General features: G+C 45.9%; 1 protein-coding gene and 1 long non-coding RNA gene across 4 annotated transcripts in view; one reads left to right on the top strand and one right to left on the bottom strand.

Annotated features, from left to right (window-relative positions):
- The window catches only part of CDKL5 (cyclin dependent kinase like 5), a 418,621-nt gene extending 368,340 nt beyond the window's left edge, over positions 1–50,281 (bottom strand). For all 3 annotated transcript variants that reach the window (XM_029603337.1, XM_029603339.1, XM_029603338.1), the window contains exon 1: positions 50,213–50,281. The gene's annotated coding sequence lies outside the window, so the exon portion shown is untranslated. The remainder of the gene's footprint in view (positions 1–50,212) is intronic.
- A 17,532-nt stretch (positions 50,282–67,813) lies between these two features.
- LOC115092488 lies at positions 67,814–117,399 on the top strand. Its single transcript, XR_003857007.1, has 5 exons — positions 67,814–67,973; positions 68,064–68,193; positions 91,598–91,704; positions 115,565–115,633; positions 117,339–117,399. It is a non-coding gene; the product is annotated as an uncharacterized LOC115092488 (long non-coding RNA).
- Positions 117,400–144,179: the final 26,780 nt, after the last annotated feature.

Genomic DNA, 144,179 nt, shown 5'->3' with positions numbered 1-144,179 from the left:
GTGCAACGGGAACTTCAGTCTTGCCTGGGAACTGAAGCTGAGTACGATGAAATGCCGGCATATCATTCACCAAGTTTTTAAAAATAATAATGTGCTTGTGCTGCGGCCTTTGCTTTTTCTTTTCTTTTAAACTTAATTATCCCATTGGGACAGGCAGTCAGGCAGCAAGTGGCATCGCAACTTGAGCACGGCAGAACAAACAAATGAGATACCAGTTATACCGTTGCATCAGCCCTGCAACATGCTCAGTGAAGACCTTCAGCAAGACAGGCACAAACCAGTGAGCCTGCCCGCCGCAGTGAAGAGGAATGCTGCCTGCCTCGCTTTGTTTTTAAAAAAATGTGTGGTGTGTGTGTGCGCTTCGAGTTCGTGTGAGGCACGGAGGCAGACGCTGCAAGGCAGTTTGACAGGGGGCATTTTTGCCGCCTGAAGAGACTGCCTCACCTTGCCTCATTATGGAGCCACCCCTGCTACTGAGCATGTGCAACTGTAGTCATCACCCTACCCCCTAGGCAGAGTCCCTCAGGCCATGATCTGAGTACAATTACAAGGAGAAACCAACAATCAGGGGAGGTAGGTGGGTTTCATGAGGACTAACATTCTGCTGTCCTCTGAGAACACATGTTACAGGTAAGCAACTCTGCATTTTCCGAGGACAAGCAGGATGGTAGTCCTCAAACATGGGCGATTCCCAAGCTATAGGCTGTCAAACAGGACAAAGCGCACCATGATCAAAGCACCATCTCTCTCCCTTTTGCCTGTGAGGCAGCTCATCCACAAAGGGGTCTAGGTGGGAAAAGAGGAAAGCCATAGAAACGACTGTGACACAAAACCCCCAAGCATAACAAGGGCTCCCAAGAGAAATGATGTGAGTGCCAGCAAGAAACATAGTCCGCATCACAGAAAATATTACAAACAGGGTTTCAGATCAGTAAACCCTGACATTGACAGTAGGTCTTGAACCTCCTGGAAACAGGAAAAAGTCTTGAGATGTAAACAAGAAAAAGCTCTTGGAGGAAGACTGCATAGTTTTCTTCGTTGTTACAAGACAACCGACAAACCAACTGGTGCCCGAGAGCTCCCCAGATAGAAACTGCAGTCCACTGGCATCCGAAGGACAGAATACATCTGCAGAAGTGTGCCCATGCTTGGCTAATGGGCAGAAAATCCCAAGCAACACTCGGAAGTATAATCAGCAACAATGGCAGGATCTGTGACAGACCCTATGAGCCAAAGAATACAAGGAGGCAGACCTCTGGACTGCAGGGGTAAGAACAAGTCGCTAGGTTGTATATTTTGACCCCAAGTGAATAATTCACTGCTGATTCCAGTGGGTATTTACCCACCGAAATAGAGCCCTCAGCCAGCTTGAAACAGCTGAAACAGAACTAATCTCCCAGGGAAGAAATCCAGACATACTCCACCAAGAGACAGGAAGCTAGGGTACTGTAAGTGCAGACCCCTGACAAACAGGATTTCTTCATTGGCCTGGAAACCCTAAGGGTACCAGGGCAGGGTCAGTGTGATCTCGGAACAGATTGCCACAAACCTGGCTTAGGTATTAATACCTCAGCCATCATTACATATACTTTCCCCAAGGAAGCACATGGTCCAATAAATGGAACAATCATTTCATGAACCAGGACTCCCCTGTTCGCAAACAGGGTTATCCCTATAATGGGGAAGTATAGCTTGTAAGTCCCTGCAACCAAAGAACAGCACCTCTGTTGCGGGGTCCCTCATCCCACAACTCCCTCAGCCATGGATATAGCAATAGGTAGAAAAGCATACGTACCTTAGATGGACTAGAATCTCCTCACTGAGGTAGGGTCCTGCAGGTAAGAATGACTGGCAGTAGTGGTCCTTATAAAATAAATAAATAAATAAAAATACCCATTGAACTCAGCAGGTATCAAAGGTGACTCCTGGATGGGATAAACCCTTAATCTTCCCTAGGGAGCTACTCTGGAATTGCTCCCTCATGAAATAAACTTGCTGTGCCTTAGAACAACCTAAGGAGAGTGCTACCGCTCGAACAGCTCTCGGAGTCCGTGAGGAACCTGACTGGCAGTCGCTCTCGAAGCAGTGATATCCCTTCTCCGGGAAACAGAGAACGAAGAACATCCCTTGTATGGGTGGACAACTGGGCGTCCAGAGAGGAACCCATAAGGGTTGCCCTGGAACCCAGGCGAATCTCCCCTTCCTGAAGGGACAGGAAAGCAACAGGAATTGGAGCCTCCAGATTCCGAAAAACCTTTCAGCTCTCCAGCTTAGTATTGAGTTACAATCACTCAAGCGACCACTGACAGCTACCCTCAGATGGAGTAAGCCAACACAGTAATCAACGGAGGGACCCCAGCAAAAACGGTCCAATGACCGAGACTGCTGTCCACTGGTCCTGGCCTACAAGGAGAGGCACAGATTCAAAGAATCGAGGCTCCAGTTCAGCGATAACCTGCAAGGGACGGAGCCCCAGGGGCTTCCCCACAAAAGGGATTTGTGACATGAGAGGGGTTGAAAGACAAATTCTTCTTCTGAGGAAGGAGAAGACTCCCGATACTACCCTCTTGGCATCTATTCACCTAAAGGTTTGACCAGGAATGCAGTCCTAGGTCAGTTCTGTGGCTGTGGTGCACAACCTGTTGTGTTTGCCATGATGGAAACACACATACTCACACATCCATACAGTAGAGGGCAATTGGAAGAATACAGCCCTCCACTGTAAAAGCACGCTGACTAGTACTCAAAGTGGTATCCCATCCTATGGATGGTGGCCCACCTATGAACCCACTCGCCATGCTTGTGGGTAGAATCCCACTGCACAGCAAGGACCAAGCACCACCTGTTAAGAGTCATTGGCTGCATGCTGCCAAAAAGCAATCACAGAGTGTGTGATGACACCGTCCTCGCCAGTGCTCTGCACTTTGTGGTAATGATGACAGAACTCTGGCATGGCTGAGTACTGCACAGACAGGGAGAATGCCGCCTAACATCACCCGTGGTACTTTGAGCAGATGCCTTGCCATAACCGACTATGCATGCTGCGCTCCACTGTTACACTAACTCCAGTGGAGTGAATAGGAACAGTGTGATGACAGCGTCCCCAGTACCATTGGAGCTCTGGTTATGTTATGTTATGGTATGGTATGGCAGGTGGCGTTCTGTGGCATCCCTCCAGTACCTGATAACAGATGGACAGAGCCCTTGAAATTGCTTTGGGAATGGCTCACCGCCATTACCCTCATGGAATGGCAGCAGCGAAGTCCACGGCAACCGACTGTGCCCATGGTGCTCTGCAGTCATGTCCTATGGCATCCAACCACGTCTTCTGGTGCTCACCGTGGGGACAGCGCCCGTAAGGCCAATAGCGCTCTTGCGCTCTCCAACAATGGATCACATCAAGGGGACCAAACGACGCTGCACCCAGAGCTTCAATGGCGCTTGACTATGTCTTGATCAGTTCGATAATATATAGCGCCAACCCCTGAACCACAGGTGTCTGCAAACATGGACAGCCCAGAGACACCAGAGACCCCGGTGCTGGAAGGCATTGATGGACCAGCGGCAACCAAGGATGCCAGGGGTGCCCACAGGCGGAGGCTCTGCAGCCCCAACATGGTCCCAACATGTCTCATCAATGCCAAAAGGAACAGATGACTGCCCGTGCCATCAACCGTTCTCCTCAACTCACCTATTCATCTGACAGCGTTGATGCTGCAAGTTCAATGGTGTCCCTCACAAGCGGCTATGGCTGACAATAGCCTCACTAGTGCACAATAGCACCGATGGTGCATGAATCCAGGCAGGGCTTCCAATAACCCCCGATCTCAGCGGCTCAGATCCCAAAGATCTTCGGTCTCCATGGTGCCCAATAGCCATAGACCAGTGATGGGACAGTAGGATGCCCCTCGGAGCCCCATCAGAACAATGCAAGGAGCTTGGAGGGCACAAGACCACTGTGCCTGGATGCCTCGGTGTCCCAGGGTGCCTTGAGTGGATCGCAACATCAGTGCTCGATCTGTCCAAAGCCGAAACCCTTGTCGCCCAAGGGCTTCATTGGCACTCAAGAGCTCTCAAGGTCCCAGTGGTCGATGGCCCTGCGGATGACCAGGGTACTCAACGGTAATCACAGTGCCTCGTTAATGGTGCTTGACATCATCGAGAACAGTGACGAATGGCATTGGTGGCCAACATGCCCAATGGCCTCCCTGGTGGCCCCGCACTTTGATGGCATCGAGGGTGTCGATGGTATTGAGGCAGCTTCACACAGTGATGGCAGAGGCCACACACCTCAACAGCATTGAGGGCAGCCACAGCATTGAGGCCACTCACCTCAATGGCATCTATAAGACATAAGAACATGCCATACTGGGTCAGACCAAGGGTCCATCAAGCCCAGCATTCTGTTTCCAACAGTGGCCAATCCAGGCCATAAGAACCTGGCAAGTACCCAAAAACTAAGTCTATTCCATGTAACCATTGCTAGTGGCAGTGGCTATTCTCTAAGTGAACTTAATAGCAGGAAATGGACTTCTCCTCCAAGAACTTATCCAATCCTTTTTTAAACACAGCTATACTAACTGCACTAACCACATCCTCTGGCAACAAATTCCAGAGGTTAATTGTGCTTTGAATGAAAAAGAACTTTCTCTGATTAGTTTTAAATGTGCCACATGCTAACTTCAAGGAGTGCCCCCTAGTCTTTCTATTATCCGAAAGAGTAAATAACTGATTCACATTAACCCGTTCTAGACCTCTCATGATTTTAAACACCTCTATCAAATCCCCCCCTTAGTTGTCTCTTCTCCAAGCTGAAAAGTCCTAACCTCTTTAGTCTTTCCTCATAGGGGAGCTGTTCCATTCCTTTTATCATTTTGGTTGCCCTTCTCTGTACCTTCTCCATCACAACTATATCTTTTTTGAGATGTGGCAACCAGAATTGTACACAGTATTCAAGGTGTGGTCTCACCATTCCCTTTCTAATAATTCCTAACATGGCTGCTACAGCATTGAGGCCACGTACCTCGACAGCATCAAGGGTGGCCGCACACACACTTCAATGGGATCGAGGGCGACAATGGCATCAATAGACTTGAGGGCCTCATGGTATTGAAGGCCCTGAGACATTAATAACACCAAGGGCATCGATGGTATCGAGGGCAGCTCTGATGGCATTGAGGGGAACCATGGCGCTCAACGGCAGTCCTTGTCCCTGACACTAGACGTTGGTGCTGCTACTCTGCCACATCAAGGCCCAAGGCTCTCGATGACTCCGGTCCATCGAGATGAAGCCTAAGGCATAGAAGACCCTTACAGTATTGAGAGTGCCCTGGTACCTCGATGGCATCCAAGGTGATCATGGTGCTTAATGACAGTCCTGGTCCCCCATGCAGTCCTGACATTGTTGAGTCAGATAAATGGTGTGTGCTGGTCACAGTCATGCATGGACAACTGTTATTGGGCATAGCACCGAAGGTGCAGCAGACAGCTGCATGTCAAGGCTCCTGCTCACCCTCTCTCTCAAAGACATTGCACTGCCATCATAGGCAAGCAGGAGGGGAGGCTACGTCATCCAGGGATCTTGCCTATGGAGACTAGTTCCTTTGAATATGGGGAGGATGAGCTCTCCTCCCAACAGGAATGCTGTGGTCCTCGATCTCTTCATTGTCTGTACCTCCGTCGATGCCGATCGATCAGTGAAACGACATGGAACTCCCATTTGGGTAGAACTCAGGCAAGTCCCCAGGCTCAACGGCCTACACGGATCACCCACAGACTGCATTAGTCAGTCCTACCAGCGCCTGACAAAGGTACAAAAAACAGACAGAGCAAGGAGAAGACACAGATACTAAACTGCAGGTGCAGTATTTATTTAATAAGGATAGTAATAGACTCTCCCAGACTGCACAGCAACTAAGGCCCACCATGCAGCTGGAAGACAGTGAAAAGAAGAGGAAAAAGGGAAAGGAAAGAAAAACAGCTGCAGTTCTAGAAAAAACTTACTTACAAAAACTGTAAGGAGAGCGCAAAGTCGAATACTGTGACCGCACAGCTCTGTGGGGGGAAAAAAAAGCATGGACCTTGTTTAAAAATACAATTCTAGAGGTGTGGTCCGTATGTATTCCACACTTTAAGAAAGGTGGAAGGAAGGCAAAACGATTACCATCATGGTTAAAAGGCGAGGTGAAAGAGGCTATTTTAGCCAAAAAAATAACCTTTAAAAATTGGAAGAAGGATCCATCTGAAGAAAATAGGATAAAACATAAGCATTGTCAAGTTAAGTGTAAAACATTGATAAGACAGGCGAAAAAAGAATTTGAAATGAAGTTGGCCATAGAGGCAAATACTCATAATAAAAACTTTTAAAAATATATCAGAAGCAAGAAACCTGTGAGGGAGTCGGATGGACTATTAGATGACAGAGGGGTTAAAGGGGCTCTTAGGGAAAATAAAGCCATTGCAGAAACACTAAATGAATTCTTTACTTCCGTGTTTACTAATGAGGATGTTGGGGAGATACCAGTTCCGGAGATGGTTTTCAGGGGTGATGAGTCAGAGGAACTGATCGAAATCACTATAAACCTGGAAGATGTAGTAGGCCAGATTGACAAACTAAAGAGTAGCAAATCACCTGGACTAGATGGTATGCATCCTAGGGTACTGAAGGAACTCAAAAATGAAATTTCTGATCTATTAGTTAAAATTTGTAACCTATCATTAAAATCATCCATTGTACCTGAAGTCTGGAGGGTAGCCAATATAACCCCATATTTAAAAAAGGCTCCAGGAGCGATCCGGGTAACTATAGACCAGTGAGCCTGACTTCAGTGCCAGGAAAAATAGTGGCAAGTGTTATAAACATCAAAATCACAGAACAAATAGAAAGACATGGTTTAATGGAACAAAGTCAGCATGGCTTTAACCAAGGGAAGTCTTGCCTCACAAATCTGCTTCACTTTTTTGAAGGAGTTAATAAACATGTGGATAAAGGTGAACCGGTAGATGTAGTATACTTGGATTTTCAGAAGGCATTTGACAAAGTTCCTCATGAGAGGCTTCTAGGAAAAGTAAAAAGTCATGGGATAGGTGGCGATGTCCTTTCGTTGACTGCAAACTGGCTAAAAGACAGGAAACAGAGAGTAGGATTAAATGGACAATTTTCTCAGTGGAAGGGAGTTGGCAGTGGAGTGCCTCAGGGATCTGTATTGGGACCCTTACTTTTCAATATATTTATAAATGATCTGGAAAGAAATACGAGTGAGATAATCAAATTTGCAGATGACACAAAATTGTTCAGAGTAGTTAAATCACAAGCAGATTGTGATAAATTGCAGGAAGACCTTGTGAGACTGGAAAATTGGGCATCCAAATGGCAGATGAAATTTAATGTGGATAAGTGCAAGGTGATGCATATAGGAAAAAATAACCCATGCTATAGTTACACAATGTTGGGTTCCATAATAGGTGCTACAACCCAAGAAAGAGATCTAGGCGTCAAAGTGGATAACACATTGAAATTGTCGGTTCAGTGTGCTGCGGCAGTCAAAAAAGCAAACAGAATGTTGGGAATTATTAGAAAGGGAATGGTGAATAAAACGGAAAATATCATAATGCCTCTGTATCGCTCCATGGTGAGACCGCACCTTGAATACTGTGTACAATTCTGGTCGTCGCATCTCAAAAAAGATATAATTGCGATGGAGAAGGTACAGAGAAGGGCTACCAAAATGATAAGGGGAATGGAACAGCTCCCCTATGAGGAAAGACTAAAGAGGTTAGGACTTTTCAGCTTGGAGAAGAGACGGCTGAGGGGGGATATGATAGAGGTGTTTAAAATTATGAGAGGTCTAGAACGGGTAGATGTGAATCGGTTATTTACTCTTTCGGATAATAGAAAGACTAGGGGGCACTCCATGAAGTTAGCATGTGGCACATTTAAAACCAATCGGAGGAAGTTCTTTTTTACTCAACGCACAATTAAACTCTGGAATTTGTTGCCAGAGGATGTGGTTAGTGCATTTAGTATAGCTGTGTTTAAAAAAGGATTGGATAAATTCTTGGAGAAGAAGTCCATTACCTGCTATTAAGTTCACTTAGAAAATAGCCACTGCCATTAGCAACGGTAACATGGAATAGACTTAGTTTTTGGGTACTTGCCAGGTTCTTATGGCCTGGATTGGCCACTGTTGGAGACAGGATGCTGGGCTTGATGGACCCTTGGTCTGACCCAGATTGGCATGTTCTTATGTTCTCTCTCTTCTACCATGGCGGCCTGCCAGACATGGGGTGCGCGGCAGCAGAAATCATAATTAAACAAATGTCATCTCCTGCTGCTGCAAGGCGAGTCTCACAATAAGAGCTGCAAGATTGGCCCTGCAGCAGTAGGATATGTCATTTGGTTAAATGCAACTCCTGCTGCCTGAGTGAGGGTGGGAGGTGGATATTGCTATGCCGTTGTGCTCCTGTGTAGCTTGAGACTGCCTGCTTGCATCAGTAGCAGTGGCAGCCAGAGACTCCACTCTGCTGCTATACAGTGCCGTGTTGCCGCTACTATGCCACTAAAAATGGCCTGCATACCTTGGATTGCCAATCCCTTGCCTTGGAACAAACAGTATTCCCACTGTTCCCTAAGGGGTATTCAGAAATTAAGGGAAAATGTCTGTTATTTACTCAAAATTAATCAGGTCATGGCCAGACAATAATTTAAGTTCTTTATTACGTGTTTGGAAAATGGATATAAAACATGGACATTAGTTTAGTATATTTTATTAGACATTTTATAACTGTCAAAGCTACAATAGAAACAGTGTATTTGTGAGAATAGCAATTTAAGTTTTTAAGACAATGGTATAAATACCAGAAAAGAGCATATATGGTAAAAAAAAAAACTGGTCAACACAGAAAAAATACATAAAATATAAATTTGGAGGTAGGTATTATTTATATAGCTTTTGGATATGTCCTATAACAGCCTTATTTTTTGCCCCACCATACCATAAACAAAAGTTTGCATACATACCATAGAATACAGCAAGATTGAGGAACATGGCAATTTTTACTCCATTCCAGTATCAGAAAAATATATCACCATAAATTAAGAGAGAACAAAACCATTCACATCAATAGTTCAAGAATACTTATTGGCAGTAACCCGCAGAATACAAAGTTATGTTCCTACACATTTAAAAATATATCAAAATTAGATAGATTAAATTTCTTTTTCCATTTCGATATTCCATTAATAGTAATTCATGCATTGTAAGTTTACAGTTTGTTATCTGAGGAGCATCCTCTAGCAATCAGAATTTCACGATCAAACAATCAAGAATGATTTCCATAAATATAATTTTAAAGCTAGTCATTGTGCTTCTAGACAAGATAACTCATTAAACAAATAAGAACCTCAGGCATTAGCCTAATGTTGGTAGTTTTGCTCAAACGTTGCACAATTGCATGCCAAAACTGATTATGAATGTTGCTTACTGTGACTTTTATATGGTATATAATAAACAAGTAAAGCAAGTTTGCTTACTGTAAATGCTGTTTTCCATAGATAGCAGGATGAATTAGCCATGCTCTATGGGTAACGACATAGATGGTACTGGACAAAGTAGTTGCTATAATCCTTTATGACCCAGTATCCGAGGACAACTTCTTAAAAAAGTTGGGACATAATGAGTTAAGCTTGACTGGGCATGTGTGGGAGTTCCTGCGTGGGTGTTGCTTCTAGAATCTCCTCAGTCTATTTCAAACCTTACAGAATAATCTGCTATCCAGGGAGTAGGGTGGGTACAACATGGCTAATTCATCCTGCTAACTACAGAAAACACCATTTACGGTAAGCAAACATACTTTTTTTCTTCGATAAGCAGAGCTGAATTAGCCATGCTCTGTGGGGCTCCCAAAATGCGAGATGCAGTGCAGTGTTAAGAATTAGAAATGTGAATCGGGTGTAGGAATCGGTTCCAGGTTCAGTATCGTGGACTCGCGGGAAATTCCGTTTCCCGCAGTCCGGATGTGTTTTTTTTTTTCGGCTGTCCTGAGCCGAAAAAACAAAATCCACCCCGACCCTTTAAATCTAATTATTTACAATCCCCCACCCCCACCAATGCCCCCAAAACTTTCCTAAAGTACCTGGTGGTCCAGCGGAGGTCCCAGGAGCGATCTCCCACTCTCGGGCCGTCGGCTGCCAGTAAACAAAATGGCACCGGTGGCCCTTTGCCCTTACCATGTAACAGGGGCTATCGGTGCCATTGGCCGTCCCCCGTCACATGGTAGGAGCAATGGAAGGCCGGCGCCATCTTAAAAATTGGCGCGGGCCTCCATTGCTCCTACCATGTGATAGGGGCTGGCCAATGGCACTGATAACCCCTGTCACATGGTAAGGGCAAAGGGCCATCGATGCCATTTTGATTAGTGGCAACCGACGGCCCAAAAGCAGGAGATCGCTCCCGGGACCCTTGCTGGACCACCAGGTTAGGAAAGTTTTGGGGGGGGGGGGGATTGTAAATAATTACATCTAAAGGGTCGGGTGGGTTTGGGGGAGGGGTTCTGTGTGCCCTTTCTCCCCCCCCCCCCCCCAAAACGATAAGAAAGGAAAACCCCATGAAATTTTCATGTGGTTTTCCTATCATTTTCGGGGACCCCCGATACATGACGTATTAGAAAATATCATACGATATTTTCATCCATCAAAAAAACGATGCACATCCCTATTAAGAATAAACAGCAACCCAGACTCCTCCATGGTCATCAGACTGGAAACTGCATAGTGCAAGAATTCTGTCCGTCCATCCAAGTTCTTTACGAATGTCTCCAGACACCTTCCTAATTACATGGGAAAGGACCGCATCCTCTGGCAACGAATTCCAGAGCTTAATTGTGCATTGAGTGAAAGAATGTTCTGTGATTTGTTTTATATGTGCTACTTGCTAACTTCATGGAGTGCCCCCTAGTCCTTGTATTATCTGGAACAGTAAAACAACCAATTCATATTTACCTGTTCTAGTCCTCTCATGATTTTGTAGGCCTCCATCATATTCTCCCTCAGCTCTCTTCTCCAAGCTAAACAGCCCTAATCTCTTTAGCCTTTCCTCATAGGTCACCCTTCCCTGTACCGTCTCCAGTGCATCTATATCTTTTCTGAGATGTGACGACCAGTGGAGAAGGTACAGAGAAGGGCGACCAAAATGATAAAGGGAATGGAACAGCTCCCCTATGAGGAAAGACTAAAGAGAGTTTTCAGCTTAGAGAAGAGACGGCTGAGGGGGGATATGATAGAGGTGTTTAAAATCATAAGAGGTCTAGAACAGGTAGATGTGAATCGGTTTTTTACTCTTTCGGATAATAGAATGACTAGGGGGCACTCAATGAAGTTAGCATGTGGCACATTTAAAACTAATCGGAGAAAGTTCTTTTTCACTCAACGCACAATTAAGTTCTGGAATTTGTTGCAAGAGGATGTGATTAGTGCAGCTGGTGTAGCTGTATTTAAAAAAGGATTGGTTAAGTTCTTGGAGGAGAAGTCCATTACCTGCTATTAATTAAGTTGACTTAGATAATAACCACTGCTGTTACTGGCAATGGTAACATGGAATAGACTTAGTTTTTGGGTACTTGCCAGGTTCTTATGGCCTGGATTGGCCACTGTTGGAAACAGGATGCTGGGCTTGATGGACCCTTTGTCTGACCCAGTATGGCATGTTCTTATGTTCTTATAAATTTGATAAATAAATTACTTCCAAAGCCAAAACACAAGAAACACAGATGTCAAGATACAATTGTTTCTAAACTATGAGGAAAGATTCATCTGACTACTAAATAAACCAGATTTTTATAAGCTTTTGGGAGGATGGGGAGGAGGTTTGAGGGACAGGAAATGGAATATTAACGAAATAAATTAGAAGTATATCTTTTACTTCTATACCCATGAAGTAAACTCATTGATATTGATCAACTGCTTTAATGATGTTCTAGTGATCTGCAGGAAACAAATGCTGGTGTCTGGGAGGGGATTTTGGTTATGTGATGGACATGTAATTCTGTTGTGACTTGTAAAATTACAATCAATAAATAGAATATCATCACCATCTTTAATTTATGGTACACCTTTTCATCAAAAGAGTTCAATGTTACACTAGTTAAATAATAATCAGCTACAGTACTACACAGAAGGGAGTAAGGAGAAAGATCACAGTGGATTTCATTTAATAATATCTAAAGAACTCTGGAAAGGGGATACAATGCATCCCAGTGTTAGAAAAAGATCAGGTTCAAGATGATAGAACAGAAGATAAGGAGAGTGACCATTAAATCATCATCAAAAGGTACATATCATGATCAGGTGACCATAGTCAATTAGGAATCGAGCACCACTTTAAGGGTCAGGCAATGAAATTGCCAATGATTAATGATTAGCACCAAATGCTGCTTCAAACAACCAGGTTTTTATTAATAGTTTTCAGAAGGATAGGAGATCAAGGGCCAACCTGATCTAAGGGAGCAGGGAGTTCCAAAGGCTGGAGCAGAGCCTGTGAAGGTTCTGTTCATAGTGCCAGTAAATAACAGTTTTCAAGGATGGGACTGCAAGGTAGGCTTGTGACAGTGATCATAGTTTTTGAGTGGGCTCACAGCGAATGTTAGAGTTGTGGACCCTTGTGCTGGAGCGATGTTGACAGCACCTGCTGGGAATGCCCAGTAGATCCTTACTGCCAGCTGGCGGAAAATGATCCAGACTTGGTTGGAGCGTCACCAATAATAGCTTTTGGGTTCTGGGGACCAGCAGGTCTTAGGTGAGTGTATCTGGTGAAGACTAAGAGAGGTTCCATAGCTAGACTGTGGTCGAGGTAGGCAGCAGACAAGGATGGTCAGGTCACAGGCTATGGTCAGTACCAGGAGACAGTCCAAGAGAGGCAAGGCAAGGCAGAAAACATGTAAGACTGGATGAGGCTGAAGATGAGGGCAAAGAAAGGCTGAAGACACGGAAGACTGGACGAGGTTAGAGAAACAGACCGAAGCAGCAATACAACTACACACCCTCTTCCCCTCCCCTCCCTTCGCCCTCCAATTAAGCAACCGCTCCCCCTTCTTCATAACGCCCCCCCAGATGCTTTATATAAATAATTCTCTTGTATATAATGCCCTCTCTGTATATATCCATCCATACTATATCGCTTGTTAATTTGTACAGTTTACCCTTGTTTTTCTTCCCCCCACCTTCCCTGATACCCAGTTCGCCTATCAGTTCATTGTAAAGCCCAGTTGGCTACCTTGTGTTGTATGGAAACCGATGTGATGTTCCCCGAACGAATGTCGGTATACAAAAATTGCAAATAAATAAATAAATAAAACCACCAAGAGATAGTTGACCCATTGCTGAGCGCCTTGGTGTTGCACAGCAGAGGTTTAAATACCCAGCCATGTGATGTCATCAGGAAGCGCCGGACAGCTGCTTTCCCACTGTGGGTCCTTTAAGTGACAGTGTGTGCCTAGGGAGCAACAGGGAGAGGATGGCTCTCTGTCAGGAGGCTGCAGGAGCGGTGGCATCTGGCTGCATGATGGCATCCTGCCGTCCTTTGGCATTGGGATGAGCAAACTGGCTCGCGGCTTGTCTCACAAACCAGCAAATATAACCGCGAATAGCAGCATTGCTGAGGTAGGATGGAGTCAGATCTTTGAGACTTGTAGGTCAGTGCCAGAATCTTGAATTTGGTATGATAATGCCTCGATAGGCATTGCAGGCTTTTCAAGACCTTTTCTCAGATAATGTGGTCAAACTTATGGTTGCAGAATTCTTTGTAAGCTACAGGCAGCAGTTTAAGTTATTGGGGATTCCATCATTTAGTGTGTTGTAGTAGTCCAGGTGAGAGATGACATGGTGAGAATAGCAGTTATCAAGGCAGTGTTATCCAGCAATAGTGAAATGTGGCAGAATTAGAAGAAAACTCTTTTAGTAATCGTATGTACCTGTGCTCTGGTGCTGAGTTGGGAATAAAGTATGAAGCCAGACTTGTGAACTGAGAGCAAAGGTTGTTCCACAAAGGATTACATTCGGGAGAGGCTGAACAGGATCTTTTTTCCAAATCGAAAGCATCTCTGTCTTTTGAGACTTGAGGCTTAGTTTATTTTGGTGTAGCAAACTGTTAATTTTCTCCAAGAATCTATTGAAATGAGTAATGGTTAGATCCTGATTTGGATCCATGGGAATTAGTAGTTGGCGGTCATCAGCATATGAATAATGGGTGATGTTGCAACATCTGTTGAGTTCACATAGAGAAATGAGGTATATGTTGAATGATAGGATGGAGCCCTGGGACCTCTAGGACCTCTTGGATGCGGTCCTAGAGGAAAGCTGTGAACAAGCAAGTACAGAACTAGCTAACTATCACAGTTTGTTGAGGAGACTGTGATCTACTATATCAAAGGCTGCCGAGAGGTCCAATAGGATGCTATTTTAACATTTGTACCCTGTTCTGAGTGACTGTCATATTCAGAAAGGTAAGTAATACATCCAAATAATAAACAAACAAATAAGGTTGAGTTTCCCTTATCAAGGTAGAGTCTGAGTTCATCCACTAGGCTTAGTAGTATAGTTTCAGTTAGTGAGGCATGAAGCCTGATTGGCAGGGGTTGTGAAATGCTTTGGGTTCTTTGGAATAAAGTGCATTATACTGTACATGAAAAATTAAATGAAATAAAAATGTGGTGTTTCTACTCATTTCTATTAAAGGTCTTTTAAAATGTCAACCTACTTCACTAGAAGAAAAAATTTTATTGGATCAGTAGATGTCAATAGATTTCATAATATAAACAATAGCAGATACCTAGTTGTATTGTCTCAGTAGATGTCAGTGAGAACATACAACATAAAATGTGCCGTGTTGAGTCAGACCAAAGGTAAACTGAGCCCAGAATCCTGTCTCTAACAATCTGGGTCATTAAGAAATATCTGGAAGATCACAAAGAGAAGGTCCATTCCTTGTTGCTCACTCCCGGGGATAAGCGGTGCCTTTCCCAAGACTACCTTGGGTGACTTATGAGATGGGGAAGTGGTTAATAAAAGATTTTAAATAAATGTTTAACTTTTCTGGTAGATTTCAAAACACAAATAAGAGATATCTAATTTTCCTAAGTAGAAACAGGCTGACAGGGCAGCAGGGATTAAACCTTTGGCCCTGGGTATTCAAAACCAGGTGCAATGGAGCCAGAGGGACTCTACTTCACCAAGAACCCTGCAGAAAATACTAAGCAAAGCAAAGTTAGTGAGACCCACCTCTGGAGGCTCTCTACTGGACCAGCATTAGGCTTGTCCCAAATAGAGGGTTGAATATAAGGCTCTCCAGCCTGACATACCTTTACTGGTCCAACAGCTCATACAGAGTTTGCTCTGCCATTTTCTGGTGCCTGGCCTTGTTCTGTGTTTCCTGGTTCTTGCTCCAGTCCTGGTCCTCGGCTACTCTCCTGGTTCTTAGTCCTGACCTGGTCCTCAGCTATTTTCCCAAACCCTACTCCAGTCCTAGTCCTCGGCTACTCTCCTGGTCCCTGCTCCGGTCCCATTCTCCTTCGGGGCAGAGAAACATTTGCTCCTGGATACCCAGCCTCTTCTAGGTACATTCCTGCTCAGACACTATACCTCTCTTCGTCCCCCTGGAGCGATATGTGTCATGTGCATGGGTAACTAATATAATGCCAATCAACAGCACCCCGTTGCTTTGCCAGGTAGATGAGGAAGTTAACAATCCATAATCAGGCTGCCACAGTATTTAAGTCGATGGCATTGTGGCACCAACTTTTGATAAATGTACAACACAAATCAAAAACATGCATGTATATGCTGCAAATTGCACACATACATAGTATGTGGCTTTTAATACATCACTGATTTTGCATAAGTATCACACTTAATACTTTTTGGACTGGCTTATTTTAAGGATTTCAGATTTGTTATCAGCACTTAAATTTCAACCCTATAATTTCATTGTAAGTGAAACATTGCTTCTTTCCTTTAGGCTAAATCCACAGGACAACTCACAGATTGTCAGAAGCTTAGAAAAGCACATACCATATCCTGGAACAACTCTGATTGTCATCATATGACTCAAAAATCAATTAAGGGAGACCATAAAAATTCCTTGACTTCTCCCCTTTTCTTTCTCCATCTATTCAATATGCGTTTTGTTCCAGCAAATAATTCTAACAAGATAACACTTGTTTTTCTTTCCTTGTTGTTCTTATTAACAAAAGATACAGCTATACAGACAGAACATAAATTATATAGTTTTGATGAAAAAAACCCCAAAGGGGCGGATTTTAAAAGCCCTGCTCACGTAAATCCGCCCGGATTTACGCGAGCAGGGCCTTGCGCGCCGGTGCGCCTATGTTCCATAGGCCTACCGGCGCGCGCAGAGCCCCGGGACTCGCGTAAGTCCCGGGGTTTTTCGAGGGGGGCGTGTCGGATCGGCGCGGCGTTTTGGGGGCAGGACGCGGCGTTTCGGGGGCGTGGTTTCGGCCCGGGGCGGTCCGGGGGCGTGGCCGCGCCCTCTGGAACCGCCCCCAGGTCGCGTCTCGGCGCGCTAGCGGCCCGCTGGCGCGCGGGGATTTACTTCTCCCTCCGGGAGGCGTAAATCCCCCGACAAAGGTAGGGGGGGTCTAGATAGGGCCGGGGGGGTGGGTTAGATAGAGGAAGGGAGGGGAAGGTGAGGGGAGGGAATGGCGGCAGGCTGCGCGGCTCGGCGCGCGCCGGCTACACGACATCGGCAGCCTTGCGCGCGCCGATCCTGGATTTTAGCTGATACACGCGGCTACGCGCGTATCTACTAAAATCACGCGTACTTTTGTTTGCGCCTGGTGCGCCAACAAAAGTAAGCGAAGGCGCACTTTCTTAAAATCTACCCCAAAATATTTAAGGATGATCCTTTTTATATAAGCAGTGTGTGTTAATGCTCTGGTTTTGTTCCAGAGTACAAGATAAAGATTTAATATCTGCAAAAGCAATCTACAGCTCATCATATGTATTTCTGATTTGCTGACTAATAATTGAAGTCACAGCATAAACAATGGAATCTAAGTTGTGATAAAAAAAGAACCCAAAAAAATATGAAACTAGAATAAAGCATTTATAATGATTTTCCAATATTTTTATATGTTATTTTCCAATCACACACAATTATATGAATTGTAAATATCTTGATGCACTATATGCCCCACTTGTTAAAATTTAGATTCTTTAATCTAAAATGTAATACCACTTAATTTTCCATTATATACAATTCATGGGGTTTATTTTAACTACTGAGTATCAATGAATATACTGTATCTCTAATATATCCTTCAATGCTTTTCCCGAGACCAAAGAAATAATAAAGACTTTAATTTATATAAAAGTGGTAGAAACGTAAAATATAAAAGCAAGCATCTATTTTAAGTCTATTTTTTCATTTGCTTTTGTGACATAAAAGCTGATACCCAGTTAACAATTCACAAACCTGAACAAGGTACTTTTAATCAAGAAATAATTTTTACAACACCAAAAATACCAAAATTGAAGACCTCAAGATAGACAACACAGTTACTGTGTAGACAAGACATGAAAGAGCTCCCTGGGATGGGTATGGTTTCCCAATATAGGTATAATATGAAAGAGCTGCAAAAGCTAAGTAATGTTTTTCATTGTACAGCAGGTATTTTTGGATATAATTTCTTCCTGAAGCAGGGTCAGGGGTTGAGGTTATACTTTTCTGAACTGACCAGGATGGTCATAAGAGAATAATAAATACAAGTACCGTATTTTCCAGTGTATAAATCGTGATGGGGGGTTCAGCAATTTCAGTGACTGCAACTTATACACCAGTGCAATTTATATACTGTCACAATCTCTCTCTCTCAGCCTGTGATGTTAATTTCGCTGTACAAACAGGTGCGACTTATACAAAGGTACGACTTATCTACCACCTTTTTTCCATCAAAATGGCAATTTATAGGGGGTGTGACTTATACACTGGAAAATACGGTACTTAATATTCATGCTACCCTTTGATGTCTTCTGGAACCGTGCACCTGTTCCTCTCTGATTTAAGTAGAATGTACTGTACAATCATGTCTCTTAAAAGAACTATTAGATAAGATATGGACCATTCAGTCTTTGATTTCTCATACACTGCAGCACTAAACTATATGGGGCGGATTTTAAAAGCCCTGCGCGCATAAATCCTTCCGGATTTACGTGCGCAGGGCCCTCGCGCACCTATTTTGCATAGGCCGACGGCGCGCGTAAGTCCCGGGGCTTTCGAAAAACGGCGGGAGGGGGCGTGGCGCTGGCCCGGGGGCGTGGTCAAGGCCTCCGGACCAGCTCCTGAGACCGGAACACGAGCGGGGCTGCCGGCCGGTGCGCGCAAAGGTAGGTGGGGGGGTTTAGAAAGGTAGGTGGGGGGGTTTAGAAAGGGCCGGGGGGGGGGGTGGGGTGGGCAAAGGAAAGTTCCCTCCGAGGCCGCTCCGAAATCGGAGCGGCCTTGGAGGGAACAGGCAGCACTTCTGGGCTCGGCGCAAGCAGGTTGCACAAATGTGCACCCCCTTGTGCGCGCCGACCCGGATTTTATAAGATACACGCGTATCTTATAAAATCCAGCATACTTTTTTAAAGATCTACCCCTATGAGTTCAGTTATCACAAATATGGGTCTGCATGAAAAACACAGTCTTTAAATCTAGCATATAAATCAATAATTTAAAAAACCCCAGTGTACACTCCCACATTTATTTCTATCATTCCCACCTTCCATCTAGACATTTGCTTTCTTTCCATATTCCCAAATTACAAGCACTGCAAATACAAATAATTGATAAAAAGTAACACGAAAGAGCTGGAGTTCTTTTACACCAAAACAAGCATTAATGATTATTAGCTGCCATTTTACGTGTTTGACGTAACAAGATTATTTAAGTACTATGCTCAACAGTATTTCAAAGAGTGCCCCCTCCCACTCACCTCTTTCTCTTGCTCCACCAAGATCTGGAAATGTATTGCTCATGTTGTTTGTCATCTTCATCCCACATGTGGAGTCAGAAACTGCAAAGATCTTCAGCACAAATACTTTCCCCCCTGTTTTAAACTAGCTGGCAAACTGCACTACTGCTCTTAGGGGCGGATTTTCAGAGCCCTGCTCGCCTAAATCCGCCCAAAACCGGGCGGATTTAGGCGAGCAGGGCCCTGTGCGCCGGTAGGCCTATTTTACATAGGCCTACCGGCGCGCGCAGAGCCCCGGGACTCGCGTAAGTCCCGGGGTTCTCCGAGGGGGGCGTGTCGGGGGGCGGGCCCGGTCGTCGCAGCGTTTCGGGGGCGTGTTGGCAGCGTTTTGGGGGCGGGTACGGGGGCGTGGCTACGGCCCGGGGCGGTCCGGGGGCGTGGCCGTGCCCTCCGTACCCGCCCCCAGGTCGCGGCCCGGCGCGCAGGAGGCCCGCTGGCGCGCGGGGATTTACTTCTCCCTCCGGGAGGCGTAAATCCCCGGAGAAAGGTAAGGGGGGGGTGTAGACAGGGCCGGGCGGGTGGGTTAGGTAGAGGAAGGGAGGGGAAGGTGAGGGGAGGGCGTTAGAGGATTCCCTCCAAGGCCGCTCCGATTTCGGAGCGGCCTCGGAGGGAACAGGGGTAGGCTGCGCGGCTCGGCGCGCGCCGGCTATACAGAATTCATAGCCTTGCGCGCGCCGATCCAGGATTTTAGTGGATACGCGCGGCTCCGCGCGTATCTACTAAAATCCAGCGTACTTTTGCTTGCGCCTGATGCGCCAGCAAAAGTACGCCTATTCGCGTTTTTTGAAAATCTACCCCTTAATTAGACTGAGTTATAATCTTCTATTTGCTGCATGAAAAAAAATGCTTCCATGACAGTGAAATCATTTGCCAAGAGTTCAGCACCTACATAGAAACTGCAAGTCACTTTTCATAACTTTAAGGGTTATGTAACAACTTCAGCTCACTTGCTGTCTAACCCAAGCAAAGCTGTACAAGATCTATATCTGCATAGTGTGAACAAGGCCACAGTATGGCCATAAAATATACAATGCACAAAATCCATGATGGAAACATTCCAATTTCTGTATTAGCAAGGAAAAAGCTGATGCACTTGTAATAACACTACCAAAGATATTGTGCAGGCGTCAAGTGGCCCGTTATGCTACCATGAAATGTAAAAAGAAATCTGATGCCAGTATCAATTCAATGAGAACAAAACAATAGAAAAAATATGTACTTTTTGCACCTGTCTTTTCTTATAGTCTATATTTGAATTATTTTGTGTGTGTTAACTATGTTTATGTTTTGTGTTTGTTTGGGGGGGGGAGGTTGTATATTTTGATCTTTTCCTTTTTTCACTCCGACTGCTGAGTCAGATTGCCTGACTTCGGGTAGTGAAATCATCTATGGGTCTTTCTGTGAGTTTTTTCCCTCAGGGTTCAGTGTATATAAGCTGTCATGTTGTGTATAAATGTTACCCTGATAATGACAGCCCTTTTGCTGGACCAAAATATTGGATTACTTGGGAATCTGAATAATAATTTTCTCTTTATGGAAGAGTAGTATGCTGGCTTATTTCTTTGCCATGGGATGATACAGGGAGAGTCCACCTAAATATCTTCAGAACTGTGTACACTGGAATAACAATAATCTTCTTTTATTTTATTTATTTAAAAGTTTTTTATATATCACAAAATAGTCAGGGGATGACCGTCTAAGCGGTTTAATAACTGGACAAGGAGGATAACCATCAACTCCCCTCCATGAACTCTGAACCTATGCTTCAACTACAGAGAAATTTCAAACTTTTCAAATTAAGTCTAAAAACTTGGCTTTTTAAACAGGCTTTTTATGAAGAGAACGGAGAAAGCAAATAAGCTCGTAACTCAGCACCAGCAGATAGTTTTTATTTTTTTTATTTTTTCTTCACCACCATAAAAGACACCTTAGAATATTAACCTTATATATGAACTGCTAAAGAGATTTTTCAACCTACATACAAACAAAATTCAACAAATAGTTTTATATTAAAAGGACCCTGTTACCGCTCACTGTTGGCACGTCTATAATGTGTTATCTATTTTTAAACAAGTACTATTACTTTATGTGCCTTTTTGTAAACCGTATAGAAAAGATTTTAAATAAATAAAATAATTAAGCAGGAGGTTCCTATTTATTTATTTGATTTATATTCTGCTTTTTGGCACTTCAAAGCAGATCATATTCATGTACTATTGGTATTTCCATATTCTCAGAGGGCTTAAAATTAAAGGCCTAGATTTATCATTCTGCTATATTTATATTTATAGCAGAACGTTGAGCCGCGTGGAAAAATTGTGCAGCCAGCTGCATTGTGGCGATGCGTTTTCGCCCGCAACAGTTGCAGCCGGGCCGCACAGTTTCACACCCATAGCGCCATGGGAAAAGGTGTAGTTATTTCCCATGGTGCTGCCAGGACACAACTCAGCCCAAACCCCGCCCACACTCCTCCCCTTCCCCTAATTTGCATTGTACCGCCACGATGCGGCCAGCATCGCGTGCAATAAGGCCCTAACAGATGCGATACCGGCACATTGCGGCTTGATGAATGACCTGGCAAGTTTGTACCCGAGGCAATGGAGGGTAAAGTGATTTGCCCAAGGTCACAAGTAAATTTGAACCCCGGCTTCCCTGGTTTGTAGCCCACTGCCATAACCACTAGGCTACTCCTCCACTCCTACTATCGTTTAAGAACCACATCTCAAATAAAACCAAAGAAGGATACCACAGACTCCTTACCCTAAGACATCTTAAACCATTTCTCAACACTGATTTCAGAACCGTCCTTCAGCTTCTTACCTTCTCCACCTTCGACTATTGTAACTCCCTACTAATGGGAATACCCTTCTCTTCCCTCAAACCACTACAAATACTTCAGAACTCCGCTGCTAGAGTCCTAACTGGAACAAAAAGAAACCACCATATTACGCTCATTTTATCCTCACTTCACTGGCTCCTTATTACTGCACGAATTGCATACAAATCCATGACCATCATCCACAAAATTCTTAACAACGATCATCAAGGCCTAAACACCCTTAACATAACTCTTCAAAACTCCTCAAGAAATCTACGATCCAATAACTCAAACTACTTATTAATCCCCACCAAAGATGCTCATCTAACATCAACAAGAGAGAGAACCTTCTCTATCGCCTCCCCCAATCTTTGGAACACTCTACCTGAAGACCTGAGAACTCAACACAACATAAAAACCTTCAAAAAAGACCTAAAAACTTTACTGTTTCGCAAATTCTTCACGGACCCCCAGTCATCTGCTCATACCAACTCTCAAATGAACTAATAACTATAATATACTATCTAACACATTTCCCTCCTCTTCCAACCTTACATTACTTCCTAGAATTGTTATACTATGTTTTACTGTAATGTTCACTATGTTATAATATTTTCAAAATTTCCTTCGATATATTTGTTCACTATGTAAACCGTTATGATGGCTTTACCGAATAACGGTATATAAAACTCTTCAAATAAATAAATAAATACTACCTACCCTTCTTTGATAAGGGAAGGAACCAAAGGACCAAAACCTACCCAAAGTTCTCATTTTTACAGCTTCCACTTTTTAAAGGAACACACACATTTTTCTACAAACACATAATCCATTAAATACAATGCTCACTATATAAAATGCCTCCAGTGGTCTTTTAGTATTTAGTATTTTTCCAAACAAAGCAACCATGAAATTCCCTGGGTCTCCTCCATCCAGAGCCTCTTGTATGGCCACCAAAAGGAAAAAGAGGGCACCATAATTTGGGGTCCTTTCTGAGGATCTCCTTACACAAAGCCAAGCCATAATACATTTCTGACCAGTACGGATGACAAAAAGTATGTGCTCCAATATGTATACCGCAGCACAAATATCACTTGAGAGTAGTAAGCAGCGTTAAACTGGCAGAATTTTGGATGGCGATACCATCTCTGGAAGTTTCAGCAGGCTTTTCTTTTCACTGAGTTCGGTGTATACAAACTCTTGAATATGTTATCCTGACAATGACAGCCCTATTGCTGGACTGAAAGCAAAAATACAGCTTCTTTCTTGGAGGACTGGATAGTTGGCTGGTTTGCTATTCCATTCCAGTCATTCCATTATACTTCCATGCCAGGTGGGAGCCCTAGGTTGTAACTTAATCCTTACAGAAAGAGAACAGCTGTTCCCAGTGACTATGGCCAATAATGGTGTGACTGCTATGTGACCTTAATCGCTATCAGTAACTAAGAGAGTACCTTCAAGCCATGGTCAACAGTTTGCCAGGGAATGCCTGGGAATTTTATCACTGGAGAAGTTGTGACATCTGAAAAAGTCTCCTACTAGTTTATTAATAGATCAGATTTAAAGGGAGTACAAATGCTGTCTTGGGTCTAACTTTTCAATATTGAAGAAAAATGCCATCATCTCAGATCCATATGTCTGGGAGAAGCATGAAGGGAAAGTAAATGTGAGTGGTCTTTGAATGAAAGGGTAACGTAAAACCAAAAAAAAACAACCTAATTTTTAGAGCAACCACTGGGTGTGGCAATAAAAGTTCACAATTTAATGGATTGGAACAGCAAGAGAGAGAGAGATGAAAGTCCCCCTCAAGAAAAAAAAATGCACTAATGAGAAGTCATAAGATATACAATATACCATTTATTATATGTATGTTCCTGAAAAAGAGCCAGGTGTACTAAAGAGTTTTTCCCATTGTGCGTCTATAGGGGAAAAACAGTAGTATATCTGGCCCAAACTGAGAAGTTGGATAATGTGAACAGTAACTGAAAAATCCATTGGATGATGCATAATTATCCAGCTAATTTTACAATTTGACCTAAAGAACTCCTTCTATTAAGAGTTAAACCTCTGATTTTAGAGGCCTTACAGTAAACTAGAAACATTTTCAAATACAAATCTTTAAACAAATATCTGAGAATAAAACAATTTCTTGTTCCATGTAATATAGGGATTCCCCCGATGCTGTTAATGTTCTATTGACCTGAACACAGTCTTAAAGAGAACATTTAAGTGTATAAAAAAAGTTTCAGCAAACTATAATCCCGCAGGATGATAAAAATTAGTCATAATGAACCCTATCAGAGAGAAGGACTTGAGCTTCAATTACGGTAGTTTTAAGGATGAACAACAGTCATGTTCTCCCTTCTCTGTTGTCTCTGAATAAACGGAATCACCAGCAAATAAAGTAGCTTGCTCAAGGACACCAAGGGTTAGTGGTAGAGGGTGTCAACTTGGGTGGTAGGAGCTCTTCTTAACTGCAGTCAAATTATCTTAATACCCAGAGCACACCTGGCCTAAATTTTAGTTTCATGAATTTCCAGAAATGTGACTTTTGTAGTGCATTTGACAAAGTAGAACAGCTAAAGGCAATATAATAAAATGAAATTCCATTTCTCATCATGTCTTTGGAAGCACTCAGGCAGCAGCCCAGGTGCCAGAAATGTGTAATTGGACTGGCTCCCTGGGCAATGTACTGTAAAGCACTTTGGAATCCCATTTGGATGAAAGGTACCGTACACCACTAACTCATTATTTCAAAAATGCTTTCAAAAGTGACTTCCAGTGATAAAAAAAAATTGTAAATCACAAGCAAGCAAAAGAAAACAGCTGGGGGGGGGAGTGGGGGATATCGGCCCCACAGGAGGAGAAGATAGCACTGGAAAAATCGTTTCAGTCCGAAGTGGTGTCTGAGATACTCATCCAAGAGTTAACAACTGCAGTAGCTTCTGCATTGAAAGACCAGCTTCAGAAGCTGCAATCCTCATTGATGAGCTGCATGATAAATTTGAAAATAGCTCACTATATCAACCTTTGACTCTAAGATCACTCACCATGAGGAGAGGCTAGATAATGTTGATGTGGAGGAGGCACAGCTTAAAAAAAAAGTAATTTGTGAATTGGAAAAGAAAACAGACATCTTAGAAAGCCGAAGTAGAAGAAATAATGGGGTAGATTTTAAAAGAATGCACACACACATGGACGAGCGATTTTATGTTATAAAATCGGGGGTCGGCGTGCGCAAGGGGGTGCACATTTGTGCAACCTGCGTGCGCCGATGCCCACGGCCTTCCGCAGTTCTCTCCCAGTCCGCTCCAATTTAGGAGTGGCCTGGGAGGGAACTTCCCTACCCCCTATATTAACCTTCCTATCCCTTCCCCTAACCTTCCCGCCCCCTAGCCCTATCCTAATCCCCCCCACAAATCCTTATATTACCTTTTGCGCCTGCTTTAAATGGCCACTCATAGGTGGCTGGCACCCTGTGAGTGGCCAGGCCTTTGAAAATTGGCCCAGCGCGCGGCCCGGGATTTACGCGCATAAAGTTTTGAAAATCTACCCCAATGTGTGTATTTTAGCCGGCCTGGAATCGATTCAGGGAGCAGCTTTGGTGCACTGGTGTGAAACGTGGTTGCCAGAAGCCCTCAGAGTGGCAGGTACAGAGCAACAGATTTTAGTTGAAAGAGCACACCTTATCAGGCCTAGTCCTAATACTATGAGTAAGCCGCATCAAAGTGTTAGCTAAGTACCTGAATTTTACTAACAAAATGAGCATTCTTGATGCATTTCACAAACAGAAGGAGTTGCTTTATGAAAACAATAAGTTGCTACTATTCCCCAACTTCTCAGCGGGAGAGAGATGATGCCTTATTGTTCACTTCCGTTTAACAAAGGGGTGAAATTCTTGCTTCAATATCCTGTACAATTTAAGGTCTTCCACAACTGAGAGACCCGAGTGTTTCATAATAAAGATGAGGCAAAGCAGTTTGTTGATCTCTTGCAATAGCGCTGTTGGAGCTACTTTTGAAAAGACTGTGCCCCCTATAGCAGCTGCTGGGTACAGTGTTTGGTTAGGGGGCTGTGTTTTTGCATACCTCCTTGACCGTTTTCAGAATGGAGCATCACTTGGATGTGCTTGCTGCTATCCTTTCAGACATGGCAAGTTGTCTTTACCCATCACTTCATTTTGTGGAAAAGATTAGGAGTGCAGCATAGTCAGCAATAGCTGGCAGAAGATTTTCCCCTGCTTGAAGCCATGCTACACGTGTTTCTTGCAAGTTGGCTTAATACAATTCGGGGGGTTTTTTTTTTTTTGCTGATTCCTGGAGCCCTGGGGGCCTAATCGAGGTTTTATTTTTCGGTGGCACATGGGAAGACGACAGCTCTTGGAGAAGTGTGCTGAGCCTTGCGCTGGTGAACCTGGGACTTGAGTTTCTAGTTTGAATAGTTTGTTTTGTGGGAATGGGAACAAATGTATGTGTGAACTGTATGACTGGGGGTATGGTTAAGGATGTCCGCATCACCAGGAATGATAGCGGTTCAGATTGTTGATGAGTCTTGGGGGGAGGGGAGGATCTGAGCTGGGGATTCCGTCTCACTAAAATTTATGCTTTAATCTATGTGAGATATCAATGTTAACTGATGTCTCATGACCACTATTACTTTATATACACTTTTGAATAATAAAAGGACTAGGGGGCATTCCATGAAGTTAGCAAGTAGCACATTTAAGACTAATCAGAGAAAATTCTTTTTCACTCAACGCACAATAAAGCTCTGGAATTTGTTGCCAGATGATGTGGTTAGTGTAGTTAGTGTAGCTGGGTTCAAAAAAGGTTTATATAAGTTCTTGGAGGAGAAGTCCATTAACTGCTATTAATCAAGTTTACTTAGGGAATAGCCACTGCTATTAATTGCATCAGTAGCATGGGTTCTTCTTAGTGTTTGGGTAATTGCCAGGTTCTTGTGGCCTGGATTGGCCTCTGTTGGAAACAGGATGCTGTGCTTGATGGACTCTTGGTCTGAACCAGCATGGCAATTTCTTATATTCTTATGTTCTTAAAAGGAAAAAAAAAAAAAAAGGAGTGGGAGTTGGGATATGCGGGGCATTGGGTGGGGGGATATTGGGGACATAGGGAAAGGTACGAAGAGGAATATTCAGTGGCGGGGGGGGGGGGGGGGGGGGGAATAAAAAGAAAAAGAAAGTTTTGTTTTTGTATATGTTGTTGCCTTTGGAGTGCATAAGAAACTATATTATAAAGGGATTTGTTCGTAACTTATTGCTTGCAAACAAAACGTTTCTGAACTAAAAATGGAAAAAAATGCTTACAGATTACATGCAAAATAGGGTTGTTGTTTTTTTTTTGTTTTTTTTTTTTTTTTTACAGGAAACGCATCTAAGAGACCAAGAACATCAGAAACTGCAAAGGGAATGGGTGTGACATTGTTATTCCTCTTTCAATTCTAGGCATGGGGGGTGCTATCTCGATTAGTAACAGGGTGCAGATTTGATACAGAATGAGTTTTAATGGATCTGAATGGGAGGTATGTTATAGGTTTTGGCACCTTATAAGGTGTTAAGGTGATGCTTGTTAATATTTATGTCCCCAATTCCTACTCATATGAGTTTTTTTTAATACTATTTAGGACAAAATATCTTCTTTGGAGAATTATTCAATTATTATGGGAGGTGATTTCAATATTTCAGATGATCCTCTGATAGAATGCAAGCCTGTAAAAATTCTAAAAATGCATCAGTCTGATATGGGCATTGTGTCTGGAGCTCAAACTTATTAATGCGTGACGTTCCCTTCACATTGTGGATCAAGAATTTACACATTTCTCTCACGTGCATCAGGTTTATACCCAAATTGATTATATCTTCATTGCAGAATATCTTTTTGACAAACTCTCCTCTTGTGTTATTAGTGATGTTCCTTTCTCACATCATACTGTGGCTGTTGCTATGTTGAACTGGGGGTGGCTGGAAGGGGAGTGTTTCATTGAAAAATGTCACCATGGTTATTTGAGGACAAAATTTTTGTAGCTTATTTGCACGACAAATGGAGAGAATACTCTGAACTTAACTCTACACCTGATGTGATCAAGTTACCTTCTGGAATGCTGCGGAAGTGGTGTTAAGGAGGTATATCATAGCATATCAAACAAGCAAGCAGAAAGAAAAGATAAGAAAGCATGGGAGCTGACTAAACAAATTCACATATGTATTATGTCTCAGGTCTCCAAAGACAGCTTAAAAAAAAAAAAAAAAAAAAGAGTTTTTGATGTGTTGACTATTAAAGTGCAACAATCTTTGTTATTTTATGAATTAAGATTATATCAATGGGGGAGCAAATCAGGAAAATTGCTAGCCTGATTGGTGAAATCCACTAAAATTAGAAAAGTGATTATGCAGTTGATTTAACATAAGAACATAAGATATGCCATACTGGGTCAGACCAAGGTCCATCAAAGCCCAGTATCTTGTATCCAACAGTGGCCAACTGTGGAGTACACAGAGCTCGTAGAGAAAAAGACATAGCGGTAGATTTTTAAACATACATGCGCACGTCCATGTGCGTGCGCATGTTATAAAATATGAGGGACGCACACATGTGCACGGCCCGTGACGCCCATGTGCGGGGGCAGGGTACATTTTTAATTTACATGCAGCGATACAATGGTCCCTTTTCCCAGATCCCTCCCAGTCCGCTCCAATTAAGGAGCAGACTGGGAGGGAACTTCCCTATCCCCCTACCCTAACTCTCTTCCCTCTTCCCCTCTCCTCTCCACCCCCTAAACCCTTTCTCCTACCTTTCCTATTTTTTGTTTCATTGCTTACTGCTCCGTTGGAGCAGAAGCAACTTGCGCGCGCCGGTCAACTGCCGATGCGCACTTCCCCAGCACAGCAGCAAATGGCCGCTGTACCGGCCGCCTCCAGCCTCGCCCTTCCCCCTGGGCCGCCCCTTTCTCTGGGCCCAGCACTTCGGTACGAAACAGGGGTTACACGTGTGGCTGAGCCCCTTTGAAAATGTGCGCGGCACAAGCAAGGCTCAGCCACACACGTAACCCATTTTTTTTTACACGAGTGGCCGATTTAAAATTCACCCAATTGTGCCTAAAGAGTTAAATTGCTTGATGCAGGGATGGGGCTGTATTTAAAACAAACTTGACCACAGAGGAACAAAAAGGGTTAATGCAAAGTCTGGAAAAGTGTGAGATCTTCCTGTGTAAGATCTGTGACATGCTTAATGCAAAGCAATGTATGTCTTAAGCAGCTGTGAGCTTGTTTACAATAATTAGAGCTGATCTCCTGCTGCTTTGAAATGCTCTGTGAACCGCATGGAGGGAAACAGCATGCAATGCAATGCAGGCATTGCATCGCTTTTTAAAATACTTTCTAATGCTGTAAACAAAGGGGACAGGAAAGTGAAAACATGTTTTCATACTTCTATGATCATATACATAGTTGGGAAAAAGAGTAAACTGTTAATAATTGTACCGGAGGGGTTAAAGATGGTGATGCCAGAGAATACCGGAAAAGAAGACCCCATTGCGTGTCACAACCAATAAGAGGGGATGACCAGAGACAGTGGTGCGAAGAGTTTGTAACACGAGAAAGGCAGAATGCTAGGACCAGAGTGACATGCCCAGCCTATATGAAGGTTGTAAACAAACGACAGGATATTAAGTGCAGACTGGCCATCGACACTGAAGACACGGCTGGTCGCATAAAGCACTTCCCAGCGCTGGTTTCCCCGATTCCTGTTCCTGTGCAGTTACTTCACTTACCTAGAGATCGTGTTTGTGACAAATGAATTTTATGTTAAAGCCCAACAACATATGTATTATATTCCAGCTAAGCTTGATTGCCAGTCAGTACAGGTTGTATATGTGATCATCTGTACATGTGAAATAGTATATATATTGTGCAGACGATACGGGGGATTAGAAATCGAATTTTAGAACATTTTTCTTGCATTTGTACTGAAAAAGAAGGGGCCCCTTTGGTTAAACATTGGCAGATGATGTCACACCACATTGAGGATTTAAGATTTTTTGTGATTGCACAGATTACCCTCATGAGAGGTGGTGATATTTCTAAATTATTAATACGCAAAGAGCAAAGATTTATATATGAATGGGATACTATGGAGCCGGTTGGCTTAAACATTGATAATGAATGGAGTAATTTCCTATAGATATATTTTAGTAAGAAGTTCTGCCTCATATATATATACAAATTGGTGGATATATCAATGGGAATATTTCACTCCTTTGTATTTTCCTTTTTTGAGGTGTTAATCTTTAAGAGGTACATAATGGTATTTACATAAGTAACAGTTATACCCAATCATAGCAAAATATATAATTGTGGGTTGTGTTAGTCGGTAAGTTTAAAAGGGTTAGAATAGTTGATGAAGTGCATGTGTGACATTTTTTGGATCACGGTTGCCATTTTTACAGTCCTGGAGACTGAGTTGCGATAATATGTAAGTATTTTTCATGTGTTTTTCTTGAGGAATCTTGTTGTTTAGGTAGATTTAATAATGAGCCCTATTTCTTTGGGTGTAGGCTAAGTTGAAATTATATAGAATATAAATGGAATAAAGGATGCGGATAGAATGAGATTCCCGTTTAAATGATACAGGTAAGTTTTTAATAGGGTTGGCGAGGTTGTCAGGTTATGATCTTTAAGTTTTGTTGATATGTTATAAGTTTTTGGTTATTTGTAGGTACTATTGGACTTGAAATTGCAATTGAATTTGCCAGGTTTATTTTAAATTGGCTTTAAAAATCGGGCTTGAAACGCTTGGAAGTATTAGGAGCAGCGCATTTTTTGACAGTAAATATAAATACGATTTTTAATAATATATTTTTATGTGCAATTATTTAGGAGTTTTGAAACCAATATTCTATTTTTGTCTTTCAGTTTATACTGTATGGACTTATATTACATTTTGCAAAATATTGTTTGTTATATGTATGATATATTAAATTATTGGGGTATATTGTTTTTATGGTAAGGTATCCCCTGAAGATGACGACCTAATGTCATTGAAATGAGGGTCCTAGTAAGGACAGGGATATATTGGGTGGATTGGTTTTATGGGATTGGGTGTATTGTATGATTTATACTTTGCAATATATTAAATGTTTATAAAATAAATTGTGTAGTTAATTGTACAAAAGATTTTGGTACCATCCATTCATAGTTTTATGACCATTTTGATGGTGCCTGTGTAATACCTTCATTTTGTATGATGCCCTAGAACGAGCCCTACAAATAACTAAAACATAAAAATGAGCACTACTTCCAAACACATGCTATTATAATGATACTGGTGTTTCACAGTGCTAGGAAATTAAACTCATGCTGTAAATATTACAAAATTCAAAATGTTGATGACTGCCTTGTCAGCTTTCTTAATGGTGGCAGATGTAAAAAAACAAAAACAAAAACAAACCCCCCCCCCCCCCCAAAAACAAAACCAAGGTGAGATGATCTTGAGTTTCAAAAAATATATGGTACATGAACTCAAGTGAGAGTTTCAAGCAGGATAATTTGATTGCAATTAAAAGAAATTATTTAACAAAGGGAAATAAAATATTGACAGGAGTAGTTATTTTAAGCAAGAAGTGTAGTATAATGAAGACAGAGCCACAGCATTTTAGAATGCAAAAGAAAAAACTGAATTTTTAGAGCTCTATCTGGAATTCAAATGTTTTTTTCTTTTTAAGGGTTTTAGTTCTGTTCATTTGTCTGAAACACAAAATGAAAATGAAACTGAGAAAAAGCAACCTTTAGCAGGAAGGCACAGGGAGAAATACAGAGAACAAGATAATTGATAAAGACCGTAAGGTCCATCTCATCTGCCCAATTTACTTCCTAGTTCATTGCCATAGACCTCAGTTCATCTCTAGCTTTCCCAAGCTTTCTTGAATTCTATTATTTCTGCCCCCACTAGAATAACATTCCATGCATCTACTACCACTTTCACAAAGACATTTTTTTAATGTTACTTATTATTCTACCCTCTGGGAATCATACATCATGACGTCTTGTTCTCATAACTCCTTTTCACTGAAAAGGTTTTCCTCTTGTGTGTTATTTATACCTCTGAGCAATAGGAAACATAAGAAATGTCATAGGTGGTCAGACCAAAGGTCTATCAAGCACAGCACCTGTCTCTGACAGTGGCCATGCGGGTCACAAGCACCCAGTAGGATCCCAAAGAACAGATCCAATCCTTCTTGCTTATGATAAGGATATGTAATTGCTTTCACAAGTCCATATGGCTAATAATGGTTTGTGGATTTTTCCTCTAGAAACTTGTCTAAACCCTTTTAAACCCAGTTGCGCTAACTGCTTTCACCACATCTTCTGGCAATAAGTTCCAAGTTTAATTATGTGATGAGTCTAAAAATACTCTCTGATTTGTTTTAAATGTGCTACTTGTTATGTTTTTGTATGGATGTGAACCCTGGGCCGAGGTGAGAGGTGTGCCCACCCACAGGAAGGAGTCCTGTGAGCCTCACCGACAGCAGGCGCGGTCTCAGCAGCACAGGACATAGCTGTTAGGCAGAGACTTTATTATGAAGGAAGGAAGGAAGAGCCCGCAGAGCAGGAGATGTAAATAATATAGTTCTGAGCAATGGGGTATACCCAGGGTGATGTCACTGAAGGTCCAGTAGTGGCCCGCAGCGCAGGGTTATCCAGGAAGTCCCTGTAGATGATTAGAGATTACCTAAAAAATGCAGATCTGGTAGTGGCCCGCGGAGCGGGGAACACAGAGGATGTCTGTACTGAAGATGGTGCTAGTGAGGTAGACAGAGGTGCAGGAACTGGAAGTGGATCTTGTAGCTGGAATGGCACTACCCTGCAACACAGGGTATACAGGAACAATTTCTACTGAAGAGGGGGACGGTAGTGGCCCGGAGCCCGGGCTACACCATAGAGAAGCTTCAGTAAGCTGGTATCATTGAAGTCTGTAGTATGTACTCACAAGAGGTAGTTCCAGGAGAGTGTCCTGAGAAACGGGACAGGTAGAAGTCCAAGGCAGGAAGGCCCTCCGAGGAGCGGATAGCCAGGAACACGGAAGGGCCCCTGAGGAGCGGGTACCCAGAGCGTCCACACGCCAAGAGAGAATCTGGAACTGAAGTTCAAGAATGGAGCAGATTCAGCAACGAGGGAACTCCTTGCTAACTCGTAGAAGCAACGGGCCGGTCAGCTTAAGTACAGCAGCGAGTTGACATCATCCGGAGGGGATGCCCCCGAGGTTCCCGCCATGACGTGTACAAAGGAGGCCCTTGCACGCGTATCTTAGGTGATTCCGGAAACAAGATGGCGGTCGGCAGCGCTCATGCCTTCCCGGGGACACCGGGGAGGTCGGCCTTGGCTGGCGGAGGCCGCCATTCTACCTAGGATTGACGGTGCAGGGGAAAAAAAAAAAAAAAGAGGTGAGCATGAGAGGTCGCAGCCATCTGCGACCGATGGGTGTAACACTATTACTTTCATGCAGTGTCCCCTAATCCTAGTGGAAAGCGTAAATAACTATTCCCTATTTATCTGCTTCATCTCACTCAAAATTTTATATAGACGTCTCATCTCCTCTCAGTCGTTTCCTCTCCAGGCTGAAGAGCCCTAACTTATTTAGCTTTTCCTCATAGGGGAGCCGTTCTCAGTACCTTTTTTAGTTCCACTATATCTTTTTCAAAATGGGGAATCCAGAACAACACACTATACTCAAACTGCAGTCACACCATGGATTGATTTAGACACATTTTAATATTCTCTGATTTATTTTTCATTCCTTTCCTAATAATATCTAACATTTTATTTGATTTTTTGGCTCCTGCTGCTCACTGAGCCAAGGATTTAAAAGTATTGTCCACAATGGATTCCAAGATTCTTTTTCTGGATGGTGATGCCTAATACTGAACCCATCATCATGTACCTATAATTTGGAATATTCTTTCCTTCATACACATGACTTTGCACTTGTCCATACTAAATTTCATCTGTCATTTTGATGCTCAATATCCCAGTTTCTCAAGGTTTCCTTGTAATTTCTGTATTTAAAGTTCACAGTTGTATTGGAAATATTTATTACGTTACGCTATACTTTACACACATTGTTATTTGTAAACTGGGTTGATGTGATGCCTATCATGAAACTCGGTATAACAAAAATAATAAATAAATAAATAAAATAAATAAATAGTTCTTTTTTTTTTTTTTGCAAAATCATTTTTATTGCGAAGACATGTATTTCCACAAGCACGAAGAAATATGCAGAAAACAACAATACCAACAGAATAATGATCGACACAGTGGCTATACATATCCTCTTTTAAAGAACATCACCTACCCCTGTAATCAGACTGAATTCCCCAACTGATCAACACTCCCAGCAAACAGACTTACCAGTCACATCTCACATATTCCACCCATACCACCACCTCAACCAACATACACAGCCGCTTCCCCCCCCACACCCCCTGTAGCCATGCCCAGCTGTGACCTTACATATGCCTTCCACTATTTTGAAGAAGATGTTCCTCGTGTGTTATCATATGAGAATATGGTTGAAAATTATCAGTTACCACGCAAGTTCTTTTTCGCTTACCTTCAAGCTTGCCACTATCTACAAGCTTTTCGCTGGCGACCGGAGGAGTTCTTACGAGAAACCACTTTTGCTAAAAAAACTCTGTTTGAATTTGCATACTCCCACAACTCCATGAAAGGCTGGAGCAGACTGATCAAAAGCGTGATGCCGACATCTCACCTGGATCTTCTGGTCAACTATTGGGCACAGTTTTGTGCAGGGGATGTCACTGTCCCTTTCCTCGCCTCTTGTTTCTCTTCTATCCATAAATGGTTGAAAGACAGTGGTTTGCGAGACTTATATTTTCGGATTTTCCATCATACCGTCTGTGACGATGTGTGACGTTTTCATATGGACCGCCTTTCCTCTTCACTCTGCATTAAATGCTCCAACGTAGAAGGCATCATGTTACACCGGCTAATTCTTTGCCCGACCCTAGCAACTTTCTGGACCCAGATACTGGCTTGTGTCACTAAATGCATCCAGCTCCCTCTCCAAATGTCCGTTGTACTTTGGCTGGCTGGACCGCAGGGGCTTTCTGAGAAATGTACCAGGACCCAGGATCACTTTGGTAGGCTTGCTTTATTATTAGCCTGTCATACTATACTTGCTGACTGGATTGATCCTCTAGCTGTGCCGTCCCTTACGGCTTGGCAGCATCATATGATGGACATGGCATTACTGAAGCGAATGGATTATCCCAAATCTCCTAAGCCCATGGACAAGAAATATGCCGACTGTTGGGCTCGCTATTGCTCTCTTCTCTCTCCAGCTCTTCAAGGACACTTGACTACTGCAGGTTACTGCGTCATTTGGTATCCCAATGCTTCTGTGCCAGCCCTAACCTGATGGGAACCATGCTGCTTTTTTTTTTTTTTTTTTGCTGTTTTTCTACTTTGTTACAGTCCATATTAACAAATAGTTCTTGATCTAACAACTTTCAATAATTTTGAGTCATCTACAAATTTGATTACCTCACTCTTCACTCCCTTTTTCAAATCATTTATAAAAAAGCACTGGTCCAAGGACAGATCCCTGGGGTACTCCACTATTTACCTCTTTTTCCATTGAAAGAAATGACCATTCAGTCCTACTCTCTGTTTCCTATCCTTTAGCCATTTACTAATACACAATAGGACACTGCCTCCTATCCCATGACTCTCCAATTTCCTGATGCATCTCTCATGAGGGACTTGGTCAAATGCCTTTTGAAAATCAAGATACAAATTTTAAATGAAAATGTATATAAGCTTTCTGGTTCAAAAAAACAATCAAAGCTTTGTATATCAGAATAAAAATACAATACAAAGAACACAATAATACAAAACTACATATTATCTGACTCATCCTTATCAATGTGCTAGTTAACCCCTTCAAAAAAAAAAAAAAATCTAAAAGATTTGAAAGGCAAGATTTCCATCTGCTAAATCCATGCTGGCTCTGCCCCATTAGTCTGTGTCTATCCAGCTGGCCAGTAAATGTTCTTCAGAATAGTTTCTACCATTTTGCCCAGCACAAACATCAGGCTCACTTGTCTGTTGTTTATGGATCACCTTTTGACTTTAATAGCCTCTTTTATCTCACCATTTAACAATGCTGGAAGTTATTTGGTCTTCTTTCTAGCTTTTTTAATGCATGGAATGCATTTGGTCTGTGCTTCTGAGATCATGTTTGTAAACAGCATCCACAACACATGCAAATTTTTAATCTTTGCAACTTCTCTTTTTAGTTTTTTTTTCTAATTTCCTCATTTTATCAGTCTCCCTTTTTTAAAGTCAAATGCTACTGCTGTAGCTTTTCTTAATGTCCTCCCTTATGTGTTTATATTAAAATTACTATAATCAAGCAGCCCCTCCAGTTACCTTTCGCACCAGATCTGCACTACAATGAAGATTAGATCTAGAGCATTCCCCGCTCCATAAAGCAGTTATTTATGCCATCTAGAAACATTACCTCCTTAACATGTCCTAATGACATATTTACCCAATCAATATTGGGGTGATGGAAATCTAGAAAAAACCGAAGCAAAAAAGCCTTGCACATACGCAAGTAACAGAGTACCCTGGTGCAAGAAAAATTGTATCACCACCAAAAATTCCACAAAGTCTTTTAATGCAATTCAAAGCAAAGTCAGGTGAAACAATGTTGCAGTGACGGCAACTCCATAAATTAAAGGACACATACTTTAGAGCGATCCCCCGACACGGACCGTGTTTCGCTAGGCTGCATCGGGAGGGACCAGCATGTACATTAAAGTCTAAAATATAAACACAATAATATACAGTCATTTCACGAGGTGGTGAAAAATGGCCAAACAGTTTTCTTAAAACAAACTTACATACCTTCTCAGATGTACAATGGAGCGCAAGCGCCCTCGAAACTAACAGCCATTTAAAGCTAGGAAAAGGCGCGAAAGCTGACATTCTCGCGTGAGCTGTCAGAGTTGATTGCTGACACTCTCGCGAGAACTTGTCAAGGAGGAATGCTGCAGCCAAATTTGCAGGTTCAGTGAAACAAATGCCACTCAATATCTTTGTTTAAACCTTTAGGGTAAACTGTATCCAAAGTGAAGATCCATTTCTGTTCCCTCCGACCCAGCACCTCGGGGTAGTTACCCCCCCGAAGGGGACGGGAAACCACTTCAAGGACCGAGAAGGAGAGGTCCGAAATGGCATGGCCGTGTTCCAGCCAATGTGTGACCAGGGGTTCGTCTAATCTACCCAAACGGATGTTCGAGCAATGCTCGATAATACGGGTCTTGAGCATCCGAGTGGTTTTCCCAACATACAGAAGAGAGCAGGGACATTTGATAACGTAGACTACACCTTTGGTGACACAGTCGGATGGGGTGCGAATCTTAAACAGCCGACCCGTGGAGGGGTGAATAAACCCAGTAGATAATTCAGTGTGGCAACACATACTACAATGTCCACACGGACTATGGGTAGCAAGCATAGAAGAGTCAGCCGTGGAGTGGGTAATGTGTTGAAGAGAGGCTGCGTGCACAAGCCTGTCACGAAGATTGGAGCCCCGGCGAAAAGTGAAACGCAGGGGACTTTGCAATAGCTCCGACAGTGCCAGTGAACCCCAGTGTCGGCGAATCATGGTGGCGATAGTGTTCCCCAGAATAGAGAAAGGAAGAATGCAATTATTCACAGCTTCATCCGACTCGGTAGGGGGAAGGAATAACCAGTCCCTATGTGTATAAAGAGCCCTCTTAAAAGCCTTTTTGACCACCCGAGGAGGGTAGCCCCGTTCCAGAAAGCGAGCCGTAAGACCCTGTGCCTGTGTCAAAAATTCCTGTCGAGAAGAACAAAGGCGGCGGAGCCGCAAAAACTGTCCCGTGGGGATATTATCTTTTAAGGGTCTGGGATGACAGCTCTGATACTGAAGAAGGGTATTGCGATAAGTATTTTTTCTAAATAACGTGGTATGGAAGCCGCCCCCAGCTACCGATATCAGGACATCCAAAAATGCAATTTCTAAGGCATGTAGACAAAAATTAAATTGAATGTGTGAATGGAGGGAATTGAGCCAGTCTAAAAACATATAGAATTGGAGATCAGTACCCTTCCAAATGAGGAACACGTCATCTATGTACCGACGCCATTCATAAATAAAGACAGCCCATTCCGAAGGATATAAGAAATCTCGCTCAAATTTGTCCATAAATAGACACGCCAGGCTAGGGGCCATTGTGGCACCCATAGCCGTGCCTTTAATTTGCTGATAGAACAACTCTTGATATTGGAAAAAATTGTTTGTCAATGCAATCTCACAGAGCTCAATCAAAAAGGATGTCGAGATACGGTGTGGCGAGGGGCGCGTGTCCAGTATTTGTAGAATAGCTGACAGTGCCTCATCTTGCGGGATATTGGAATACAGAGAGACTACATCTAAGGTCACTAGAAAGAATGGTTCCTGTGGAAATACCAATTGGTCAAGGATAGTAATTAAATGTGCGGAGTCACGGACATAGGATCCTCATTTCCTCATTTGGAAGGGTACTGATCTCCAATTCTATATGTTTTTAGACTGGCTCAATTCCCTCCATTCACACATTCAATTTAATTTTTGTCTACATGCCTTAGAAATTGCATTTTTGGATGTCCTGATATCGGTAGCTGGGGGCGGCTTCCATACCACGTTATTTAGAAAAAATACTTATCGCAATACCCTTCTTCAGTATCAGAGCTGTCATCCCAGACCCTTAAAAGATAATATCCCCACGGGACAGTTTTTGCGGCTCCGCCGCCTTTGTTCTTCTCGACAGGAATTTTTGACACAGGCACAGGGTCTTACGGCTCGCTTTCTGGAACGGGGCTACCCTCCTCGGGTGGTCAAAAAGGCTCTTTATACACATAGGGACTGGTTATTCCTTCCCCCTACCGAGTCGGATGAAGCTGTGAATAATTGCATTCTTCCTTTCTCTATTCTGGGGAACACTATCGCCACCATGATTCGCCGCCACTGGGGTTCACTGGCACTGTCGGAGCTATTGCAAAGTCCCCTGCGTTTCACTTTTCGCCGGGGCTCCAATCTTCGTGACAGGCTTGTGCACGCAGCCTCTCTTCAACACATTACCCACTCCACGGCTGACTCTATGCTTGCTACCCATAGTCCGTGTGGACATTGTAGTATGTGTTGCCACACTGAATTATCTACTGGGTTTATTCACCCCTCCACGGGTCGGCTGTTTAAGATTCGCACCCCATCCGACTGTGTCACCAAAGGTGTAGTCTACGTTATCAAATGTCCCTGCTCTCTTCTGTATGTTGGGAAAACCACTCGGATGCTCAAGACCCGTATTATCGAGCATTGCTCGAACATCCGTTTGGGTAGATTAGACGAACCCCTGGTCACACATTGGCTGGAACACGGCCACGCCATTTCGGACCTCTCCTTCTCGGTCCTTGAAGTGGTTTCCCGTCCCCTTCGGGGGGGTAACTACCCCGAGGTGCTGGGTCGGAGGGAACAGAAATGGATCTTCACTTTGGATACAGTTTACCCTAAAGGTTTAAACAAAGATATTGAGTGGCATTTGTTTCACTGAACCTGCAAATTTGGCTGCAGCATTCCTCCTTGACAAGTTCTCGCGAGAGTGTCAGCAATCAACTCTGACAGCTCACGCGAGAATGTCAGCTTTCGCGCCTTTTCCTAGCTTTAAATGGCTGTTAGTTTCGAGGGCGCTTGCGCTCCATTGTACATCTGAGAAGGTATGTAAGTTTGTTTTAAGAAAACTGTTTGGCCATTTTTCACCACCTCGTGAAATGACTGTATATTATTGTGTTTATATTTTAGACTTTAATGTACATGCTGGTCCCTCCCGATGCAGCCTAGCGAAACACGGTCCGTGTCGGGGGATCGCTCTAAAGTATGTGTCCTTTAATTTATGGAGTTGCCGTCACTGCAACATTGTTTCACCTGACTTTGCTTTGAATTGCATTAAAAGACTTTGTGGAATTTTTGGTGGTGATACAATTTTTCTTGCACCAGGGTACTCTGTTACTTGCGTATGTGCAAGGCTTTTTTGCTTCGGTTTTTTCTGGATACACATCAGCTTATTGAAGCGTTTGATGGCCACTTTAAATGAGAATACCTTTAGCTACACGGAAGCAGCTGTGAATGCTGTTCTCACTGCTACGCCATTTTTTGAAGACTCAGTGATTAACATTGCACCTGTAATCTCTTGGACTGACCTTATAAACACTCAGAAACGTCTTACGCGTGCAGAATTGCACTCTGCCACCCTTATCGAGTATTGCCGTGTTCACCGGATTCCCAGGGGTCTCCGCATACAAAAGGAGCCCAGGCTTCATACTGAGAACTCAGCATTTATTACTCGTTGGAACCAGATATTGAACAAGTGTTCACTGGACTTAATGGTCCTAATCATGAGTCCAACCGTGATCTTCTGGAACAACTAAAGGAAGAAGTGGATCAGAAAACTGCTATTCTGAAAAACGGTTTGTCCAGTGAACTCTTTGACGAACAACACACTGAGTTCCAAGAGAACCTTACCAAGTTCCGTTCGGATTTGAAAGCAGTTAAATTCAGCAAATTTATACGGGACGAGACTGACTACACGTCCGGCTACGTCTATAAATGGATGAACCAGAAACCGTCAAGGAAAGTTACCTTCGCCGAGGACTCATCCTCCTCAGGCGACTCTATGGCGGAGGACCAGCCTGCTCAGCGCAACCAGGGACCCCGGAGGCGCGGCAACCCCCCGCGAAATGCCACTTCAGCTTCTGCGACAGAGCCCAGCCGAGGTCAGGGACAGATACCACCTCAAGACACTATGGGTTCACACTCCTCTGTACCATCTCGTTATTCCTCAATTGCGGCCACTTTTTTAGACTCGGGCCACCCGCCTCCGCGGGACACCCGGACTCGATCTCGGGGCACGAACAAACGTCAGCAATACACACAGAGACCGGCTCGGGTGACCCGGTCACATACAGATCTATGGCAATAAATCTGCAGACAGTGTTTAATCTATCCTCACGCCCTCTATCCGCCTCAGAAACTCGTGTACTACATCAGGGACTCTCGTTTGTACCGACCATAAAGGGAGACATGTTTGACTTGTTTATACATTTACACCGGTTCTTTCGCCGGTTAAAACTCAGGCTCTTTTTTGCGGATTCACCACCTACAATGGACCTGTCTGTCGTTCACCCAAAATCAAGATGGTGTCCGCCGGGACCCGTTGATGTATCTTTAGGTGCTTTTGAGCGCCTGGTGTGTAGAGATGTCCGGTCTATTTGTGCTAAGAAATGTTATGCTAGATATAACCTGTCAAGGGAAGACTCTCAGGCTATAGAAACACTTGCCAGAGACCCCACTATTGTCATTAAACCAGCTGACAAAGGGGGTGCGATTGTGATACAGAATTGTGAGGACTACCATGCCGAGGTCCTCCGTCAGCTCAATGATGTCTCCTATTATAAGTTATTAGCCACTGATCCGACTGAGTCTATCCAAGGCATTATCAAAATGACTGTTCAGGCGGCCTTTGACCAACATATGATCACTAGTAAGGAATACAAGTTCTTACTGACACCACACCCGGTCATGCCACTCTTTTATACCCTTCCAAAGATTCACAAGTCTTTGGAACAACCTCCTGGCCGCCCGATTGTCTCGGGCATAGGGTCTCTTCTGGAACCACTGTCACAATTTGTTGACGTGTTTTTGAAACCCTTTGTTCCCCTGATAAGATCCTATGTCCGTGACTCCGCACATTTAATTACTATCCTTGACCAATTGGTATTTCCACAGGAACCATTCTTTCTAGTGACCTTAGATGTAGTCTCTCTGTATTCCAATATCCCGCAAGATGAGGCACTGTCAGCTATTCTACAAATACTGGACACGCGCCCCTCGCCACACCGTATCTCGACATCCTTTTTGATTGAGCTCTGTGAGATTGCATTGACAAACAATTTTTTCCAATATCAAGAGTTGTTCTATCAGCAAATTAAAGGCACGGCTATGGGTGCCACAATGGCCCCTAGCCTGGCGTGTCTATTTATGGACAAATTTGAGCGAGATTTCTTATATCCTTCGGAATGGGCTGTCTTTATTTATGAATGGCGTCGGTACATAGATGACGTGTTCCTCATTTGGAAGGGTACTGATCTCCAATTCTATATGTTTTTAGACTGGCTCAATTCCCTCCATTCACACATTCAATTTAATTTTTGTCTACATGCCTTAGAAATTGCATTTTTGGATGTCCTGATATCGGTAGCTGGGGGCGGCTTCCATACCACGTTATTTAGAAAAAATACTTATCGCAATACCCTTCTTCAGTATCAGAGCTGTCATCCCAGACCCTTAAAAGATAATATCCCCACGGGACAGTTTTTGCGGCTCCGCCGCCTTTGTTCTTCTCGACAGGAATTTTTGACACAGGCACAGGGTCTTACGGCTCGCTTTCTGGAACGGGGCTACCCTCCTCGGGTGGTCAAAAAGGCTTTTAAGAGGGCTCTTTATACACATAGGGACTGGTTATTCCTTCCCCCTACCGAGTCGGATGAAGCTGTGAATAATTGCATTCTTCCTTTCTCTATTCTGGGGAACACTATCGCCACCATGATTCGCCGCCACTGGGGTTCACTGGCAATGTCGGAGCTATTGCAAAGTCCCCTGCGTTTCACTTTTCGCCGGGGCTCCAATCTTCGTGACAGGCTTGTGCACGCAGCCTCTCTTCAACACATTACCCACTCCACGGCTGACTCTTCTATGCTTGCTACCCATAGTCCGTGTGGACATTGTAGTATGTGTTGCCACACTGAATTATCTACTGGGTTTATTCACCCCTCCACGGGTCGGCTGTTTAAGATTCGCACCCCATCCGACTGTGTCACCAAAGGTGTAGTCTACGTTATCAAATGTCCCTGCTCTCTTCTGTATGTTGGGAAAACCACTCGGATGCTCAAGACCCGTATTATCGAGCATTGCTCGAACATCCGTTTGGGTAGATTAGACGAACCCCTGGTCACACATTGGCTGGAACACGGCCACGCCATTTCGGACCTCTCCTTCTCGGTCCTTGAAGTGGTTTCCCGTCCCCTTCGGGGGGGTAACTACCCCGAGGTGCTGGGTCGGAGGGAACAGAAATGGATCTTCACTTTGGATACAGTTTACCCTAAAGGTTTAAACAAAGATATTGAGTGGCATTTGTTTCACTGAACCTGCAAATTTGGCTGCAGCATTCCTCCTTGACAAGTTCTCGCGAGAGTGTCAGCAATCAACTCTGACAGCTCACGCGAGAATGTCAGCTTTCGCGCCTTTTCCTAGCTTTAAATGGCTGTTAGTTTCGAGGGCGCTTGCGCTCCATTGTACATCTGAGAAGGTATGTAAGTTTGTTTTAAGAAAACTGTTTGGCCATTTTTCACCACCTCGTGAAATGACTGTATATTATTGTGTTTATATTTTAGACTTTAATGTACATGCTGGTCCCTCCCGATGCAGCCTAGCGAAACACGGTCCGTGTCGGGGGATCGCTCTAAAGTATGTGTCCTTTAATTTATGGAGTTGCCGTCACTGCAACATTGTTTCACCTGACTTTGCTTTGAATTGCATTAAAAGACTTTGTGGAATTTTTGGTGGTGATACAATTTTTCTTGCACCAGGGTACTCTGGTGATGGAAATCTCCCATTATTATTGTGTTGCCTAGATTGTTAGTTTTCCAATATCTGTTTGCATTTCACTGTCTGACTTTTCATCCTGACCAAGCAGATGGTACATACCCCATTGCTATACTCTTCCCATTCGCACATGGAATTTTTATTCATAGAGATTTCACATTGCATTTTGTCTCCTGCAAGACTTATATCCTGTTTGACTCTATGCCATCCTTAACGTATAGCATCACCCCTCCATCAATTTGACCTAGCCTACCATTTTGATTTATTTGTACCCTCATGTTAGTGCTCCATTGATTATCCTCCTTCCATCAGGTCTCCAAGATGCCTATCATATCTACATTTTCTTTCAGCACTATACATTCCAACTCTCCAATCTTACAGGGTCATTCATCAAAATGCGTTATGGTGTAAACACATGTGTTAACGCATGCAATAATAATGCTAGTGCACGGCGCAAATGAAAATTTTGGGAAGGGGCGGAATTAGGGAGAAGTTTGGGCGGGATTTATGAAAATGAGAGACAATATTGCACAGTTATAACACCGGAAATAACTACACCTTTTTTCCTAGCATTAAGCTGTGCGATATGACCGAAACAGCCGTAACGCAATTTGCGATAAATTTGTCAAACTGAATTTCGGCCATTTCTGGGTTTGGGAGGGCAGAGGGAAGAAGAGTGGAGTGAGAGAGAGAGCCTCTGAGGAGGCCCTCACAGTGTGCAACTATTTATATGCCTATAGGAGTGGCATCTGATAGCTCGAGGTGAGGTGTTAGTGGTGGATTAAGGGCCAGTTTTTCATGTTGAGTGAGACATACAAACAGCACAGTACACCTTGGTGAATATTTGACATCATTTGGAGTGAGGAAAGTCTCACAGAGATGACATTTTGTACTATGTTGTCCTCATTGTCAGCAGGCGGACCCAGGTGAAGCAGAGTCCCAGTCAGGAGCTGCACCTTTACCAGCCCATGTTCCCCCTGGGTTGAACCTTTGGGTGCTGGGGTGACAGGACTTAGACAAGGGTCTTTGCAGATGATTGGAGAGGTGGTCCAAGGCCAGGCTAGAGTTGTAGGCAGGGAGCGATCAGGCGTGTCACAAGTCCAGAGAAAGGTCGAGGCAGGCAGCAATCAGGCATCTCCAGAGTCCAGGCAAGGGTCAAAACCAAGTATCCGTCTGAGGAGAAGGAAGAGGGATGGATAGAGCAGAGGCAGATCAGGAGGACAAGGCCTAGAACAGACTGAGCAATGAAGACTGGAAGCAACACACACTAAAGGGTAGGTTTTAAAACCTACGTGCGGGCGTCCATTTGCGCGCACTACCCGGCGCTACCAGGAAGGAGTGCAGCTGGACCAGCCGTGAAGGTAAGAGAGGCAGTTCACGGGAGCAGCCTGCGGACCAAACGCAACATAAAGCTTATGTCATTCAGCTTTTGATGCAGACACTGCACCATTTTGGTAGCCCTTTTCTGACTTGCCTCTATCTACACCCATCCTTTTGGAAAAACAGCCTCCAAACCAGGTACAATACTCCAGGTGCTTTCATTTTCATATGTCTAAATAAATCTCAATTCAATCCATGCTTCTATGAGGACTCACCTGTACAGCATTTTTCCACCAATTATGTCTCTTCCTATGCACGCTATCATTCCTCTGGCTTTAGCCACTGCCTTGTTGCATTGTTTTTCTACCTTGAGATCATCAGATAGGATCATAAGGTATCTGGCCTGCTTAGTGAACAACAGTATCTCACCTTCCCATCATGTACTGCTCCCTTGGATTTTAGCACCTCAAGTGCAGATCTTGCATTTTTTGCATTGAAACTTAGCAATTAACTACTCAACCACTCCTCAAGCATTCTGAAACGTCTCATTCTGACCACTCCCTCAGGGGTGGTGACTGTTGCAAATCAGTGTCATCTGCAAAAAGACAAAATCTTTTCCTTCTAACCCTTCCACAGTATCACTCAAAATGTACATCTATAAAACATTAAATCAGTGTTTCTAACCAGTGTGCTTTAAGACCTGATCAGGTGTGTCATGGAAAAGTCACCACTGCCCAATACTCAGATCCGAGCCAGCATCTGGGTTCTGCTCTTAGCATCTCACAGCAACAAGACACACACTAGTGATGGCTGTTAAACGTGTAGGAGCTCCTTTCTGGGATACTGGGAATCATGTATACCTCGTCTTCCTAGCTACAGCATGAGCCCTGAAGTGTGGTAATTAATGCCTCCTCTGAGTCCTATACCCTGGCTGAGTTAAATGGGGAAAGAATGTATTAAGCACTGGATACGACTTAATCTGAATGTTGGGAACAGCAGCAGTGAAGCTATGGCATACACATGTGGCAGTCAAGCTAATTAACTGAGTCGGCTGCCCACATCACAACATCATCTCCCTTATCCTATGTGTTGCACATACAGGAAGCTGATTCATCAGGACAAATTCACGTATGTCTCCACCCCCTCTCTCTGTTTTAAAAATTGGAAGAGAAACTGGTGTAGCTTTCATTGCTTCTATAGTTCTTCTTTTGGTTAAACGAGTCCTCTTCATATCCACACTCCCTGCTAGATGGAAGTAAGTTGGTGTGCACACACATTTTTGTTAAAAGTACATGTGCCTTGGGTTTGAAAAGGTTAGGAAACACCAAATTAAATGGTCAATGTATTTTTTTTAATATTCTGTAAAATACTTTACAAGGATCACTCATAATAAGATTGTAAACTGCAATGTTTCAACAAATATTAAAAACAAATTAATCCAGCAGGCCCAGCACCACCAGGTGAGCAACCCATGCAACTGTATGGAGCAACACACCTGGGGGGAAAGGGTGAACAGCAGTGGAAGAAAGGGAGAAGCCCAGTGGGGCCAGCAGCAGAGCCCATCCTGCCAGCGGCCAAAGAAAAGAAGAGAGAGACACTGGCAGGGCTGCCAGCAGAGCTCAACTTCCAGCAACTGAAGAAAGGAAATACAGAGAGGCCTGGCATGGGTGATAGAGGGTGTATATGTGTGAGAGAGAAAAAGAGAGGCATGTGCATCTCCACTAGTCCACAACTATCTTGGAGTGAAAAAAATCAAAGGTTTCTAGGTATGGAGATCAGGGAATCGTTCTATCCTTATTAGTTCTAATTACTGGGCATTATTTGAGGCGTCTGTTTTGAAATATTTTTTTGTTCTTTGAGAAATTTTTTAAAATTTGTGTATGAGTTTCCAATTACTGCATGCTCTATTCTTCAGCTGTTTTGAAATATTTATTCTTTTTATTAGTAGGTTTTACTGTTATGATTGTTTTATATTTCTTGATTGTATTGTTTGAATTTTTATGAGGAATGGTGATGTTTCTGTTTTTTTCATTGTTGCACTGCATACAGAGTCTGGCCTGTTGCAATTTCCAGTTCAGTTTTTGTCTCTATATTTCTATTCATACTTTATGGATTCTTTATTCTCTATTTGGTAAGGATCTATCATCATTCTCTGTATGTGTGATTAGGATAAGGTATTCTGCTAGCATGTAGTTTCTGTGTAGGGATCTACAGCAGCCTGTGATCCAAACTTTAAAAATTGACACCACCACCCCCCAACCCATCTTTTCCCATCTGCAGGTCCAAAATGGGGCAGAAGTGATCCCTAGGCAGTCCTGCCCCTGTCAGTATGTGAAAATGGAACCTGCTGGACCTCTGGTTGGTGCTCTAGGGCCAGCTAATGCCTTTTTAACATATTTGTTACATTTGACGGTCTGCGGGCTGCCCCTGCAAACTGCCGCACTCACTTCCCTAGCCAGGCTGTCTTAACTGACTCTTGACGCAGGCTAACACTGCTGGCTCTCCATGTGGCAGGATGCTACGCTCCCATGTGGCGAGAAGCCACCACCTCTACATGCGGCAGGACGCTGCCGGCCTCATCCAGCCATGCTCCTCCTTAGGGGTGTGCCAGACCTCATTCCATTTAAAGGGCCTGCAGCGGGAAAAAGTGCGCAGCGCTTGCTGATGACATCACACGCCAAGCCCTATCAAGAGCTCTCTCTCTTCTTCCTTCACTGCCTCAGCAACAGCTCCAGCTACTCTTTAGTAATGCGTGTTGCTGTCAGCATTCCAGTCTTCATCCAGCCCGTCTTCAGTCTTTGTTCAGATTATCTTCTGCCTTCATCCCACTTGTTCTGGCCCTTGCCTGCCTGCCATACCTATCCGCCCCTCTTCTCCTCCTTTGGACGGATATCTAGTTTTGATCTTGGCCTGGAACCCAGATACGCCTGACTGCTGCCTGCGTCTGTCCACTGCCTGGACCCCAGATAAGCCCGACCAATGCCTGCCCACAAACCTAGCTAACTACGAACCATCTCTCCTGCCATCAGCAGACTCCACACCTAAGTCCTGCCGACCCCGGTACCGAAAGGCTCAACCCGAGGGAAACATGGGCCGAAACGGGCAAAGGTCTTGACCGGTCTCTGCTTCGCCTGGGTCCATCTGCCATTGGTGAGAACCTGCAGTGTGTGTCAACTTTGCTTCGGCCCAAGGTTCCACAGACACAACACTGGGAAACACTCCTGCCCTGTTTAGGCATTTTGGATCCACAGATGGGGCAAGATGGCTTCAGGGTGGGGGTATCAATTTTTAAAGTTTGGATCACCAGAATGAGATCGGCTTTTTTCAGCAAGGAAGAGGGGTTTGGGACACAGACTGACCAAGAATGTGTGAAACTGAGACAGATTGAGGGAGTGACAGAGTGGGAGAGAGAAAGGCAAAGACTGCTTCTATTGTATGTTGGCTATTAGAAAAACAATAAAATATATGTATTAAAAAAATATAGAGCAAGGAGGATGCAGCACAATAATTGTTTGTACGGCACAGCAAAAAAAGCTAGCTCCGGCCCACAGATTCAAATTTACAATTAATTTCCAAATTATGTTTTGGTATATAAAATCCAGCTTCAATATAAGAATACTACAACTACAACTAATATTTCATATTAATCACAATGTTCTCCATCATTTAATCATCTCTCAGTTAGCTTCCACACAGAGATACTATGTATGTTACTGTAGAAATGCACTGTTAAACTCAAGTCTTCAGGCATTTACTTTTCAAATAAACTAGTCCTTCATTCTGAGCAATTATTATTGCTACATTCCAAAAATGCTAATCAATTTGCAAATTTAAATCAATTTTTGTAAGTACTAATGTACAGTGGTCATATTATGTTGGAAAGAAGGTTGCAGAGCTAAAAGTCACTTTAAATTAATCTTAGTCAGAAATGATCAAAACAAATTTAAGTATATATCCCAACATAAAACAGAACATTAACATGTTTGTGACCCACTTCATAAATCAGAATAAATATCTTTATATGAAATCCCAAAACAGCACTCCTTGGAAGCTTCATCCAAGCACTCCCCACTGCATACCTGCTTGTGGATGGACTGCTGTAAACCTGAATATATGGCTTATTAATAAATGTTTGGAAGAATGATTAATGTAACACAAAAGACAAAGCAGAAATCAAATGACTTCCACAGACACTTGTGGCATAGGTTATTTTTCTTGGATAATATTACTAACCAATTATAGACAGAGATATAATACATACAGAGACAATATATAGAGAGAGAAAGAAAAAGACATTAATACATGCACATCTGTTTTTCTCTGTCTCTCTCTCTCTATATATATCTTTATGTGTTTACAACATAATCAGTCACCACGTATGGAAAAATCTGCAACAAAGTGACAGTAATCTACCATTACCAATTTTATACTAGTGTCAACAAGTAAAAAACTGCAATTACGGTATTAATCTGTTCTGGTATATTTATTTCTATCCACATTTTTAGTACTGTAACAAAATACTGCATTTTAGTGACCTGGCCCATAATCAGACCATAGTGAGTTCTGAATCATCTCCAAGTAAAATACTACTAATAATAATCTGCAATGCTCAGTTTACTGGAACTTTTAAGGAGCACTAAAAAAGCAAAGCACTCCTGGGGGCTAAGATCAAGTACCGTAGGCAAGAGGTTAACTCGCAGTGCAGCCTTGGCCATCTCGGTTCACATTCCTTTTTTGGCCACCCTCTGACGATGCAGGGATGTATTTGTATTTTCCTGTCAGGCAGCTGTTAAGGAGAAGCTGGGCACCGAGCTCGGGGCTGCCACAGGTTGGCCGGTTTGTGCCCGCCAGATGCGGGGGTGGAAGGGGAGGACCAGATACAGGCAGGCAGATAAGTGGCAGCCGGCCTCGGGGCCTAAGCCCCGGTGGTGCCAAGTCGTTGCAGCAGAGGCTGCTTGGGCGGCTCTCCTCACGCATTACCCGGCCGGGGGTGAGGAGTGGGAGGAGGAAGTGGCACGAGACAGCGCAGCCCCCGCTACTGTAAAAATAGGACAGCGCACGAGCGCAGAGTGCACGCAAAAAAAAAAAAAATGACAAGGAGAGGATGCTGCAGATCAGGCAAGGGAGGGGGAGGGGGAGGGGGGGGCAACAGACGGAGCACCCCCTCCTAGCTCCCGTATCAAAACACCCAACTGGGCTGAGCATCCTGTTCGCCACTGATAGAGAACGGAAGATAAAGAGCAGCAGTTCCAAGGGCCTGCCTCGACCTGACAGCAAGAGGGCACTCACTCACCTGTCGGCTCCTCCGCGAGCTCTCCGCCTCCTCCTCCTCCTCTGCCGCTCACCGCCGCTTGTTTTCTCCTAGGCTGCAGCAGCAGCAGCGATTCTGTAACCAAACCTCGTACCGCCTCCAGCTGACGCAGGCTCCTCCTCCTCCAGTCGCAGCCTACCCTGCTGGCCAGGCCTCCCACGGCAACCGGCCCGTGAAGGACAGCGCAAAGAACTAATCGGAGGCAGAGGGGAGGTCGGGAGTGGCCTGCTAATGGCTGAGATGGGCGGGAGGAGCTCGTGCGGGGCAGGTCGCTGACAGGGTTCCCGCCACCCGCGCGCCGAGGCTCGGTAGTCCGAGCAACAGAGGCAGCGTCGAAAGCAGAACAGCTGGAGAGGCGGGGGTAGAGGAGATGTTGTTAAGAGCTGGGTGCTGTCGCACGCCCCGGCTTCCTTCTCTCTCGCCTTCTTCAACACAGTAGTTGGAGTGCATATACATGCCATACTGTATATGTTATTTCCACTCCCACACACTACAGATATGGCCTCATGCATGATAAATGGCGGGTATATACATCCCATACTCCTGCACACATTCCCTATACTATATACGGTATACACTATACTTCCCCGACACAAATATGCCTTAACACTAACTGAAAAATAAGGGATAGTTTATTCATTGAAAATTATTTGAATTTAAAACAACGGGACATCTCCTAGAATACAAGACTGTTGGCAATACAAATCCCACATACACCCTACATGCTCTCACACGTTCATCTATCCAGTATTCCCCCCCCCAAAAAAAAAAAAAAATTAAATATACAACCCACCTTTCCATCCATTTACATGTAAACACAAATGCACATTTTCCCCAAGACATACATTTAACACATAACATTCTCCTCCACACACATGCACTAATGCAAACTAGGTTGTTAAATCCTTTCTCATGTAGTGGATTGAGAAGGTGAGACCAGGTGGAGGGGTACATGTGTGTAAGTTTATTTAGAGCAACCAAAAAGGCTCCAGGGTTTTTTGATGAGAGGTTAAAATAGCTCCTGCTTTCTTTCCCCATTAGAGTTATTCCAAAAGGACTTTTTCCATTTTGTGTCTATGGAAAAAAAATATTGACTATTTTCTTAGTGTCCAGGCAGATGAATCCAAAACAAGTGTGTTTATGCACTCCTAGCAGCAGATGGAGACAGAGCAAGCTGATGTCACAGTACATATACCCCTGCAGTGTCCTCAGCCCACCAGTAGTCTCCGTCTCCAGCAGATGGTGGACGTGCATCTTTTTACTGGGGATTGCTTCTGTTTTAAGTAGGAGAATTAAGGACAGAAAATTACCACCCCGCTCTCCTGCGGTGATACCAATTGGTTCCTCCCCCAGTTGAGAATTCCTGAGGTGATTTCCGTAGTTCCTTAGAGGTGTAACTTGTCACGGTAGCTGGTTTTACCAGCGTGAACTTAGCTGCTTTTGCAGCTGAAAGACAGCGGGTAATGGAAGCCGAATATGGCGGTGACGATACATGCCCTCTCCCCCGCAGCTGGAAACCATCTCTGTGCTCAGACAGGTAAGGCTGAACTCTAGTAAGTTTTCTATATATGTACAGAGACTTAGCGGGAGTTTTTTTACTGTGCAGGGCTTCCTCCTGTCCGGTCTCCGAGCTTGGCGCACCATTCCAACGTTCATCCCATTCCGTGGGAGGTCAAGGGACGTGGGCAACCTGGTGGGTTGAGCAGCCTCTGTTGACTAGGCCCTACTGGTAGGCTTTTCGCTGTGCACAGTGTGGTAGCCCGCAACAGATTTTCGCATGTTTTCTGAGGTTGCCCTCTACCTGCTTGTTGGTCTGGCGCCTAAGTTGGGAACCTATATATATATATATAAAGAACATAATATAGACGTGTATATATATATATATATATATATATATATATATATATATATATAAAGAACATAATATAGATGTACTCCTCAGGCCATCACTCACCACATTGTCAGAAATAGTGTTGCCTGTGCCTAAGAAGCCTAAGCTCCTTTCTCTTTGCTCTGTTTGTCATATTCGGGCTTCTCAGCCAGGAGTGCCGTTGAATTGTGACAGCGCTTGTCTTCCTCTGATTTCACTAGCCTGCTTTTTCCCAGCCGGATCAGGGTCTGGGTAAAGATCTCTCAGGTGGGGTACCTGATTTTGGTTCTCCCCTAACTGGTTCGTAGGCAGAGGACGGTAGCTCAGTCAGTACTCCTCAGGTACCTCCTGGTCTGGAGGCTTCTACTTTTTCCTGGGTAGAATTTCTCTAGGGGTTCGTATTTCCTCAAATAATTCTACTTGAACTTACCACGCGTATTTCCTCAAATAATGCTACTTGAACTTACCACGGGATTTAGGGATAATTGTTGTAACCTTCTTTAATTATAATTATTTCCTGCTTGCCTAATTTGGAATTTTTGGATCTCCTATTTCCTTATAAATTGGATGTATAATCAGGAAAATTTTTCTTTATGTAAAAGTTAGTTTAAGGATGTTAGTAACTTGCTTGATTATGATTATACGAATTTTGCATTGGCATGCATGTTGTTTGTTTGTTTTTTTGCTGTTTATGTAAGCTGAAAATGAATAAAGAATAAATGATAAAAAAAATAATTTCTCTAGGGGTTACAATCCTTTTTTCAGGCTTAGTCCTCGGCCCTGTCCAATGCTCTAGAGCAGAAACACAGGTAGAACCCTTGCCTGGACCTTCTGTTACATGCAGAGGTACCCACCGAGTGACAGCGGCTTCTCTGGCTGGGGATCCAGATGGCACAGATGACACCGCCGATCCTGCCTTTCTTAAAGATGGGGAAATTCCCCCCAGATTGGAACTGTATAGAACTATGCTGCAGTTCTTTCACAGGGATGAACTGCCAGCTCTGATTTCCCAGACATTGACCATGCTTGGAGTTCCTGGGGCAGATTCCGTTTCAGAGCCAAAGGGAAATCCTATTTTGGTCTCCTTGCGTAAAGCCTCTTGTCTTTCCCCTGTACTGGAGAGCATTCAGGAACTGATTGATCTTGAATGGGGTACCCCAGAGGCTAATTTCAAAGGAGGTCAGTTACTGGAAGGCCTATACCCTCTGGATCCTGTGGTGAGGGACCGTTTATGCTTTCTGAAGGTGGATGTGCTGGTGTGTGCAGTCTCCAAATGGACCACTGGCCTGGTTAGTACTTGGTTGGTTGACCACCTAGGAATACCAGGTGCTAAGCAAGCGTTCGAAGCTGTGGCAATGACTTTGCAGATCACATCTTGTTGTTCCTTGGAAGCTCACTCTTGTTTGCTTCTCTCCCAGGAGGTTGATGACACTGGGGTGAATCTCAGGTCACTTATGGAACTAGCTGCTGCCTTTTTGGCTGATGTGGACTGTGGTTTGGTCCGCACTTTGGCCAGAGGGGTGGCTCTGATTGTAGTGGCCAGGTACCAGTAATGGTTGAGAAATTGGTTGGCTGATGCAACCTCCAAGGCTAACCTCACCAAACTGCCCTTTAACGGTTCGCTTTTGTTGGCAACGAATTGGAGAAACTAGCTGGTAAGTGGGGCTAATCTCTGGTTCCTCATTTGTCGGACAATAAGAGACAAGCGCAGCACTCCCTTCTCATGAGAGGTCGTACTAGAGGATCCGGGGATTTTTGACCCTATGGAGGAGCGACCTTCCAGAGGACCCGACCCTTCAGTTGGTCTCAGTCCTTTCATCCTGTTGCGTTCGTGCATCTTCTCGCCCCTCGCTCCCCCTCTCTACCTTGGGAGCAACTCCCTTCAATTCTGACGGACAGATGCAGCCGCTGCTTCTCTCTGCCTCTTGGTCCCGGTGTCCACGGGCTGGCTTGATGCTACGGATCCGTCATGCTCCTGATGACGTAAGGGCGCGCACGCTCCAGACTTTATACCAGCAAGGGCGTGAATCTCGGGGGCGTCCCCCCGTAGTGACGTCATCCATTTCCACTTTAAAAGGTCTTTGTTTGCTAACCTCTAACAAGTTAGCAAGGAACTCCAATAGGACTTGCTTCGGCAGTCCACGATACTTGCAACAACGATCCGAGACAGCTAAGGGAATCCTTCTCCACTGCTCGGCCTTTTCAAACTTACCAGAAGTACCCGCTTCACGGGGGCTCCGCTCTCTCTTCTTGATTTCAGATTGCCAAGACGGAATTCGGTACTCTCTCCTCGACGGCCTGCGTCCCTGAATACTCAGAAGACTCCTCATTGCCTGGAAGCGATCGCAGACGTGAACACAGTGAGTTCTATTGTAGATAGAAATCGGTACTCACTCCACGAGGGCCTACATTCCTATAGCTCTGAAGACCCCCTTCCGTCCAAGACGTTATCGCAGGTAAAGAGATCGAGAGTTCTATTGGCAAGATTGCAGATAGGAACCGGTACTCACTCCACGAGGGCCCATGTTCCTAGAATCCTTTACAGACTCTCTTCTACTCTAGAAGCCATTTCTTATACAGCTATTGTGAGTTCTTATTACAGACTGTTTGTAGGAACCAGTGCTCACCTACGGCTCCTGTTCCTAAATATACTGAAGACTCTTTGTGGCATAGAGACCATTGCAGACATCTACTATTGTGAGTGTACCATCTTGTATCCAGTAAACCCTGTCTACTCACTACTTCTAGTCTCTCTCTACAGATCAGCGACCCAGAGATTATATTCCAGTATCAGAAGGACTTCAGCCCTGCCGAACACATCGAGTCACTACTGCCACCTCTGGTGGTCCAGCTTCCAGCCTAATAAAGAACTATTTGTGTTTATCTCATGTTCTCGCCTAGCCGGTGGTTCCTCTCAGGATCTCCTCCTGGAGGCGCTGTCATCTGCTATCGGCCCAGGGATTCACCATTTCCTCCAAGTGGTCATTCCTTACACTACTATCACTCTGTGGGAGCCAACCACTACCGACCGCTAACCCCGCTTACAGAAGTATTATATAGATAGCTACCTTCTCTTTCTTTGGGACTTGCCAGCAGCCTATATATAACAGATTGCTACTCCGTAGCGAAACCATGATAGATTGCTATCTCTGTAGCGAAGCACAATATACCTATTGTTAGCTCCTCTCCTCAGAAGAGTATCATTGAACAGATTGCCAACTCCTCTTCCCTGGGGAGTTGATCCATATCAGATTGCTATCTCCTTCCTTCAGGAGCATCTAACAGCAGTTCGCTACCAGATACTAACTTCGCCCTCTTGGGGTAAGCATTACAGATAGCTAACTCCTCCTCTCTGGAGGAGCAGATCATGAGAGATTGCTAACTCCTCCCCCTTTCAGGAGAAAAGCAGAATAGATTGCTAACTCCGCCCTCCTGGCAGGGTGAGCGATAACAGATTGCTAACTCCTCCCCTCTGGAGGAGGAGAGCGTAATACATCCCCGACAACCCAGATGTAGCAAATCACCCTGACCGGATGGTATGCATCCCAGGGTTCTGAAGGAACTCAAAAATGAAATTTCAGATCCATTAGTTAAAATTTGTAACTTATCATTAAAATCATTCATTGTACCTGAAGACAGGAGGGTGGCCAATGTAACCTCAATATTTAAAAAGGGCTCCAGGGGCAATCCAGGAAATTATAGACCAGTGAGCCTTACTTCAGTGCCAGGAAAAATAGTGGAAACTGTTCTAAAGATCAAAATCATAGAGTATATAGAAAGACATGGTTTAATGGAACACAGTCAATATGGATGTACCCAAGGCAAGTCTTGCATCACAAATCTGCTTCATTTTTTTAAGGGGTTAATAAACATGTGGATAAAGGTGAGCCAGTAGATGTAGTGTATTTGAATTTTCAAAAGGCGTTTGACAAAGTCCCTCATGAGAAGCTTCTAAGGAAACTAAAAAGTCATGGGATAGGAGGCGGTGTCCTTTCGTGGATTACAAACTGGTTGAAAGACAGGAAACAGAGAGTAGGATTAAATAGTCAATTTTCTCAGTGGAAAAAGGTGAACAGTGTAGTGCCTCAGGGACCTGTACTTGGACTAGTGCTTTTCAGTATATTTATAAATGATCTGGAAAGGAATATGACGAGTGAGGTAATCAAATTTGCAGATGATACAAAATTATTCAGAATAGTTAAATCACAAGCAGATTGTGATAAATTGTAGGAGGACCTTGCAAGACTGGAAGATTGGGCATTCAATTGACAGTTGAAATTTAATGTGGACAAGTGTAAGGTGTTGCATATAGGGAAAAATAATCCATGCTATAGTTACACGATGTTAGGTTCCATATTAGGAGCTACCACCCAGGAAAAAGATCTGGGCGTCATAGTGGATAATACATTGAAATCGTCAGTTCAGTTTGCTGCAGCAGTCAAAAAAGCAAACAGAATGTTAGAAATTATTAGGAAGGGAATGGTGAATAAAACGGAAAACATCATAATGCCTCTCTATCGTTCCATGGTGAGACCGCACCTTGAGTACTGTGTACAATTCTGGTTGCCACATATCAAAAAAGATATAGTTGCGATGGAGAAGATACAGAAAAGGGCGACCAAAATGATAAAGGGGATGGAACAGCTCCCCTATGAGGAAAGGCTAAAGAGGTTAGGGCTGTTCAGCTTAGAGAAGAGATGGCTGAGGGGGGAAATGACAGAGGTCTTTAAAATCATGAGAGGTCTAGAACGGATAAATGTGAATCGGTTATTTACTCTTTCAGATAATAGAAGGACTAGGGGGCACTCCATGAAGTTAGCAAGTAGCACATTTAAAACTAATCAGAGAAAATTCTTTTTCACTCAACGCACAATTAAGCTCTGGAATTTGTTGCCAGAGGATGTGGTTAGTGCAGTTAGTGTAGGTGGGCTTAAAAATGGTTTGGATACGTTCATGGTGGAGAAGTCCATTAACTGCTATTAATCAAGTTGTCTCAGGGAATAACCACTGCTATTACTGGCATCAGTAGCATGGGATCTACTTAGTGTTTGGGTACTTGCCAGGTACTTGTAGCCTGGATGGGCCACTGTTGGAAACAGGATGCTGGGTTTGATGGACTGGGTCTGGCCCAGTATGACAATTTCTTATGTTCTTATGAGGCGCAGGCTCGGGTGGCGGACCCTCCCATTCCTCCCAATAAAGGTTTGCCAACCCACACCCGGGAACAAGAGATAGATGGTCACTTCTCTCTCTTTTAACAGAGGTGGGTCAAGATCATATCCGATCAATGGGTCATTGAGGTAATAAGTGAATGATATGCAATGGAGTTTTGTAGTATTCCTCGGGACGTATTCATGGTGTCTCCCTGCCACTCCCCACAGAAGAAGCAGGCGGTGGAGGTTATATTGGCAAGGCTCCTCAATCTGAGGGCTGTGGTTCTGGTGCCCATGTCTCAAGAAAAACGGGGCGATATTCCATTTCCTGGCGTGTAGCCAGATGGACTCAGAACGAATGGGTATAGTATGCTAGTGCTAGCAGTTGGAGACGGATCTGACGTCAGCACGGGTATATATACCCCCACAGGAAGCATAGCAACTCAGTAATTTCCGTCTCCAAAGCAGTTTGGAGAGCCTGCACGCTCGCTGAGCGTGTTTCCAATCTACTTTCTATTTTCTACTTTCTTCTTACTAAACTTCTACAGCAACATCGAGCCCCGCACTCCTGCGGTGATACCCTTGGGGTCCCTCCCCCAGTTGAGTTTCCCGGGGTGATTTCCGTGATCCCCCGGAGGTTTAAGACCTCGGTCCAGTGGCCGACTCGCGGCAGGGACGTAGCCCCCGGGCGAGGCTCGGGCGTGGCGAGAGAGGCGCCTCGGTCCCGGCGTGGACAAGGCAGCGGGTGCATTTCCTCAAACGCGGCGGTGAAGGTACTTGCCCTCTCCCCCCGCAGCCGGAGACTGCCCGGGTTCCAGCCGGGAAGCGCCGAGGATCAGGTAAGGCGTACATCTCTTACTTTTGGTCTCCGAGGAACGAGGATTGGCGGCATGGCCTGTAGGCGGCACGCCGAGGAGGGTGCCATTTTGTTGGCCTTGTTCAGGTATTGTGCGCCCATGATAGGCACCTGTTTATGACTAAGCGCATATTATATGTCATTGTGCGTATATTGCTAACCGCATATTGCTGAGAGCATATTGGATATCAGTGAGCGTATATTACTGCCGCATATTATTGAGCGCCTGTTGTATTAAGTGTACATTGCTGCCGCGTATTATTAAGCGCCTGTTGTATTAAGCGTATATTGCTGCCGCATATTATTAAGTGCCTGTTGTATTAAGCGTACATTGCTGCCGCATATTAATAAGCGCCTGTTGTATTAAGCGTACATTGCTGCCGCATATTATTGTATTAAGCGCCCTTTTGCTGCCGCATATTATTGAGCGCCTGTTCTATTGAGCGCATATTGCTGCCGCATATTATTCAGCGCATATTGTATTGGGCGTATATTCCTCGATGGAACAGAACGCCTCAACGTCTTCAGTGGCGGCGCCTCCTGATTCCGGCATTAAAGCCCTCGGCCTCTGCTCAGCATGCCAGCTTAGAGCCACGCACAGTGAAGAGCCAGACTCCCTTTGTGCCCAATGTGAGGAGGCCGTGGGAGCCTCGGGCCAGGACTAGTCTCAGCCACGGTTTGCTGACAGTTCCCCAGGGGCTACCCCGGATTTAGCGGGCAGTCTCGACCAACCTGGGATCCCGGGGGACCTGGTACCCCGGCGATTAGAGACCGCTTCCATTTCCTGGGTGGATCTCTTTAAGGGAATTCATACTTTTGTCCAGATGCAAACAGCTTCCCGTCCAGGCCCTGCCATTCCTGCTGTTCCTGCTGCTGTTGCTGCTGCGGTTGCAGCTCCAGTGGATCCTGTCCCTGGACCTTCACGCCCTTATCGTGGGCAGGACCTCCCGCCTCCGGACAGTCCGGTTCAGACGGACCCTGATGTTTCACCGGACGAGTCCAAACTCCCGGACGAGGGGGGAACTTCCCCTGGATTGAGCCATACAGAACCATGAGGCGGTTCTTCCCTAAAGAGGATCTCTCTCCGACCTGGTATCTCAGTGCCTGGCGGAGTTGGATATTACAGTCCCAGCGCTACGGTACCCTCTGCGCAGAACCCCTTGCTGGAAGGTCTTCGTCCTACAGCCCGCCATTTTCCATTCTTGCAAGCGGCACAAAAACTGATAGATTTGGAATGGGCTGCACCAGCGGCCTCATTCAAAGGGGGTCGGGCCCTGATGGGCATGTACCCCCTGGCACTGGCTTATCAGGAGGAACTGCTGGCGGTGCCCTCAGGTGGACGCCTTGATAGCGCTGTGGTCAAGCGCACTACCATTCCAGGTTGATGGGGGGGGGCTGCCCTCAAGGAGCCTCATGACCGGCGACTGGACGCCATTCTGAAACAGACCTTTGAGGTGGCAGCTCTATCTTTGCAAATCGCAACCTGCTGCACAGTGGTGACGCGTTCCTGTTTGTCACAGGTCAGGAACAATGCTCCAGCAGCAGACATGGAGTCAGCTCTCTCATTCCTCACGGATGCTGCATCTGACCTAGTCTGTACAACAGCCAAGGGGATCTCATCCTCCGTAGCCACCAGGAGGCAGCTCTGGATCCAGAATTGGTCAGCCGATGCTCCTTCAAAGACACGCCTCACCAGAATGCCCTTTAAGGGCTCTTTTCTGTTTGGCAGTGACCTTGATAGACTGGCCAGCACATGGGGCGCCTCTCCAGTACCTCGACTACCGGAAGATCGGTTCAGAAGGAACCAGCGCGCCTTTCCAAGGCCCTCCAGGGGTAGAAGCTCCCAGCACTTCATTCCCTATAGGAGTTGCTACCAGGCACCTCGTCCTCAGGCCAGGAACCAGTCCTTTCGGACCAAGCAGCGCAAGAGGGGAGCCGGCTCGGGTTCAGGTCCCGGCCGTGCCTCACAATGAGAATCCGCCGATCCGTCTGGGGGACGGAGACATAGGGGGCAGGTTAACCCTCTTCTACCCCAGATGGGTCGAGATTACGTTGGACCAGTGGGTCCTCGCCATCATCCGGGAGGGGTATTATCTGGACTTTCATCATCTCCCTCCGGACAGGTTTGTGGAATCTTCATGTCCCATACACAAGAAGGCAGCATTGGAAGCTACCTTGGCGAGGCTCCTGTCCTTGAAAGCCATCATCCCAGTACCTGCCTGGGAAATGAATTCTGGACACTTATTCCATTTATTTCAGGTACCCAAGAAAGAGGGGCACTTTCCGGCCCGTGTTGGACCTCAAGTCAGTCAATCGCTACTTAAGGGTCCCGAGGTTTCGCATGGAAAACTCTGCGCTCAGTCAAGAACGCAGTACAGCCAGGAGAATTCCTCACGGCCTTAGACTTGTCAGAAGCCTACCTGCATATCCCGATCCATCTGGATCATCAGCGCTACCTATGCTTCAAGGTTCTGGGACGCCACTTCCAATTCCGGGCTCTGCCCTTCGGGTTAGCCACGTCGCCGCGGACCTTCACCAAGGTGGTGGTAGTGGTAGCAGCAGCGCTCAGACGGGAAGGAATCCTCGTCCATCCCTACCTGGACGATTGGCTGATCAGGGCGAAATCACGGGAGGAGAGCCATCGGGTAACAAACAGAGTGATCGCCCTTCTGGAAAGCCTGGGATGGGTAGTCAACCTCAACAAGCAGTGCCTACAGCCTTTCCCAATCACTGGAATACCTGGAGTACAGTTCGACACCCAGGCAGACAGAGTCAGTCTCACTACTAAGAGAAGGTTTTAAAACTTCGACGCGTCTCTGGTCCTTGATTGGAGCCAGCCGGCCCATAGCTTGGGACTTACCTGCAGGTTCTCGGCCTCATGGCCTCCACCTGGAAGTGTTGCCCTGGGCAAGGGCCCATATGAGACCTCTTCAACACTCCCTGCTCTCTCGCTGGCGCCCCCGTTTCCGGAATTATTCCCACGCCACCTGCCTCTGCCGGCCAGAGTGCGGACCCAGTTACGGTGGTGGTTGCAGTCCAACCACACGAGCAGGGGGTCGAAGATGTCCTCCCCCACGTGGACTCTGCTCACCACAGATGCCAGCCTGAGCGGCTGGGGAGCACACTGCGAAGAACTCACCGCGCAAGGGCGGTGGAACAGAGAAGAGTCAGGGTGGAACATCAACCGTCTAGAGGCACGAGCAGTCCGGCTAGCCTGCCTGCAATTGCTCACAGACTGAGGAACAGAGCAGTCAGAGTGATGTCCGACAACGCCACCACGGTGGCATACATCAACCGCCAGGGCGGAACCAGAAGCCGACAGGTATCTCTAGAGATAGCCCCGCTGATGTTGGCGGGCAGAGGCGAATCTTCAGGACATCTCCGCCGTCCACATTGCCGGGAAGGACAACACCACGGCAGACTTCCTCAGCAGAGAAAGCCTAAATCCGGGAGAGTGGCAGCTGTCACCCACAGCCTTCCAGATGATTGTGGATCACTGGGGGATTCCGGACATGGACTTACTGGCGGACAAGTCCAATGCTCAAGTACCCAGATACTTCAGCCGCAAACGTGATCCGTTCTCACACGGAATCGACTGCCCTGGTTCAGCCATGACCTCCAGGGACTCTGCTATACGCCTTTCCTCCGTGGCCTCTGCTGGGGCGCCATCATTTCACAAAATTCAGAAGCACCGGGGCTAGTTCTTCTAGTGGCACCAGACTGGCCAAGAAGACCCTGGTACGCGGACATGAGAAGACTGCTGGCAGGGGAGCCTCTTCCCCTGCCCTCCTCTCCGGGACCTTCTACGTCAAGGTCCCATCCTCCACGAGGATCCAGCTCAATCTCTCTTACGGTCTGGCCATTGAGAGGGCTAGACATGAAGAAACGAGGTTACTCGGAGTCCGTGATAAGATACACTCCTCCGAGCTCGCAAGTTTCCACATCCCTCACCTACGTAAGGATCTGGAGAGTATTGAAGCTTGGTGCCGACACTCATGGCACCAACCCACATGCGACCACAATTCCGATGGTTTTAGATTTCCTGCAGGATGGGCTTCAGAAGGGTCTCTCCCTCAGCTCTATCAAGGTTCAGGTGGCTGCGCTGTCTTGCTATGGTCCCAGGAGGGACGGCAAGACCATTGCCAAGCACCCAGATGTTTCTCGCTTCCTGAAAGGAGTCAAGCATATTCGTCCGCCACTGAAGTGGCCTGCGCCCTTATGGAACCTCAACCTTGTTTTGGATTTCCTCGCGGGATCCACCTTCAGACCCCTTCGGGGCCTGTCTCTCCGTTCTCTAACCTTGAAGATGGTGTTCTTATTGGCGGTGTGTTCAGCACGCCGCATCTCAGAGCTACAAGCACTATCCTGCCGTGATCCCTTTCTCAGAATCACTCCGGAGGCTATCCATCTTCGCACGGTTCCCTCCTTTCTACCTAAAGTGGTCTCACAATTTCACCTTAACCAAACCATATCCTTGCCTACCACGGCGGGTTTGAAGAAATCTGAAGAAGGGCGTTTATTACGCCATCTCGATATCGGCAGATTGCTGCCCAGATATCTGGAATTGACACAAGAAGTACGAAAGACAGACCATCTGTTCATCCTGCACAGCGGAAAGAAACAAGGCGAAGCGGCCTCTTGGCCCACCATCGCCCGCTGGATTACAGAAGTTATCCGAGCAGCTTACGTAGAGGTCGGGAAGTCTCCGCCTCTACAGGTCAAGGCTCATTCTACCAGAGCACAAGCGGCATCTTGGGCAGAATCCAGGATGCTGTCGCCTGCAGAAATATGTAAAGCAGCGACATGGTCCTCCCTCCATACCTTTTCCAGGTTCTACCGTCTGGATGTCCGGGCCAGGGAGGACACAGCATTTGTAAGGGCAGTCCTACATGGTCCTCAGGCAGCCTCCCACCCAGGCTGGGAGTAAAGCTTTTGTACATCCCATTCGTTCTGAGTCCATCTGGCTACACGCCAGGAAATGTTGAGATTACTTACCTGATAATCTCCTTTTCCTTAGTGTAGACAGATGGACTCAGCATCCCGCCCAGCTGCCAGTGTACATGGGTTTCACCGATTCAAGGTAAGGCATGTCATTTGTTTACATAAGAGCGTCCCCTTTTGCCAGGTGTCGACGCCTTCCGGTTGGGAATGCTGGTGGTCTCCAGCTACTATCAATCGGTCAGGGGAATCCTGTTTCACTATTTCACTGAGCGTCAGTACACACATCCATAACAGCTTTTGCAAGGAAGATTACCGAGTTGCTACGCTTCCTGTGGGGGTATATATACCCGTGCTGACGTCAGATCCGTCTCCAACTACTAGCACGAGCATACCATACCCATTCGTTCTGAGTCCATCTGTCTACACTAAGGAAAAGGAGATTATCAGGTAAGTAATCTCAACATTTATTTCATTGTGCCGAAGAAGGAGGGCTCCTTTTGCCCCATACTGGACCTCAAAGGTGTAAACCTTCATCTGCGAGTGAAGCATTTTTGCATGGAAACATTACATTCACTGATAATGGCTATGCAGTGGGGGTAATTTCTGACCTCGCTGGATCTGTCTGAGGCATATGTCCAAATTCCCATCTGACTAGAGCATCAACACTTGCTACGGTTTGCAGTTCTGGGGTGCTACTTCCAGTTTCAGGTGCTGCCCTTTGGTCTGGCCACCGCTCCCTGAACCTTTTCCAAGTTCATGGTGGTAGTTGCGGCAGCGTTAAGGATGGAATCCTAGTACACCCGTATTTAGATGACTGGCTGAATCACGCCAAGCCGCTGGAGGAGAGCCACCTGATAACTCTCAAGGTGATTTCCCTGTTGCAGAAGCACTGTTAGGTGGTGAACTTAGCCAAGAGCAGTGTTAAACCTACCCAGTCGCTGGAATACCTGGGTGTTTGGTTCGACACAAAGCTGGGCAAGGTGTTCCTGCTGGAAGCTTGAATTCAGAAGTTGGTATCTCAACTCCATCTGTTGTTGATCACTCTGCGTCCGACCGTATGGTCTTATCTGCAGATTCTTGGCTTAATGGCAGTGATCCTGGAGGTGGTATCGTGGGCAAGGGCGCAAATGCATCCTCTTCAGCGCTCCCTGCTATCTCGCTGGAATCTGCACTCTCAGGACTATTCGATTTGGCTTCACCTGCCGATGGAGGTCTCCTCCCAATTGCAGTCGTGGCTGCAAGCAGATCATCTTTGAAAGGGAGTTTCCGTGTCTCCACTGGACTGGCTGGTGCTGACAACAGATGCAAGTCTCCTTAATTGGGGAGCTCACTGTCAGGAGCTGATAGCACAAGGGCGCTGGAGTGCAGAAGAGTCTCTCTGGAACATCAATCGGCTGGAAGCCAGGACCATCCAATTAGCATGTTTGCAGTTCAGCGACAGGCTGCGAGTTCGATCAGTTAACATAATGTTAGACAATGCAACAACCATGGCTTACTTCAATCGGCAGGGCAGTACCAAAAGCCAGCAGGTGTCGCTGGAAATAGATTCAACTCATGGAATAGGCAGAGGTGCATCTCCAGATGATACCACACATTGATCCCCTTTTTCGAATTCTTGATGGAAACACCTGAAGGCAGCCATGACATCATCACGTTTCTTGTGAGCAACCTATAAAACTAGTTCTTGAACACACACGCACTCTGCCTATTGACTAAGAATCTCCTGATTGAACGCCTGAACAGACAAAAAACCGTAAGTGACTTAAATTCTCAAACGGATGTTGAAGTAGCAAGTATAACACAAGTTTACTTTGAACTTAGAATGCTTCAATCATAAATTAATAAAAAATTAATCAGAAAATCTTTAAATGTCTTTTATTTAAGATGTAATCCTTTAAGACGCGATACTGCCCTGACGCAGCATTTCCCGCAAAACGTACGTCAGCATTTCAAGCGTCTTCCGATACAACCTGGATTAACCATCAAGATAAGCTAAGTGATCTGTACCACAAGCAGCTTTTACAGAGCCATACTGGCAAAAAGTCGTGAAATGCCAGCATTACAGTATCACTTCATTATATTGTTATAAGAACTGCAAAGTGATATAGAGTGTTCTTCGGCACAATTGTCAAGTTAAGCCAAGTGATTTGTATCACAAACAGCTTCTATAGAGCCATAAATCTTGGCAACAAGCTAAGATTTGCCAGCATTATAGTATCATAGAATTACATTGCCATAAGAACTGTAAGGTGACACAGAGTGAAGAAGACCTAATTTAGCTTAACAATTTTTTAAGTGCTGCTACAAGTGTTTTGAATCGTTTCACTAGCAGCACCATAAACTATATCATTTTGATCTAGAACAGTGGTTCTCAACCTTTTTTCTTTCGGGACACACCTGACAGATGGTTCTCACATGCGTGACACATTGACCCATGATCATCACGGGGCTAGATGTAAAAGTACAGTTTGCATCCACGGGAACCCCCCTGACCCACAATAATGGATGTAAAGCAGAATTATGACATTCCCCATACAACTCACCCTACAAAAAAGATATTCTGGTTCTGGTGTCATCTCAGTAACAGCAACTCAAACTCCTTCTACTTCCAGGCTCAATAGCCCTACTTATGAAAAGACAGCAGTTTACCACCAATGCATGTCCTCTTGAGAAAACACAACAAATAAGACTGATACAAACGCTTACATGCTAATAAAATATCTCGGTAACAGACACAAAACCGACCTAACATACTCCCAGGATCTGTAGTAATGCACATAAACTAATCCGCACACAGTTACACCTGTATTATGGAATACACTCAAACAGGAGCAACCCTATCTATGAAAAAGCAACACTACAAATATTAAATCAGGCCCTAAAAACCAATACACCTCTTATTAGGAAAACAGAATAAGCCAAGCAGCTACAGATCCCCACACAGAAATAATTGTAAAACTATACTAATAAGCAGAATAAATGTTTCAAAACAGCTATGAACAGAATAACATTCAACAATTAAAAACTCATAAAAACTATTACAAACTCTCCAAACACCAATAAAATATTTCAAAAAAGCAGACACATCACATAATATTAAATAATCAAAATGGCTGTCAATCAAGAAAAATAAACTTAAAAAGCTACCTTTACTTACCCCTCCAGCAGCTCTCCTACTCCTCTTCCACGCAGGCCGTAGCACACAGCAGAAGCAGCAGTAGAGGCTAAGCTCTATACTCATGGTCCTCTTCCTTAGGGCCCATGTCTCTCACACACACACCATACCAGTCATGCCCCCATGACCAGTTTCTGTCTCTCACACACCAATCATCTAAACAGTCTTTGACACACTCACCAGTCACCTTCCTGAACAGTTTCTCTCATGCCATACACACACAGGCTTCCCACTCCCATGTTCTACTTACATATATATGGGCTTTTCAGTCTCATAATCACTTTCTCTGTCTCACACACACTCACCAGTCTCTCACTCCCATGCTTGTTCTCTCCACATGCACAGGCTTCTCATTCCCATAATCACTTTCTTTCTCTCTCACACACACACTCAAAAACACATACCAGTCACCTGATCTCTCTCATGCATACACACACACACACACAAAGGCTTCCCACTCCCATGTTCTCTTTCAGATATACAGGCTTCTCACTCCCATGCTGTGTCTCACACACACCCAGGTTTCTCACTCCCATGCTCACTCTTCACATGCACAGGTATCTCATTCCCATAATCACTTTCTCTCTCTCTCACACACACACACACACACACATGTACACATATACACACAAACCACACCAGTCACCTGATCTTTCTCATGCATACACACACAGGCTTCCCACTTCCATGTTCTGTCTTACATATACAGGTTTCTCCCTCCCATGCTGTGTCTCACACACACCCAGATTTCTCACTCCCATGCTCACTCTCTTCACATGCACAGGCTTCTCATTCCCATAATCACTTTCTCTCTGTTACACACACACACACACACCAGTCTCTCATTTCCATGCTCGCTCTCCAGGTTCACAGGCTTCTCATTCCATGAATCACACTCTTTCTCTCACATTCACACACACCAGTCTCTTTCTCTCACACACACTGTCACCTTACCAACCAGTCTCTCTCTCATGCATGCGCGCGCACACACACACACAGGCTTCTCACTCCCATGCTTTCTTTCACACACAGACACACACCCCACAACACCAGGCTTCTTATGCCCATGCTTTCTCACATACCCAAATTTCTCACTTTCATGCTTTTTCTCTCCCTCACACACACACACATCAGTCACCTCCCTGACTAATGTCTCGCACTCTCACATACACATCAGTCATCTCCCTGAGCAATCACTTTCACTGTCTCTCACATATACCCACACATCAGCTCTCTGACCAGTTTCTCTCAATCACACACATGCTCTCAATCAAATAAATTCTCTCACTTACACACAGGCTGGCTGCTTCTCTCTCTCTCTCACTCACTTCCTCTCCCGCCCCTCCCCGAGCACAAATGGTAACTGCAGCAGCCTCCTCCTCCAGCCCCCGCAGGCCAAGAAAGAAGAATCTTATCGGCGGCGGGAGGCTCATGCTGCTCTCTCCTTTCCGGCTGCTTCAATTGCTCGGGGGCCGATGCTGCTGCTGCTGCCGCCGCCGCTGCTACTTTTCCACGCGGCACGGGCCGGCTCTTTCTCCTTCCCGCGCACCGCTATCACTTCCTGTTCCGGGTCACGGAGGGGGGCGGGGGCGCGGGAAGAAGAAAAGACCAGTCACGGGTGCCAGAGCTTCTTCCAGCGCCGCTGCCGTTCCCGCTGTGCTTGAGGCGGCAACGGCAGCAGGGAAAGAAGAGCAGCGGGAGAGACCGGGAGCACGCGACACACCGGTTGAGAAGCGCTGGTTTAGAAGGTAACTTTAATCGACTAAAATGTAAATAGTTATCCGTTTAAATACTAAGGGGAGGTGAGAGCAGCAGCAAATGCGTTTGTTTTTTTTCAGCGACCCTTGCACAGGAAGGCAGTTTAATGTCAAATGGTCCTGGATGGAGACTTGGAATGCATGAACTGGAAGGGCAGATGTCCTCCTGGACCCAACTCATTCCTGCCTATCTCTGAAGCATCTCATCCAGGTTTGGTTATATGGTTAAGTAGAGATTGAACAGTAAGACTTGCCTAGCCATTTAACCCAGGGATGTCAAACTGAAATCCTGAAGGGATCAGTTCTGTTGTCAGAGTATTCCTAATGAATATGCATAAGATATATTGGCATAAAATGGAGTCAGTGTATGTAAATCTCTTGCATATTCATTAAGGATATCCTGAAAACCAGACTGATTTGCAATTCTTAGGGAGTGCAGTTTGACAACTCTAGGTCAGCCATTATAATATTTAATGTTCCTAGCTCTGAGGTGCTCTGATGTCGCATGGTCAACATGTAGGTCTGGAAAAACCCTCGTCACCTAGTATTTGCATCCAGGTCTAGGAGGGAAAACTGTCATGGGTTGTTGGATAGGAGAGGAGCTACCCCTGACAAGGCTGTGCTCTTACCACTGGCTACCAAAGAAGAGGCTGGAGAGAATGGGAAGGGTAAAGTGAGTTAAAAACAAAAAAGCAAAACAGAACTTTTTCCACTCCTGAGCAGATGGATGCATTTTCTGGGTTCTTGGAGGGGAAAGAGCAGTCATGGCAAACAGAAGGTAAAAGACCCCGGAGGAGAGAAAATATAGGTCGGTCGGGAGAGCTCTTTCCAGAACTTGGTAAGGGAGCTCTCAGCTTTTTCAGTAGCAAGTTCCATATTGTTACATGCGTTACCTCAGGAATTAAGGGCAGTTTCAGATTTTACTGATTTTAGGAAGAAGTTAATGTACATATTTAAACAAGCTTACACAATTCCAACAGGCGGATGCAATACCATGCACTTGCCGCAGTTCACGGCTCAATGCAATAGACGTGCGTTTTTGGATGCGTATCCATAACCCCAGTTCAACTGAGCGCATAGTGGTCATAACTTGTAAATTCATGTTGATGAGGCTATTGGCTGTTTCCCCCGATGCGCAAAAAAAAAAAATGTGCCTGACCACATTTTTACCCTCAAATTAGTGCCTGCCCCAGAGCAGGTGTTAATTCTTGAGGAGCCCAAAAGGTTTACAGAAAAGCAGAAAATACTGCTTTTCTGTAGTTCTTCTGGATTTAATTTTGTGGCAGTATTAAGTTGGAGGAACCGAAAAAGGTGAACCCTAAATTTAAAAATAAAAAGAGAAGTCAGGTTAGGAAGAGGGGGGACGCTCAATTAACAGCCACTTCTCCTAGTCACCCGATGCCAAGGAGGTGCTAGGGATGCAAAATTTCCCCTAGCACCTCCTTTTTACCGTGGCAGACTATGTAAATATTAAATTGGGTGCCCGGGAGAGTGGATTGGCACATGTTAAGAGAATGGGCACTCGATCATGAGTGCCAGTTTAACATGAGCTAATATTGCATCGGCCTGTATGAGAGTACAAATGGGAGCTTATTTTATTTCAAAATTAAGCATGATTTTATTTTTATGTCTTTTGTTAAGTGTTTTGTAAAGTTCTCACAGGACAAGCAGGATGGTAGTCCTCACATATGGGTGACATCATTAGGATGGAGCCCAATCATGGAAAACTTCTGTCAAAGTTTCCAGAACTTTGACTGGGCCCCTACTGGGCATGCCCAGCATGGCACTAACCCTGCAGCCAGCAGGGGTCCCCCTTCAGTCTTCTTTTTTCCGCGCAGCAGTAGCCTCGCGGTAAAGGAGCCTTGAAGAGATTCCTGACAGGAATTTTCCCTCATGGAATTACTAAAAGTTAATTTGCCCCACAGGGGTCCCTCCTCTAACTTTTTTCAGACCGCGGTACTCCGGTAAGTTTTTACCCGTTTTCCGTCAATTACCGTCGAGTTTGGCCCTTGCGGCCTACTAGCCGTCGAGCGTACCGCGGCTCGATTATTTCCATGGCCATGGTGGCAGAACTAAAGGACCATCATGAGACCCTAAGACAGCTCTCTCTGATGCCGTCCGACTATTCTTCTAAACAGCCCTTCAGGAAGGACTCTAAAAAGTCCTTCTTCCTCCCGAAGGAGTCCTATCTGCCAACCAGATCCCGTGCCACGAGACCTTTTAAAAAAAAGCACAGTCTCGTCAAACACGTAAACAAAAACCACAAGCAGCTCCTCAACCAGGGCCTGCTTCAGGTTTTTGACTTCCACCTAGAGAGCAGCAGCCAGATTCCACTGCCACACATACATACCAGTGGGCGGTCGATTGTGCCACTTCCACAGCATATGGCACTCAATCACCTCAGACCAATGGGTATTGGTAATAATTGCTCAGGGTTACAATCTGAATTTTCTCTCCGTGCCTCTGGACTCCCCACCTCTGCCGATATGGAGAACATCCGATCACTCCATTCTTCTGGATCAAGAGATCTCCCTCTTTCTCCAGTCCAACGCAATAGAACCCATACCATACTCTCAGCACGGCCTAGGGTTCTATTCCCGTTACTTTCTAATCCCCAAAAAATCGGGAGGCGTTCGTCCTATTCTGGACCTATGGGCCCTCAACAAGTACCTCCTGCGAGAGAAGTTCAAGATGATCATCTTGGGCTCGCTTCTTCCTCTTCTACAAAGAGGAGACTGGCTCTGCTCTCTGGACCTCCAGGACGCATACACTCATATTGCGATAACTCCATCTCATCGCAAATACCTGAGGTTTCCAGTAGGCCCCAAGCATTATCAATACCGAGTGCTTCCATTTGGCCTAGTGTCTGCGCCATGAGTCTTCACAAAATGCCTCGTAGTCGTTGCAGCCTTCCTCAGGACTCAAGGTGTTCACGTCTACCCCTATCTAGACGACTGGTTAGTCAGGGCTCCCACTCAAACTGCTCTGTCGTCCCTCAATCTAACCTTACACACCTTAATCTCATTAGGATTTCTCGTCAACTATGACAAATCCTATTTAGTCCCATCTCAAACCTTGTCGTTCATTGGGGCAGACTTGGACACCTTGCAGGCAAAGGCTTTCCTGCCTCGGCAGCATGCACAAACTCTCGTGTCTCTTGCTCACCAGCTGCAGTCTCAGCACACTGTGACCGCACGCCAATTTCTCATCCTCCTGGGACACATGACGTCCTCAGTCCACGGCACACCAATGGCCCGCTAGGACATGAGACAGGTCGATACAGTAGCTTGCTATTGGACGCGCGTTTTCCCTTACCCCTTACCCCTTATTCAGTAAGGGGAGGAAAACACGCGTCCAACCCGCGGCACCTAATAGCGCCCTCCGCATTCAAATGCATGTCGATGGCCCTATTAGCTATGCGCACGGGATACAGAAAGTAAAATGTGCAGCCAAGCCGCACATTCTACTTTCAGAAAGCACCGGGAAAGTACTTTCTGAAAGCACTTTCCTGGTGCCGGAATTTCTTCCGGCACCGGGAAAGTGCACAGAAAAGCAGTAAAAACTGCTTTTCTGTGCACCCTCCGACTTAATATCATAGCGATATTAAGTCGGAGATTCCGAAGAGTAAAAAAACTTAAAAAAAAAAAAAATTGAATTCGGCCCGCGGCTGTCGGGCCGAAAACCGGACGCTCAATTTTGCCGGCGTCCGGTTTCCGAGCCCGTGGCTGTCAGCGGGCTCGAGAACCGACGCCAGCAAAATTGAGCGTCGGCTGTCAAACCCGTTGACAGCTGACGCTCCTGTCAAAAAGGGACACGCCTCCTTTTGCCTGGATCTACCGCCGGACCTAATTTAAATACTGCATCGTGCTCACCGGCGAGTGGCAGACTTTACTGTATCGGCCCGTCTGTCATACAATGGACTCAAAGCACTCAGCCCCTGTCGACCTTTGTCCACGTCACCGACTCACTCCATCTGTCTCTCGCCTGGTGGAACAATCTCCTCCAGGGTTTGCCCTTCCAGACTCTAGACCTTCAAGTCACGCTCACAACTGACGCTTCCAACCTCGGCTGGGGAGCCCATGTGGCCAATCTGCAAACACAAGGATCTTGGTCTCCAGAGGAAGCCAAACACCAAATACATTTCCTGGAACTTCGAGCAATCAGATATGCTCTCAGGGCTTTTCAGGATCGCTTCTCAAATCAAGTCATCCTGACTCAGATGGACAACCAGGTGGCCATGTGGTACATCAACAAACAGGGAGGCACAGGCTCCTTCCTTCTGTGTCAGGAAGCCGCACAGATTTGGGCGGAAGCTCTCTCCCATTCAATGTACCTCAGGGCCACCGACTTGCCGGGAGTGGACAATGTGTTGGCAGACAAGCTGAGTCGCATCTTTCAACCGCACGAATGGTCTCTCAACCCCTCGGTGGCGAACTCCCATCTTCCAACAATGGGGAGCTCCTCGAATAGATCTTTGTGTCTCCTCAAAACCACAAACTAGAGATCTACTGCTCTCTCATTCGCAGCAAACACTCTCAACCCAGAGACTCGTTCTCCCTCTCATGGGCAACCGGTCTGCTCTACGCATTCCCTCCACTTCCTCTTCTCTCGAAGACTCTCGTGAAGTTACGTCAGGACAAGGGAACCATGATCCTGATAGCACCTCACTGGCCACGCCAAGTGTGGTTTCCAATACTTCAGGATCTCTCCATCCGCAGGCACATTCCCTTGGGAAAGGACCCACTTCCGATCACTCAAAACGGCGGGTGCCTACGCCATCCCAATCTTCAAGCCTTGTCCCTGATGGCATGGATGTTGAAAGGTTAATCCTTCATCCACTTAACCTCTCTGAACCAGTTTCCCGTGTCTTGATTGCTTCACGGAAGCCTTCCACGAGAACAGCTTACTCTTACAAATGGAAAAGGTTCACGTCATGGTGCTCTTCTCAGTCCCTTGACCCCTTTTCCTGTCCAATCCTAAAGTTTCTGGACTATCTCTGGCATCTCCGAGTCAGGTCTTAAGACTTCTTCCATCAGAATGCATGTCAGTGCGATAGCCGCCTTCCATAAAGGTGTCGGGGATGTTCCCATATCAGTACAACCCCCGGTAACATTTTTTGAAAGGCTTGCTCCACATCAAGCTTCCACTACATCCTCCGGCCCCTTCTTGGGACCTTAATCTGGTTTTGGGTCGGCTCATGAAACCACCATTCGTGCCTCTTCACTCTTGTGACCTTCGATATCTCACATGGAAGGTGATTTTCCTTTTGGCTGTCACTTCAGCTCGCAGAGTTAGTGAATTGCAGGCCGTAGTTACCTATCTGCTTTACACTAAACTTCTGCAGGACCGGGCGGTACTTTGCACTCACCCTAAATTCTTACCTAAGGTAGTTTCGGATTTTCATCTCAATCAATCCATCATACTACCTACCTTTTTTCCCAGGCCCCATGCCAATCTAGGAGAACAGGCTCTGCATACCCTTGACTGTAAATGGGCTCTAGCATTCTACCTAGACCGTACAGCTGCCCACAGGGAAAGCACTCAGTTGTTCGTCTCTTTCCACCCTAACAAATTGGGGAAGCCTGTGGGTAAGCAGACTCTCTCCTCCTGGTTGGCGGACTGCATATCCTTCTGCTATCAGCAAGCGGGCATTCCATTTCAAGACCGTGTTAAAGCACACTCTGTGAGGGCCATGGTGACTTCAGTGGCACACCTACGATCGATGCAGCTTCCTGACATTTGTAGGGCTGCCACCTGGAGTTCTCTCCACACCTTTGCAGCCCACTATTGCTTGGACAAAGCCGGAAGACAAGATTCCATCTTTGGCCAGTCTGTCCTACATAACCTATTTACAACGTGACGTACCAACACCCTTCCACCTGCCCGGTGGGGTTCAGGATGTCCTCTACCAAATTCCACCCCAGTGGTTGTGCCTGTTGCACACCTTTGGGTACATTTTGGTGCATGTCCGGACATCCTCAGCTCGGTACTCACCCATATGTGAGGACTACCATCCTGCTTGTCCTGTGAGAAAGCAAATGTTGCTTACCTGTAACAGGTGTTCTCACAGGACAGCAGGATGTTAGTCCTCATGAAACCTGCCCACCACCCCGCGGTGTTGGGTTCGTAATGTTTTATTTTATTTTTCGGCACTGCCTGTAGCTTTTAAATAAGACTGAGGGGGGAATCCCTGCTGGCTGCAGGGTTAGTGCCATGCTGGACATGCCCAGTAGGAGCCAGTCAAAGTTCTGGAAACTTTGACAGAAGTTTTCCGTGATTGGGCTCCATCCTGTGATGTCACCTATATGTGAGGACTAACATCCTGCTGTCCTGTGAGAATACCTGTTACAGGTAAAAGCAACATTTGCTATGTAATATGAATATGGATGCTTGTAATTTGCACAGAACAGCAAGAGTTGACTGTTGCAGATTATACATTTTTTAGAATAAATAAAATCCTTCTAGCCACAGGAGGAGAGAGCAGTCTGCACTGGGCAACATTTAAAAAAAAAAAAAAAAAAAAAAAAAAAAAAAATCACTTACTACCCCTTTTCCTCACTGTGGGGCCGATTCTGTTAAAACGCGGGAGAGTGGATGAATGCCTGCTCTCCCGGCGCGCGCACCGGCCACTCGCTGGTGTGCGCGATTCAGTATGTAAATTAGGTGGTGTGGTAGAAATGGGCAAAAGGATGTGCTAGGGACACTAGCGCCTCCTTTTGACCCGGAGCAGTGGCTGTCAGCGGGTTTGACAACCGAAGCTTAATTTTGCCAGGGTCGATTTTCGAGCCCAATGACAAGGGCTCGGAAACCGGACGCTGGCAAAATTGAGCGTCCGGTTTTCGGCCCGACAGCCGCTGGCCCAATTTAAATTTTTTTTCTTTCTTTTTTTTTTCTTTTTACACCCTTCGGGACATCCGACTTAATATTGCTATGATATTAAGTCAGACGGTGCACAGAAAAGCAGTTTTTACTGCTTTTCTGTGCACTTTCCCGGTGCCAGCAGAAACTAGCGCCTACCTTTGGGTAGGTGCTAATTTCTTAGAGTAAAATGTGCAGCTTGGCTGCACATTTTACTTACTGTATCCCGCGCGCATACCTAATAGGGCCGTCAACATGCATTTGCATGTTGAGGGCGCTATTAGGTGCCACGGGTTGGACACGTGTTTTCCGCCCCTTACTGAATAAGGGGTAAGGGAAAACGCGCGTCCAAGAGCAGGCTAACAGTGTGCTCCATTGGAGCGCACTGTACTGTATCGGCCTGTTTATTTGTAGTGCATGAATAATCAGAGTTGGTGTAAGAAAGATGTCTATAACAAATGGTGTGCAACATATTTCAGAAATGTGCAAGGAAATAAAATGATATAAAAAGGGCACATAGAACCGAAAAGACAAGTTTATATTTACTAGATAGCTGAGTATTTTTGTGCTTTTAGAGGGTAATTTTAAAAATACATTTCATCAGGTAAAACAGTGCTTTATATGTGGAAATAGGCCTTTTAAATTATTGCCCTCCTATCTGTAGGTAAACTTAGGTGTGTATGGCCTCTGTATATGCCAGTTTATCCATATTGCGGAGAAGTGTGCTGGGGGCAGCTTTGAAGAGGGTTGGCATTTATTTAGGTGCATACTTTTTTGATTTTTTTTAAAGGCATATGCATATTTTCTTGATGAAAAAATCCTTGCACCAATTATCGGGTGTAAACATGTGAGCAGTTTGCAGTATAATTTTCAAAGGGAAAGTATACACACATCCTCCTAGGACAGGGGTGGGCACTTCCGGTCCTCGAGGGCCACAAACCAGTCTGGTTTTCAGGATATCCCTAATGAATATGCATGAGAGAGATTTGCATGCACTCTGCCTCAGTTGTATGCAAATCTGTCATGCATATTCATTAGGATATCCTAAAACCTCGACAGGTTTGTGGCCCTCGAGGACTGGAATTGCCCACCCCTGTCCTAGGACAAGCGGAAAGGGAGTCCTCACACATGGGTGACATCATCTGATGGAGCCCGGAAAACTTATGTCAAAGTTTCTAGAACTTTGACTGGGTACACGGAGCATGCCCAGCATGCCCTATACCACGCGTCCATGCGGGGTTCATTTTCAGTCTTTTTTTTTTTTTTTTTTTCCTCCCTGCCGAGTTTTCGCTTCGCGGTTACTGAGCTTGAGTTACTTAGTTTTTTCTTAAAAAAAAAAAAAAAAAAAATCTGGAAAACTTACCACCAATTTGTCTTCAGATTTTTCCCAAGTGTGGGTGCCTTTTGGTTCCCCTATATTCTAGTCATGTTCTTTGGTTAGGAAAGCTTTCTTTTGCTTCCATTTGCCCCCCCACTGCTGATGTTGCTCGCCCACTGCCACCATTGTTTTTCGCCTCTTCTTTGAATCGTCATGGCCTTGTCAGGTTTTCGTCGGTGCTCTCTGTGCCAGAGGACTATGTCCATCACGGACCCACACGATGTGTGTATCCTCTGCCTGGGGGCATCGCACGACATCTGGGGGTGCTGCTTGTGCGACCAAATGACCCTGCAGGGATGTTGCGCTCGCCTTGAGAAAATAGAGAAGCACTTCTGGGCGAGAGTCTGAGACATCGGCATTGGTGGCATCGACACTGAAGGACCGTGGAGCCGCACCGATGGACACTGAGACATTGGCGGGGCCGTTTGCTCTGTTGATGCCGCCGGCAGATAGGGCGCCGGGGACCCAGGTCAAGTCTGTCTCTTCCAGGTTAAGGACATCAGGTTCCTTGTCTTGGACCTCTGCACCGGGGAAAGGCCAGTCTGAACACCAGGAAAGCAGAGGAAGCATCAGCACCAGTCGCCTTTGATGCATGGTGCAGGGCTTGGCTTGGCGCTGGGGCTTGCCATGATGCCCCTGAAGTGACCCCCATGGCGAGGAATGCTTATCCTCCCATCGATGCTGGGGGGGTCTGTGACAGTCTCCACCAGACCTGGTATCAGTCGCCAATCAACCTTGGGGCTCCGAGGAGGATGTGGCCACCCCTCCTGCCTCCCAGTCTGTTTTGGCATCGGCAACTTTTGAGGAGGAGTTGGAGCACAGAGTCCAGCTGGCAATTGATAGGGTGCTGTGGGGCATCGAGCCAGTGGCTCAGACGGCACCAGTGCCCGTGCTCTCCCTGTTGGAACCGCTGCTGGAGTGTCTCAATGTGCTCCTCAGGGTGTTACTGACCCAGCTGGTACCAGTTCCTGGGGGGCCATTGATGCCTGGCGGGGTACCAATGTCCCCCCCCCCCCCCCCGCCCAATGAGGTGATCGTTGCTGGTTCCTCCAAGCAGGAAGCTCCATTGAAGTTGGCGTTGACACTGCAGCCTGAAGCCTCCTGTCCAGTTTTTTTTTATTCTTTATAAATTTATTCTTAATTATATCAATATTTGACATTAATAAATCATGTCAATGACAAGGATATTACTAGCATCCAAGAAAACCAATTTCCATATATAAGAAAATATTCATAATACCATATTGTACTAATACAGTATTTAATACCTAATATTAATATCCTTTATACTATGAAATCGGGGGAACCATGATTCGAAAGAGCTATATTACAAAGCATAATTAAAAAGAAAAATGAGGATATCCCAGTTTCTGTTAATACAATAACTTAGTTTGTGGTGTTCCCAATTAAAACTTTTGCCGCAAGAAAATACTTAAGATCCGATGGCTCATAATATATGTATTTAACATTATTAAATCTCATAATACATTTACAAGGATATCTTACAGTAATCTGAGCACCAGTTTGTCTAACTTGTGGACAGAAGACTAGAAACTTCTTCCGCCTTTTCTGTGTAGCTTTAACTATAACTGAAAGATCCATAACTTCTGTCCATAATATAAGACCTGTCTATTACGCAGAAACAGTTTAAGCACTAAATCTCTATCTGATGGAAAAATAAACTTAACTAATAGAGTTCCACGTTCCACATCTTGATATTTGTTCTTCTCTGGATGATTCCAGCAAGGTTGATAGATTAGATATTGGAGGTTCTGGTACTAGACTCTGTTCTCACGGCACTGATTCTTCTTTATCATAAGATATAAAGTAAATTTTTGCAAGGGGTGGCACAGCTTCAGGAGATATTTTTAAAACCTCCTGGAGGTATTTTTGTAATTGCTCACGTGGAGTAGTAAACTAAATCTGAGGAAAATTTTATATCCTTAAATTTAGAAACCTTATTTCGTTCTCAATTTTCTCTAATTTCCTTAACTGTGCCATCTCTCCCTGTATAAGATCAGTTTGAATCTTCTGTACTTGATACATTTTCTGCTCCACTTCTTCAAGTTTTACAGTATGTAAAGAAACTTTTTCCGATGTTTGTAAATGTTTGTTTATATCAGCTACCACGGAAATCAAAGACTAATTTGACTGCTCCAAAGTCATAATAGCTGTCCAAACAGAATCCAAAGTTATAACAGGAGTTTTTTCAATTTTCTTTTCAGGAACAGCACATACCAAACTTATGCCGCCAGGGATTGCCACAGTACTGTGCCCACAGGCAGTTCCTCCTTCTCCCCGAGGAGTCTTTGCCATCAACAACTCTTGGCATCTTGCCTCTCTCCCCTGAATGAGTTGTTTCACACTGTGGAAGATGTTATCAGTTTTTCTACTTACTTCGGGGTTTGCAGACTCGACCGATGGATTCACCTCCTCAGCTTCCGAGAAAGTTTGTCCTGTTGCAAGGCCTTCCTTGGGTCGGTTCATTCCGAAGGTCGTTTCATTAAAGGGAGGGGGTTATCAGCGCTCCTGGTGCCTCCTGTCCAATTTTGCCGGGGCTGGCACCAGGGCCTAGGCCTCTGGACGAAGGCTGAGCACACAGGGTCCCATCCCCTGTGGATTTCAGTGAGGATGAGGCCCTGTATGACCCCCCTGGGGGGAGGACACTGCAAAATCCTCCTCAGAGGACTTTGGAGGGTCTCCCCTCAGAACTGTCTAATTCTGAAGAGTGAAGGAGGTTCCCCCCCCCCCCCAGGACCTGACCTTCACTGTGTTTGTATAGGCGATGGCTGAGGCCATCTCGTTTCAGTTGATGACAGGAGGATGCCAGACACGATGCTGGAAATCCTGCAGTTTGTGGAGGCTCCTAAAAAGATTGTGGTGGTCCCAGTGCATAAGAATTTTAAGGAATTGCTGTTTGAGGATTTGGGAGCACCCCCTCACAGTACCTTCTGTAAACAGGAAGGCAGACAGTGTTCCTCATCCAACAGGCTACTAGATTCGAAAAGTGTCAGCTGGCATACCAATTGATAGTGATCGAATCCACTCTCAAGAAGGCTAGACACCATGCCTCTGTGCCCCCGGGGAAGGATAACAGAGCGCTGGATGTGCTTGGGAGGAAAGTCTTTCAGGGGCAATGCTTATAGCCCGCATTGCTTCCTACCAGCTCTATATGAACCAGTACTCACAACCTTTGGAAGCAGGTACAGGTGGCGGCTGAGCGGCTGCCTCAACAGCAGCAAGACACCTTTCTGTCACTGGTGCGTCAGGGCCTGGAGTGCGGAAAACACAAGGTGCATTCCATCTATGATGATTTCGAAACGGCAGTAGTAATTGGTGCCCATAGGATGGCATGGCTGCAGCCTCTGAGGTAGAGGAAAGACTCACTGACCTGCCATGTATTGGAGAGAATTTCTTAAGAGACAAGGTGAGGGATGCGGTGGCCCAGTTGCGGGATCATCATGAGACCCTCCAGGATCTCTCTGGTAGTACTTCTGACCTGGCGCCCTCAGCTAGGAGGTTTGTGAGACAGGGTCAAAGGAGGTCTTTCTATCACCAGAAGGCACTATCCTCAGGCCCCTTGCGCCCGTTCAGAAAGGGTGAGCTCACCTGGCCGTCCCAGGCAGCAGCGAGCTCCCAAGCCCCAACTAAATCCCAGGATGGGGTTTTGATTGGAATCTAGGGAGCATAAGCCAGCCACCTGTACCCCAGACACTTGAACTCCCGGTCGGGGGCAGGCTGCGGCTCTTCACGAATTGGTGGTCCAGTATAACCTTGGACCAGTGGGTTCTGTCTATCGTCCGTCAAGGGTAATGATTTAAATTTATTGGGTGTCCTGCCAAATTCGCCTCCGTATCCATTTTGGAGACCACTAGTGCATGAGGAGATGCTATTAAGAGAGCTCTCTGCCCTTTTAACAGCCAGAGTGGTTGAAGCTGCCCCACCAAGGCAAAGGGGGCAGGGATTCTACTCCCGGTACTTCCTGATCCGAAGAGAACAAGGGGGCTCCATCCCATCCTAGACCTGAGGGCCTTGAACAGGTTTCTAAAAAGAGAAAAGTTCAAGATGATTTCCCTGGGCGCCCTGATTCCCCTGTTGCAAAAAGGGGACTGGCTATGCTGCCTTGATTTAAAGGACATGTACACTCACATTCCCAAGTCACTGGAAGTATCTCAGATTTGTGGTGGGGAAAACAGCACTTCCAGTACAGAATGTTGCCGTTTGGGCTAGCATCTGCCCCACGTCTTTACAAAGTGCCTGGCCATGGTGGGGCATACCTCTGCAGATTGGGAGTGCATGTTATAACCCAAAACCAAACCTCTAAGCTCTCGATATCCAATGGCCCTGCTTTCAATGCTCTATCCTCCCAGCTATACGTTAGAGACCTTGGTGTCCTCCTTGACCAGCAGCTTAACCTAAAAAAATATATTAACTCCCTTCTCAAAGAGGGCTTCTACAAGCTTAATGTTCTAAAAAAAACGTAGACCTCTCCTCCACTATCATGACTTCCGGACCGTCATCCAGACCACACTCTCCTCCAAATTTGACTACTGCAATGCACTTCTACTTGGCCTACCCTACACCACCATAAAACCCTTACAAATGCTCCAGAACTTAGTAGCTAGGATCATCACAAATACTCGAATATCGGCTCACATCAGCCCCATACTCAAAGACCTTCATTGGCTCCCCATCCCAGCACGCATTATTTTTAAAACACTGTCCATAATTCACAAATCCATATACTGCCATAAACAACTGGCTTGACGAACCTCTCCTCCTTACACACTCGAACCGACCAACCAGGGACATCAATAAAGGCACCCTCCATCAAAAAGGCCCATCTTACCACTACAAGAGAACGTGCTTTCTCTATTGCTGGTCCTAAGCACTGGAACTCCCTCCCCACAGTGCTCCGAATGGAACCTTGCCCCTCAAAATTTAGAAAGAAACTAAAAACTTGGCTTTTTAGACAAGCCTTCCCAGACTAATCCCCATGTACTGTCCACCTTGCAACCTTAATCCCTTCGGCTCTCCTTCCATTAAGACCCTCTTACCTCCTCCATTCCCACACCTTTAGATTATTTCCCCTAGTGCTTATATTAACTCCTATACCTTTACCTATATACTCATTGTGTAAATATATTACCTCCAATGCCGTTTTTGATATTTTTGCAAAGTTGACCTATTTTTCTCCTCTGCCTTGTTTTCTGTCGTTTTGCATTATATCCACCCCTGTTTCCCCCCCCCCCCCCCCCCCCCCCCCGTTCTTTGTATTTTTTCCATCTTTTAGTTGATAATGTAAACCGGTATGATGTTTGTATACTAATGTTAGTATATAAAATTTCAAATAAATAAATAAATACATGTTTTCCCCTATTTGGACAATTGGCTGATCAAGAGCACCTCTCAGGTGGGTGCAGATGGGTCCTTGCACTTGACCATCTGGGAGTTGGAGGCACTAGCATTAGTCATCAATTACCCAAACTCTTATCTCAGACCATCATCTCAATTGGAATTCATAGGAGCCCTGCTAGACACGGCACAGGCAAAAGCCTTCCTGCTGCGCAACAGGTTGATCACATTGGCATTCGTAGCGGAGGTGATTCAACAGAGCCAGCAGGTATCAGCTCAGCACGTGTTGAGACTGTTGGGCCACATGGCCGCAACTGTCCATGTAACTCCCTTGGCATGTTTACACATGCGCAGAGTCCAGTGGACTTTGAGGTCACAGTGGCGCCAGGCCACCTAGGACTTCCTGGTTCGCATCCGCATCACTCCATCTCTGGAACACTGCCCTGGTGGCGGGTTCTCTCGAATTTGGAGCAAGGAGTATCTTTCAAAACTTCCCTTCCCCAAATTGTCCTTACCACAGATGCATCCACACTGGGGTGGAGTGCCTATGTAAATAGGCTTCACACCCAGGGTCTGTGGTCTGCCCAGGAACCATAATATCAAATCAACTGCTTGGAGCCCCAGGCGATCAGGTACCCTCTATGGGCTTTCAGAGATCGGCTGTCCAACAAAGTTGTCCTGATCCAGACAGACAACCAAGGGCCTATTTTCTGGGATTAGGCTGTCTTCTCCTTTATTACCAACACCATTGGTGGTGGTGTCCTGTTGACACCTGGATAGATGTTTGTTGGTCCAATTTTGTATTAGGGAGCAGCCTGTAGCTAGGTATTCACACACGTGTGAGGACTACCATCCTGCTTGTCCTCTGAGAAAGTTGCTTATCTGTAATAGGTGTTCTCCAAGGACAGCAGGATGTTGATCTTCATGAAACCCACTCGCCACATTGCGGAGTTGGGATCTCGGCCTCCCACATCATGGGAAAAGACAGCGTCAGAGCAGACTTTCTCAGCAGGGAGAGTCTGGATCCAGGAGAATGGGCATTGTCGACCAGAGCCTTCCAACTCCAGGTAGATCGCTGGGGCCTCCCATCCATCGACCTACTGGCCACATCTCACAATGCGAAGGTCCCCCAATTCTTCAGTCTCAGAAGAGATCAGCGCTCCCAAGGGATCGACGTACTTGTCCAGACCTGGCCAGAGGAGGACTTACTGTGTGCTTTTCCTCCATGGCCTCTGTAGGGCAAGGTCATTTGTAAGATTGAACGCCATAGAGGATTAGTCCTTCTGGTGGTCCCGGATTGATCCAGATGCCTGTGGTATGCAGAAATGCAGAGTCTTCTGAAGGAGAGCCTCCTATGCCCCCCTCCGCACAGGGACCTTCTCCAACAAGGTCTGGTCCTTCACGAGAACCCAACTCTGTTTTGTCTTACAGTCTGGACCTTGAGAGGCCTTGCCTGACGAAGCGTGGATATTTGGCGGCAATAATTTCCACCTTGCTCTGCCCATGGAAGTTCTTGACGGCCTTGGCATATGTGCAGATCGGGAGAATATTTGAGGCCTGGTGTGAGGCATGCTGGGTGCCCACTCGGATGACCAAGATCCCCATGATTCTGGAATTTTTACAGGAAGACTTGAACAAAGGGTTGTCCCTCAACTCCTTGTAGGTCCAGGTGGCGGCTCTCTCCTATTCCAGAGGTGAGGTGAACGGAGCCCGCCTGTTGACACATCCAGACTTGGCCCGTTTTCTAAAAGGGGTTAAACACCTCTGACCACTCTTAAAGTGGCCGGTCCCCCTATGGAACCTTAATCTAGTATTGGACTTTTTAGCAGGGCCTTCCTTTTGGCTGCTGCGCAGTCTGTCTCTATGCCTGTTAACGCCGAAGACTGTATTCTTGGTGGCAATATGCTTGGCTTGTCGCATCTCTGAACTACAGGCGCTGTCATGTCAGGAGTTGTTCCTCCAGTTGAATCCAGGAACGTTAAAGCTTCACACTATTCGTTCCTTCTTGCCAAAGGTAGTCTCTGAGTTTCACCTGAGCCAGTCCGTTTCCTTACCATCCTTACCATTCCTTACTATGCAAGAACACGGAAGACTATCGCCTCCTACGACACTTAAACATCGGTAGGCTTTTAGTATGGTATCTCGAGGTTCAGAACCAGTGCGCAAGTCGGACCAATTGTTTGTTCTTCACAGTGGAAGGAAACAAGGTGAAGCAGCTTTGCGAGCTAGCATTGCTTGCTGGATCAAGGAAGTGATCACTGGAGCTTATGTAGAGGCAAGGAAACCTTTACCCCTTCAGGTTAAAGCTCATTCCACTAGGACCCAGGCAGTATCCTGGGAGGAAACTAAGCTACTGTCTCCCATCGACATCTGCCAAGCAGCGACATGGTCCTCCTTGCACACCACCTCCAGGTTCTATTGCCTGGATGTCCAGGCCCGAGAAGATTCAGCCTTTGCGAGGGTGGTGCTACCGAACTGCGGGCAGACTCCTGCCCTGTGCGGGCGTAGCTTTTGCACATCCCATTGGTCCTGAGTCCATTTAGCTACACGCTAGGAAATGGAGAAATTACTTCCCCCGATAATTTTGTTTTCCTTAGTGTAGACAGATGGACTCAGCATCCCGCCCAAAGCTGCCCATGAACAGTGCCAAGGAATCGCCCATGAGGTGAATCTTGATTTTAAGAGGTTACGGGTAAGCTATCGCCCTATCCCTAGGTCAGGGGTTCTATAATATTGCTGGGATTCAGTGCTTATGTTTGGTTGAGTACAGTTATGGTCACCTGTTTTTACGTTCAAACAATTTTATTAAATTTCAATAAAACCAACTTACAAACGTCTGGGTTCAGGTTGAATCTGCCACCGAACCCAGCAATAAACAGCAGTAGTCATACACCTCAAGGAAAAAAAACCCCCCCCCCCCCCCCCCCCAATCACAGTATAGAGTCCAATCCAACTGAAGCACTGCTGTCCAACATAACCCATAGCTGTATGGTCGTAGGAATGAAAGGCAGGATAAAGAGTCACTCAAACACTGGCATTCAGAACGCGGCTGCAGGCTCGATGTGGAAGCGTCTGCAGATACGATTCCCAAACATCCAAGAACTTCTGGAGTTGCCGAGGGGACTGCCTGGAAGAAAAGGATTCCATATGCATCATATTATAGAGGAGGCTTCTCCACACCCAAAAGGACGGTGGGTCCACCTCTCTCCATTGGCGTAACACAACCTGTTTACCCACCACGCTAGCCTTTTGAAGAAATAAACGGGTGCCCAAATCTCGAATCCGTATGGGTGGAATAACACCAAACAGTAACCAGAGAGGGGCAACCGGAATGGAGAGCCGCAGGACCCCCGCTAGATACTTAGCAATAAGCTTCCAAAAGTGGAGGATGGCGGGGCAGGACCAAAATACATGAGTCAGGGTACCCACTGGACCCGAGCATCTGGGACAACACTCAGAGGTCACAAGCCGTTGCTGATAAGCCCTCTGTGGGGAAATGTAGGCCCTACTCAAAAATTTATATTGCAGCTCACGGTAGGTGCTATGATTCGAGATCTTGGACACCGCTCCAAAACAAGAACGCAAGGTCTGGGCAGTCAAAGTAAATTCTCCATCAGCGGTCCAACGAGCCGCAAGTACGTCGAAGAAATCCAGACAACTACCTTTAGTTAATATACGATAATACTGGGAAATAGAGGGCGCACGAGACTGGGTGAGGAGCATGGCAGCTTCCAGGGTCTGAAATGTTCTACATTGGAGAAAGGCGGGAGGCAGAGAGCGCATATAATGGTCAATCTGCAAGTAAAAAAATACTTCCTTTGGACTAACAGCGTATCGCTCTCGGAACTCAGCCCACTTAAGCCTGTGGCCATCTTCATGAAAAAAATGACCCATATAAGTGACGCCCTTGGCTTTCCATGCATGAAAGACCTGAGACTGGGAGCCCGGGGTGAACTCAGGATTCCCCTGGACCGGCAGTAAAAAGGCACATATACGAGGCAAGCGTAGATGCTTGGTGAGGGCTATCCAGGCCCTCCGAATTGGAGATATGTTGACAGAGTGGGCATATATAGAAGACAGATGTCGGCTTTCAGCTTGCATAGTATAAGTTAAAGCGATCGGAGACATTATGGCCAAATCGGCATCCAGACAGGTATAAGTAGCAAGTCCCATAATCCAATCTCGAATAACCCGAAGATTACAAGCTAAATTATATAATTGGAGATCCGGGACTCCCAGGCCCCCCTCGCCCCACTTCCTCTGCAACCATGTAAGAGGTAAGCGCGCCTGCCCTCCTCTCCAGAGAAACCGGCGGAGAACTCGGTCTAGGGATTGCTTATCAGCCCGCCTGAAGGAAATAGGCAAATTCTGCATAAGATAAAGCCACTTAGGCAACACCACCATTTTATACAAATTCACCCGACCACTCAGGGAGAGAGGGAGGGATTCCCATCTGCGCAAGAGCTCCTGCGTTTGGCGAAGGAGCGGGGCCACATTGACCGAATAGACCCGAGCCGGGTTGTCTGGAATATGGATCCCCAAATAACGAAAATCTCCCAATGCCCACTGTAAAGGGAAGGTCCCCACCCAACTATCTCGTAAAGTGGGAGGATAAGGCAGCGCCACTGACTTCCCCCAATTAATCTGATAACCCGAGAATTCCCCAAAGGCACCCATTATCCCCAAAAGGAGAGGGAGTGAGGTCTGCGGCGAGGTAAGATAGACCAAAAGATCATCAGCGAACGCTGCACATTTGAATATCCGATCATTCAAGCGAATACCCCGTACTCCTGACGCATCCTGGATGGTCAAAAGCAAAGGTTCCAATTGTAAAATAAATAGCAAGGGGGAAAGGGGACAGCCCTGCCGGGTACCACGATGAATAAGAAAGGGTGACGAACGCTCCCCATTAACTAAGATGGAGGCCTGTGGAGCCGCATATAACAAAGATACCGCCTGTAGAAAAAACCCCTCAAAGCCCATAGCCCGTAAAATAGTAAATAAATACGGCCACTCCACCCGGTCAAATGCCTTTTCGGCATCAAAGCTCACAACCAAGTAAGGGACTTGTGCGTAATGACCAAGTTCCATTGCCGTAAGTAGGCGCCTAATATTAGTAAGGACATAGCGTTTCCGAACAAAGCCCACCTGATGATCCCCCACAAGGTCAGGTAAAATCCTGGCAAGCCTATCAGCAAGAATTTTCGCCAAGATCTTCTGATCACAATTCAATAAAGAAATTGGGCGGTACGATTCTACCTTCTGTGCATCTTTCCCAGGCTTCACGATCAGCGTAATATGAGCAGCGTTCTCCCGTATTGGAAAATGACCTTTAGTGATCAAATCCATAAAAAAGGCCTTCATGGGGGCACAAACTGGATCTATAATACACCGATAGAATTCTGCAGTAAAGCCATCCGGACCGGGGGCCTTTAGCAGCTTAGTCTGCAGGATCCCCCCGCGAATTTCAAGGGCCGTGAGAGGGCTATTAAGCGCCAGCCGCTGTTCAGGCGTGAGGAGTGGCAAAGACAAGGAGTCACAAAACTGAGTACACTTCTCCTCAGACCAAGTACCTGCACTATATAATTGAGTATAATAATCACGAAAAAGACGTAAAATAGTATTGGTATTAGTCTCAACATGACCGGAGGGATTCTTTAATCCAGTCACATACCGGGTACCTCTCGACGTACGTATCAAATGGGACATCAATTTCCCAGCCTTATTACCATAGCGGTATAATTGATACTGATAGTACAAGACACTTTTCTTAGCACGGGCGTGCAAAACGGTATTCAAAGCACACTGGAGAGAGTAGTATTGGTCACGCAGAGGCCCCGTATTGGATCTTAACAGCTGGCGTTTAACACTGCGCATCTGATTCGTCAACTGAATAATTTGGCTATTCATAGTTTTCCGCCTATGGGCCAGGTAGGAAATAATATCACCGCGTAACACAGCTTTAGCCGCATACCAATACAATGAGGGATCATCCTTGTGCTCTCGATTAAGGGCGGCATAATCAGCCCATTTATCAAGCAAATATTTTTGAAAAGCGGGATCCGTAGCCAAAAAATATGGGAAGCGCCAGTGCCTAGTCCCTCCCCCCGGAGGGGCAAGCTGCAAATCCACCCACACCAGAGCATGATCCGAAATCACAACTCCCTCGATTCCAGCTTCACTGACCATAGGAAAAGCGTGGCTACTAAGCAGAATATAATCTATGCGGGCATAAGACGCATGAGCCCGCGACAAGTGAGTGAAGTCCTTAACTCCAGGGTTAAGAAGCCGCCAAACATCCACAACCTGTAGCGCTGTTTCCAACATCGCTGGGCCCTTACCCATCCCCGCTTCTCGCCTAGTTACCCGTGAGGCATCCACCTGGGGGTCCCGGATCGTGTTAAAATCCCCCCCAAGGACTAGAATATCATTCGAATGAGGTAAAAGATGATTATAAATAGTCTGGAAGAACCGAGCATTATAGTGATTAGGGGCATAAATATTGCAAAAAACCATGCGCCTATGATATAATTCAGCGACCACAATAATAAAGCGGCCGTCTGGGTCTTTAATCTCTTGGATAACCCGAAAGGGCAACTGTTTATGAAAAAGAATTGCGACTCCAGCAGAATTAGTGGAAGCCGATGCAAACAGCACCTGTCCCACCCAATGTTTACAAAGTTTGCGATGCTCATCATCAGTAAGATGTGTTTCCTGCAAAAAACCAACAGCAGTCCCCTTCTTATTCAAATGGGACAGTATTTTAGTACGTTTGGGGGAATGTATCCCACTCACATTCCAAGACACCATACGAGTTACATTACTAGAGGTGTAATAAACAATTAACCACTTGCAGGTGAAGTAAAAACAAGTTACAGGTCAGAGCCCTCCCAGCCGGAGCCCCGACCTGAAATAACCCTACAAAGACAGCAAGAACACAATAAGCAGAAACCATATCGGAATTGGACCATAATAAACTCCGAGCACAAAAAATCCCAACCCCCTCCCCTTCCCCAGTTACCCCATCCCCCCCCATAGCCCTTATCCCCTTCTGTAACCCCACCCGTGAAGACACAACACCCTTAAGATACCACTATCTTGGGTCTTGTGTAAGGAGATACCACGTGTCTTTTACCCCTTGCTAGTGAGGCCCTATCCCCGTCATCCCTCTCCCCTCCCTCCCCCACCCCCCAGCAAAATGAATACAGTAAGTTTGACACCATTAAAAATACAATGACTTCAGAGGAATAACTTATACACTTCAGGGTGTCTCATTCCCCGAGAACGTCCCCCCGAGCCGGGAATCGAGTCGGGGCCCAACCCACAGCCCTCTCCCCAGCCCAGCATAGTAAAGAGCTCCGAAGGAAAAAGGGGAACGAACACCCGGTGTTGGGAGCAAGCCAAGAATCCACCGAAAAAACAAAAAATACAAAACGGAAGAACCAGTGGATCCGCCCCCGCAAGAGAGAACACTGAGCACCCTCCACCACAACAGGTCAGCAAACCTCCCACAGGAATAGTATCCCAAACAGTCAGGCGCCAGGGGAAAGACCCCGTGCAGGCAAAATGAGCCCCCAACAGTAGCAGAAGCGAGAGAGAAAAAAGAAAAAAAATAAACCAAACAAGAGAAAAGAGATAAAAAAAAACCAAAAAAAACAGAAAGGGGGAAAGAGAATACATAATAATAGAAGAAAAAATAAAAAATGAAAAAGAAAAGAGAGAAAAAGAGAGGGAAAAAAAAAAAAAAAAGATAACGAAAAAACGAAACACAGGACCTTGTAAACAGAAGTGTCCAACCCTCCAACGAGCACAAGTACCAAGGTCCACATTACTGTCCAAAGTCGGGGTAAACCATGTACAAGGTCCATTATCAGTCTCGAAGGAAAGTCCAGGCACTCCATGCAGACGTCCACAGCAAATACTCCACAGATGCACGATGTAGCATGTTGCACAAGGAGTCAGGGCACTGCTAGCCGCCATTTATAATTAGGACCGCCATCCCACATGGTCACCAGGCCATAAAAAAAACATGGCGGCACCATGAACGAGCAGCAGGGCGAGGTATTACAATACTAACAAAAGGAAGGAATAATAAATGTAAAAAAATTCCAGAAAAAGAGAAAAGAAAAGAAAAAAAACAAAAAAAAACGAAACAGAACAACATAAAAAGAAACTAAAGTAGGAGTTGAAAAAAAAAATAAAAAAAAAGAGAGGAAAACGAAAGATAATGAATCCGCTGAGAGCAAAGGCAAACGAGGGCCATCCGGATGGAACGAAAAAGAGAGAAAAAGAAAAGAGAGAAAGAAAGACAAAAGAATAAAAAAAAAACCCAAAAGACAGCCAAGATAGCAGGTGGAGGCAGCCGGAGTCACTTAGGGCGCAGCAACAGCCAAACTTCGCTGCTCCGCTCAAGGGGCCAACCAAAAAGAGCTGAGACTCAAATCCTCCGGGTCCAGACAGGCTACAAACAGCACGAGAGCAGCAGCACAATGAGGCCCGCTCTCATCAACCCTCTAACCACCGCAGAGCCTGTCCCTCTCAACGCGATCCGTGAGCCGCCTGGTTGGTCGTTTGCTGACCCTCCACGTAGGCCTTAGCTTGTTCCGGCGATTCAAACCATTTCGCTCCATCCGTTGTCGCCACGCGTAGCCTCGCAGGATAGATGAGGGTCGCCCGATGACCCATATTAATGAGTTGTGAGCAATAAGGAGCCATGGCACGGCGACGCTGGGAGACCTCCGCCGAAAAATCTTGGAATAGTAGGACCTTATGGCCCTCAATCTTAAGACTGCGGCCCCCGCGCAAGGCTCGAAGAATCTCCATTTTATGGGCATAATTTAACAGTTTTGCAATCACAGGCCTCGGGCGAACGGTGTCTACCGACCTCGGCCCCAAACGGTGCGCTCTTTCCACACAGAGCGGGCCATTGATAACAGTAAGTTGTAATTGCTCCAGGAGCCATTTTTCAAGGTAAGCTGATAACTCGGAATCTTTAATAGACTCCGGCATACCAATTAAGCGGATATTCGATCTTCGAGATCTATTTTCTAGCTCTTCGAGCTTCTGGGCCTGCTTAGTAGTAGTAGCTTGTAACTCCGCGATGTCACGCTTCGCTGTCACCAGGTCATCCTGGGCTTCCGAGACTCGCGTCTCCAACTCCATCAGCCGCGGTTCGTAGCCATTTATCGCCTGCTTCAGCTCCGCCAGCTGTTCTGCGATGGTTTTAAGTTCCGGGCCCAGCACTGCCGACATCGCCGTCTTAAGCTGCTCGAGGTCAGTGCCCGAGCCCTGCGATCCCGGCGGTGGGCGGTCAGGCGAAGATGGCGGATCAGGCCCACGAGATTTCTCCCGTTCTTTATCCTTTCGGATCGTCCGCGTAGCCATTCCGGAGGAAGAAACAGGCACACCACTTAGACACGGATAGTGAGGAAAAAAAAGAATGGTGTCGAATAAAAGAGAGCTAGGGGATGGTGATAGATCGGGAATCGGGGCCCGGAGCTAAGGCTCCCACATCCGCTTTCCCCACTAGCTCACGTGGTCTCCGGTCACCTGTTTTTAATAGATTTTAATTTTGTATTCAAATTTTATTCAAGTTTTTCAATAGTATATCCACAATGGCTTTTGAAGAGATTACTGAATAGCTGAGGTCACTGCAGGAGTATATCTAAGGTGATGTCAGCTTTGAAACCTGACTCTGTCTCCATCTGCTAATAGGGGAGCACCTAACCCCATTGGTCCTGAGTCCATCTGTTTACACTAAGGAAAACAAAATTATCAGATAAGTAATTTCTCTCTTTCTGTGCTTGGCTACATCTGATGGTCTCCCTACTTGGGAGTCCTGACATCTGTCCTTGGACAACACTTGTTACATGTAAGCAACTCTGTTTTTATGTTTCCTTAATAGAAAAGAGCAAACTCTATAGTATCAGGTTGGTGTAAATGAACTTATAGAACCTTAATTTTCAATTAGGAAGCATTCCCCTTTAGTTGAGGCTGCAACTAACCTACATTTGTTGTTCAACAGGAAACAGCTGTAGTAATAGGAGAAGTTATCTAGTCTTTCAACGTGAGTTTTTATTGTGGAAACAAAGACCACTGAGAAGGTTACCATGGGAAGGACTTCAGTGAAAGGTAAGGATTAAGTTTTTGTGAAGACTAATACTAATAAAATAGCAGATTGGCTTTTAATGGTATATGAAATCATGTGTAGCAAAGTAGGTGGAAAGCCAAATCACCAATATAATAGAAATAACAATAATGATTTGGCAAAGAATGTGGGTCTACAGTTCTTATATGCTGTTCAAAATATATATTTTAGTGGCTTCATTAATGAGACAATTCAAGTAATAGCAACTGGTGTTCATGATGATCATGAAATACTTGGTCTGCATTTTGGGATGTTTGTAGAGTGATTATTAGAATGACTTGCCTGTTCCCAAAAGACCAGCAAGATCAGCTACACAAGTGAGGTGACATCATCCATGGCACTGATGAGAAGCATTTCCTAGAGAACTTTAGAAATCTTTTTCTTGGCATGCGCCTCTCAAATTCAGCGATTATCGTCTCAAAAGGACTTATCAATGTCATCGATTTGTTTCCCCTTGGCTAAGCTGGAGGATGTCCAGATGCGTCCACTTTTGGCCTGTTCAATTTTTTAAAAACTTTATTTGAACCAGGCACAAAAACATACAATCAGTACACTTATCATCATTGGTACTTTGAGAAGTTGGACAGGAAGATATGCAAAGACCTCTCTTAGCACTTCAAGAACGTGGAAGTATCAGCAGCAAAGCATGTTGATACATTGTACTGTTGATAAAGCTGACACTAGATTTCATGTTTGCACTAACTTCCATGGCTTATTTGGCATACATGCTGTCCATGCCAAGCAGTAACTGTACAGCATTGGTGTGGGGAAACTTCCTCCAACTGCACTGTATCAATTGTTCCCTGTATGTACCCGGATCAGTCCAGACACCTGGGTTTATCTCCCCCTATCAATAGATGGAGACAGAAAAAAAAAAAACCTCACTGACACTGTATCTAAGCAACCGTGCCACCTGCAGCTCGTCAGTATTTCTCTGTCTCCAGCAGATGGCAGAGGCTGTTAATCCTGCAGTTCTGCAATTGGCTAATTATTTTCAGCTAATTTCTTTTCTTTTGAGCCTTCCTCCCCGTCCGGTTGAGGCAGCCGAGCCGGGGGTTGGTACCCTTGTATATGCTTGGTCTGGTTGTCCACATCCGTCCCTTCACGAGGCCGCTGATCTTTACAATAATTTTTTACAAGAATTCTTGGCTATTTTTGCCTATTTTTCAGGGCAGGTTGTTCATTTTTAACTAAAGCTAATTTAAAAAAACAAAAAAAAAACTGCACCGGAGCACTGCTCTACAGGCGAGCGACTTCCTCCCCTTAGGTAGGTGCTTTTTGTGGAGCTCTGCCTGTTTGTTTGGGAGACCTTTTCTTCTGTTCTGGTGAGTACCTTCAGAGAGAGGATTTTAATTTTTTTTTGTAATTAAAGGTTTTTTATTGAAACGAAATAACAGGTCATATAAACCATAAAATGTACAATGAGAACAATGTGTCAGAACTAAGTAATAGAACTTTGTACAAATGTGATCTGCCAATGAAGTAAGCAGCATTAGAAAACATAATAACATACTGCGTAAGAATGGTTTATAACCTAGCGATTATACCATTGCTTTGGTGTTGAAATACACAATCCCCCCCCAAGCCTCAAAGTACACTACATGTAAGGAGGTAGTCAGAGAGTGCCAATCTAAAGAACTGAGAGTCACACAATAGCAAAAGGGATGGTTTAAGTAATGGATCACAATAATTCCTGGGTACCAGGGTCCATGGAAGAAAGCCACAGTTGATATGGGCGCCAAATCAAGTCGAAGCGAGAGACTCTCTTATGCTTGTAAGCTGTAATTTTTGATAATAAAAAAATTTTGTGCACCTTTCGTTGAACGTCTACTATTGTAGGGACATTGGGGGATTTCCACATACGGCAATTTCGCAGCGACTGGCGGTTAAAAGAAAATGTGCCAGCCTGTTATAATCCTCCGAGAGCCCTGGTAGCTTTATGCCCGGTAAAGCCTGCACAGGAGTGGGTGAGGGCAACCCAGGGAACAACATGCTCAGCCAATGGAAAATGTCACCCCAGAGCGCCTGCAACTTGGGACAATCCCACCACATATGGTAATAACTTCCTACTTGCGAACAGGACCGCCAACAGTTATCTGGGTAGTGAGGTGCAAATTTGTGTAATTGAGAGGGGGGTCGTATACCACCGATAAAGAACCTTGTAAGAATTCTCAATAAGCGAGGCTGCTATGAGACCTCTACCCATGGTTTGAAAGATACATTTCCAGACCTGGGGAGCCCAGTCTACCTGAAGATCATGTTCCCATAGTAGCTGAAAATTATAATTAGGTGCTGTCTGGGGCAATAGCAATTGATATAGCTGCGACAGAACCTTTTGAGCAACCATTAGCCTTCTCACACAGCTTTTCAAAGTCGGATTTCCCTAAGTTAAAGTGTAACGCTAGCAGACTGGTCTGCGCAAAATGATTTAATTGTAAGTATGGGTATAAAGCTGAGTCAGGCAGGGAGTAGGCCCGCTGAAGATCCGTAAAAGGTCGCATTGCAGTTGAACCCCAAACATGCCCCCAATGTCGGATACCCCTTCTCCTCCAGGTTAGGAAAGCAGAACTCTCAAAGCCAGGACGAAAGGCCTTATTGGCAAATAAGCTAGTGCAGGAGTGGTATTCCCTACTACCCACCAAGGCTGATCCATGTCGTTGCCATAATTGTAATAACATTTGTGTGGAGGGGGGGAGTACCCAGTGCTGGGTCTACTATCCACGTATTCCTGGGTTGCCAAATAAGGCTGTGAATAGGCACATTACCCAAGAGCTCCTGAGCAAGGAGCACCCACGATTTAGGTCGTCTGGTCATGTGCAAGTCCACTAGCTTTTTAAACTGGGCAGCTCTAAAATAACGAGGGAGATCCGGTACGCCGAGTCCCCCTCTTAATTTGGGTTGGGTAAGCACTTTTTTGGCAACCCTGGGTCTTTTTCCTGCCCAAATAAGACATACAGCTCCTTTGCCACTGCTGTAGGAGTGAGGGAGGGACCGAAATTGGAAGTGCTTGGAACAAATATCAAAGTTTTGGCAAGATATTCATTTTAAAGACTGCCATTCTGCCCAACCAAGATATGTGGTAACGGCTCCATTCTTTCATATCCTTAGCAATCTTTTTCCATAAAGGTGTATAATTTATAGCAAGGAGATCCTGAGTGGCACTAAGCTGAATCCCTAAATATTTAATCTGGGATGTGGCCCATTTAAACGGAAACAGCCCCTGTAGGCGACAGACCAACCAGGGCGGGAGATTGATATTTAGTATCTCGGATTTGTCTCAATTAACCCTGAAACCAGAGACTCCGCTAAAGGTTGCCATTTCATCCATCAGCCCTTCCAAAGAGCCTTCCGGGCCTGTAAGAGTAAGTAAGATATCGTCAGCGTACAGGGAGATTTTTATGGAAGTGTCACCGATCTCTAGGCCATTTATATGGGCGTTACGGTGGACATTAATGGCAAAGGGTTCAAGAAAAAGTGCAAATAGCAGCGGGGACAGTGGGCAGCCCTGCCTAGTCCCTCTACCCACCTCAAAAGTGGAGGAATAGCCACCATTAATCTTCAGGCAGGCTCTAGGGGAACTATACAGCTGACGTAACCAGTCCAAAAAAGGGGCACCAAAACCCATTCCTCCCATAGTCTGAAAAAGAAACGGCCAATGCACCATGTCGAACGCCTTTTCCGTATCAATAGACAAGGCTAAGGACGGGGTATTATGTTTTTGTGCAAGCCAAATAGTGTCCAGGATTCTGTGGACATTGTCAGCTGTAGTTCGCCCAGGGATAAACCCCGCCTGATTAGTATGCACCAACTGAGCAATAAAACAAATCAATTGATTGGCCAGAATTTTTGCCAGCAGCTTAACATCAAGATTCAAAAGGGAGATGGGTTGATACGAGCCGCATACGGATGGGTCTCGCCCAGGCTTTATCAAAAGCGTAGTCCCAGCTGTATTAGCATGAGCAGCTAAAGTGGTCCCCATGCGTAAAGAATTGAAAAACTTTAATAGGATAGGTGTAAGGGCTGTGGCAAATTTCTTGTAAAACCTCGGGGTATATCCATCAAGTCCCGGAGATTTACCAGGTTTGAGAGATTTGATAGCTTCCTGCAGTTCTAGGGCCGTTATGTCCTTATCCAGAAATTGCCGCTGAGCTGCTGTCAAGATAGGAAGAGGGGTGTGGGACAGGTATGCTGTAATGTTACCCTCTTGTATGGCGGAATTACTACTATACAACTGAGTGTAAAACTGATGAAACCTCTGTCGAATTGATGTATTATCGGTAAGTATCTTCCCAATATGATCTTTGATTTTTGGAATAAGGGCTTGGGCTTGTTTCCGTTTAAGAGTTTGGGCTAAATAACGGCCCGCTTTATTTCCTCCCTCAAAAAATTTCTGTTGAGCCAGTTCCAACTGATGGGCGATATTAGCTGAATCCAGTGCTATGATTTTATCTTTAATCTCCTGGATAGAAGCCCAAAGGGTGGAACGAGCAGTATCCCGCATATGTGCCTGTTCTAAGGTCTGTAACATGGTTAGCAGTTGTTGGCATTCCCCTTCCCTTCGCTTCTTAACATAAGTCGCCCGGGCTATAAGTGATCCCCTTAGTACACATTTCAGACATTCCCAGAGCGTCCCCGGACTAACCTCTCCCGTATCGTTAACTCGAAGGTAGTCCTGAATTTCCTTAACCATTTGCTTCTGAAAATCACTGTCTTCTAAAAGAGAGTCATTGAGATGCCAATATCGCTGACCGGAGTCATATTGACAGAGGCATAACTGAAATCAAATGGGGGCATGGTCAGACCAGACTATAGGTTCAATGTCTGCCGCCCGCACAGCGGTAAGTCTGGTTTTATCAAGCAAAAACATGTCTATACGAGAGTAGTTGTTATGAGGTGAGGAATAATAAGAATAACATCGGGAAGCGAGAGCGCCAAACGTCTACCCCTGCTATAAGCGTAAGAATGTGTTTGAGAGCCTTTCTAGAGCGGGCAGAGTCCGAACTATTCCCAGTAGAATTATCCAGGTGCAGGTTAAAATCACCCCCCCCCCCCCCCCCCCAAGAATTACACTTCCCTCCGCTTTATCCTCCAAAACAGTATATAACTGTTCATAAACAGTTGCCTTGTGAGAGTTAGGCCCATAAACCGTGCAGAGGGTGAAAGATTCCATGCCCAGAGTCACATTGAGAAGAAGGTAACGGCCCTGAGGGTCAGGGAAGGAGCTCCGAAGTTCAAAGGGTACATCTTTACGTATAAGTATTCCCACCCCTGCATATTTAGAATTATTTGTCGCCGCAGCCCAGTATTGGTGAGGGAAATTGGCTGAGCGCATCAGACCTTCATATCGCTTTCTGAGATGAGTTTCTTGCAGGAAAATCACATCAGCAGATAGGCGCCCCATCTCCTGATAAAGAAGCCATCTCTTACGACCCGAATTTAGACCCTTTACATTAAGTGCTATAAATGTAACAGTAGACGTGTACAGACCAGCCCCCCACCCTAGCTCAGTCGCCTCCCCAACCACAGCAGGGCCAAGAGGCCATGGAAACTGCCACCTAGTGACAAGAGTTTGAACCAGCAGGCGTCGAGAGCAAGCCTAACGTATCCACAATGTTGTGTGACCCCCTCGGTGAGATACACCTCCACTACCCTTCCCTATAACGAAGAGAAAACATATGAGGCAATACACCCCTCCCCCCCCCCCCCCACCCCCCTTATCCCCAACAATACACAGGAAGGAAATCCTTGTTCCCGGAAAGAATGGGAGGAAGTACCCATACCGGGGAACAGGTACCCTCCTCCCCGGAGCTATAAAGAGAACAGTAATAAACGTTAGCTAATGTAGCTAAATTTGAGATTACCCACAGAGCAAAACAACCAGTCAGTCCAAGGAGGATTATGACTCCTGGATGTCCCTGCTATGAGCAAGATGATGAATCACCGTCAAACCAGGACGACAGGGCAGTTCAGGTGGGAGTGTCCGCCTTCAGGTTGCCACTGGCATTTCTGCGTAGTCTTCGGCCTCCTTTAGTAACGCGTTGCCAGCGGGGGGCCGCTGCTTTGGAGCTTGTGGAAGCGGCTGCCTTCTGTCCAGGTAGTTCCACCGTCAGGCCCACCTCTTTCAGTGCTTGTGCAGCTGCATCCAGGGTACGGACCTGGAATGACTTGCCTCCAAATTGAAACCATAAGCTAAAAGGGAACAGCCATTTGTAGCGGATAGATGCTGCTGACAGGGCTAAAGTGATGGTTCGAAATGTGAACCTTTTTCTTAAAGTGCTGGAAGCCAGATCCGCATAAATAGAAATCTCATGTTCTTCCCAGGTCCAGATGCGTGCTGCTGGGCAGCAGTGGCGACCCTTTCTTTAAAGGCAAATGAGTGAAAACAGACCACTATATCCCATGGCCGATTGCCCATCCGGGGCCCCAAAGACCGGTGCGCTCGTTCAATCTGTGGCTCAGTAGAAGCGGGCCCTCCTTCAGTCTCTGCTTTTCCAAGAATCAATGTACAGATTCGCTGAATGACGAGGGAGCAATCAGAATATTCCTCTTTTTTAGGCATGCCTTTAAAGCGCAAATTGCACCTCCGAGACCTATTCTCTAGGTCCTCTAGCTTGTCTTCCAGCTCCGACTGAGTTGCTTGAAGGGCTGTAACTTCCGTGTGTTGCTGGGTCCAGCGCTCCTCGTGCTCATCCAGCCTGCGACATAGGTCAGCATGGTCTTCTCTCATCTCTTGCAGCATGACTGCGATTTCTTTTTTAAAGGATTTGATGTCTTGCCTTATTTCCATGAACCAGGAGCGTAGTTCAGATCTGGAGGGCAGCGCTGAGGCCTGGGTTCCCGGGTCCTCCTCCTCACACCCTGAGCCCTCTGAGTCATCGGCGGCCGCCATTTTGATTTCCAGCGGGGTCGGATCTTCACCCACTTTGGTATAAGAAAACTTTTTAAAGTTGACTACTTTTTTTCCGCGCCGCCATGTGCTCGCCATCTTCCGCCACTAGAATCAAGGCGAAACGCTCCGAATCGCGTGGGTAATCGCGAAGTTATAGCTTAAAAAGCTCTGGGGGGTCGGGAGCTCCGCTAAGAGGCAGCCGGCATGGGAAGTGACGTCACTTCCTCCGAGAGGATTTTAATTTTATCTCTACCGTTATGGCTCGCGGCAGGGCATGTCGTTCATGCGGCTCTGATTCTTCCCAGCTTAATAGGTCGGGGTTATGCGCTAACTGTGCTGACTGTGGGAAGGGTTCGTCTGTGGCTCCTTCTCCCACTAAACAGCGTCTATTATCGTCTTTTGGACTGGCTGCAACTTCTTTTTTTACCTCATCTGGCCGGCGCAGGAACGGTGCCATTTTAGATTTTTGCCACGGCAGTTCCCACATTGCCGGTGGGGGAGGGTCATCCATCTCTGCCTCCGGCCCGTTCCGGGTTGGGGAACGGGCAGTGAGGGCTAGAAGGGGAGGAAAGCTCTGGTTTGCCTGTTTTTCAACCAGACCATGCTGGTTTTGGTGCAGGGAGTCTTTTCTCCACAGACTTTGTTTTGTTAGTTCATGATGCCTTTTTGGTCAGACAGAAAGCGGCTTGGGGGAATTACACAGCCTCAGATTCCACCAGTCTAGCCCACTGAGGGTCCTTCGGGGGGGGGGTCCCAGGAGGTCTCCTATGCCAGGTAATAGGGTTCCCTCAGCACAGGGCTTGATTTTTCACCCGCAGGGTGATGCAGCTGGGGTGGTTGATCCGGAGGACGCTATCATAGCTCCTGGTGGTACTGGTTCGGGGTCTGGCCAAGCTCCCCTGGTGGCTCTGGTTATTCCAGCTACAGAGGATGTGGGTCAAGGGGATGACCAGGTCTCTTTAATTCATGAGGCAGAGGATCCTAACGTGGTCCACCTTTTTAAAAGGGAAGAGCTGGAGGTTTTGCTTCCCTTAGCTTACCATGTTCTTGGGGATAAAATACTTCAGGAGAACCAGGATTTGGATGGCGAGGATCTGGTACTAGGTGCCATCCGAAATCCTCCAACTTCTTTCCCTTACCACCAGTCTGTTAGAAAGTTAGTAGAAGAGGAATGGTTTAAACCAGAACCTGATTCTGGTTTAAAGGTTGGCAGAGCCATGGGGAAACTTTACCCACTACCAGAACAGGGTTTTGAATTTTTTTTTTTCTCCCGAAAGTAGATGTGGTGGTGTCTGCTGTGACTAAGCGCACCACGATTCCGTTTATTGGTTCGGCTGCTTTAAAAGATGTACTAGATTGTAAGATGGAGTTATACCTTAAAAGGATTTTTGAGGTGGCATCCCTGGGTTTGCGTGCAGCGCTTTGTTCAAGTTTCTTGCAGCGTGGGTACAGCAGTTTCAAGGTAATTTTGTCTCAATCAGGTGTGGACGCAGATACGGCTGAGCGTGTGGAAGCAGCTGTGGCTTATGGTGTGGATGCAGTCTATGATTTGGTGTGTACTTCCTCCAGGGTAATGGCATCAGCTGTGGCCTCCCGAAGGTTGCTTTGGCTTCGCAATTGGGTGCTGAATGTTTCCTCTAAGGCACAATTTCCTAGCGTGTAGCCAGATGGACTCAGGACCAATGGGTGTTGTGTTCTCCTGATAGCAAATGGGAGACTGAGTCAGATTTCAAAGCTGACGTCACCTTACATATACCCGTGCAGCAAGCTTAGCTCTTCAGTATTTCTCAGTCTCCATAGCAGATGCGGATACTATCCAAAAGAGAATAGTGTAATTTTTACAACGAAGCAGAGAGAAAAAATTAACATGTTAAGAAGAGAGCCCTGCTTCTCCTGCGGTGAAACCTAACGGTCCCTCCCACAGTCAAGACTTTCCTGAGGTGAATTCAATATCCCTCAGAGGTGAGCCTTGGTCCGGCAGCCGACTCCCGACGTGGACTTAGCGCCCCAGGGTGGCTGAAAGGCAGCAGGTGCAGATTTGAGTACGGCGGTGAAGGTATTCCCCTCTCCCCCTGCAGCTGGAGAATGCCCGGCACACGACCGGTAAGCACCGAGACCAGGTAAGGTAGAAACCTTTACTTTTAAGTCTCCGGTCTCCAAGGCTCGAATAGCCGTACCAATCTTCCTCCCGATGAGGTTTATAATCTAGTTGAGCAGCCCTCATCGGGCTAGGCCCCGATTCGGTGTGAGGGTCCACACACGTGGAGACCCTCCAGGGGGGGTCACCATCTTACCTTCGGGGTCGTTGGTGCCATTTCCCCCCCCCCCTCCCCCTTGACCGGTACGTGTGGGGCAGGCCGGAGATCCGAGGTGCCTGACTTGAGCGCACCAGTAAAGACCATAGCCCTCTGGATCAAAGAAGTAATCAAGGCCGCTTACATAGAGGCAGGAAAGCCATTACCTCTACAGGTCAAGGCTCATTCCACAAGGGCCCAGGCAGTCTCCTGGGCTGAAACCAAGCTGCTGTCACCAGCCAAGATCTGTCGGGCGGCGACATGGTCCTCCCTACACCTTCTCCAATTCTACCGACTGGATGTTCAGGCCAGGGAGGATACAGCTTTCGCAAGTGGGCCACGGGCAGCCTCCCATCCTGTAGGGGGGAGTAGCTTTTGTACATCCCATTGGTCCTGAGTCCATCTGGCTACACGCTAGGAAATGGAGAAATTACTTACCTGATAATTTTGTTTTCCTTAGTATAGACAGATGGACTCAGCATCCCACCCTCGGCTGCTCTAGAAACCGAGAACCTCTGATATCAAATCTCGAGTCTGAGCAAGTACGGGTAAGCCACGGCCTGCCCCTAGTTCAAGACATCTGCAGTTGCCCGGTGTCGGTGTTTATTGTTTGATTGCACTGGCGGTCTCCAGTTTCAAAGTTTTATATATATATATATCAGTTGAACCCATTTCAAGGTTAATCAAGTATTAAGCAACATATATCAACACTGGCTTTTCGAAGAGAATACTGAAGAGCTAAGCTTGCTGCATGGGTATATGTAAGGTGACAGCTTTGAAATCTGACTCAGTCTCCCATCTGCTATCAGGAGAGCACAATACTCATTAGTCCTGAGTCCATCTGTCTACATTAAGGAAAACGAAATTATCAGGTAAGTAATTTCTACATTGGCATCCTTGCCTTTCAAACGTAAGTCCTTGTTTGACGAGGATCTAGACCACTGATCCAGTCTCTTGGCATCAATAAAGTCCTCAGGTTACCCGAGGATAAACCTAAGGGTAAGAGATTTTTTCAATCAAGGTCTCGATTTTAGTCCGACAGAAGATCGAGGCCTACCCGTGGTGTGCCGGGACCTCGGACAATATTTTTCGTGGGGGCAAGCATGAGGGACAATCCCTTCATGTAGCCAGAAAGTCCTTTAGGGGATCCTCTGGTGGCTCCTCGGCAGGAGGTAAGTCTACCCAATGATGCCAGGCTGATTCACTCCATCGTTCTATTTTAGGAGGTCGCTTACGGCACCTTTACGACGAGTGGGCCAAAATCACTCAGGACCAGTGGGTTCTCAATGTGATGATAAACGGTTACGTTTTAGAATTTGCTCGTCCCGTACGGGAACTTTTTTCTAATTTCCCCATGCGGTTATCCGGTCAAGCGGGCGGCGGTACAACTGACTCTAAATCGGTTATGTTGGTTAAGTGCAGTAGTACCAGTTCCCAGAGTGGAGCTCCGTCAGGGGAGATACTCCATTTATTTTCTGGTCCCCAAAAAGGAGGGCTCGTTTCGACCGATACTCGATTTAAAGAAGGTCAGTGCAAAACTCAAGGTGCCATCCTTCAGGATGGAAACCCTCAGGTCGGTCATAGTGGCTGTACGCAAAGGAGAATTCCTGGTTTCTTGGATCTCATGGAGGCTTATCTATATATTCCCATCCATCAGGACTCTGTGTTTTCTCCACTTCATGATTCTGGATCAACATTTTCAGTTTCAGGCTCTTCCGTTTGGTCTCGCCACGGCTCCGCAGACTTTTCCTTCGAAAGGAGGGGTATTCTAGTTCACCCATATTTGGATGATTGGTTGATCAAAGCCAAGTCAGTCTCAATGCCGCAAGTCTGTTCATAGAGTTCTTGAAGTCCTAGGTTGGGTAGTGAATCACAACAAAAGTCAGCTATCACCAACACAAACTTTGGAGTATTTAGGAGCTTGGTTCGATACTCTTATAGGCAGAGTCTTTCTCTCTGAAGATCGAATCTTGAAATTTCAGGCCCAGATCCGCTGGTTTTTGCGGTTGCAGGTATCCAAGGTCTGGGACTACTTACAGGTACTTGGCTCGATGGCCTCCACGCTGGACTTGGCTCCATGGGCGTTTTCCCTTATGAGACCACTACAGATGGCATCGTTGTCCTGCTGGAAGCCAGTATTGGAAGAATACATTAAGAAAGGTGGAAAGAAAGCAAAACTATTACCGGCATGGTTAAAAGGGGAGGTGAAAGAAGCTATTTTAGCCAAAAGATCTTCATTCAAAAATTGGAAGAAGGATCCAACAGAAGAAAATAGGATAATGCATAAATGTTGGCAAGTTTAAATGTAAGACATTGATAAGACAGGCTAAGAGAGAATTTGAAAAGAAGTTGGCCGTAGAGGCAAAAACTCACAGTAAAAACTTTTGAAAATATATCCAAAGCAGAAAGCCTGTGAGGGAGTCAGTTGGACCGTTAGATGATCGAGGGGTTAAAGGGGCACTTGGAGAAGATAAGGCCATCGCGGAAAGATTAAATGATTTCTTTGCTTCGGTGTTTACTGAAGAGGATGTTGGGGGAGGTACCCGTACTGGAGAAGGTTTTCATGGGTAATGATTCAGATGGACTGAATCAAATCACGGTGAACCTAGAAGATGTGGTAGACCTGATTGACAAACTGAAGAGTAGTAAATCACCTGGACCCGATGGTATACACCCCAGAGTTCTGAAGGAACTAAAAAATGAAATTTCCGACCTATTAGTAAAAATTTGTAATCTATCATTAAAATCAGCCATTGTACCTGAAGACTGGAGGACAGCTAATGTAACCCCAATATTTAAAAAGGGCTCCAAGGGCGATCCGGGAAACTACAGACCGGTTAGCCTGACTTCAGTGCCAGGATGTTACCTGCAGGAACTCTCCCAATGGCGTCGGAGTTTCCCCCTATTGCTGGCTTCTCTCACGGTGCGGCTCCGCGCAAATCGGGGCTTGGCCACACCCCTTATGACGTCAGATGCCGGTGGAAGTCTGGGGCAGCGCGGAAAAATTGCCCTATATATAGAGAGCCTCTTCTCTTTCGCCTTGCTTCGGCCACAAGTGTGTTGGAGTTTATTTGTTGTGTTTCCTGCTGCTTGCTTGACCTGGACTGCGTTTTGGATTACTGTGCTTGCTGCCTGCCTCTGGATAAGTTGCCTTGGTTCCTGTTGCTCGCTGCCTGCCCTGACCTGGACTGTTACTGGATTACGTTACCTACTGCCTGCCTCTGGACTACTCTTCCTGGTTCCTGCCATCACTACTGGCTCTACCTGGACCACCAGGGGTTTCCTACCCGACGCCACCCTCCGAGTTTCCGGTTCCAAGGGTCTCAACTACTCAAGGTAAGCAGTCACCGGCCTTGGTTCCACGTACCCGTGTAACAGTTGGCCGAAGCCATGGAACCAGTCGACCTGACCGCTCTGCAAGCCATCCCAGGTTTGGACTCCCGGCTTCAGCAGCAACAAGGGGTCCTCGATCAAGTAACGGGGGTACTCGATCGCTTAGTTGCCCGTATGGATGCACTGGCCCACGCTCCTGCAGCCCAAGTAACGAATACCACAGCTTCTTCTAACCCTATCCGTTTATCTCCTCCACCACGATTTAACGGAACTTCAGCATTGTGCCGGAGCTTTATTAACCAATGTAGAATGCACTTTTCACTGCAGCCATCTTTGTTCCCATCAGATAAAACTAAGACGACCTTTATATTATCATTACTGGAGGGTCCAGCCCTAGCGTGGGCTTCACCCTTGTGGGAGAGAGACAACCCTATTCTTGACAATTTGGATTGGTTCCTGAAAGAATTCTGACTCATCTTTGACGAACCAGGGCATTCTACCTCGGCTGCTAATGATTTACTGCAAATCAAACAAGGTTCTCGTTCAGTGGGGTAGTATGCCATTCAATTCCGAACCTTGGCAGCAGAACTTGCGTGGGGTGAGGATAGTCTCACCGCTATATTTCGACAAGGGCTGGCTGAAAATATAAAGGATGAATTGGCTGGCAGGGATCCCCCGGAATCTTTAGAGGAACGTATCCGGCTAGCCATTCGACTGGACTTACGATTTCAAGAAAGGGAGCGGGAACGGACTGCCACTCGAAGGACTTTTCGTCTGGCTCCCACCTTTCAGCAACCCGTTGTCGTTCCGCGACCGACTGAAGCACCCGTGAACATTGAGGAACCCATGCAAATTGACAGATTTCGATTAACTCCTGAGGAACGTCAACGGCGAAGACTGAGAAATCTCTGCATGTATTGCGCTGGTTCAGGCCAATTCGTCAACAAATGTCCCAACAAATCGGGAAACTCTCAGACCTAGGTCGGGTAGGAGAGGCCTCCCTGGGTCCCACCATTCCCTCTCCTCAACTACTAATTCCAGTAACCATTATTCTTAAGGACAAACCGATTCAACTTCAGGCTTTCATTGATTCAGGGGTGGCCGGTAATTTCATTGAAGAAAGCCTGGTGATAAGCCATCCTATTCCTGTGGAACCATTACCCATTTCCCTTTCAGTTACCTCGGTATCTGGGCAGCCCGTGGGAATTCGAATATCTCACATTACCAAACCCATCTTATTGAATTCTGGAGTTCTTCATCAAAGCATTCAGCTGTATGTTCTTCCATCCTCGGTCAACCAGATAATCTTGGGTCTACCCTGGTTAAGGACACATCAACCTCGACTGGGTTGGGCCTCTTTACAACTTGGCAGTTGGAGTCCATTCTGCTTTCAGACTTGTCGAATCCAAACTACGCAGCTCTCTTCTGGCATTCCCGCCCCTTATGAAGACTTCACAGACGTTTTTAGTCAACAACAAGCTGAATCTTTACCACCCCATCGACTGTACGATTGTGCAATCGACCTTCTCCCCGGGAAGATTTCTCCCAGGGGTAGGATTTACACCCTATCAGAACCCGAATCAACAGCCCTGAAACAATATATCGAGGAGAATCTAGCACGAGGATTCATCAGACCTTCCACGTCACCAGCTGGAGCGGGTTTTTTTTTTTTGTTAAAAAGAAGGATGGGTCCTTAAGACCCTGTATTGACTACCGAGGGCTGCATAACATCACTAAGAAAAATAGATATCCTATTCCCCTTATTTCGGAACTATTTGATCGGATTAAAGGAGCTCAAATCTTCACTAAATTGGATTTAATAGGGTCCTACAACTTGATTCGAATACGAGAGGGAGATGAGTGGAAAACGGCTTTCAACACCCACGATGGACAAACGGCATTACCATTACGAATGGTAATGCCGTTTGGTCTTTGTAATGCCCCTGCCATATTTCAAGCCATGATCAATGATATCTTTCGCGACATCCTCTATTCTCATGTCATTGTATATTTGGATGATATACTAATTTTTTCCAACAACGTGAAACAGCATCAGGAGCATGTGCGACAGGTTCTGCAACGTCTCAGGGAAAATAAACTGTTTGCCAAATTAGAAAAATGTGTGTTTCATAAAGACCAGTTACCATTCCTGGGATATATCATCTCCAACAAAGGATTATCCATGGACCCGGGCAAACTCAAAGCCATTTTGAACTGGCACCAACCCATAGGCTTGAAAGCCTTTCAAAGATTTCTGGGCTTTTCCAACTATTATAGACAATTCATCCCGAACTTCTCGTCTTTAGTGGCTCCTCTTACTGCTCTCACTAGGAGAGGAGCGCCTATTCAGAAATGGCCAGAGGAGGCCGTCAATGCCTTTCTTCAATTAAAGGAATTCACCAAGGACACGTCTCAAGCGCCCCGACTCCACCAAACCCTTTATCCTAGAAGTTGATGCCTCTGCAGTAGGAGTGGGTGCGGTCTTGCTACAAACAGCAGACTATGGAAACCTGGTGATCTGCGCCTTTTTTTCGAGAGAGTTCTCATCAGCAGAGAGAAATTATACCATCGGAGATCGGGAACTTTTAGCGATAAAGTTGGCCTTTGAGGAATGGCGTCATCTCTTAGAAGGCTCTCGATATACTGTGACTGTTTACACGGATCATAAAAACCTAGAATATCTGGTGAAAGCTCAACGATTAAATCCTCGACAAGCCCGCTGGGCACTTTTTTTTAGCAGGTTTAATTTTGTTCTACATTTCCGACCTGCTCAGAAGAATCTGCGGGCGGATGCCCTCTCGAGAAGCTTTGATCGTGAAGATATACCTGACCCCCCTCGATACATAATAGATCCTGCACAGATTCAGCTGGCTGCCACCTTCACGGTTCCCATTGGGAAAACGGTGGTTCCCAAACGATTGAGAGTAAAAGTTCTTCGTTGGGCGCAGGGCATGCAGGAATTTTTTATGTTCTTACCAAGGATCTGGTATCCAGACATTATTGGTGGCCCCGGTAGGAGAAAGATATTAAGGCTTATGTGGATTCCTGCTCGGTATGCGCAGCTCAAAAGACTCCTCGACGGAAACCCTTTGGTCTTTTACAACCATTACCTGTCCCCACTAAACCGTGGACTCACATTGCCACCGATTTTTATCACTGATCTTCTGAAAATAACTCTGTCATTTGGGTGGTGGTGGACTGTTTTTCCAGAATGGCTCATTTTATTCCGCTGCCAGGATTACCTTCTGCATCAGAGTTAGCTCACCTATTTCTTCAACATATTTTTCGTCTTCATGGCTTACCTCTCAGTATTGTTTCAGATAGAGGGGTGCAATTCACAGCTCGATTTTGGAAAGAACTGTGCAAATTTCTACAAATTTATTTATTTAAAAACCTTTCTATACCGTCATTTAGTGATGCACCATCACAACGGTTTACATTTAGGCACAAAATAGGTTTGGTTTGCTTTCTAAGTTATTCATGGGGTGCCAATATTTTACGGTTACGTAGTTCAAAAATATACTCTAAATGAGAAGTGTGTTGGAGATACTGTTTATATGATTCTGTGGTAATCATATGTGATAACTGTTTTAATTTAAAATTTAATTATGATTAAAACAATAAAGTAACATTCTGCTTTTTATAGGTGACTTTCAGCTGTATGTCTTGTTGTTATTCAGCGACCTCACTGTGAAATGCTTTTGTGAATAGCCAAGTTTTTAAGCTCTTTTTGAAGAGTTTTAGTTTTTTCATAAGTCTAAGCTCAAGCGGTAATGTGTTCCATAATAACGGTCCTGCCAAGGATAGCGCTCTCTCTCTAACTTGGGTCAATTTTGCTGTTTTGACTGATGGAATGGTTAGTAGTGCTTTATTGGCTGATCTGAGATTTCTTTGAGGGACATGTAATCGTAGGGCAGTGTTTAGCCAGTCGGCATTTTCATCGTTTATTAGTTTATGAACTGTGCAAAGTGTTTTGAATTGGACTCTTTGTTCTATTGGGAACCAGTGCAAATCAGCACGTGTTTGGGTGATGTGATCTCTTCTTCCTCTTCCATTAGTATTCTTCCAGCTGAGTTCTTAGTATTTGTAGTGGCCTGATTGTGGTGTATGGTAAACCTAGGAAAAGTGTATTACAGTAGTCCGTGCTAGCAAATATTAGTGCCTGTAGTACTGTGCGAAAGTGATCTTGAGTTAATAAGGGTTTTAGTCTTCCAAGGATCATTAGTTTGGCATAGCCTTCTCTTACTTTTATTGATATGTGTTGCTTAAGGCTGAGTTCGGTGTCAATAATTACTCCTAGGTTTCTAGCCTTATTAGTTAGCTCGATTGCCTTGTCATTTTTAATTTTGATGGGATTTTGGATTCTTACAATGTTTTTTCGTTCAAGGTGTATAAATTCAGTTTTTTCTATGTTTATTACTAGTTCCATTTGGTTTAAAAGCTGTTTTATTATGTCTATGTACATCATTGCAAAATTCAGTGTTTTCTCAATTGATTCCTCTACTGGTAGAATCAGTTGAATGTCGTCGGCATATATGAAGTGTATGATACCTAGCCCCGCCAGAAGGTGACATAGGGGGAGCATGTAGATGTTAAACAGGGTTGCTGAGAGTGCTGATCCCTGGGGAACTCCTGTTTTTAGGTCGATCTTGTCTGATGTTGTGTTTTTTATATGTACCTGATAGGATCTATTTGTCAGGTAGGATGTGAACCAATCAAGTGTTGTTTTTTGTAATCCAATTTTTTTCCAGTCTTTTTAATAGTATGTTATGGTTTACGGTGTCGAATGCTGCAGACAGGTCTAGTAATATCAAGATGTAGTGTTTTCCGCTATCAAATCCGCGTAATACATTATCTGTAAGAGAGATTAGTAATGTTTCGGTGCTATAGTGTTTTCTGAAACCATGTTGTGACAGGTAGAGTATGTTATTGTTGTCTAGATGATCTGCTAGTTGCTTTTGTACTGCTTTTTCTATTAATTTTGCGAGCATAGGCAAGTTTGAAACAGGTCTATAGTTACTTAAAATGTTTGGGTCATTGTTTTTCTTTTTCAGAATTGGTTTAATTATTGCATTTTTCAGAGAGTCTGGCATTACTCCGTCGCTGAGTGATAAATTAATTATTTTGGTTAGTGTGTAGGAGGTAATATCAGCTATTTTTTTTTTATATTTGTGGTGGGAATGGCATCAATTATATGTGGTGCAGGGTTCAACTTTTTTATCATGGATTCTACTTCGGTTTGTGATATTTCATCAAATGCAGAGAATTGTCACATCTCTTTTATGCATTTTGATTTCCTGTTTGGTTAGTATTGGAATCTTGGCTCTAAGGTTTGAGATTTTGTCTGAGAAGTAGTGTGCTAATTCGTTGCTTTTGCTTTCATGTGGGGTTTGGGGCATCTCTGCAGTGTCGTTGGTCAAATTTTTAACTATGTTGAATAGTGTTCTTGGGTTATTTGAAAATTTTTCAATTTTTGAACTAAAGAATTGTTTTTTGGCATCGAGAATTACTTTTTTATAATAGGCTAGTTGTTTCCTAAATTTGGTTAAGTTATCTGCTGAATTGTCTTTTTTCCATCTTTTTTCTTTTTTCCTCAGGTTTTGTTTGATTTCCTTTATTTTTTCATTAAACCACGGGTTTTTTTGTTTGGGCTCATGTATTTGTATAGTTTTTATGGGGTTAATGTCGTCTGCCAGTTTACTTGTATTTGTTAGCCACTCTGATGTTGCGTCTGTACAGTTATTGTGATTAAGGTTTATTAGATTTTCTTCTAGTTTGTTTTTTAGTATGTCATGGTTAAAGGGGGGATGATATTTAAATTCTAAGGGCTCCTTTTTCTGTATTTCTTTTGGTTTTATGAATTTAATGTTGGATCGGATTAGGAAGTGATCTGACCATGGAATTTGACTATAGCTAGTATTTATGTGTTCAAGGAATCAAACTTGAGTTTTCTTCAGCCTACCATCCTCAATCCAATGGACTCACGGAACGGACGAATCAATCTCTGAAGGCTTTCCTTCGATCTTATGTCCATCAACGACAAGGTAATTGGGCTTCCTTGTTGGTCTGGGCAGAAATATGTCATAATAATCACTTGAACCAAGCTACGGGGAGGTCTCCCTTTTTTGTAGTCTTTGGGAGACACCCACGACTCCCGTTGATTATTGCTTCCTCTTCTATTTGTCCAGCCGTCAACACAACCATCGCCTCTATGACCAAGTTGTGGGGGGAGACACGAGCCTTACTATTAAAGAATGCCGCTAGAATGAAGACCCAAGCGGATAAGAACAGATGTCCTGCTTCTCGACTCCAGGCTGGAGATCTCGTGTGGTTGAGCACTCGCAATCTTCGATTACGCATGCCATCATTAAAATTTGCTCCTCGCTTTATTGGTCCTTTCCCTATTGAGAAACAGATTAATGCAGTCACTTACTTATAGACTGTGTTTACCGTCCTCCTTGCGGATTCACAACGTCTTCCACGTGTCTTTACTCAAACCTGCCATTATGTCTTGGCCCTCCAGAAGGAGAAGGCCTAATACGCACATAATACAGAATGATAACCAATTCGAAGTGGAGGACATTCTGGATTCCAGAAGGTGTAGGGGACAACTCCAATATTTAATTTCTTGGAAAAACTTTGGACCTGAAGAGAACACTTGGGAACCTGCTCATAATATACAGGCACCTCGTTTGCTTAAAAAGTTCCATCAACGCTTTCCTCTCAAGCCCAGACCAAGAGAAAAGAGAGGAGGGGCTTGCAGGGGGGGTACTGTTACCTGCAGGAACTCTCCCGATGGCGTCGGCGTTTTTCCCTAACGCTGGCTTCTCTCGCGGCACGGCTCCATGTGAATCGGGGCTTGGCCACTCCCCTTATGACGTCAGATGCCAGCGGAAGTCTGGGGCAGTGCGGGAAAATTCCCTATATATAGAGAGCCTCTTCTCTTTCGCCTTGCTTCGGCCACAAGTGTGTTGGGGAGTTTATTTGTTGTGTTTCCTGCTGCTTGCTGCCTGCTTGACCCGGACTGCGTTTTGGATTACTCTGCTTGCTGCCTGCCTCTAGATAAGTTGCCTTGGTTCCTGTTACTCGCTGCCTGCCCTGACCTGGACTGTTACTGGATTACTCTGCTTGCTGCCTGCTTTTGGATAAGTTGCCTTGGTTCCTGTTGCTCGCTGCCTGCCCTGACCCAGACTGTTACTGGATTACGTTACCTACTGCCTGCCTCTGGACTACTCTTCCTAGTTCCTGCCATCGCTACTGGCTCTACCTGGACCACCAGGGGTTTCCTACCAGACGCCACCCTCCAAGTTACCGGTTCCAAGGGTCTCAATTACTCAAGGTAAGCGGTCACCGGCCTTGGTTCCATGTACCCGTGTAACACAGGAAAAATAGTGGAAAGTGTTCTAAACATCAAAATCACAGAACATATAGAAAGACATGGTTTAATGGAACAAAGTCAGCATGGCTTTACCCAAGGCAAGTCTTACCTCACAAATCTGCGTCACATTTTTTAAGGAGTTAATAAACATGTGGATAAAGGTGAACTGGTAGATGTAGTATACTTGGATTTTCAGAAGGCGTTTGACAAAGTTCCTCATGAGAGGCTTCTAGGAAAAGTAAAAAGTCATGTGATAGGTGGCGATGTCCTTTCGTGGATTGCAAACTGGCTAAAAGACAGGAAACAGAGTAGGATTAAATGGACAATTTTCTCAGTGGAAGGGAGTGGGCAGTAGAGTGCCTCAGGGATCTGTATTGGGACCCTTACTTTTCAATATATTTATAAATGATCTGGAAAGAAATACGACGAGTGAGATAATCAAATTTGCAAATGATAGAAAATTATTCAGAGTAGTTAAATCACAAGCAGATTGTGATAAATTGCAGGAAGACTTTGTGAGACTGGAAAATTGGGCATCAAAATGGCAGATGAAAATTTAATGTGGATAAGTGCAAGGTGATACATATAGAGAAAAATAACCCATGCTATAGTTACACAATGTTAGGTTCCATATTAGGTGCTACAACCCAAGAAAGAGATCTAGGCGTCATAGTGGATAACACATTGAAATCGTCGGTTCAGTGTGCTGCGGCAGTCAAAAAAGCAAACAAAGTGGTGGGAATTATTAGAAAGGGAATGGTGAATAAAGCGGGAAATGTCATAATGCCTCTGTATCGCTCCATGGTGAGACCACACCTTGAATACTTTGTACAATTTTGGTCGCCGCATCTCAAAAAAGATATAATTGCAATGGAGAAAGGTACAGAGAAGGGCTACCAAAATGATAAGGGGAATGGAACAGCTCCCCTATGAGGAAAGACTAAAGAGGTTGGGACTTTTCAGCTTGGAGAAGAGACAGCTGAGGGGAGGATATGATAAAAGGTGTTTAAAATCATGAGAGGTCTAGAACGGGTAGATGTGACTCGGTTATTTACTCTTTCGGATAATAGACTAGGGGGCACTCCATGAAGTTAGCATGTGGCACATTTAAAACTAATCGGAGAAAGTTCTTTTTCACTCAATGCACAATTAAACTCTGGAATTTGTTGCCAGAGGATGTGGTTAGTGCAGTTAGTATAGCTGTGTTTAAAAAAGGATTGGATAAGTTCTTGGAGGAGAAGTCCACTACCTGCTATTAATTAAGTTGACTTAGAAAATAGCCACTGCTATTACTAGCAATGGTAACATGGAATAGACTTAGTTTTTGGGTACTTGCCAGGTTCTTATTGCCTGGATTGGCCACTGTTGGAAACAGGATGCTGGGCTTGATGGACCCTTGGTCTGACCCAGTATGGCATGTTCTTATGTACTTCTCGAGGGTTTGCCGAGAGACAGTCTGTCATTGTGGTTTCAGACTTCCAATCTCAGTTGGGGAGTGAACCTCAAAGTTCCCGAATCGATGGTGGTTATTACCGATGCCAGTCTCTCTGGATGGGGAGCAGTTTGTCAGTCCCATTCGGTTCAGGGATCCTGGTCCATGAGACAGTCTGCATGGTGTATCAACCTTCTAGAGCCCAGGGCAGTTCGCTTGGCCTTGAAGGAGTTTCTGCCGTTACTATGTAATCGTCCGGTTCGAGTTCTGTCAGACAACGCGACAACAGTAGCGTATATGAATCTTCAGGGCGGAACCAAAAGCAAGGCAGTGGCTCTAGAGGCGCAGAGGTTTGTGCCCTGGGTGGAATGACATCTAGAGAGATTAGCACTATCCCACATTGCAGGCACAGAGAATGTTCAGGCAGATTTTTTGAGTCGCAACACTTGGATCTAGGCAAGTGGGAACTCTCTCAGACAGCCATGCAGTTAATTCGAGATCATTGGGGTCTACCTTACTTCAACCTTATGGCGACCTCTCTGAATGCCAAGGCCGCCTGATTCTTCAGATGCCGAAGACAGGGGCCAAAGGGGGTCAACGCTCTGGTTCTACCATGTCCTCAGGGAGTTCAACTATGTGTTTTTCCTTTGTGGCCACTGGTGGGCAAGGTTCTACGTCGCATAGAAAAGCATTGCAGAGAGGTAATTCTGGTGGCTCTGGAGTGACCTCGGCGTCCATGGTTTGCGGATCTGGTCAACCTGGTGGTGGACAGCCCGCTTCGCTTCAGCAACCTGATGCGCCTTCTTCAACAGGGTCTTATATTTTTCGTCCAGGCTGCTCGCTTTTGTCTTGCGGCATGGCTTTTGAGAGGAGACGTTTGAAAAGGAAAGGTTACCCGGATTCGGTAGTCGCCACATTGTTACAGTCTAGAAGGAAGTCTACTAACCTTTCATGTTCGGGTATGGAAGATTTTTGAGTCCTGGTGTTCCGTCAGGGAAATTCGCCCTCCTAGGGCCTTAATTCCTGAAATATTATCTTTCTTACACGATGGCTTCATCAAGTGCTTATCTCTTAGTTCTCTTAAAGTGCAGGTAGCAGCACTGGGCTCTCTCCGTGGCAAAATTGAAGGTTCCTTTATTTCGTCTCATCCGGACATGGTTTGTTTTCTTAGAGGTACAATGAATCTTCGTCCTCCAGTTTAGAAATCTTGTCCATCCTGGAATCTTAATCTAGTTCTTAAAGCTCTGTGTGAACCTCCCTTCAAGCCGCTCCGAAGGGCTACGTTAAAGGATTTGTCACTTAAGGTAATTTTTCTAGTTGTCATTTGTTCGGCTAGAAGAATTTCTGAGTTACAGGTGTTTATCTTGTCGAGATCCTTTCCTTCAGGTTTTGGAATCCAGAGTTTCTTTACGGACGGTACCTTCCTTTGTACCAAAGGTGGTTTCAGCGTTCTATGTCAGTCAGTGGAACTTTCGGCTTTTCCTAACTTACCAGTGTTGGATCCTAATGCAAGGGAGCTCAAACGTCTAAATGTTTCGGAGAGCTGTATTGTGTTACCTCGAGATTACCAATGACTTTAGGAGGTCCGATCTCCTCTTTGTGCTGTGGAGTGGTCGTAATAGAGGTTCCAAGGCTTCTAAAGCCTGTATTGCACAATGGTTGAAGGAGGCTATTTCTTCCGCATATATTACATGCGGTCATCCAGTTCCGGAAGGCTTGCGTGCTCACTCCATACATTCGCGAGCGGCCTCGTGGGCGGAATCTCAACTTGTTTTCCCACAGGAAATTTGCAGAGCGGTGACTTGGAAGTCGCTGCATACTTTTGCAAGGCACTATCTCTTAGATGTCGGGGCTCTGGCAAACCCTTCCTTTGGCGAGAGTGTTTTGTGAGCAGAACTCTCCAGACCCCACCCTGGGTAAGGGCTTTGGTACATCCCAGGTGTCTGGACTGATACGGCGACCAGAATTGTACACAGTATTCAAGGTGCGGTCTCACCATGGAGCGATAGAGGCATTATGATCTTTTTCCGTTTTATTCACCATTCCATTTCTAATAATTCCTAACATTCTGTTTGCTTTTTTGACTGCCGCAGCACACTGAACTGATGATTTCAATGTGTTATCCACTGATGCCTAGATCTCTTCCTTGGGTGGTAGCTCCTAATATGGAACCTAACATCATGTAACTATAGCATGGGTTAATTTTCCCTATATGCATCACCTTGCACTTATCTACATTAAATTTTATCTGCTAGCTAGGAGAAGGGTCTGTTTGGTGCCGCTGGATTATGTCACTCATCTGTAATGGCTAATTTATCCTGGTATCTATGGAAAACAATTTACAGTAAGCAGACTTGCTTTATATATGAAACACTGCAGTTCATTTATCTGTGTGGTTTATACACATTAAAATATAGCAGCAGGTCCAGTGTGGTGTTTGTTTCTTTTTGTAGCTTATTCAGGATGACATTTGCTGTTGCTTTATTCAATGATATATATTTATACTATTTTTATCTAGATGAAAAAGATGCCAGTAAAGAAAAACATGGGAAAAGTCATCTAGCAGACAGTTCACCTTCAAGTAATGGTAGGTCCTTTTATAAAAGGATTGTATAATGATGGTGATGCAATAACGAAAATTTTTTAGCACACATTGAATGTCATCAAAATCTTGTTTTGTCATAAAAATATCCCATTTATCTAAAATATTAGGTGGGTTACAATAAAACATTCATAATAGCAAAAATCATAAATATCACAAAGCAATAACATTCATGGCGAAAATAGTAAAAGACTAAATCAATCCAGACTAAAAATTGACAATAGAAAAAATAGATAAGAACTAAAACGTTGTTAAAAATGAATAAAAACAAAAACTGCCTAAAACTATAACAGCTCCAGAAAACTGCTTATTTTACGTAAAATCAGCGAAGCTTCTAAGGCATCTTTGAAAATTTACAAACTAGGAGCATGTTAAAAACTGGGAAGTGATTAGTTGTCAAATGCCTGCGTAAATAAGCCTTTAGCAGCATCTTAAATCTACTGGTAGAATCTTCAGTTTTTAATTTCAGACACACACGAGTCTCTGGATTCACAAAGACTTAGTTGCCAAACATAAAACTTAAGCTGTTGCTTCTTAGTATTAGATGCTGGTGCTTCTGTGTGTTTCCTCCCTGTGCTCACTGCCTTCAGAAATCTACCCTTCTCTCCCCCCCCAAGATGCACATACCTTGTACCAGGATAATTTTCTCATTTGCTCTATTTTTTCTCCGAGGACAAGCAGGATGGTAGTCCTCACACATGGGTGTCATCAGATGGAGCCCTGATGTGGAAAACTGGTCAAAGTTTCTAGAACTTTCACTAGGCACACTGCGCATGCCCTATACCACGCATCCATGCAGGGTCTCTCTTCAGTCTCTCTTCCGTGGAGCTGTAAACCTCACAGTCAGGTCTATCCAGTAACGAGCGGTAGGAAGAGCTGCGTTAGTGCCCGGCGCACCCTCGGTTGCCGCACGCACAGTGCAGCTCACCTACCGCTCGATCCTGTATGTAAATAGCTTGCAAATGCAAGCCTCGTCTAAGAAGCGACCGTGAAGCGTTAGGCCCGCGCAACCCATTTTACTGGATAGAGCGCCTATACAGTATCCTGGGTGCGCGGGCCTAACGCTTCACGGCCACGCTGGTATTTGTCATTTCAAATGTCATTTGAAATGACAGATACCAGGAAGTCGGAATTGCCAGTCCCCTCTCTTACTTTTTTTGCACCCCCCTCCAGACATCGGACGACCTCTCCTGCCTCCAACTGCTCGCGAAGATGGACGCCTGCACGGCCGCTGAAGACGTGGCGCCCGGCGAAGCGACTTACTTTTTGCACCCCCCCTCCGGACATCGGACGACCTCTCCTGCCTCCAGCTGCTCGCGAAGATGGACGCCTACACGGCCACTGAAGACGTGACGTCACGACGTTTGGCGTCACGGCATGTGATGTCACGTCTTCAGCGGCCGTGCAGGCGTCCATCTTCGCGAGCAGCTGGAGTCAGGAGAGGTCGTCCGATGTCCGGAGGGGGGTGCAAAAAGTAAGTCGCTTTGCCGCTTTACACTGCCAGTCCCTTCTTCCCTCCTCCCGGAGCAAGGCTGCTTTTTGCGCCCTGCTTCGGGAGGAGGGGAGAGGAGACTGGCACGGGGGAAGCCACGATGTCCGGAGGGGGCTGCAAAAGTAAGTCGCGGAGCGTAGGATTGCCCGTCCTCTCCCCTCTCTCTCGCAACTTTTTTTCGCTTTTTTTTTGCTTCAGGAGGAGGGGAGAGGACTGGGGCTGCCCCGGAGACCAGCATCCATGGACACGGCCAGGGCAGGTGAGCGGGGGCTGGGGGAAAGCTTGCCGCCTACCCTTACCCCTGCCTCTAACGCTGGGGTAAGGGTAAGCGGTAAGTTAGCAGGTTAAACTTGCGGCAAAACGGCAGGGTAAAATAGCGATAGTCGGGGCGCGGGTTACTGGATGCTAGGGAATAGCTAATTCGCTCGTTTGCATGCAATATACATGCCGCGTGCGGAAGGGGTTGCCCAGGGATTTTAGGACGCGGTAAGGGTAGATTAAAGGGGGTTGTGGATCGCAGGAAGGGCTAACGCGGCCGGAAAGTGAGTAGAACGCGGGTTAGGAGCGGGGTAAACGCGGCCGCACTTTACTGGATAGACCTGAGTGTGATTGAGCTCACTTTGGCTGTTTTTTCCTTGTGGAAAAGTTTTTGCTCTTCCCATTTTTTTCCTTAGATCTGTTGCTGGGCTCCTCTCAGTGCCCTCAGGTAGTGTCCCTAGGTGCCCTCAGGTAGTGTCCCTAGTTAGGGTTTTGGCATTTCGAGTAAGACTGCGAAAGGAAACTATCCCCCCCCCTCCCCAGTGGTTGTGATACCTCTGTGCCCACTGGCCATTGACTCCCTCCCTCATCGTTCTCAACTTTGCAGCCCTTTTGTTTCGCCCCGTCTTGGTCATGTCTGGTTTTCACCTATGCCTCCGGTGCATAAGGACTGTCTATCACAGAACCTCATGAGGTGTGTATCCTCTGCCTGGGGTTGCCGCTTATGCACCCAGATGACCCTGAAGGGATGTCCGCTTTAACTTGACGAGATGTATCAGCTCTTTGGGTCGAGGAAGTTCGAGCCATCGTCATCGAAGCACCTCTGAGCTGCACTGATGGACACCACACCATTGACAGTGGCGGGAACTCTGTTCTGTCAACAGTGCCGGAGACAGACTATTGTCAATATCCTCTGGGCCCAGGATGCTGGGTTCAACATTTTTTGAGCTCGGCACTGGGGAAAGACCAGGTCGAGCATCGAGGGAAGTCTAAGAAGCATCTGCACCAGTCCCTGATGACGCATGTTGCCGGGCACGGCGATGTACTGCCTTTTGCCGCGAGGAGAGCGGGGACGCACTCAGCGGCAAGGAGAGCCCATCCTCTATAGATGCCGGGGGTCTTCAACACTCTACTGATTCTGGTGCTAGTCGCTGATCTCCCTCTCAGGTCCGAAGATCTGGCAACCCCTGCTTCCTCCCTCCTCCCAGTCGGTGTTGGCATCGGCAATGTTTGAGGAGCTGGAGTGCCATGTCCAGCTTGTGGTGGAGCTGGCGCTGCAGGGATTAGGTCCCACGGCACCGTAGCCAGAGCCACCCATCCTCATACAGCATCTGGAAAAGTTCACTGTGCTCATTGGTGTGTTACTGACCCAGCTGGTGTCTGTTCCCAGGACAGTATTAATGCGCGGCGGGGCATTGAGTTTTTCCCCTACTGACATGGTGGTTGTTGCTGGTTCCTCTGAAGAGGAAGCTCCACAGAGACCTGTAGCCCCCCCCCTCTCCAGTTCTACCGGTGTCTGCATCTGTGGACATAGGCCGAGCACTTAGGGGCCCATCCCCTGTAGCATACAGTGAGGGTGAGGGTCCCTATGACTCCTGGGGGGATGATCTGATGGAGTCGTCCTCAGAGGATTCTGACAGTTTCCCGTCAGACCCTTCTCCTCCAGATGAACAAAGGAAGTCTCCACCTGAGGACTTTACCTTTGCAGGGTTTGTGAGGGTGATGGTGAAGGCCATCTCTTTTCAACTTTTGACAGAGGATGATGCCAGGCACAAAATGCTTGTGATCCTCTAGTTCATGGAACCTCCTAAGGAGATCATGGCAGTCCCGGTACATGAGATCCTTAAGGAGTTGTTACTGAGGATATGGGGACACTGCCTTACAGTGCCTCCTGTTAACAAGAAGGTGGATGGGATCTACCTCGTCCAGAAGGCTGCTGGATTTGATGTGTAAACTGACTCACCAGTTGGTGGTGGTTGAATCCGCTTTCAAGAGGTCCAAGCGTGCTCAGATCCATTCCTCGGCGCCCCTGGGGAAGGACCACAGATTGGACGCTCTTGGGAGGAAGGTGTTTCAGGGCGCTATGCTTATTGCCCGCATCACTGCCTACCAGCTCTTTATTAGCCAGTACTTGAAGGACATCTGGAAACAGGTGCAGGAGATGATTGAGCAGCTGCTTCAGCAGCAAGACACTCATGTCACTGGTGCACAAGAATCTGGAGTGTGAAAAACATGAGGTCCGTACGACTTACAATGTTTTTGAAACTGCAGTGAGAGTCTGCAGCAGGAATTGTTGCCTGCAAAATGGCATGGCTGCGGGCCTTGGATCTCCGACCAGAGGTACAGGAACGCTTGGTGACATGCTGTGTGTACTGGAGCATATGTCTTCAGAGAGAGGGTGAGGGATGCTGTGGCCCAAATTCGGGACCAACATGAGATCTTCCAACAACTCTCTTCTAGTACTCCGGACCTGTCCTCATCCGGTAGGCCATCGAGACTGGGGCTAAGGAAGTCTTTCTTTTGCCAGAGAAAGTACAATCCGCTGCCTTCTCGATCCAGTCAACACCATTAGAACTCCCACAGCTGATCCAGGTAGCAGAGAGCCCCCAAACCCCAGCCAGATTTATTTATTTTATTTATTTATTTAAAAGCTTTTATATACCGATGAACGTTGGGAACATCTCATCAGTTTACATAAAACAAAAAGCAGCTAAACAAGCTTTTCAGAGAACAATGAGCGTAAAATTGAACAAAATTGAGGAGGTAAATACAAAAACAAAGGGGCGAAACAACAGGGAAGAACTGCAAAATTGGACTGAACAGTTTACTATAAAAGTGGGATCAAGGCATAGTTAATGAAATATAGTTAAATTAAGAATGAAGAGGGTTCGGAGGGGAAGGGTGGGTGGTTAAGTGAAAACTTGTCTAAAAAGGGATGTTTTTAGGTTCTGCTTAAATTTTTTTGGGCAGGGTTCCTGACGCAGAGAGGGTGGGAGCTTGTTCCATAGGACGGGACCCACCAAGGAGAAAGCCCGAGCCCTAGTGGAACTGAGTTTAGACTGCTTGGGGGAAGGGATGAGAAGAGTTGCTCTGTGTTGCTGCCTTATGGGTCTGTTTGAGCTATAAAACGTAAAGTGTGCAGTGAGCCAATGCATGTTTTGGTTGTGTAGAGCTTTGTGGATGAGAGTGAGAGTTTTGTATGTAATTCTTTCAGCAACAGGTAACCAATGAAGGTGTGTTAGAACCGGGTGATGTGATCGTTTTTGTGTGTGTTGGTGAGTATCCGTGCAGCAGAATTTTGAAGTAATTGCAATGGTTGCAGTGTGCTTTTGGGTAAACCTAGGAGAAGGGTGTTGCAGTAGTCAATTTTGGATAGAATGAATGCTTGTAGGATAGTGCGAAAGTCGCTGAGATGTAGTAAGGGTTTGATTTTTTTGAGGGTGTGCAGTTTGAAATAACAGGCTTTGAGTGTGTTGTTGATGTATTTCTTGAAGGTAAGGTGATTATCAATGGTGATGCCAAGACTGCGAACATGTTCACTGGAGCCAGTGGGGATTGTAGCCTAGGTGTAGGGGAGGGGCAATGCTTTGGGGAGTGATGTGTAGTATCTCTGTTTTGGCTGTGTTGAGTGCTAGGAAGTTGCTTGTTAAGAGTGTATTAATCACTGTTAATGCGGAATTCATGGTCTCAGAAGCTTTTTGAAGTGTCACTTACAGGAATAAGAATTTGCACATCATCAACTTAAATGAAGTGTGGGAGGCCTAGTTTAGATAGGAGGTTGCAGAGTGGGAGGAGGTAAATGTTAAACAGAGTGGATGATAGGGAGGAGCCTTGTGGGACACCTTGTGGTAGCGGAATAGTTTTGGACATGCAGTTGCCTATTTGAACACTGTATTGCCTGTCTTGCAAATAGGATTGGAACCATTGCAGGGCTGGTCCTGAAATGCTAATATCTGAGAGGCGTTGCGTGAGTATTTTGTGATTGACGGTGTCAAAGGCAACTGAGATATCAAGGAGGATCAGCATATGTGATACGCCTTTATCAAGACTTTTGAGGATGTAATCGGACAGTGAAATTAGAGTTTCGGTGCTGTGGTGTCACCGAATTGCGATTGTGAGAGGATGCTGTGTTCGTCGAGGTAATCAGTAAGTTGCCGGTCAACTGCATTTTCAAGGATTTTAGCTATAAAAGGTAAATTTGATATGGGGCGAAAAAGTTGGTAAGGTCAGTAGTGTCGGCTTTTTCAAGATAGGTTTGGTAATGGCGTGTTTAAGATTGCCAAGGAACGACACCCAGTGTAATGGATCTATTGACAATATTTGAAATGGGCTTGGCAATGATGTTTGGAATAGTAAGGAGGGTTTTAGTAGGTATGGTGTCTGTGCATGGTCTCTTTTTTTTTTTTTTTTTTAAATCGATTCAATTTCTACTGATGAAATGGTCTCGAGTGCAGGGAGCCTCGCAAGAGAGCTATCGAGATGGTAGTCAGTAGATACTTGGGTGGAAGGGAAACGCGACATAATGTTGCTTATTTTTGTATTGATCTTCAGACAACTCCAGGGACTGGGTTTGGACTGGGTCGTAGGGAGCACAGGCCAGTTGCCTGTACCTGAGATGATGGAACCTCCGCTCGGGGGCAGACTGCAGTTCTTTATGAAACTGTGGCCCAGTGTAACCTCGGACCAGTGGGTTCTGTCTATCGTCTGACAGGGATACCACTTGAATCTATTGGGTGTCCCTCCAAATTGTCTTCCGTGCCCGCAATGGGGGCTGGTAGCGCGTCAGGAGGTACAACAAATGGAACTCTCCTCCCTTTTGATGGCCAGAGTGGTTGAGCCCATACCACTAGGGCAAAGAGTGTGAGGATTCTACTCCAGGTACTTCCTGATTCCAAAGAGAACAGAAAGACTGTTCTATCCTAGACCTAAGGGCCTTGTACAAATTTCTATAAAAAAAGATAGTTCAAGATGGTTTCCCTGAGCACCTTGATCTCCTTTTTACAAAAAGGAGACTGGCTATGCTCCCTCAACCTAAAGGACACATACTCACATAGAAATCTTCCCCAGTTACAGGAAGTATCTCCGATATGTGGTGGGAAGACAATACTTCCAGTACAGAGTATTGCCATTTGGGCTTGCATCTTCACAGAATACCTGGCCGTGGTGGTGGCGGCACACCTCCATAAACTGGGAGTGCATGTTTTCCCATATCTGGAAAATTGGCTGGTCAAGAGCATGTTTCAGGCCAGGGGTCTTCAGGTCCATGCACTTGATCATTTGGGTTCTGGAGTTACTAGGGTTTTTTCTGAACTAGCCAGTCACCTCATTTGGACTTTGTAGGAGCCCTGTTGGACACAGCTCAGGTCAAAGCCTTTCTGACCCGCCAGGGGGCTGTCACTATGGTGACCATTGCGGCAGAGATTCAACAGAGCCATCAGGTATCTGCCTGACACATGTTGAGGTTATTGGGCTATATGGCCGCAACCGTCCATGTTACTTCCTTGGCCCAATGGACCCTGAGATCACAGTGGCACCAGGCTACTCCAGGATTACATCTGAGTCACCCCCATCTCGGCAGATACTTTCCAATCTGGAACAAGGGATCTCATTTCGGAGTCTCCCCACTCAAATTGTCCTAACTAAGGATGCATTTACCCTGGGGTGGAGAGCTCATGTAGATGGGCTCGGTACCGAGGGTCTTTGGCCTGCTCAGGAATGTTCTTGTCAAATCAACTTCCTGGAGCTTTGGGCGATCAGGTACACACTATGGGCTTTCAGAGATTGGCGGTCCAACAAAGTTGTCCTGATCCAGACTGACAGCCGGGTAGCCATGTGGTATGTCAACAAACAGGGAGGCATAGGATCGTATCTCCTTTGTCGGGAAGAAGTCCAGATCTGGTTATGGGCCCTGTCACACAGGATGGTGCTCAGGGCCATGTATCTGATTGGGACGGAGAATGTGGAAGCGGACAGGCTGAGTTGAGCCTTCATACCCCACGAGTGGTTCTTGGACCAGGGGGTAGTGAATCGGATATTCCACCTTTGGAGAAACCCAGACGTAGATCTGTTCGCATCCCACTGCAACAGGAAGGTACCTCAGTTCTGGTCGCTTTCCAGGTTAGATGGCAAACCAGCCTCTGATGCCCTTGCCTGTCTTTGGGTCAAGGATCTCCTGTATGTGTATACTCAGATTTCCTTCATGGCAAAGACTCTCATGAAGCTTTGCAAGGACAGAGGGACTATGATCCTCATAGCCCCTCATTGGCTGAGACAGGTATGGTGTCCATCTGGAACTGATCAGTCTGGGGACTTCCCCAGATCTCATCAAGCAAGATCAGGGCAGGTTGCGGCATTCCAACCTCCAGGCCCTGTCCCTCAAAGCCTGGATGCTGAGAGGTTGATTCTGCAGCTGCTTGATCTTTCAGAATATGTGCTCTGGTCCTGGTGGCTTCTACAGGCTGAAATGGAGTTTTCCATGTGGTGTGAACAGAAGTGCCTAGATCCATTCTTCTGCCCCACACAAAAACTGCTGGATTACCTTTTACACCTATCAGAGGCTGGCTTGAAAACCAACTCTGTTAGGGTTCATCTGACTGCAACTGGCGCATACCACTATGGCATAGATGGTTCGCCCATCTCTGTATAGCTTATAGTTGTACGTTTTCATGTGGGGCCTGCTTCAATTGAAGCCTCCCATAAGTCGTCCTGCTTTGTCTTGGAGCTTCAACGTGGTGTTAGCTCAGCGGATGAAAGTTCCTATTGAGTCACTGCTCATCTGTGATCTAAAGTACCTGACCTGGAAGGTCATATTTTTGGTGGTGGTCACTTTAGCATGCAAGGTCAGTGACTCCAGGCCTTAGTGACTTATCCACTTTATACTAAATTTTACCACAACAGGGTGGTCTTACACACGCATCCTAAGTTCCTGTCAAAGGTGGTGACGGATTTCTGACTTGCCAATATTGTTTCCAGGGCCCATTTGCACCAAAGCGAATGAGGACTGCACAGTTTGGACTGCAAGAGAGTCTTGGCTTTCTATCTGGAGTGGACAGAAGCCCATAGGCAATCCACCCAACTATTTGTTTCTTTTGATAAGAATAGGTTGGGCATTGCTGTTGCCGAACAGACACTATCCAATTGGCTAGCAGATTGAATCTCCTTCTGTTATGCCCAGGCAGGACTCCATCTTGGGGGTCAAGTCAGGCTCATTCTGTCAGAGTCATGGCAGTGTTGGTGGCCCTCTTGCAAGCACTTCCCATGAAGGAAATCTGCAAGTCTGTGACATGGAGTTCTCTCCACATATTCATATCGCACTACTGTCTGGATAGGGATGGCCGATGTGACAGTAGGTTCGGCCAATCTGTGCTTCGGAACCTGTTCGAGGTGTAGAACCCAACTCTCCCAACCTAGGGCCAATTGTTTGGGTTCAGGCTGTTCCCCCCCCCCCCCCCCTTTACCAACATCATTGGTGGTGTTGTGCCCATTGGCACCTGGTTAGGTGTTTATTGGTCCCATTTTGTATTGGGGAGCAGCTTGTAGTTATGTATTCACCCATGTGGGAGGACTACTATCCTGCTCGTCCTAGGAGAAAGCAGAGTTGCTTACCTGTAATAGGTGTTCTCCAAGGACAGCAGGATGTTGGTCCTCACGAACCCTCCTGCCACCCTGCAGAGTTGGGTTTCTCCTATTTTTTATTTTAATTGTAATTCTATGTTACGAGACTGAAGAGGGACCCCACGTGGACGCAAGGTATAGGGCACGCTGCGCATGCTCAGTGTGCCTAGTCAAAGTTCTAGAAACTGACATAAGTTTTCAGCATTGGGGCTCCATCTGATGTCACCCATGTGTGAGGGCTAACATCCTACTGTCCTCGGAGAACACCTGTTACGGCTAAGCAACTCTGCTTTTACTTTGTTCCCCTACTGCAGCTTCTTTTCATCTCCCTACAATCTACTCCTTTTTCTCTCCCTGTCCTTCCTCACCCCCCATCCACAATAACCCTTCCTTCCTATTCATACCCAGATCAGTCCAGACTCCTGGGTTTTACCTCCCTGCCAGCAGATGGAGACAGAGAAAAAAATTTCACTGACACTGCCATATATCCTAGTGTGCCACCTGTAGTCCCTCAGTATTGCTCTGTCTGATGAAATCTGCATCCTGGAATATATATAAAAAAGAAAAAATAGAAAAGTTTCTTAGATCTCTCAAGCTTTCCTCCCAAGAGGTTGATAGGTCCTGTTGGGGCCATCCCTCCTGGCCTGAGGTGGACAAGCAAAGGTTTGGTGACTCTTAACTCCGTAGGGATTGATAACTAGTGGTCCAATTCCCTCTTCCCCTAGGAAAGCTCGGAGTCCCAATTAGCACTGCATGCCCATATCCCAGCTTCAGGGAAGTATTTGATTTCTTTTTTTTTTTTTTTTTGTGTTCTTCCCTTCTGTTGCTTCTGGGTTGGCCATTAGGGTTTTTTTTGGTTTTTTTTTAAAGTAAGAGTTCATTGTTGGCTGGCAGGATGGGCCCTGACTCCAGCAAAGGTATTTCGCTGAGTAGGGACTCCTCTTTGAGCCAGGAAAGCACTGTGGTCTGGCGATTTTGGTGCAAAGGTGCTCACTGCATCTTGTGGCTCCTGCCGGCACGCAGTTTCAGCCTCATTGGGTAGTGAATGACCCAAGATACAGTGGATGCTCCTGCGGGGAGTCATGGGCGAACCTTTCTTGGCACAGGTTATTTCCTCCATGTCTCTCCGGCAGAGAAGACAGTTCAGGGATGGAAGACCCCGCTGCTTCGCTCAGATGAGCAACAGGAGCCTCTACAGCTCTTCCCATCAGCCCGGGAACGGTGCCATCTTTGATTTCATAGTAGGGGCAGCAGAGTCCTCCATGCAGGCAGGGGATTCCCCACCTGCATTCTTGCTGGCCGGGCTGGATCCCATGGACAAGCGGGCAGATGCTGAGGCAGCAGAGGACCAGTTGGGGGAGGATTTTGCCGATTCCTTATCGTTTATTTTCTGAGTTGGTGCTACTGCTGTACAGGCTATAACTAGCCAGGAAGGCAGCAGGTGACAAGGGACTTTGGTCCCAGAGTTGGCTGCATCGGTTGAAGAGATCCAAGATTTAAAAAAAAAAAAAAAAAAAAAAAGAATCTGTGAGCATTTGGAGACACTGGATCTGTCAGCTCACCTGAGTAGTCCCAGGGATGGCTTGGGAGAGTCAGAAGGCTCTGGTGCATTGGCAGATGCCTCTCTTGGAGTAGGTTCTGTCCAGGACATGTTGGAGCTGGAGGATGGTTTGGATAAGGTTCCTGTAGCAGAAGAAGACATACCTGGGGGTGTTCATCTCTTCCGCAGGGCAGAGCTGTGGTCTTTAATCCTGCATGTTCTGCAGGAACTAAATATTTAAGGATCCGCACGAAGAATTTGACCAGGAGGGAGCGCATCTTCTCATGGATGGTTAGAGGGGTCCTGTAAAAGGATCTTCTTTTCCACAAGTTGGTAATGAAGTGGGTGGTCAAGGAGTGAGTTACCCAAGACAGACCAATTACCATTATCCTTGGAGATGCTCAAACGTTTGCTGCTTTCTTAAGGTGGACTCTATAGTGTGGCGGTAACTAAGAAGAACACCATTCCAATGGCTGAGACAGCCAAGCTAAAAGTTGTTCAGGGGCGGAAGCTGGAAGTGCAAATCAAGAAGATCTTTGAGGTGTCAGCAATAGGCATGAAGACAGTGGTTTGCAATAGCTTTTTGCAAAGGAGCTGGGTTCAGCACTCGCATGTGGAAAAGGCTGTGTGGGCATTTGCAGCGAAGCAGGTGGAGTGTCTGGAGGCAGCAGTGCCTATGTGGAAGATGCCCTATGCCCTGATAAGAACCTCTTCCAGAATTATGTCGGAGGTGTCAGCCAGGACATTCTTTTTGTTATGGAACTAGTCGGCGGATGTGTGATCCAAGTGTTAATTAGAGGGGCTTTGCAGTTCATGGGTAAGTTCCTATTTGGAGAGGACTTGGAACAGTTGATGCAGTATCTCGGGGAGTCCAAAGGAGCATAAATTGCCTGAGGACCAGCTGGAGGTTGAAAAGAGTTCCTTTTTGACCCGTTCCCATTTTTGGGATATTGGGAGACTTTGGTAGAACAGTGTCCCTTCAGGAGCTCAGAGGCAAGTGGCCATCAGGAATCCGATTGGCTCTCATTTATGAAGAGGGGGCCAAGATGACAGCAGACTAATGGTTCACAAGTGTGATGGACGGATACACGTTAGAATATGTTGACATGCTGCAAGCAGCTTACATTGTCTCCCCTCGAGCTCCACATGCCAATGAGGTGGCAGTACAAGGAACCGAAGACTGCTTACAGTGACTGGGGGCTATAGTTCCCATTCCTGGAGGGGAGCAGAATAGGAAGATGCTCTGAACCGTCATACAGATTATTATTTTATTTATTTATTTATTTATTTTAATTTTTTATTTCTTGAATTTTGCAATAACACAAAGATATCTTTGTTAATAATACAGCAAAAGGTTAACATATAAGCAAAATATTTCTACAATGTATCCAATAAAGGGCAATATTCTTCCTTTTACATTTTCCAAAGAAATATGGGGAGAGAGAGAAGGAACAATTGAGGAGAAATTCAAAGAAACATAACAATTTATGGAAAGGCTCACTGTTATTTACCCTCTTTCAATCTTTACGCGACTATATTAGATATAGGAGTGAGCTTCTTAGTGTTTATGAATTCCCTTAAATGATCAGGATTATAAAAAACATACACATTTCCTGAGTATCTAATTACGCATCTAGCAGGATATCTCAGCAGAAACTCTGCTCCCAGTGTACGAACCTCTGGGCGCATTTTTAAGAAATCTCTCCTGCGTAACTAACTCTGGACAAATCAGGAAATATACGGACAAGCTCTCCCAAATAAGTAACATTTAAAGCTTTAAAGTAATACTTCATAATTAATGATTTATCATATTCTGAGTAAAGTGAAACAAACAACACCAATCTCTCTATTACTTCCAGTCCTGAGCTTTCAAGATATTCAGATAGATTCTCAAAATCACCTGTAGCCCCCACTGGGGATATCTGAATTGGACTCTGTCTCTGCTTTAGAAAGAGAATTTTCTTCGGGGTTGGTATCATTTCCTCCGGGATCTTTAAAATTTCTTTTAAATATCTTTTAAATGTAATTAATGGCGGTTCGCCAACTATCTTCGGAAAATTCAAGATCCGTAGATTTAATTGTCTCAGATAGTTCTCCACAGACTCAAGCCTCCGCAATGAGGCTGCTTGTTCTTTTAAAGATATCACACTTAAATCAGAGATCTGTTTCAAGTCATTTTTAACTTGCACTAAGTTATTGGTTTGTTCTTCACTCTCTCTTTTTAGTTGGTTTTCCAAAGAAGATATTTTCAGGGAGTTCTGATCCGTCTCACGGGTATATTCATTCACTACTCGATTCATTCCTACTATCAAATCCCATAGGGATTCCATGGTTATAACAGCCGGTCTTATTACCTGTAAGGGGCTTCTCAAACCACCTCCAACTCCATTTCCTCCTTCACCCGACGATGTTATTTGGGGTGTTCTCTTGGTATCTTCCTCCCTCCTTACCGAGTTTTCCGGAGTCATAGGAGAAGGCGGTGTATTCCCCTGCCCAGCCAGCTCGCCAAAACTTCCACCCAGTTGAGACAGAACTGCAACGTCATCTGCAGTCGACTCAGCATGTTCGGCGGGGGCTAGAGCGGTTGCCCTCGGCTGCTCTCGCGGTGTTGGCGGGGTCAATGATACTTCCCCAGGCGGCGACGGCTCTCCTCTGTCGTACTCGCCAGCGGGGCTCAAGACCCGATGTGAAGGTATCGGCGTCGCATACTGCGGGATGACTCGCTGTCCACTCGAAAGTGTAGGTTCGGGTGGATAAACCCTCACTTTACCCTTTCTCTTGTGGGGCATTTTGTTTTAAGGAAATTCTCTCTGTGGTAAAAAGAAATTCTGGGAGCGTCCGTAAGTGCGACTGCTCAGGGAGCCATCTTGGATCTCTCTCCCATTTATTTATTTTTTTATGGGAAAAAAAAAGTGGTGTTAAATGTGGCCCTCAAAGATATCATGGTTTTATTGGAGACGGAGATCAGTCATAGCGGTGGTGCACAAAGAAGAGTTCCTGGGGGCTGCCTAGCCCACAGCAGCAGCACTGGCTCTTTCTTATGCATGGTATGTTCATCCCCCAAAATACTTTATGGCCTTACAGTATTTTACATCAACTTCTTTTGTCATATGTCATTTTGGGCCAGTGACATTATTGCTTCTTAGGAGCAAAAAAATACTTTCTTCTAGGGTTTGAAGGGGAACAGTGTGGGGAACACTCCAGTTTTGGGAAAATGAAACTGTATATTTTGGATCTGGTTAAGAAAGAATGTTTCAAATATTGGAGGTAGAATGAGAGGAGGCATGGAGAGCTTTTTTGAGATGGTGGTGTGTGTTTTTTTGTTTTTGGTTTTTTTTTATAGGCCAAGGAATAAATATTAGCAACAGGAATTTCAGGTTATGGGGCTATGACTAAATGTTAAAACACAGAAGATGTTGAGATAAGCACTAGCTGGCCTACCCAGACTACCTAATTTCCTTGCCAGTATATTAGAACCTTTCTGTAGTTTCATATTGATTGACCTTACCAACTCTTGGAAGCATGATGAAGCCATACTGCTGCTATGTGTACATTGGCTTTTGTCTTGTCCATACGTTGACCTTTATTTTATATGATTTTAGCTTATAAGATTCTGAAATGGGTTCCAATGCTAGGCCCCCTTTTGCCTCATTTCTTTCACTCTTTACTTCCACCTGCCTTTACCATTGCACATTTGTTTCATTATTAGAAGATTGTAGGTCTTTATCGGGACTTTATAGTCTGTTGTCAATACTACAATAATAAGACAATGTTATCTTTGCTCATTGTTACTAACAGCTACATATTTATTTATTTATTTATTTATTTAAAGTCTTTTATATGCCGGTATTAGTAGGGCATCATACCAGTTTACATTTGAACAGCAGGTTAGAAAGTACATTTTAACAGGGAGTGGGAACTGGGAAAGGGAAAACAGTGCAGCATGGAGAATAGGTTAAAACAACAACATATATGCAGTTAAGATCTTTTCACATATTCAGATGTTATAAATGTGTGACCTGGTTAAAGTCTCATCCAGCTGGGAGTATGTTAGAAAATCCAGTATTGCTCATGAGTTGATGCAAGCAAAGGGAGAAAAGATTGGCCACACCCAGGTGGCTTTCCGAGTTCTTAAAGTAAAATTAGTTTATCTTGCATGCTTGGCCATTCTGTTCACAGCCCAGTGTTTTCCGCAGATAAGCAGGCTGAATTAGCCATGCTGCCTGGGGGAACATCCTCTAGGTGGCGGAGCTCCCAAAAGCAACAGAGCTCTGCTCCCACGTGGTTCCCAGCCTGCCTTGGTCTGCAACTCCTCAACTCCCTTACTGTTGCCATTTTTTGGCTACAATTTAAGATTTTTTTGTGAATGCTTGCTGCAAACAGCAAGTTAGAGATGCCAAGACCGCATGGCTTTAAACTTTGCCAATGCAGGAAGGTGATGTCTGTAACATTTATTTAAAAAATGTAACAGAGCCATATGCTCTGTTACATTTGCCTGGGGCCCAACCATGACCCATCCAGCTGCAGGGACTGTGGCCACATGTCCCCCAAGAGCTCACAGGCAGCAGATAGTGAAGGTAGAGAAGCTGAAGGAGGCAGCAACAGGGTCCTGCATTGCAGAGCCAGCTCGAGGATCCACTCAGTCCTCTCCAGGGCCCAGCCGGGAACACCTGAGAGCTAGGACAAAAAGGGCCTCCTCAGCAGGCCCCTCAGGCAACTTAAGGGTCCCACGGAAGCGTGCCCACGCCACCTCGATGCAGGGAGCGCTTGGACGATCAGCAGCTTCAAAGGCCCAGGCAAGTCTCGGGCGACGCATCGATTCGATGCATGATGCCATGCCGACGCACATACGTCGAAGCATAAGAATCACAACACAGGATCGAGGCACCGGAGAGGGTTGATCGACACACCGACGCAGGGATCCATCTCCGAAGCACTATGCCACGGCGAAGAAGCAAGGGAGACCCACAAACCATCGGGTCCCATGTACTTCTCCGGCGGATAAGGGCTTGTCACCTACAGCTTAGCCGCCATCCTTGCATGGGGCCCCGTTCCAGATCTGGAGCTTGTATTCTCAGACATGGAACCAATGTCAGTCCATGGATTGACGGGATCTTCCCAGTCATCCAGGGACTTCTCCGACCTGTCTTCAGCGTCGAGGCGCAAGCAAGAAGTCACATCTCCAAGAGCCCTTGGGAAAAAAGACGCAAGCAGACCCCCCCCATGTAGAATAGGTGCCTATACAGCCCAGAGGCTCAGACTCAGATATTATTCTGGTGGCATTGCCTTCCAGAGGGCCCCCAAGGGAACCCTCCCCTAGACCATAAGGAACCCTGGCTTCCCAGGCGATGATACAAATCTCACAAATACTGACACAGTTTGTCATCGCTGGAACAATGTCACGGGCAGGGAGAGCTTTCCCCCTGAAAGGCTCCACCTTCACCAAGTGAGGGCACTGACAGACCGGTACTAAGCCCCCCTCGAGATGCACCTCGGGAAGCTTCCGCATACAAATCATCCTCTACATCACCTGGTTCTTCAACAGGTTATCCCTTCAACACCCAGGAGGAACAGCCTCGACCTATTTCCCGGCCAGAAGATCTCTCTTATTCTAAGTTTGTGGAGAAGGTGGGGAACACCGGACCCCTGAGCGGAAGTCCTGGGTATATTTAAGATATTCGCGACACCTGCAGAGCCAACTGTCTACCTCACCAAAGGCCCGCCAAGTCAGAGCAATGGCGGCCTCCATCGCCTACCTAAGTGAGGTGCCTATCCAGGACATGCAAAGCTGCCACATGGACATCGCTGCATACTTTCACTTCACACTACTGCCTCAACCAGCAGGCAGCTGCAGACGCTGTGGTGGGTTGAGCCATCCTTCTGGCATGAACAACTAAAGAGTGTCCGCATCAGAGCACCAGGTTGAGTGCACCTCCTACAAGGACTGGAATGGACTGCGCACCACTTCCAGGATTTCTACTATGAATATGAATAAGATCTATTTGAATGCACTGTCTGCATTGTGTACAAATGGATCTCATGCATTTTCATTGTGGAAATACTGAAACCCGACAGGGTTGTGGCCCTTGGACTGAGATTAGGGACTCCTGTTCTAAGACATTCTAGTGTATTTTTGCATTTATTTGCCTTGTATACCAGATCAATGCATTATTTTTTATTTAAAACATGTATATTCTGCCCTATCCAGACAACTGAGGCAGGATATGATAAGAGGTCTATAAAATCATGAGATGTCTCCAAGCCCTGAAACCCGTGGTGATGGGCACTGACCTGTGTGCAACCCATTTTCAGGGACCATGCGGGCTGCTCAACCTTCCAGTTGGGGACTCCCCAGGCAGCATGGCTAATTCAGTCTGCTTATCTGTGGGGGAAAAAAGCAAGTTTGCTTACCATAAACAGTGTTTTCCATGGATAACAGGGTGAATTAGCCTTTCTAACCCACCCACCTCCCCAGACAGTCTCCTAACGGTGCAGTCCAAGCTTGGATAACAGACTGAGGCATGCTGGGAGCTGCTTGGGAGAGGACACACACATGCTTTGAGGAGTTCCGCCTCTTAGAGGACCGGAGGATGTTCCCCCAGGCAGCATGGCTAATTCACCCTGTTATCCACGGAAAACACCGTTTATGGTAAGCAAACTTGCTTTTTTTTTTCCTTAGTAAGAATTGCAGACACAGATAACTTCTAAGACAGGGGTCCCCAAACTGTCTTCAAGGGTTATTTACTCTTTTGGATCATGGAGTGCCCCCTAGTCCTTCTATTAAGTTTGCAAGTAACACATTTAAAACTAATCGGAGAAAAATGTTTTTCACTCAATGCACAATTAACATAGAAACATAGAAATGACGGCAGAAGAAGACCAAACGGCCCATCCAGTCTGCCCAGTAAGCTTCACACATTTTTTTCTCATACTTATCTGTTTCTCTTAGCTCTTTGGGTCTATTTCCCTTCCACCCCCACCATTAATGTAGAGAGCAGTGATGGAGCTGCATCCAAGTGAAATATCAAGCTTGATTAGTTAGGGGTAGTAGGGGTAGTAACCGCCGCAATAAGCAAGCTACACCCATGCTTATTTGTTTTACCCAGACTATGTTATTCAGCCCTTATTGGTTGTTTTTCTTCTCCCCTGCCGTTGAAGCAGGGAGCTATGCTGGATATGCGTGAAGTATCCGTTTTTTCTTCTCCCCTGCCGTTGAAGCAGAGAGCTATGCTGGATATGCGTGAAGTATTCGTTTTTCTTCTCCCCTGCCGTTGAAGCAGAGAGCTATGCTGGATATGCGTGAAGTATCCGTTTTTCTTCTCCCCTGCCGTTGAAGCAGAGAGCTATGCTGGATATGCGTGAAGTATCAGTTTTTCTTCTCCCCTGCCGTTAAGCTCTGGAATTTGTTGCCAGGGGATGTGGTTAGTGCAGTTTAAAAAAGGTTTGGATAAGTACTTGGAGAAGTTCATTAGCTGCTATTAATCAAGCTGACTTAGGAAACAGCTATTGCTATTGCTGGCATTAGAAGCATGGGCTCCATTTAATGTTTAGGTACATGCCAGCTACTTGTAGCCTAGATTGACCACTGTTGGAAACAGGGTGCTGGGCTTCATGGACCCTTGGTCTGACCCAGTATGGCAACTTCTTATTCGTAACTAGTTCAGGGTGAACTACAATTTATAAAACCAAATTTTGGACCTACATAACAAATAAATAAGAACATAAAGTAAAGTGATAACCTTGAAATCAAAACTAAAAGTTTCAACCTCCAAAGGCCTGGGTAAAATAAAATGCTCCAAGCTGCTTCCTAAAAGCATGATAATCGTCAGTTGCATGAATCACAATGGGAACAGCATTCCACAATATTGGTACGACCACAGAAAAAGCTTCCTGCTGGGTTGAAACCAAATGAACATCAGCAGGAGCAAGAACGACTAGCAATGTGACTGCAGATCTTGGTTCGTGAACAGAGTTATAGGGCAATAAAAGATTTTAAATTCTGAGGCCTCTCTCCCCTCAAAGCCTTGTAAACAAGTGTGACCACCTTGAAATTGACCCCAGGGTAGCCAGAGAAGTTCAGCTAAGTGTGGAGTGATGTGCCCCTTACAAGGCTTCCCAGTAATTAGCTTGACAGCAGCATTTTGCAACATGTGAAGGGCACAGAGGCCATTTTTTTTTTTTTTTTGTTAAACCAACAGGGATGGTTTCCTAGGTTTATGAAGAGGCTTCCATATCCTGAATTTTACATTGTTAAATTATAGTCGAAGCAGTGTCACCTGTGAGTCTTAACTCCAAAGATATTGATAATGGTCAGTAGTGGGCAGTCATAGATATTATAGCTAGTTCACTCTATCTGTCCTAGATGTGCATAAATTCTGTCAGCTTTGGAATTCACTGAGTTTGTCTCAAGAGAAACTAGCAATTTCATCACCTGATGGAGACCTGTGAGAAATGTGAAAAGCATCTGGTACGCACAACATATGCATTTACAAACAGCATTGAGAGCCTCTTTTTGTGGCTGTTTTGATGCCCTCTGGCTCTCGTGCTTATGAGTGCCGGGCGTTGGTCTGGATGTGCAAGAAAGGCTTGCAGATGAGCCTTGCACTGGTAGAAATCTGTTTGGAGATGAGGTCAAGGAAGCAGTATAGCTCATGAAAGGCCATCCATCTGTGCTTCAGATTCTATCTACTGTCACCTCCAATCCATCTTTTATGTCTTGAAGGTTTCATAGCGATCCAGCTGGGAGTGTTTATTTTTCCTCAAAAGAAATGCTGCCTAGGCTTTAGTCACCTCAAACAGTAGGATGAGATTAAAGGAGCATTATGCCCCATATGGGCATCCAGTCAAAACCAGTGATGGGTTTTTAACTAAACTGAAGATAGCCAGAATACATCCCTGTAGGGAGAAGTTGAGATTTTTTTTTTTAAATTTTGACTTGTTTTAAATAGAGAGCTGGGTTCTCTGAACTGTAAAGGAAGGTCCCAAATTATATTCATTGGGAATCCCTTTTAATTGCCTACCCGAATGTGCACCACCATTTCTCAGAGGACAAACATGGGTGACATCATCAAATGGAGCCTTGACAAGGAAAACTTATATCAAAGTTTCTCCAATCTTTTTCCACTGAGCTGAAGCATCGCAGTGTGAGCTAGCTCACTTTGGCTTTTTGGTCTCGTGGAAAACATTTCCCTTTTTTCTTTCTTGCGTTTTTGCAGGTTTTACTTGCAGTGTTCGAGGCTGGGTCCCTCTTGGTGTTTCCCCATAGTGTTCCTAGTCAGGATTTTCAACAATTCTGGTAAGTTTCCTTTTACGGTCTATTCTCCTGTGGCGGCGGTGCCTGGGAGCCTGCCAGCCATCTCCGCCCACTGCCATAGATCGTGGTTTGTGTCCTTTATTTTGTCCCGGCAAGGCCACGTCCGGTTTTTGGCGATGCCCTCTGTGCCAGAAGACCATGTCAATTACAGGCACCCATGACCTGGGTGTCTTCTGCCTGGGGGCTTCACAAGACATCCAGGGTTGTTGCTTATATGCACAAATGATTCTGAAGGAACGACCTTTTTGGCTCGATTAGATGGATCAGTTCTTTGGGCCAAGAAAGATTGAGCTATTGGAATCTGCAGCATTGATGGGCCTCAGAGCCGTACCAATGGACACCGCAACATCAACATTGGTGGGATTGTCTGTATTGTCTGATAGTGGTGCCGGAGACTGACCCTCAGTTGGGTTCCTCCTCGTCAGCCTCTGTACTGGGAAAGGACCAGGCCAAGCATTGAGGGAAGCTAAAGAAGCTTCAGCACCTATTCCCATCGATACTTGGTACCGGGCATAGGGATGCACTGGCTCATGCTGCAATGTCCTCAAAGTGACCCCCATGGCGAGGAGTGCAATCCTCCATTGGTGCCAGGAGTTCACAACTGTCTCCATTGGTCCTGATGCCAGTCACGATCCACTTTGTGGGTCCGAAGAGGATCTGACCTCCCTTCCTTCCTCTTAGTCTGTTGGCATTGGCAACGTTCGAGAAGGAGCTGAAGCGGCAAGTTCAGCTGGCAGTGGAATGGGCGATGCAAGACATCGGTCCTGTGGCACTGAAGACACCAGAGCTGGTACTGTCCGACCTGGAACCGCTGCTGGAGAAGCTCAGTGTGCTGATCGGTGCATTGACACAGCTGGTGTCTGTTCCTGGGATGGCATCGGTGCCTGTTGAGGAAACACAGCCTCCCTCTACCGAAAAGGTAGTGATTGCCAGTTCCTTGGAGGAAGCTCTGCTCAGGCTGGCAGAGTCGTTGAGGCCTATAGCCCCCCCCCCCCCAATCCAGCTTTGCCGGTGCCTGCACCTCTGGATGAAGGCTGAGCGCCTAGGGGCCCCATCCCCTGATACTTACAGTGAGGATGAGGGTCCCTGCGTCATCTGGGGGGAATGGTACCTCTGAGTTCTCAAAGTGCTCTGAGGGTCTCCCATCAGACCCTTCTCCAGAAGAGCAAAGGAAGTCTCCGCCTGAGGACTTAACCTTTGCAGGGTTTGTGAGGGTGATGGCGTAACTAACAGGATGCCAAGCACAAAATGCTTGAGATCCTCAGTTCGTGGAGCCTCCTATCAGCTCAACAGGAGCCAGTACTCACGGGATATCTGGAAGCAGGTGCAGGAGGTGGACGAGCATCTGCCCCTGCAGCAGCAGGACACCCTCATGTTGCTGGTGTATAAGGGCTTGTAGTGCGGAAAACACAAGGTCCGAGTGACCTATAATGTTTTCGAGATGGCATCGAGGGTCTCTGCAGTGAGAAATTGGCGCCTGAGAATGGCATGGCTGTGGGCCTTGATCTCTGACTGGCGGTACAGGATCGACTCGTTGATGTGCTGTACAGTGAGGAGAATCTTTTTGGAGATTGGGATGGGGTTTTGACTGGGTCCTAGCGAACATAGGGCCGTCACCCATACCCGGGACTTTGGACCCTCCATTTGGGGGCAGGCTGCAGTTCTTCATGAACCAATGGCCTTCCCCAGATCACATCATGCAAGATCAAGGCAGGTTGCAACATCCCAATCTCCAGGCTCTGTCGCTCACAGCCTGGATGTTGAGAGATTAATTCTGTAGCTACTCGATCTCTGAGGATGTGTTTCTGGTCTTTTGGCTTCTAGAAAGTCTTCCACTAGAAAGTCCTATGGACTGTAGTGGAGGAGGTTTTAAATGTGGTATGAGCAGAAGTCCCTAGATCCGTTCTCCTGCCCCCCACAAAAACTGCTTGATTACCTTTTATACCTATCGGAGGCTGGCTTGAAAACCAACTCTAACAGACTGAACGGATGGGGAGCACACTGCGAGGAACTCACTGCCCAAGGGCGGTGGACCAGAGAAGAGTCAAGGTGGAACATCAACCGACTAGAGGCACGGGCAGTCAGGCTAGCGTGCCTGCGATTTGCCCACGGACTTCGCAACAGAGCAGTCAGAGTGATGTCAGACAACGCCACCACGGTGGCATACATCAACCGACAGGGCGGAACCAGAAGCCAACAAGTGTCCCTAGAGATAACTCCCCTGATGATTTGGGCAGAAGCAAATCTCCAGGACATCTCCGCCATCCACATCGCCGGGAAGGACAACACCACGGCAGACTTCCTCAGCAGAGAAAGCCTAAACCCGGGGGAATGGCAGCTGTCGCCCACAGCTTTTCAGATAATTGTGGATCAATGGGGGACGCCAGCCATGGACCTATTAGCGGACAGGTCTAACGCTCAAGTTCCCAGATATTTCAGCCGCAGGCGGGATCCTCGAGCCCAGGGGATCGATGTCCTGGTACAGCCGTGGCCTCGGGATCCTGCTATACGCCTTTCCTCCATGGCCCCTGCTGGGCGCCATTGTACACAAGATTCAGCGGCACCGAGGCCTGGTTCTTCTAGTGGCCCCGGACTGGCCAAGAAGACCCTGGTACGCAGACATGAGAAGATTACTGGCAGGGAACCCTCTACCTCTGCCTTCACACAGGGAGCTGCTATGGCAAGGCCCCATCCTCCACGAGGATCCGGCTCAATTCTCTCTTACGGTCTGGCCATTGAGAGGGCTAGACTGAAGAAAAGAGGATACTCAGGCCGGTAATAGATAAACTTCTCCGAGCATGCAAGTTCTCCATATCACTGACATATATCAGGATCTGGAGAGTTTTTGAAGCCTGGTGCGACTCTCACAGCACCAATTCACATGCCGCTAAGATTCCTATCATTTTGGACTTCCTACAAGATGGACTTCAGAAGGGTCTGTCCCTCAGCTCCATCAAGGTTCAGGTAGCAGCGCTGTCTTGCTACGGCCCCAGGAGTGACGGCAACACCATTGCCAAACACCCAGACGTTTCATGTTTCCTGAAAGGAGTCAAACACATTCGCCCGCCACTGAAGTGGCCAGTGCCCCTGTGGAACCTCAACCTAGTATTGGAATTTCTATCGGGATCCGCCTTCAGGCCCCTTCGAGGCCTGTCTCTCCGTTTGTTAACCTTGAAGATGGTGTTCTTGCTGGCTGTGTGTTCAGCACGCCGCAGCTCAGAGCTACAAGCACTATCCTGCCGTGATCCATTTCTCAGAATCACTCCAGAGGCTATCCATCTTCACACAGTTCCATCCTTTTTACCCAAAGTAGTCTCACACTTTCACCTCAACCAAACCATATCCTTGCCTACCACGGAAGGTTTGAAGAAGTCGGAAGAAGGTCGAATGCTACGCCATCTCGACATCGGCAGACTGCTGTCCAGATACCTGGAAATGTCAGAAGCAGTACGAAAGACGGACCACCTGTTCGTCCTGCACAGCGGGAAGAAGCAAGGGGAAGCGGCCTCACGGCCAACCATCGCTCGCTGGATTAAAGAAGTTATCAAGGCAGCCTATGTAGAGGCGGGAAAACCACCGCCTCTACAGGTCAAGGCTCATTCTACTAGAGCACAATCGGCCTCTTGGGCAGAAACTAAGCTGCTGTCGCCTGCAGAGATATGTAAAGCGGCAACGTGATCCTCCCTCCATACCTTCTCCAGATTCTACCGTCTGGACGTCCAGGCCCGGGAGGACACAGCATTTGCGAGGGCAATCCTAAACAGTCCTCAGGCAGCCTCCCGCCCAGTCCGGGAGTAGCTTTTGTACATCCCATTTGTTTTGAGTGCATCTGCTACACACTAGGAAATGTTGAGTTTACTTACCTGATAATCTCCTTTTCCTTAGTGTATGCAGATGGACTCAGCAGCCCGCCCGGCTGCCGGTATACATGGGGATTCGCCGACTCACGGTAAGCCATGTTTTCTTATATAGGGCATCCACCCTGCCGGGTGTTGACGCCTTCCGGCTGAGTACAGTGGCGGTCTCCAGCTACCATCAATTGGTCAGGGTAATCCTGTTCATTTAATCGATCGGTCAGTCACACATATATCCATAAAAGCTTTGCAAGGAAGATTACTTATTTTGCTACACTTCCTGTGGGGGTATATATACCCGTGCTGACGTCAGATCCGTCTCCAACTGCTAGCACGAGCACACTATACCCATTTGTTTTGAGTCCATCTGCATACAGTAAGGAAAAGGAGATTATCAGGTAAGTAATCTCAACATTCCTCCTCATCCAGTCAGACCAGTCCAGATGAAAGGGTTATGCCCCCGACCAGCAAATGGAGGTAGACTAACAGGTTTATTGATGTCACCCTTTATATGCATTTGTGCTGATCTCAGCCTGCTAACATTCTATGTCTAGGACAATGCTAGGACAACGGACACTTAAGTGGACTCAAAGCAGATAAGTGTGATAGCTTTGATATAAAGCATCAATGTTTAGCATCTGTAAATACATCAGTAGAGTGACCGATGATTATAAAGCCCTAGCGCTTATATAGAGCTTTCTCAAAAAAAGCCGCACAAGCCTTTAGTGCTATATGATGGTCAATCTATAAAGCAAAATCCTGTTTCACGCCCTACATTTTTTGTGGCAAGATATTATAATAGTGAATGTTCTATGTCTAGCAGATGCTAGGCGAGCATCCTTGCTGTGCACTGAAGCCTTGTTGAACTGAATGAGAAGTAATTACTCCTAGTAGGCAGCTCCATTGAAAGGCCAGTCCTCTCACCCTTTGTTGAGGATATCCCTAGGGCACATTTATTTTCAGTAGTTCCTGAGGTGAAAGTGTTGGCTGCCTTGTAAGATTGGTTGTGGGGTTGAACTGCTGATCCTGTAGCTGGTGGACTGGAGCTCTGCAGAGAGCCATTTTTACCTGTGAGGAATTGGGGAAGCTGTAGTGTTAGTTTCCCAGGTACTGTGGGCTAGGCTGTGCCCAGCCATTGGCTATAGGTAAACCCACCCTCCTTACCCAGCTGTTAAGTGTTAGCCAGCAGAGTTCTCTGCTGGCACAATGTTTTCTGAGCTTCCATTGCTGAATCTGAACAAGGCTGTGCTGAAATAGTGAGCTGGATTGAGTCTTTCCCCCCAGTTTGCTTGGTAAGGGATGTTGCATCTTTTTGAGCACTGCTAGTTCTAACTTACAGATGTGGATTAGTGAATAAATGCTTAGAGCCAACAGCTGTGGAGAAACTTTTTATTAAGTGCTACAAATAATGAGTTTACTTACAGTAAAATGGTATGTTCTGTAGATAGCAGGATGAATTAGCCATGCTATTTGGGTGACTTCATTTGATGGCGCTCATGCTTACTCTGCTGTGCTGGTGTGGCACTTGTCTTTAGTTTCCTTAGTCTATATTTAAGCAAGATGGCTAGTGCCGTGGTCTAGAAGGGTTAGAAAGGCATGTCCAGGGAGGAAGGAGGGTAGGCATGGCTAATTGATCCTGCTATCTATGGGAAAACACCATTTATGGTAAGCAAACTTGCTTTTTTTCTGTCAATAAGCAGGCTGAATTAGCCATGCTGTCTGGAAGTTCCAAGTTCCGGGTTGCAATAAAAAGAAAAACTGAATGGTAAGGTGAAAGGACAATGATGGAAACAACTCATATATTCCTTTCTTTCTCTTTCCCATCCTTCCTCATTTTTTTTTTAAACGCACTCCCTCTGTGGACATGTCTTTCTGGTTATCCACACTTGATAGAGCAGCCTGCCCTAAGACACTATCTGAGGCTGCTAGTTGGTCAAGGCAGTAGTGGGAAGAAAGTGTGGATAGAAGACCATGTTGCTGCTTTACAAATGTCCTTGATGGGCACGTTTCGGAGATGTGCTATTGAGGACACTGTGGCTCGCACCTGATGCACCTTGACTGCTGCTGACTTGTGGCAGTACTGAGTGCAATCTGCGATCCAGTTGGATAGTGTCCTCTTGGTGGCTGCTACTCCAAATGTATTAGGATTAAATGAGACTAACAACTGTGATGAGCACCTGTGAAGCTGTGTTCTTTGTTTATAGTAAGCCAATGCTCTTTTGCAGTTCAAAGAATATGATACCTTCTTTGATTATGTGGTTTAGGAAAGAAGATAGAGAGTGATATGGCTTGATTGATGTGAAAAGCCAACACTACTTTTTAGAAGAAACTTAGGATGTGTCCTGAGTACCACCTTGTCATGGTAAAACTGCAAGTAAGGTGAGAAGTGTATCAAGACCTGGAACTTGCTCACTCGCTGGGCTGAGGTGATAGCAATGAGAAGAATCGCTTTCCAAGTGAGGAATTTAAGTGATTGACTGCAGTGGTTCAAAGGGGTCCTTCATCAGAGCTGTCAAGACCACATTCAAATCCCAGGGCACTGGAGGCTTCCTAATGGGAGGATGAAGGTGAAAAAGACCCCTCATAAATAGAGATATCAGTGGTTGGGAAGCAATAGAGGAATTCTTATTCATAAGCAGCTATGGTGCTTAAATGTACTCTTATCGACTATGTTGCCAGGCCAGATTCCTAGAGATGGAGCAAATAGCTGAGAATATCTTATGGCAAAGATGAGAGAGGGGCAAATCTGACGGTTACACCATCCTGCATATTATTTCCACTTGAAGGAATAATTTCATCTAGTTGAAGGCTTCCTTGCTGCTATGGTAATCTGTTGAATAGCAGTTGGAAGAGTTAGGTTTTGAAAGATTTTGCGTTCAACATCTAGGCTTTTAGGCAAGGGGAAGAATGGAGAGGGTGGAGTAGGGATCTCTCCTTTTGGATTAGGAGATCTGGATCTTGACCGAGATATATTTGGATGGCTCTTGGAATACTGCACCAGATACACATACCACAGTTGTCTCTGCCACGCAGGTGCTATGAGTATCATTTGGGCTTTGTCCTCAATCATCTTTTGAACTGTCCTTGAGATGTGAGGAATTGCGGGGGGTGGGGTGGGGGAGAGAAGGTATATAGTAGACCCCTCGACCAGGACAGGAGAAAGACATACTGCATCTCTCTGAAGTGGCTGGGGCACACAGAACAGAACTGAGTTACTTTCCGATTGTGCTCGGATGTAAAAAGGGCAGCCCCATTGTAGGAAAATTCTGTTAGCCATTGACTGGTTGAGGGACCATTCGTGAGGGTGGAAATCTTAGGCGGTCTGCCAACGTGTTTGCCACACCGGGTAGATACGTTGCACGCAGGGTCATAGTTTTTGATGGCCCACTCCCATATTAATACTGTTTCCCTGCAGAGGAGCTAGGAGCCCAATCCTCCCTGTTCACATAGAACATGGCCACTTGATTATGTGAATTATTAGAGTGTGGCCCTGTAGTAGATGAATGAAGGCCATCAGAATTTATGTCATGGCCCTGAGTTCTAGCAAGTTGATCTGGTAGGTCTGTTCCTTCACTGACTATAGGCCTTGTATTTTGTAGTGAAGAGCCACCTCCCAACCTTGTGTGGATGTGTCTGTGGTGAGGATGAGACTGTGAAGGAGTTCCTGAAGAGGGGTTCTAGTTGCTAGCTCCCCCCGGTTTTAACCACCAATGTCTCTTCATATGGAGTCCAACAAGGTTACCTTTTTGTTCATTGGTTGGCAGTATTGGGACCATTGAGACTTCAAACCCCATTGAAGGTGCTGCATATGCAGTCGAGTGTTGATACAACATGAATGGCTGCTGCCATGTATTCTAGGATCACGAGCACTTGGTGCACTGTCACCACCAATTTGCAGATTAATTCCATACCAAGATGATGGATTCTCACAATCCTCTCTTCTGGAAGGAACACTCGTGACTGAGTGGAGTTTATCCTGGCTCCTATGAATGGTAGTATCTGGGTCTGTTTGAGTACTGATTTCTTGTAGATAATGAGGAACCCTAGGGATTCCAGGCAAGTGATTGTCATTTGCAGATGTGCCTGTAGGGGCACTTGGTTGGGGGAAACTATCAGCCAGTCGTCCAGATAGGGAAAACCCCAAATTCCCTGGTGTCTTAAATGAGCCACAGCCAGACATTCAGTAAAGAGACTGGGAGCCAAGGAAAGAGCAAAGGGGAAGACTTTGTACGGGTAGTTCTTCGAAGTTACCTGAAGGAAAGGAGCTGCCAACAGGAAAGGAGTATTGGAATATGAGCGTAGGCATTCTTGAGATCCAAAGAACTCATCCAGTCGTGCTCTTGAATGAATAGTAGGATCGACTTGAGGGAAGTCATCTTGAATTTTTCCTTCTGAAGGTGTGTGTTTAGGGATCTTAGTCTAGAATGGGCCTGAGTCTTCCTCAGTGTTTCAGAATAAGG

This window comes from Rhinatrema bivittatum, chromosome 5 (assembly GCF_901001135.1).
Source record: "Rhinatrema bivittatum chromosome 5, aRhiBiv1.1, whole genome shotgun sequence".
Classification (NCBI taxonomy): domain Eukaryota; kingdom Metazoa; phylum Chordata; class Amphibia; order Gymnophiona; family Rhinatrematidae; genus Rhinatrema; species Rhinatrema bivittatum.
Note: the sequence above shows the minus strand (reverse complement) of the source record. Positions and strands in the feature narration are given on the sequence as shown.